Genomic DNA, 132,854 nt, shown 5'->3' with positions numbered 1-132,854 from the left:
TTTAAGTGATGGCTTTTCCACTTCAAGACTCAGTCCTCATAGGCAGTTTAAGTAATGGCCTTTCCAATTCAAGACTCAGTCCTCATAGGCAGTTTAAGTGATGGCCTTTCCAATTCAAGACTCAGTCCTCATAGGCAGTTTAAGTGATGGCCTTTCCAATTCAAGACTCAGTCCTCATAGGCAGTTTAAGTAATGGCCTTTCCACTTCAAGACTCAGTCCTCATAGGCAGTTTAAGTGATGGCCTTTCCAATTCAAGACTCAGTCCTCATAGGCAGTTTAAGTGATGGCCTTTCCAATTCAAGACTCAGTCCTCATAGGCAGTTTAAGTGATGGCCTTTCCAATTCAAGACTCAGTCCTCATAGGCAGTTTAAGTAATGGCCTTTCCACTTCAAGACTCAGTCCTCATAGGCAGTTTAAGTGATGGCCTTTCCAATTCAAGACTCAGTCCTCATAGGCAGTTTAAGTGATGGCCTTTCCAATTCAAGACTCAGTCCTCATAGGCAGTTTAAGTGATGGCCTTTCCAATTCAAGACTCAGTCCTCATAGGCAGTTTAAGTGATGGCCTGTCCACTTCAAGACTCCCAGTTGAAAGCCTTGCGGCACCACATGTAGGGCTCTCGAGTGGCGCAGCGCTCTAAGACACTGCATCTCAGTGCTAGAGGCGTCACTACAGACTATGTTTTGATTCCAGGCTGTATCACAACCAGCTGTGATTGGCAGTCCCATAGGGCGGCGCACAATTGGCCCAGCGTCGTCCGGGTTAGGGTTTTGCCGGGGTAGGCCTTCATTGTAAATAAGAATTTGTTCTTAACTGACTTGCCTAGTTAAATAAAGGTGAAATAGATAATTTAAAAAATTACAAACACTGGTCCCCTTCTCTCCAGCCATGCATGGCTTCATTTAGCCCATTTACTGGCCCGGCTCTGTATAAACTTTGCTGTCTCTGTATACATCCTGGGGACCCATACAAACAAAACGTGTTTCTCCGAAAATAAAACAGAAATAAAGTAACGCCTAGGTAAAAGGTCAACATAAACGGTTGTGGGTCACCAGTGCACTGTGAGGGGACACTGAGGGGGCAGTAGGCTGGGACATCAAATAGCCATCAGGTAGAATGGCTTCTTTTGTTTCCACGTACTGTAACTCTCCCTGGTTGAGATTCATAATTAGAAACAGTCATCACTCTAGTTGGTCTGAATGTTAACAGGTTTAATATCTTATCATTTGTTAAGAGAGGCAGATACAGTCGCTCTCATTTCAAGTGAGACGGATATGATCCAAACTACCCTTCAAGAAGCTATTTCATCAGGTGATCAGAAGACAGAGAGACTGCGGCTCTCTCCTTCTCCCTCTCTCCCTCTCCCTCCCGCTCTCTCCCTCTCCCTCCCGCTCTCTACCTCTCCCTCTCTCCAGCTCTCTCCTTCTCCCTCCTTCCCGCTCTCTACCACTCTCTCCCTCTCCCTCCCGCTCTCTCCCTCCCTCCCTCCCTCCCACGCTCGCTCTCCCTCTTGCTCTCTCCCCCCCTCCATCCTGCTCTCTCCCCCCCTCCATCCCGCTCTCTTCCCTCCCCTCCCACCCGCTCTCTCCCACTCACTCCCTCTCCCTCCTGCTCTCCCCCCTCCCTCTCTCCCGCGCACGCACGCACTCCCTCCCACTCTCGTTCTTCCTCCCACTCTTTCCCTCTCTCTCCCACTCCCTCTCGCTCTCTCCCTCTCCCACCCGCTCTCTCCCTCCCGCTTTCTCCCTCCTGCTCTCTCCCGCTCTCTCCCATTCCCTCCCGCTCTCTCCCTCCCGCTCTCTCCCACTCCCTTCCTCCCTCCTGCTCTCCCCCTCCTGCTCTCTCCCGCTCTCTCCCATTCCCTCCCGCTCTCTCCCTCCTGCTCTCTCCCGCTCTCTCCCTCCCGCTCTCTCCCGCTCCCTCCCGCTCCCTCCCTCCCTCCTGCTCTCTCCCTCCCCCTCCCACTCTCTCCCTCCCGCTCTCTTCCTCTCCCTCCCTCCCTCTCTCCCTCCCGCTCTCTCTCTCTCTCCCCCTCCCTCCTGCTCCTTCCTCTCGCTCCCTCCCTCCCGCTCTCTCTCCCTCCCGCTCTCTTCCTCTCCCTCTGGCTCTCTCCTTCTCCCTCCCACTCTCTCCCACTCTCTCCCGCTCCCATCCGCTCTCTCCCTCTCCCTCCTGCTATCTCCTGTTCTCTCCCTCTCTCTCTCTGTTTCTCTCCACCTCTTCCTCAAACTGCACTTTGAAAAACACCCTTCAAAATGAGTAATCCAATGTAATCATACTCTACATCAACAGAATTAACTAAATAGTTTGGTTAACCTCTTGTAGGTTTCCGACCAAATTTCCCCTTTCAGTGATTCCCAATGCAGCTGAATTTCTCTCACCATGCCAAATTGGGCTCTTGTGTGTGATTTAGTTAAGAGGATTTAATTTACCATGGAAGTCTCACAACTCCACAAAAGCCCATCTAGAGAATAACTGATACAACATAATTTGTGGCAGAAAACTTAAAGCACACATGGTGACACTTGCAGAAATAGAAACATCTACATGTTCATCATCTGGCCAATGGAGAGGCATGGGGAGTTTCAAAACGACTGAACTCCTCCAAAACAAGAGATCTCAATCAGCATTGGCATTGGCCGCCCAAATTCAATAGGTCTGTATAAACAAGTCTTTCAGATAAACCACAAGTCATGGAATAGACATGTCGCTGGACAATCACATTACCAGGGACTCTGAAACTCTATATGTCTGCTCGTCTTCCCTTTGAGTGTGGGCGTCTCATGAAACAGACTGCACAGAGTCAAATAAAAGGCCACTGTATCTCAGAACTGAAAAAGGAGGGGAAACAAGCAGGAAGAGGGAGGACTAGTGATACAAAATCTTTCAGGAAGAGGGAGGACAAGTGATATAAAATATTTCAGGAAGAGGGAAGACTAGTGATATAAAATCTTTCAGGAAGAGGGAGGACTAGTGATATAACATCTTTCATCTGTTTTGGGAGGTGCTGAAACATGACTGCCAAACTAACTACACCACTGCTAAACTGACTGCCAAACTAACTACACCACTGCCAAACTAACTATACCACTGCCAAACTAACTACACCACTGCCAAACTAACTACACCACTGCTAAACTAACTACACCACTGCCAAACTAACTACACCACTGCCAAACTAACTACACCACTGCCAAGCTAACTACACCACTGCCAAACTAACTATACCACTGCCAAATTAACTATACCACTGCCAAATGGACTACACCACTGCCAAACTAACTACACCACTGCCAAATTAACTACACCACTGCCAAACTAACTACACCACTGCCAAATTAACTACACCACTGCCAAACTAACTACACCACTGCCAAACTAACTACACCACTGCCAAACTAACTACACCACTGCCAAATAAACTATACCACTGCCAAACTAACTATACCACTGCTAAATGGACTACACCACTGCCAAACTAACTACACCACTGCCAAGCTAACTATACCACTGCCAAACTAACTATACCACTGCCAAACTAACTACACCACTGCCAAACTAACTACACCACTGCCAAACTAACTACATCACTGCCAAACTAACTACACCACTGCCAAGCTAACTACACCACTGCCAAACTAACTACACCACTACCAAACTAACTACACCACTGCCAAACTAACTACACCACTGCCAAACTAACTACACCCCTGCCAAACTAACTACACCACTGCCAAATTAACTACACCACTGCCAAATGGACTACACCACTGCCAAACAGACTACATCACTGCCAAACGGACTACACCACTGCCAAAAAGACTACACCACTGCCAAAAAAACTACACCACTGCCAAAATAACTACACCACTGCCAAACTAACCACAGTTGAAGGAATGAGTTGGTGGCATAGCATAAACCAATACACTCATTCTCCTTTGAGGTGAAGCCATTTAGCCATTCAATAAACAGTACAACGTATACACTCATTGGATAAAACATTAAGAACACCTTCCTAATATTGAGTTGCACCCCCCCTTTTGCCATCAAAATAGCCTCAATTCGTCGGGGCATGGACTCTACAAGGTGTCGAAAGCGTTCCACAGGGATGCTGGCCCATGTTGACTCCAATGCTTCCCACAGTTGTGTCAAGCTGGCTGGAAGTCCTTTGAGTGGTAGACCATTCTTGATACACAAGGAAAACTGTTGAGTGTGAAAAACCCAGCAGAGTTGCAGTTCTTGACTCAAACTGGTGCGCCTGGCAACCTACTACCTTACACCGTTCAACGGTACTTAAATATTTTGCCATTCACCCTCTGAATGGCACACCTACACAATCCATGTCTCAATTGTCTCAATGCTTAAAAATCCTTTGTTAATAACCTGTCTCCTCCCCTTCATCTACACTGATTAAAGTGGATTTCACAGGTGACATCAATAAGGGATCATAGCTTTCACCTGGATTCACCTGGTCAGTCTGTCATGGAAAGGAGGAATACCAACCAACCATACAGTCTTTATGAATGAGAAATACCAACCAACCATACAGTCTTTATAAAGGAGGAATACCAACCAACCATACAGTCTTTATAAAGGAAGAATACCAACCAACCATACAGTCTTTATAAAGGAAGAATACCAACCAACCATACAGTCTTTATAAAGGAAGAATACCAACCAACCATACAGTCTTTATAAAGGAGGAATACCAACCAACCATACAGTCTTTATAAAGGAGGAATACCAACCAACCATACAGTCTTTATAAAGGAAGAATACCAACCAACCATATAGTCTTTATAAAGGAAGAATACCAACCAACCATACAGTCTTTATAAAGGAAGAATACCAACCAACCATACAGTCTTTATAAAGGAAGAATACCAACCAACCATACAGTCTTTATAAAGGAAGAATACCAACCAACCATACAGTCTTTATAAAGGAGGAATACCAACCAACCATACAGTCTTTATAAAGGAAGAATACCAACCAACCATACAGTCTTTATAAAGGAAGAATACCAACCAACCATACAGTCTTTATAAAGGAGGAATACCAACCAACCATACAGTCTTTATAAAGGAAGAATACCAACCAACCATACAGTCTTTATAAAGGAGGAATACCAACCAACCATACAGTCTTTATAAAGGAAGAATACCAACCAACCATACAGTCTTTATAAAGGAAGAATACCATTACAGTCTTTATAAAGGAGGAATACCAACCAACCATACAGTCTTTATAAAGGAAGAATACCATTACAGTCTTTATAAAGGAGGAATACCAACCAACCATATAGTCTTTATAAAGGAAGAATACCAACCAACCATACAGTCTTTATAAAGGAAGAATACCAACCAACCATACAGTCTTTATAAAGGAAGAATACCAACCAACCATATAGTCTTTATAAAGGAGGAATACCAACCAACCATACAGTCTTTATAAAGGAAGAATACCATTACAGTCTTTATAAAGGAAGAATACCAACCAACCATACAGTCTTTATAAAGGAAGAATACCAACCAACCATACAGTCTTTATAAAGGAGGAATACCAACCAACCATACAGTCTTTATAAAGGAGGAATACCAACCAACCATACAGTCTTTATAAAGGAAGAATACCAACCAACCATACAGTCTTTATAAAGGAAGAATACCATTACAGTCTTTATAAAGGAGGAATACCAACCAACCATATAGTCTTTATAAAGGAGGAATACCAACCAACCATACAGTCTTTATAAAGGAGGAATACCAACCAACCATACAGTCTTTATAAAGGAGGAATACCAACCAACCATACAGTCTTTATAAAGGAAGAATACCAACCAACCATACAGTCTTTATAAAGGAAGAATACCAACCAACCATACAGTCTTTATAAAGGAGGAATACCAACCAACCATACAGTCTTTATAAAGGAAGAATACCAACCAACCATACAGTCTTTATAAAGGAGGAATACCAACCAACCATACAGTCTTTATAAAGTAGGAATACCAACCAACCATACAGTCTTTATAAAGGAAGAATACCAACCAACCATACAGTCTTTATAAAGGAAGAATACCAACCAACCATACAGTCTTTATAAAGGAGGAATACCAACCAACCATACAGTCTTTATAAAGGAAGAATACCAACCAACCATACAGTCTTTATAAAGGAGGAATACCAACCAACCATACAGTCTTTATAAAGGAGGAATACCAACCAACCATACAGTCTTTATAAAGGAAGAATACCAACCAACCATACAGTCTTTATAAAGGAGGAATACCAACCAACCATACAGTCTTTATAAAGGAGGAATACCAACCATCCATACAGTCTTTATAAAGGAGGAATACCAACCAACCATACAGTCTTTATAAAGGAAGAATACCAACCAACCATACAGTCTTTATAAAGGAGGAATACCAACCAACCATACAGTCTTTATAAAGGAGGAATACCAACCATCCATACAGTCTTTATAAAGGAGGAATACCAACCAACCATACAGTCTTTATAAAGGAAGAATACCATTACAGTCTTTATAAAGGAGGAATACCAACCAACCATACAGTCTTTATAAAGGAAGAATACCAACCAACCATACAGTCTTTATAAAGGAAGAATACCAACCAACCATACAGTCTTTATAAAGGAGGAATACCAACCAACCATACAGTCTTTATAAAGGAAGAATACCAACCAACCATACAGTCTTTATAAAGGAAGAATACCATTACAGTCTTTATAAAGGAGGAATACCAACCAACCATACAGTCTTTATAAAGGAAGAATACCATTACAGTCTTTATAAAGGAGGAATACCAACCAACCATACAGTCTTTATAAAGGAGGAATACCAACCAACCATACAGTCTTTATAAAGGAAGAATACCAACCAACCATACAGTCTTTATAAAGGAAGAATACCAACCAACCATACAGTCTTTATAAAGGAAGAATACCAACCAACCATACAGTCTTTATAAGGGAAGAATACCAACCAACCATACAGTCTTTATAAAGGAGGAATACCATTACAGTCTTTATAAAGGAGGAATACCAACCAACCATACAGTCTTTATAAAGGAGGAATACCATTACAGTCTTTAGTACATAAATACAAGATGTTGATGCTGAATAAATATGTTGAATGATATCAAACACATTTTCTTCAACTCGGAGACTGATTCGGTTGATCCAAACATTGTGACCAATCATTTACAGTAAAGGGTGTATGGTCCAATATCTCACCAATCTGATCCTTAGAAATTGATTTATTTTGTATATATGAATTTTCACCACACATCCTTAACATCACATTGTGTTATAAAACATACATAGAATTTGACTAGTGATTTGAGGCATGAAAACAGGCATTTGCTTGCTCCCTGTAGTTTGTTTGTCAAGCCAGATTATTCCTCATACTGCAAGAACAGGAGTAATATTTGTGTTGTGTAAGTGGGGAGTTTCTGATTCTGATATTGACTGTGGCGACCGTAGGAAGTGGAACACAGACCAGGACAACCTGACAACGGTATCCTGCTACTACTGGGCACACAATTCACAGTAACATCGAACCCTTAACCCAACCCATCCACAGCTGCCAAGAGAACCTTGGCAAAGTCAAAGGTTAGTGGTTAGAGCATTGGATCAGTAACCGAAAGGTTGCTATATCGAATCCCTGAGCTGACAAGGTAGACATCTGTAGTTCTTCCCCTGAACAAGGCAGTTGCTCATTGCTCCTAGGCTGTCATTGTAAATAAGAAATTGTTCTTAACTGACTTGCCTAGTCAAATAAAATATTTTGAAAAACAGTTAGGAGCTATTTTGAAAAAACTCTTTTTTTCCTTTTTTTTTACCTCAGTTTTTAACCTCAGTTAAGAACAAATTCTTATACCAAACTAACTTTGTCAGTCGACATCCATATTATTATTATTTTTTTTTACATTTTTTAACACAAATCTTTCATTATCTGAGCATAAAACCTGTTTTAAAAAACTGCAAAAAACTGTTTAACGCTCAGCTGCTCAGAAATGACATGCGCAGATATTATATACGACAATAAGAGCTTTTCTATCTCTGAAGTGATTAGAAAATCTCTGTTATAATGGCATTTTTAGCTCTTCGTTAGGCTTCTTAACAGCCTATTCAGCCTCCAACGTGTTATTTCAAAATGCAAAAAAAGTTGATTTAATTCATTTGAATGATGACGTTAATCTTAACAATTACACAGGTTTATCCGCATCAATGTATGTACTTGTATTACTTCAAATTGGTTTGGTATTGGCACATTTTATTGGTCAGAGTAATCCAAAGTTACGATTTTGTTTTATGACTTGCATAAATTGTAGGTTATTATTTTGTAAGTGGTTTGTTAGTTTTAACAACATTGTATAACAGTATCTGATGAAGGACAAAGTGTTAACTCAGTAATAATAATAATAACAATAATAATTATCATACGTATTATATTATTTTGTAAGTGGTTATGCTATTATCAAACATAGCCTACTATGTCTGTACTGATTAAGTTTCCAATTCAATAGGCCTAGTCAATTCCAAATAAACAAACCAATAACGTTTTGATATTTAGTCTTTTTTGTTGTTGTTGAATATCAATGCAGCTGCAATTTTTAGCAACACTCTACAGGCTATAAAATCTGCATTGCGCAACCCCTTGAACTTACCTGCAGCGAGACAGACTGGCAGCAGCAGCCTGAAGACCAGTCCGCACACCACCTGGGAAGCCATTCCGTAGGATTTATCAAATATAAACAGAAAAGCTATTTAATGGTGATACGCTGCTATCTGGCATAAGGGAATCTCAATGCACCCGTCCAGCTCTCTCCAACGTCCAGGTGAGAGGGCATTGTCCCGTTGGTGTCTCCGACATCATTTTTAGAAGTCCAAGTCCAAAACAGCGCTTTTGATAAACCATAGCCAACAGCCGAGTAAAGTTTAGGCACGGCAGCGTCCTCTATCCTAGTTTCAACACCCCACATCCAATATCCCAAACATCTGGACCAGTAGGATAACACTCGTCACGCGGAGCAGCCTACAATTTCTTGCAGAAAAAAAAGTGTGGTTGTAACAGCAAATCAACAACATTGCAGTTTATCCACATTAGACTACCTGTTGATAACGGTTGTCTTGATTGTGGATCGCGCGTAGGCCTAATAGTAAATAAATAACTCCAGAACCGCGCTTATGATAGAAAACAATTATTAAAAACAGTCAACAAGTTGCAAATTCATAATCCCGGCCTTGGATAGTGAACGCAGTTTGTCAAGCTTCGGGTTTCTTTATTCACTTTTAGTTTGGTAAGAGAAGACACCTGGAAGTGCGTAAAGGCTTGACTATGCTTTCCTATGGAGAAGCCTACATAACAGTCGTCGCTCACGCCCCAGCTCCCGTACAGCTGTATGTTTTACTATCTCGTATGATTACACTTTTCTCATCCTCAATGAAAACTTCACAAGACCACCCTGTAACTGACAAATGACTCCACCATTGAGAAGTCAGGCAAGAATTAGGGAACGATGCCTGGTCCCGAATGAGGAGCGGGAGGTAGACGCAGGGCAGGGTTGTGAGCGTGTAGCCTAGTCTATGTTGCTCCTCCCCTGAGAGCTGCGAGAGCCGCAGGCGTGGCGGCCGCATTCCAATCCCTCCTCTGGGTCAGGTAACTCCAACCCTCGCAGATTCCAAGCTGGGACGATTTTACGCGACTAACGGGAAAAGGGGAATGAGGTTTGGGACTTGCACAGGGACAGGTTATGGACGAGTAGGCTAGTTCGCTATTGTTCTATTATTTGTTTATGAGCTACATCATCTCATATAATAGTTAAAACCATAGAGATAGACCATGTTATATTATATATGGTTGTAACAGTAATTGTCTTTTCTCGTGAATTAACTGTTAGTGCTACACTAATTATATAAAAATAGTTGAGGATTATATTATGAATAACTTATATGCATATGGTTATGATTTTGTAGGCTACTTGATTTATTGTACACAAATAAACAAATAAAACACGTAGGCCGTGTGTAGGCTACACCTACAAGCAATACATCATAATGTAATGCTGCTTAGCAACAGTAACCTATGACATATTCAGAGGCTACAAAACAGTTCGTGCCACGATCTGTTTGAGGGAGAGTGTGGATATAGGTTGTTATAACGCATTAGCTTGGTTGTTACACACACTAAAACAACTAGTGCACAGCAGGCCCTAGTTGATTTTATACAACAATAGGACACAATGAATATTATGTATACAACAGCGACATCTGTCGGCCTTTGAGTGGGGCAACATGAAAGGCTTGGTTGAATAGGGTTGCAAAGGGAGGGTATATACTGGAAAAGTTTACCAGTAAACTACCAGAATTTGTGTAATCTATCACAAGACATATAGTGGCCCTTTTGGGGGTGTCTAATAATCTCTGTCCCTCTGTGTGGCCTTATCACATGAAAATTATATGAAATAATTAAACAAGATTATTTTTAAATAAATAGAATGCCAAAGCTAAAAAACATGAACCTAAATATAAACCATCAACTTATTGAATACCATATCTTCAGCAGGCCTGTAGGCCTATCCAGTTGTGCATAGTGTAAATTGGTTCCTGACTTCCCTGAAAAGTTGCATATCGCAGGGTCTATTCGATGCTAATGCAGAACGTCACAGGATGTTTTTGTGCTGGTCAAGGGCAGTCAAGTCTGGGGGGAACCAAGGGCTATATCGGTTCTTAGTTCTACAGTTTTTGAATGGGGCATGCTTATTTAAGATGGTGAGGAAAGCACTTTTAAAGAGCAACCAGGCATCCAATACTGACGGGATGAGGTCAATATCCTTCCAGGATACCCGGGCCAGGTCGATTAGAAAGGCCTGCTCGCAGAAGTGTTTTAGGGAGGGTTTGACAGTGATGAGGGGTGGTCGTTTGACCACGGACCTATTACGGACACAGGCAATGAGGCAGTGATCGCTGAGATCCTGATTGAAAACAGCAGAGGTGTATTTAGAGGGCAAGTTGGTCAGGATGGTATCTAAGAGGGTGCCCATGGTTACAGATTTATGGTTGTACCTGGTAGGTCCCACCAATATCAGATACTTGTGGAATCCATGCCAAGGTGCATTAAAGCTGTTCTGGCTTGTGGTGGCCCAACACCCTATTAACACACTATATAATTCTGGTTCCTGTATTTTGGCTGTTACCTGTACATCCATAAAATACTTCTGGAAAAAACACTAACAAATAAAAAGGTGTAGTCTAAAAACAATGGATTAACAACAGGTGAATACAGATGGTAAGAACACAAAGAGAATAAGATTTACTGAAATTGTTTGATTTATTTATTATAATATAGTGAATAACGGGTTTGGCAGTGATTTAAGTCTTAGCATCCACAACCATCACTACAAACCATACTTCTAGCTCCATACAAACCTGGTTCAACTATTTTCATTACGTCATTGAAAACACATCTACATTTTTCAGAATTTTCCTTTGTTGGTATGAGGATCCATATTTAGAAAAGTAAAAAAACAACAGTTAAACGTGACAAACTTCAGTCAGTGTTTCAACTGTAAGAGATAAGGAGTGTCTATGTGATTACTACTGTAAATCTAGTCACTAATTATTATCTGGCCGTGTATATTATTGCATACTTACAATAAACTGTACAAATATTTCCATATTAAAAGGAGGAAAATGACGTTTTAGCTAAATCTCCTTTAAAAAAAGAGCAGGCTTGCATACTCTGCGGCAGCATTTCATGATTTGAGGTGAAAGGCGGGGGAGAATCCACTGGATAGATGGAGGTCGACTTTTACTTTTGCAAACCAGGGTCACTGTCATCCCACTCGTAGCCGATTGGCTGCAGTTGCTGGACGATGTAACTGGCCATGTTGTGGGTTCCTGCAGCAACCACTCTTCAGGACATGAGGTCGAGAGGACCCCTGGAACATAAACACACATTTGATGTAACTCCCACATCCATCAAAACACACTCATATAACCACATATTCTATATTCTATTAAGAAACCATAAAGAAACACATTAACCAGTCCTAAACCTCACCACCAAAAGCCTTCCCACTAACAAAACAAATCTAAATCAACTATTTCAATCACATTACCATTCAGGCACCACTGCGGCCCTCTACTAGACTTTTGGAACTGGTTGAAAGGTTGAATAGAGTCTTCTCCTACATTTCAGGGAAGGAGTTGATAGCTGAGCTTCTGGACTGCCAGAGACTGAACGGCAGCTGACCACATGATCCCGACCTCACGCCCAGTCCCTCCGTCTCTCAACAGTGGTCCTTTTGTGCAACACCCCAGGCCTGGGGAAGAAGAGATAAACACAGGCGGCCAGCCACTTCTTCAGACGGATATCAAGCTCAGCCTCACAAAGGCTTCGGAAGGGCACAGTCCATACATCATCACTCAAGAGATAGCAACTATACTATGAAATACCATAAATTGTACATTCTCTTTTTAAAAGTTACCTTGTCTATCACAATAGTGAAAGCCAATAAGAACTGATTTAATAATATCCTATGGACTTTTCCATAATAACAGCATGCGTTCTTTGCATTCTGTGGGACCTGATTAGTTATTTGCTCAAGTGAAAGCTCTAGCTAATATACCCATCTCATCGCTGCCTCCTCCAGGACAACCATTCAGATGAGAGCTCAGTTTGAGACCAGAATACAGGGGGACATACAGTACAAATTATAAGCCTGATGGAAATAAACATTAACTGTTTGTAAAACCAATCCCTATCACCCATCACTGACAGGGAGTCAAATAATCTATTGTATTCTATTCTAGAACTCCCACCTGTGGTGTCTCTGACAACTCCCCCAGCCTCTCGGATGTCCCAGCAGTGCAGCCCATACTGGTAGTAGGCCTCAGCCGCCTCCGTGGCTATCAGACACAGGGCCAGGGTTGAGGTGCCGATTATCCTCACCCTGGAACACAAGGAGTAGCCTAGAGCCGTGTGTATCAAGCGTCGTCTCAGAGTAAGTGCTGATCTAGGGTCAGGTACCCCCTGTCCATGTAATGGTATTTATTGTGATCCAAAAAGGCAAAACTGATACTAAACCAGCACTCCCACTCCGAGATAATTGAGATATAAGGCCCCTGGTCCCAGATCTGTTTGTGCTCTGAAGTCATGTTTGGCATGACAATGGTCACATATGCATTGAAGAGAAAGCCCAAGCAGACCTGGGACCAGGCTATTCAAGGAGAGTCTAGGGCCAAAATACATCACTGTATTGCCGTTGGATCGTAAAGGTACAGGATAGAACCTGATATGAGGGCCATTAGACCGGGGTCATGTTCATTAGGTAACACAACAGAAAAACATTACTCTAACATTTTGCAACCCTGTTTTAGCCTGTTTTCTTCCATTTGGTGCCTAATGAACATGACCCAGAATGACCACAAAACATTGGAGAATAAACAGTCAGCGAGTACCCATGAGCTGGTGCACTCAGTAACTTCATGATGTTCCCTGAGAAGATGTTCAGTGTTGCTGGGTCCCGCTTGACTCTGAAATCAGTCAAAATGAGACATCTATCAGTCGTTGGGAATAGAAAAACAGCTTCAGGTTAGGATAATGGATACAGAACATTTTAGTAAACCAATAAGAAAATATATCAAATCGATAAATTAAATCAATCAAGCTAACATTTGATAATGCTGCATGGTAAAATGTTTGAGTTGCTACCCTGGTTAGTTTAACACGTGGGTAGGTGAGCCTGGTCCTGGGGTTCCTGTATTTCATTTAACCAACCTGGAAGGCCAGCTGTGTTCAATTGAGGCAATCACTGATCAATTAGCTCAGTTGGTCAGGTGTGGTGCCTAGTTGGAACAAAATCCTGCAATACCTGCGGCTCTCCAGTAACAGGCTTGCCAACCCCTGGTTTAACATATGGCTCTCCAATAACAGGCTTGCCAACCCCTGGTTTAACATATGGCACTCCAATAACAGGCTTGCCAACCCCTGGTTTAACATATGGCACTCCAATAACAGGCTTGCCAACCCCTGGTTTAACTTATGGCATTCCAGTAACAGGCTTGCCAACCCCTGGTTTAACATATGGCTCTCCAGTAACAGGCTTGCCAACCCCTGGTTTAACATATGGCACTCCAATAACAGGCTTGCCAACCCCTGGTTTAACATATGGCACTCCAATAACAGGCTTGCCAACCCCTGGTTTAACATATGGCTCTCCAGTAACAGGCTTGCCAACCCCTGGTTTAACATATGGCACTCCAATAACAGGCTTGCCAACCCCTGGTTTAACATATGGCACTCCAATAACAGGCTTGCCAACCTCTGGTTTAACATATGGCACTCCAATAACAGGCTTGCCAACCCCTGGTTTAACATATGGCACTCCAATAACAGGCTTGCCAACCCCTGGTTTAACATATGGCACTCCAATAACAGGCTTGCCAACCCCTGGTTTAACATATGGCACTCCAATAACAGGCTTGCCAACCCCTGGTTTAACATATGGCACTCCAATAACAGGCTTGCCAACCCCTGGTTTAACATATGGCACTCCAATAACAGGCTTGCCAACCCCTGGTTTAACATATGGCACTCCAATAACAGGCTTGCCAACCCCTGGTTTAACATATGGCACTCCAATAACAGGCTTGCCAACCCCTGGTTTAACATATGGCTCTCCAGTAACAGGCTTGCCAGCCCCTGGTTTAACATATGGCACTCCAATAACAGGCTTGCCAACCCCTGGTTTAACATATGGCACTCCAATAACAGGCTTGCCAACCCCTGGTTTAACATATGGCACTCCAATAACAGGCTTGCCAACCCCTGGTTTAACATATGGCACTCCAGTAACAGGCTTGCCAACCCCTGGTTTAACATATGGCACTCCAATAACAGGCTTGCCAACCCCTGGTTTAACATATGGCACTCCAATAACAGGCTTGCCAACCCCTGGTTTAACATATGGCTCTCCAGTAACAGGCTTGCCAACCCCTGGTTTAACATATGGCACTCCAATAACAGGCTTGCCAACCCCTGGTTTAACATATGGCACTCCAATAACAGGCTTGCCAACCTCTGGTTTAACATATGGCACTCCAATAACAGGCTTGCCAACCCCTGGTTTAACATATGGCACTCCAATAACAGGCTTGCCAACCCCTGGTTTAACATATGGCACTCCAATAACAGGCTTGCCAACCCCTGGTTTAACATATGGCACTCCAATAACAGGCTTGCCAACCCCTGGTTTAACATATGGCACTCCAATAACAGGCTTGCCAACCCCTGGTTTAACATATGGCACTCCAATAACAGGCTTGCCAACCCCTGGTTTAACATATGGCACTCCAATAACAGGCTTGCCAACCCCTGGTTTAACATATGGCACTCCAATAACAGGCTTGCCAACCCCTGGTTTAACATATGGCACTCCAATAACAGGCTTGCCAACCCCTGGTTTAACATATGGCACTCCAATAACAGGCTTGCCAACCCCTGGTTTAACATATGGCACTCCAATAACAGGCTTGCCAACCCCTGGTTTAACATATGGCACTCCAATAACAGGCGTGCCAACCCCTGGTTTAACATATGGCACTCCAATAACAGGCTTGCCAACCCCTGGTTTAACATATGGCTCTCCAGTAACAGGCTTGCCAGCCCCTGGTTTAACATATGGCACTCCAATAACAGGCTTGCCAACCCCTGGTTTAACATATGGCACTCCAATAACAGGCTTGCCAACCCCTGGTTTAACATATGGCACTCCAATAACAGGCTTGCCAACCCCTGGTTTAACATATGGCACTCCAGTAACAGGCTTGCCAACCCCTGGTTTAACATATGGCACTCCAATAACAGGCTTGCCAACCCCTGGTTTAACATATGGCACTCCAATAACAGGCTTGCCAACCCCTGGTTTAACATATGGCTACTCCAGTAACAGGCTTGCCAACCCCTGGTTTAACATATGGCACTCCAATAACAGGCTTGCCAACCCCTGGTTTAACATATGGCACTCCAATAACAGGCTTGCCAACCCCTGGTTTAACATATGGCACTCCAATAACAGGCTTGCCAACCCCTGGTTTAACATATGGCACTCCAATAACAGGCTTGCCAACCCCTGGTTTAACATATGGCACTCCAATAACAGGCTTGCCAACCCCTGGTTTAACATATGGCACTCCAATAACAGGCTTGCCAACCCCTGGTTTAACATATGGCACTCCAATAACAGGCTTGCCAACCCCTGGTTTAACATATGGCACTCCAATAACAGGCTTGCCAACCCCTGGTTTAACATATGGCACTCCAATAACAGGCTTGCCAACCCCTGGTTTAACATATGGCACTCCAATAACAGGCTTGCCAACCCCTGGTTTAACATATGGCACTCCAATAACAGGCTTGCCAACCCCTGGTTTAACATATGGCACTCCAATAACAGGCTTGCCAACCCCTGGTTTAACATATGGCACTCCAATAACAGGCTTGCCAACCCCTGGTTTAACATATGGCACTCCAATAACAGGCTTGCCAACCCCTGGTTTAACATATGGCACTCCAATAACAGGCTTGCCAACCCCTGGTTTAACATATGGCACTCCAATAACAGGCTTGCCAACCCCTGGTTTAACATATGGCACTCCAATAACAGGCTTGCCAACCCCTGGTTTAACATATGGCACTCCAATAACAGGCTTGCCAACCCCTGGTTTAACATATGGCACTCCAATAACAGGCTTGCCAACCCCTGGTTTAACATATGGCACTCCAATAACAGGCTTGCCAACCCCTGGTTTAACATATGGCACTCCAATAACAGGCTTGCCAACCCCTGGTTTAACATATGGCACTCCAATAACAGGCTTGCCAACCCCTGGTTTAACATATGGCACTCCAATAACAGGCTTGCCAACCCCTGGTTTAACATATGGCACTCCAATAACAGGCTTGCCAACCCCTGGTTTAACATATGGCACTCCAATAACAGGCTTGCCAACCCCTGGTTTAACATATGGCACTCCAATAACAGGCTTGCCAACCCCTGGTTTAACATATGGCACTCCAATAACAGGCTTGCCAACCCCTGGTTTAACATATGGCACTCCAATAACAGGCTTGCCAACCCCTGGTTTAACATATGGCATCTCCAAGTAACAGGCTTGCCAACCCCTGGTTTAACATATGGCACTCCAATAACAGGCTTGCCAACCCCTGGTTTAACATATGGCACTCCAATAACAGGCTTGCCAACCCCTGGTTTAACATATGGCACTCCAATAACAGGCTTGCCAACCCCTGGTTTAACATATGGCACTCCAATAACAGGCTTGCCAACCCCTGGTTTAACATATGGCACTCCAATAACAGGCTTGCCAACCCCTGGTTTAACATATGGCACTCCAATAACAGGCTTGCCAACCCCTGGTTTAACATATGGCTCTCCAGTAACAGGCTTGCCAACCCCTGGTTTAACATATGGCACTCCAATAACAGGCTTGCCAACCCCTGGTTTAACATATGGCACTCCAATAACAGGCTTGCCAACCCCTGGTTTAACATATGGCACTCCAATAACAGGCTTGCCAACCTCTGGTTTAACATATGGCACTCCAATAACAGGCTTGCCAACCCCTGGTTTAACATATGGCTCTCCAGTAACAGGCTTGCCAACCCCTGGTTTAACATATGGCACTCCAATAACAGGCTTGCCAACCCCTGGTTTAACATATGGCACTCCAATAACAGGCTTGCCAACCCCTGGTTTAACATATGGCTCTCCAGTAACAGGCTTGCCAACCCCTGGTTTAACATATGGCTCTCCAGTAACAGGCTTGCCAACCCCTGGTTTAACATATGGCACTCCAGTAACAGGCTTGCCAACCCCTGGTTTAACATATGGCACTCCAATAACAGGCTTGCCAACCCCTGGTTTAACATATGGCACTCCAATAACAGGCTTGCCAACCCCTGGTTTAACATATGGCTCTCCAGTAACAGGCTTGCCAACCCCTGGTTTAACATATGGCACTACAATCCACTATGAAAATGTGGGTGCATCACACAAAGCGGTAAGAAGTTAACTTACCTTTTTCCTTTGAAACGTTGATCCTTACACCAGTGCAAAATGCCCCTTTGGCCTTTTCTTGCTGTGTATAACATTCCATCGAAGCAATGGTAGATCAGTCCAAACTCAAACTACATTAGAATACAAATGAATAGCCTTTTAATAATAATATTTTTTTACTTGGTAAATTCTGTTCACCCATACTTCTCATGCTTACCTCTTTCTTCACAGCGAAACCGACGCTAACTGCAACCATGGAGAAACTGAGAACATCAAGTACATCATCAATAGCCTAAATATTTGGTTATACTATTCTATCAATGAGAGAGTATAACTACTTGCTTTATTAGATGTGTTGTAGTATCATCTGTATTTACTATGTGTTGTACTATCATCTGTATTTACTATGTGTTGTAGTATCATCTGTATTTACTATGTGTTGTAGTATCATCTGTATTTACTATGTGTTGTAGTATCATCTGTATTTACTATGTGTTGTAGTATCATCTGTATTTACTATGTGTTGTAGTATCATCTGTATTTACTATGTGTTGTAGTATCATCTGTATTTACTATGTGTTGTAGTATCATCTGTATTTACTATGTGTTGTAGTATCATCTGTATTTACTATGTGTTGTAGTATCATCTGTATTTACTATGTGTTGTAGTATCATCTGTATTTACTATGTGTTGTAGTATCATCTGTATTTACTATGTGTTGTAGTATCATCTGTATTTACTATGTGTTGTAGTATCATCTGTATTTACTATGTGTTGTAGTATCATCTGTATTTACTATGTGTTGTAGAATCATCTGTATTTACTATGTGTTGTAGTATCATCTTTATTTACTATGTGTTGTAGTATCATCTGTATTTACTATGTGTTGTAGTATCATCTTTATTTCAACATGTATAGTTACAAATCGGTAATCTGAGGAAATGGCTGTTGTAGATATTGCTGTTGGAAACTGTCCTTGTACCCGTGAACAAAGTTACAGGTGCCATCGATGTTCCAGGAGGGGCTGTCTGTGAGGATGCATTTCTCCCCGGCTGCAGACGACTCCTCTCCAATGAACCTGTCACAAGTTCACAACATACAATGTGTGAATGCTGTAACGATCGTCTAATTCCTCCTCCTCGGATGAGGAAGAGGAGTAAGGGTCGGACCAAAATGCAGTGGTGAAGGTAGACATAATGATTTATTAAACGAAACCGAAAACATGAAGAACACTAGAGAATTACAAAAACAATAAACGACGTAGACAGACCTGGACTTGAGAACTTACATATAACGAAGAACGCACGAACAGGAACAGACTACATACACGAACGACAAAACGAAACAGTCCCGTGTGGTAGACATATACGGACACAGGAGACAACCACCCACAAACAAACAGTGAGAACACCCTACCTTAATATGGTTCTCAATCAGAGGAAACGTCAAACACCTGCCTCTAATTGAGAACCATATCAGGCAACACATTAACCCCAACATAGAAACACAAAACATAGACTACCCACCCAGCTCACGTCCTGACCAACTAAACAAAGTTAAACAAAGGAAAAATAAGGTCAGGAACGTGACAAATGCCTTGCGTGTATCATTCCCTAACACTCAGCAGTGTCATGATGAGATGCCTAAAGAGCTCTTTTACATATGTAAACACAGAGGGCCTAGCACAGAGGTGTCAAACTCATTACATGGAAGGCCTAGTGCAGGGTTTCCCATACTCTGTCCACGGGACCCCAGGTGGTGCACGTTTTGGGGTTTTGCCCAAGCACTGCATAGCTGATTCAAATGATCAACTAATCATCAAGCTTTGATTATGTGAATCAGCTGTGTAATGTTAGGGGAAAAACCAAAACATGAACCCCTTGGGGTACACAGGCCAGAGTTTGGGAGACGCTGGCCTAATGTCTGCAGGTTTTTGGTTTTTCCTTTCAATTAAGCCCTAGACAACCAAGTGAAAGGAGTTCCTTACTAATTAGTGACCTTAATTCATCAGGCAAGTACAAGGGAGGAGCGAAAACCTGCAGACAGTTGGTCCTCCGTGGAATGAGTTTGACACCTGTGGCATAGGGCAGGGGATAGCTGGGGGCCAAAATGTAACCACTCCTGCGTTGAGGAGATACCATTGGAAGATACCATTGGAAGAAACCATTGGAAGATACCATTGGAAGATACCATTGGAAGATACCATTGGAAGATACCATTGCGTACCTGTGCGAGGGGAACTTGTCCCTGAGGGTGGAGATGACGAGCTCCTCCACCTGCTGGTCGGCCTCCGTTACCAGGTAGATTGGTGTGCTCTTGGTACTCACGTTCTTGTGTTTCACCACCTCCTGCACTACCTGGAGGGGGCGGGACCAAGTGACATAGCACACACCTGGAGGATAAAACACAAGGCACACCACCAATATTCATGACTGGGGATAAGAAAAGACTGTCTGTGCCATTGATCCATGGGCTTTCCAAGTATGTTATTGGGAGGTAATCCTGGTTTCTACAGTATCAATATTTTTTAATAGGTCTATTTTGAAGATTGTAATCTATACAACAAGCTTACTGGTCCCCATTTTTTTAAAGAGGTATCACAGCTATGAGTCATATGTAACAATGTGTAACTATACTCACTGTAATTATATTGTATATGTACATTTACAACTAGAGTAGGTTACCACAAATACTTGGTTTTAGGGCCACTTGGAATTGATGGACGTCGCCACACTTGACTTACCTTACCAGCTCTACATACAACTTCTACAGTAACATCCATGCATTCCCGACAGCACTTGTCACTGCCCGAGGTTGTCAGTTTATAACGAGGAGCAGGTGCTGTTATTTTGCCGTTTACAGTGGGTTATTCCAGGCATCCAAGAGACAGCAAATTAGAACCTATTATGTGGCTTTGGTGAGGTGTAGGTCTCTGGTACGGTCCCGTTATCCCGGTGCCACTGTCCACCTCGGTGCTGCAGACGGCTACTGCCTTGCCATTGAGTGGACTTCGATATGTACGATTCTATTTCGGATTGGAATGACGTTGATAGTCCCAAAACGAATCTCTAGCCACTGCTAGACGTTGATGAGACAAGACCAATCTGGAACCTGGAACTAGACGAAAGCAACTCCATGTTATTGGTCGCCATTGTCAACCTGTAGCCTATAAATAAATCCAATAAATTATATTTGTCAAGGAAAACTCTTAAATAAACAAGATTGTATTTTACTCAGTCAGATAGCATAACAAACGGTAGCCTACAGCATTGGGCACGTAGAACGAAACGTCTTGCAGGTGAACACGGACAACCACTGCAGACGCATTCGTATCCAGTGACGATGAGAGAAAAATGCAGCGGCGAGTAGAATTAACACTGCACCACGTGATATCGTCTGGCGTGCTGTCACTGCCATCACGGATGGATAAAATTGTATCGACGACCACGAATGTATCGAAATGTAGACTGCATTAAATCTATGCTTGAAGATCAAAGTGAAGTCTCTCAAACATATTTCGTCTTTATCTTTGTTATGCTTGAAGATCAAAGTTAAGTCTCTCAAACATATGTCGTCTTTATCTTTGTTGTCAGTTTAGGAATAAAGTTTGACATGATTTGAATAAGCTTACCATTTTAATAACACTTCTTAAAGCCTGCAAGAATAATGCCTTATTGCTTGTTATAAACATTATGGGCCTTTATAATATATTATTATAAGGCATATAATAGCCCTATAACATCTCGCTATATAGAGGCTTTTAATTTAGTCAGGAGCATTCTAAAATGATAAAAACAGATAAGGATCATAGCTTACATGTTTATGACAAATCTTAATGATGACGGTATTGCAACGACAATAGGCTTATGACAAGCTCCCGATTACTGAAATCCTACTCGAATAGGGTCTGTAAATTCCTAGAGAAGGAGATTTTAAGGGCGAGCACCCTTGTAAACTCTTCTCTCCATAATCCTAATCATTCTGTAGCACACACTCCAAAAAGTTCTGGGACACTGTAAATGTGTCCATGGAGAATAAGAGCACCTCCCAGCTGCCCACTGCACTGAGGCTAGGAAATACTGTCACCACCGATAAATCTACGATAATCGAGAATTTCAATTTCAATTTTTCTATGGCTGGCCATGCTTTCCACCTGGCTAACCCTACCCTGGTCAACAGCTCTGCCCCCCCCACAGCAACTTGACCAAGCCTCCCCCATTTCTCCTTCACCCAAATCCAGATAGCCGATGTTCTGAAAGAGGTGCAAAATCTGGACCCCTACAAATCAGCTGGGCTAGACAATCTGGACCCTCTTTTTCTAAAATTGTTGCAACCCCTATTACTAGCCTGTTCAACCTCTCGTTCATATCGTCTGAGATCCCAAAAGATTGTAAAGCTGCCTTGGTCATCCCCTTCTTCAAAGGGGAAGAAACTCTAGACCCAAACTGTGACAGACCTATATCTATCCTACCCTGCCTTTCTAAGGTCTTCGAAAGACAAGTTAACAAACAGATCACCGACCATTCCGAATCCCACCGTACCTTCTCCGCTATCCAATCCGGTTTCCGAGCTGGTCATGGGTGCACCTCAGCCACGCTCAAGGTCCTAAACGATATCGTAACCGCCATCGATAAAAGACAGTACTATGCAGCCATCTTCATCGACCTGGCCACGGCTTTCGACTCTGTCAATCACCGCATTCTTATCGGCAGACTCAACAGCCTTGGTTTTTCAAATGACTGCCCCGCCTGGTTCACCAACTACTTCTTAGACAGAGTTCAGTGTGTCAAATTGGAGGGCCTGCTGTCCGGACCTCTGGCAGTCTCTATGGGGGTGCCACAGGGTTCAATTCTCTGGCTGACTCTTTTCTCTGTATATATTAATGATGTCACTCTTGCTGCTGGTGAGTCTCTGATCCACCTCTATGCAGACGACTCCATTCTGTATACTTCTGGCCCTTCTTTGGACACTGTGTTAACAAACCTCCAGACGAGCTTCAGTGCCATACAACTCTCATTCCGTGGCTTCCAACTGCTCTTAAATGCAAGTAAAACTAAATGCATGCTCTTCAACCGATCTCTGCCCACACCTGCCCGCCCGTCTAGCCTCGCTACTCTGGACGGTTCTGACTTAGAATATGTGGCAAACTATAAATACCTAGGTGTCTGGCTAGACTGTAAACTCTCCTTCCAGACTCATATTAAGTGTCTCTAATCCAAAATTAAATCTAGAATTGGCTTCCTATTTCGCAAACAAAGCATCCTTCACTCATACTGCCAAACATACCCTCATAAAACTGACTATCCTACTGATCCTTGACTTCGGTGATGTCATTTACAAAATAGCCTCCAACACTCTACTCAGCAAATTGGATGCAGTCTATCACAGTGCCATCCATTTTGTCACCAAAGCCCCATATACTACCCTCCACTGCGACCTGTATGCTCTCGTTGGCTGGCCCTCGCTTCATATTCGTCGCCAAACCCACTGGCTCCAGGTCATCTATAAGTCTTTGCTAGGTAAAGCCCCGCCTTATCTCAGCTCACTGGTCACCATAGCAGCACCCACCCGTAGCACGCGCTCCAGCAGGTATATTTCACTGGTCACCCCCAAAGCCAACTCCTTCTTTGGCCGCCTTTCCTTCCAGTTCTCTGCTGCCAATGACTGGAACGACTTGCAAACATCACTGAAGCTGGAGACTCATATCTCCCTCACTAACTTTAAGCATCAGCTGTCAGAGCAGTTTACAGATCATTGCACCTGTACATAGCCCATCTGTAAATTGCCCACCCAGCTACCTCATCTCCATATTGTTATTTGATTTTTTTGCTACTTTGCACCCCAGTATCTCTACTTGCACATTCATCTTTTGCACATCTATCACTCCAGTGTTTAATTGCTAAATTGTAATTATTTCACCACTATGGCCTATTTATTGCCTTACCTCCCTAATCTTACTTGCACACACTGTATATAGACTTTTCTATTGTGTTATTGACTGTACGTTTGTTTATTCCATGTGTAACTCTGTGTTGTTTGTGTCACACTGCTTTGCATTATCTTGGCCAGGTCGCAGTTGTAAATGAGAACTTGTTCTCAACTGGCTTACAAGGTTAAATAAAGGTGAAAGAAATAAATACAAATTTATTGCTGGCTAGTGATAAAGATTTAAGAAAGGACTGGACGATTACAAGTGTGTGTGTGTGTGTGTGTGTTAAAGAGAGAGAGATTTAGAGAGTAATTTCAAATATGATAGGCTAGATATTCCCCCTAGGATTAGAATCAGGTGAAAACACATGTAGCTGGGTGAACTCGATTTAAATGCGTTCTACCAGATACTTTTGAGGTGGTGAGTCTATTGAGGTGGTGAGCCTCAATAGACTGATCCTCCCGTTGTGCACACAGTGCATAACTGGTTTAACTGGATCTGAGACGATACAGATGGGTTTGTGTTGGAGATTACATAATATAAACCATGGTCTTGGCATTTCCAAAATGAAATGACATTAAATAACATACAAATAATAGGCCTACACAATCTCTAACAACTTGGATTTCCGAAAACATAAATCAAGAGAAATCTTGCTACGCCACTAAGTGTGTCAGAAATGTATATATATATTTTTAAGGGTATGTTAAAAATCAGTGTTGGAATACTGTGGGCTTACACCTGTCATAAAAATATATGAGCTGATTGGCCAGCTCATCACATCATCCTCTATGAGGAAATAAAAAGCATTTTTGAAACTAAAATACAAGTTTGAGGTGGTGTTTTTGAAGTGTTTTTATTCATTTTTTTGTCATGGGTAACTGCATACATGGAGTGTGTCTGAAAGTAGCCGTGTCAAAAAAGGTGTGAGGATGAACAGAAGTGGGTGTATGGAAAGCCTATCAGCTAAGTGAGAGAGCCATACGTCCTCCGAAACACGACCCTGCCAAGCCGCATTGCTTCTTGACACACTGCTCGCTTAACCTGGAAGCCAGCTGCACCAATGTGTAGGAGGAAGCACCGTCCAGCTGGCGACCGAAGTCAGCTTGCAGGCGCGTCACAAAGAGTCGCTAGAGTGCGATGGGACAAGGAAATCCTGGCCGGCTAAACCCTCCCCTAACACGGACAACGCTGGGCCAATTGTGTGCCGCATCATGGATGTCACGGCCAGCTGTGACACAGCCTGGGATCGAACCCGGGGGTGTAGTGACGCCTCAAGCACTGCGATGCAGTGCCTTAGACTGCTGCATCCCTCGGAAGGCCTATTGGGCAGATTTGTATTCACTAAAGACCGTTTTGTGTGGCTGATTGGGCTACTCGAAGAGTCGATTGTTGACAACAGTAGCATTTTAGCTAAGCCACCTAATCCTAACCCTTTTCCTAACCTTAACCCCATTCTCCTAACCTGCCACGTTAATTATCCTAACCTGCTACGTTAGTTATCTTAACCTGCTATGTAAACATTAAGCTGACCCACGGTACACCTGGCTATGGACAGTCTAACCAATAATGGAGCACTGATGTTGCAGCCATCGCTGTTGATCCACCCACCTCTTTTACAACGCCCACTTTCAGACACACTCCAAGTATGCAGTTAACCATACCGTTTTTCCCCCTCAAATTTATGCTTTTGCCACAAATACGAATATAGGATGTGTCAACAGCATTATTTGCTATGAGTTAACAGAATCTAAACTTTTAAAAGTCAGATTTTCACTGTACCGTTACTTTAAAACTGCAACATTTTCTCTCAGCCTCATGGCAAATTGTGAAGAATAGCATGAGATGAGCTATAAAACAGAACATTTTTCTCTCTGCCCCATGGCAAAATGTGTAGAATTGCAGGAAATGAGCTTTAAATCTGCTAAATGTTCTCCGACTTATGACTAAATGTGTAAAATAGCATTATAAAACTGCACATTTTTCTCTTGTGTGTTGTGTTGAAATGCAGGAAGTTAGCTAATTTCCCAAAATATGTTTTCCAAAAAATATATTATTATTTTCCTTCCACTTATACTGTGCTTTCAAAATGACCCTTCATATACGCCTCATGGGTATAATAAGTAATGTCAGACTGTGTGGAATTGCAGGAAATGCGTTTTAAAATGTAAAAAAAAAATGTGCGGGGGAGGACCCTGCATCTACTGTTCATCCACCCCAATATTTACACCACAATTTTGCCTTTGGCTTAGACCTTACTTTACATCTGAGGTTTTTGTGTTGTGTCTGCCATCAGTTGACACAACATGCTTTTGAATACAGGGTGGGTGTCATTTCAATCATAGAACTATAATTCATAGAATGGACTTATCTCTTCAGACCACTACACTTTAGCTGGTACACCATTTACATTTTTATTGAATTGACATTTTCCCTTCTAATTACTACCACAAAGAAGACTGCCGGTCCACCCACCATCGAATATCAACTTAAATTGTTATGTCTGTTCTATGATCTATATTTCTATGATTTCAATAGGTTTCATATAGAGGATTGACATTATAATTTAAAACAGATAATCCCATTCAAGTCAACCTTCTCTGATGTGTGGCCCTCCAACCATCTTTGTGGTACCATTTTGAAAGTTAACATTACAATTTCATTTAAATAAAAAAAACATTTATCAGCCAAAACATGACACCCACCTTGTATTCAATAGCGTGTTGTGTTTCAACCGATGGCGGGCACAACGCAAATACATGATGTAAAATAGTGTCTAAGCTACAAAGTATGCGAGTATGAAAAGAATCGGAGTTTATGAGTTTTTAGATCAAATCAAATTGTATTTGTCACATGCGCCGAATACAACAGGTGTAGACCTTACAGTGAAATGCTTACTTACAAGCCCTTAACCAACAATGCGGTTAAGAAAAATAAAAAAAGAATAAGAAATAAAAGTAACAAATAATTAAAGAGCATCAGTAAAATAACAATAGCGAGGCTATATACAGGGGGTACCGGTAGAGAGTCAGTGTGAGGGGGCACCGGTTAGTCGAGGTAATTGAGGTAATATGTACATGTAGGTAGAGTTATTAGAGTGACTATGCATTGATAATAACAGAGAATAGCAGCAGCGTAAAAGGGGGGGGGAAATGCAAATAGTCTGGATAGCCATTTGATTACCTGTTCAGGAGTCTTATGGCTTGGGGGTAGAAGCTGTTTAGAAGCCTCTTGGACCTAGACTTGGTGCTCCGGTACCGCTTGCTGTGCGGTAGCAGAGAGAACAGTCTATGACTAGGGTGACTGGGGTCTATGACAATTTTTAAGGCCTTCTTCTGACACCGCCTGGTATAGAGGTCCTAGATGGCTGAAAGCTTGGCCCCAGTGATGTACTGGGCCGTACGCACTACCCTCTGTAGTGCCTTGCGGTCAGTGGCCGAGCAGTTGCCATACCAGGCAGTGATGCAATCTGTCAGGATGCTCTCGATGGTGCAGCTGTAGAACCTTTTGAGGATCTGAGGACCCACGGCAAATTTTTTCAGTCTTCTGAGGGGGAATAGGTTTTGTCGTGCCCTCTTCACGACTGTCTTGGTGTGCTTGGACCATGTCAGTTTGTTGGTGATGTGGACACCAAGGAACTTGAAGCTCTCAACCTGCTCCACTACAGCCCTGTCGATGAGAATGGGGGCGGCTCGGTCCTCCTTTTCCTGTAGTCCACAATCATCTCCTTTGTCTTGATCACGTTGACGGAGAGGTTGTTGTCCTGGTACCACACGGCCAGGTCTCTGACCTCCTCCCTATAGGCTGTCTCGTCGATGTCAGTGATCAGGTCTACCACTGCTGTGTCATCGGCAAACTTAATGATGGTGTTGGAGTCGTGAACGGCCGTGCAGTCATGAGGGACCAGGGAGTACAGGAGGGGACTGAGCACGCACCCCTGAGGGGCCCCCGTGTCGAGGATCAGCGTGGCGGATGTGTTGTTACCTACCCTTACCACCTGGGGGGCGGCCCGTCAGGAAGTCCAGGATCCAGTTGCAGAGGGAGGTGTTTAGTCCCAGGGTCCTTAGCTTAGTGATGAGCTTTGAGGGCACTATGGTGTTGAACGCCGAGCTGTAGTCAATGAATAGCATTCTCACATAGGTGTTCCTTTTGTCCAGGTGTGAAAGGGCAGTGTGGAGTACAATAGAGGTTGCATCATCTGTGGATCTGTTCAGGCGGTATGCAAATTGGAGTGGGTCTAGGGTTTCAGGGATAATGGTGTTGATGTGAGACATGACCAGCTATTCAAGCAATTCATGGCTACAGACGTGAGTGCTACGGGTCGTAGTCATTTAGGCAGGTTACCTTAGTATCGTTAAAGGTTGATGTGAAAGGTTAAAAATGACATAATAATACAAAATAAATGATAAGCTTCAATTATAAATTAATTTCCCAACTCTGTTTGTAAGCTTAAATGATATCAATCTGAAGCTTTTATATTTTCCAGTGATGAAGACATGGACGTCTAATTGTAGGGTGAGGGATGCAAAACGGGTCAACTTTGAGCACCTTTATCACCAAAAAAGTCACTTTCTGAGCACTTCTACAATGGGTAAATATGTATCAAAAGGAGTACTCTCAAAAACAGATTGAATTCAACTGGATTTAGTTACCCGTTCAGTACATTTCATCACAGGGATAGATATTCGAATTTAGATGTGGGGATGGTTGACAAATACAAACTTTATACTGTTGCCATCAAAACAATGTAGCTAGTCACAAGTCAATTAAAATGCACGTGAAAAAATGACACATACAGTACCAGTCAGGCTTGTATAATTACGAATCTGATCCATCTCTGAAGAATGTTGTGATTCGTCCTGCCCAGTAGTTAAAAAAGAAGTCAAACAGGGTTGAGTTCAGTACGAGAGAACGGTGTGAAACGTTGAATTCAACGAAAACGGTAGACCTACTGTACTGAACGACCAGTTGAAAAACTTAGAAATTATGGTGGCTCAGAGTGCAGTTATCATATGGTGTGCTGCACGAGTTTTGCGATTTCAGATGGTCACACATATATTGACCAGGCCACACACACACACCAAACGGGCGCAAACGTATGCTACCTCAAAGGCTTTCGAAGAAAGGTCTGCACCGTTTTTTTGCGCACCGTTTTGGGGAAACGTGTGGTTCAGTGTAAACGTTAACGCGAACTGAGCGCACTCCAGCACACACACACACACACTCTCTCTCTCTCTCACATGCTCAAACTGCATCGCGCTTAATGTCATAAACTAGTTTTGAGGACTTTGTAGCCAAATTAAGCCAATAATTGCAGTCAAATATAGATATATAGATATATACAAAGTACTTTGCTACCAACAACTATTCAGCCGCCGCATTCTCTTGACTAGACATCCCACGCGAGTCATATTTGGGAGATTGCTGTCGCATGACAATCCTAAACGGACCAAAAACTATTGATACCGACGAATATGCGTATTTTTTAGGCAGGGCATGCGTCCTCTGTACAAATCTTAAGTCGTTACGTTTATCTAGGGCAAGTTATTTTCAATGATTTAGCAGGATTTAGTTCGCCTTGTCCAGCAGTGACTGGAACAGATTGGCATTTCGTTTTTAGACATGCACGGACTGAGTTGCAAATGTAAATGGGGCCTTACTTTCACTCTGTTCTTATCTGTCATTTGCGTGTTTATCTTCTGTGAATATTTGATATATTACCCTGCAATTTTGCGTTGTTCGTGGCCGAAGTTGAATAGAGACAGCGGCAAGGGAGTCCCCCCACTTCAGGCTTTGTTTCTGTCGGATACCCACCTCCTTGGCGCAATAAAGGGACACTGGTTCGACAAACTGCGAAGGTAGGCTTTAAACTCCTATTCCAATTTCATTGCTTATGCGTATTTGATAAGTTATCATATTAATTTAAAAAATTGTTTATTTTTGTGTGTTTTACATCCCTGTAGGACTGTCGTTTGTTGAATGTGTGCATTTCAAACCTCTCTTTGGTCAAAACTGTAATTTGCATCTCATATCAGATGTACAGAAAACTAAAATCTGGAAACAATGAACAGAAACAGACAGCACAATTCCCTCCAAACACGTCCATAAATCATGGACAGTGGGAGCTTTTTATTTTAGGACAGGAATAGAATTAATCCTCTTAGATGGCTCAAATTAATATCAGATAATATGAAATCACCATGGCATCCATCTTCACCAGCTAGGGCACTAAACCGGATCACAGGTTTGACTGCAATGCTTCATGTTCACATGGTCCACAAAATGAGTTCTAGTGGTCAGTCTCAATAGCTTTTTTCATTGGGAGGATGCTACCAGGATTTATTAAATACATTATACAGCATGATGGACAAAAACATTTTCAATCAAAGGTGGTTGTATCTTGGTAGTGTTGGGTAGTCCTGACCAACAGATTATTATCAGGGCCAGGAGTATTTCCTTATGAGGCATCATCAGGACAACTCTGGACTGTAATAGGCTATCACTATAGTCAGGGCCCAGAGTTTTTCCTAGTGGTCTTTCCACATGGTCAGGAAAACTCCCTGCCCTAATCATAATGTACTGTACTTCCTGATAGAGAATGGCAGATGGAGAGAGCTTTCCAGACCGCACTGGGGGTCCTACAGCCAGAGGTGGTCTTCATTTTGGGAGACATCTTCGACGAGGGGAAATGGAGCTCCCCAAAGGTTAGTTGATGGACACGGTCGGTTATCAGAAACGATAGACCACACACACCGCCAACAGCTAGACTACTCAGGATATGTGATAATAATATTATCTGTTGGCACATAAGGGGATGTGCGTGTGTGTGTGCGTGGATTTGAGCATTGGCCGTTCCAATTTCATTTTTCTTGATTTGATTGTCCTTGAGGTGTGACTAACCTCCACCAGTTGTGCTTTAGTAGAAACACAGACAGTGAATGGCAGTAGGTGTTTGGGAGTTCATTACATGTATTATGAGGTAATGGTATGATGTAACCTAAATCCAACTGAGGGTGGAATTAAATAACAGTAGTACACACCCTACTGTGTCTAGTGCTAGGAGGGGTTGAGGCAGATGTTGATACCCCAGCTCAAACTGTTCCTCTGTGACCCTCTGAATATGCACCTTGTGTTCTTCAGGACTGGGAGGATGACGTCCGCCGCTTTAAGCAGATCTTCCGACATCCCAGAGACATGGAGCTTATAGCCATCATTGGTAACCATGACATCGGCTTCCATCATGAGTAAGTTAAGTTCAGAAGTCTCACTGTTAAATGGAGGCTACCAAGAACATGTCAACAACGTTGTTCTCTCTATTCTCACCTAGTTCCGCTAACAATAGGGACTTATGTTGTCTGTAGTTGGTGTGTGTTAGTAGGCCCTAGCCCTGTGGTTGTGCTCACTTTATCTTGACATAACATAACATAACATATTTTTATTTTTTTAAATCTTTGAACAGAATGAGCTGGTACAAACTTGAACGCTTCGAGAGGGTGTTCAATGTCACCTCTGCCCGGATCGTAACCAACAAGGGAGTCAAGTAGGTCCCTTTACTGTAAATTGTGTCATCTAACCTTGTCTCAAAATTATGCATGTAAACAGTTTAACAATGTGTTGTTTGTGGTTAGTCACGTTGATGTGTAGCTTAGCTCCAATCCTTGTACCATCATTAATGTGTGTGTGTGTGTGTGTGTGTGTATGTATGTTCCCACAAAGTTTTGTACTGGTGAACAGTATGGCCATGCATGGAGACCGCTGCCCCATCTGCGAGCATGTGGAAAACGAGCTGTACAGCCTCTCTCAGGCTCTCAACTGTTCAGTGCTGGTGATCTTAATCACAACCATCATCCTCATCAATGCCACACACACACACAAACACACAAACAAAATAGGGGTTATTGGGATTTGGAAAGAAGCAGAGATTTGAACATTGACAAAAAAATAAGTATTTCTCTCCCGAGTGCAATCAAGAGTCACCATATGGCTTTTGCATGTTACTCAGCGCCAAAGATATGTGGGTCAAATGTTTTGGGTTAATCCCAGACTTTATTCACTAACATCCCCAGAAATGTCTTTTGAAATGTGGTAAGCATTATGTTGTCACGAAAGAGGAAGGATTGTCCCTACACATTGTCAACATTATGTTACTCCCATTGCTAATGTGAAAGTAGATTGTAATGATATTGTGGATTTCACAGAGCCACCGGTCAAGCAGCATGAGAACATACTGTCAGGAGGATATGCAGAAGTTTCCCCGCTCATCACCTATCATCCTACAGGTACGGTTTAATGTGTGTGTGCGTGCTTGCGAAGTGACTGAGACTACTTTAGTTAATTATAGGTCATTGCAGAGTCATTGTACACTGAGTGTACAAAACATAGGAACATGGCATGGACTACAAGGTGTTGAAAGGATGCTGGCCAATGTTGACTCCAATGCTTCCAACAGTTGTGTCAAGTTGGCTGGATGTCCTTAGGGTAGTGGACCATTCTTGATACACACAAGAAACTGTTGAGGGTGAAAAAGCAAGCAGTGTTGCAGTTCTTTACACACACAAACAGGTGCGCTTGGCACCTACTACAATACCCCATTCAAAGGCACTTACATATTTTATCTTGCCTATTCACCCTCTGAATGGCACACATACACAGTCCATTTATCAATTGTCTCAAGGCTTAAAAAGCCTTGTTTAACCTGTCTCCCCTTCATCTATACTGATTGAAGTGGATTTAACAGGTGACATCAATAAGGGATCATAGCTTTGGTATTTTCTGTTTTATTAGGATCCCCATTAGCTGTTGCAAAAGCAGCAGCTACTCTTCCTGGGGTCCACACAAAACATGAAACATGACATAATACAGAACATTAATAGACAAGAACAGAACTACATACATTCTTTTAAAAGTCACACATAGCCTACATATCAATGCATACACAAACTGTCTAGGTCAAATAGGGGAGAGGCGTTGTGAGGTGTTGCTTTATCAGTTTTTTAAAAACCAGGTTTGCTGTTTATTTGAGCAATATGATATGGAACAGAGTTCCATGCAATATGGCTCTATATAATATTGTACGCTTTCTTGAATTTGTTCTGGATTTGGGGACTGTGAAAAGACACCTGGTGCCATGTCTGGTGGGGTGTGTGTGTCAGAGTTATGTGTAAGTTGACTATGCAAACAATTTGGGATTTTCAACACAATGTTTCTTATAAAAAGAAGAAGTGACACAGTCAGTCTCTCCTCAACTCTTAGCCAAGAGAGACTGGCCTGCATAGTATTTATAATAGCCCTCTGATTACAATGAAGAGCAAGACGTGCCGCTCTGTTCTGGGCCAGCTGCAGCTTAACTAGGTCTTTCCTTGCAGCACTGGACCACACAATTCGACAATAATCAAGACAAAACTAGAGCCTGCAGGACTTGCTTTTTGGAGTGTGGTGTCAAAAAAGCAGAGCATCTCTTGATTACAAACAGACCTCTCCTCATCTTGACAACCATTGAATCTATATGTTTTGACCATAACAGTTTACAATCGAAGGTAACGCCAAGTAATTTACTCTCCCCAACTTGTTCAACAGCCACACCATTCATTACCAGATTCAGCTGAGATCTAGAACTTATTGAATGATTTGTACCAAATACAATGCTCTTAGTTTTAGAGATGTTCAGGATCGGTTTATTACTGGCCACCCATTCCAAAACAGGTTGCAACTCTTTAAGTGTTTCTGTGACTTCATTAGCTGTGGTTGCTGATGCGTATATGGTTGAATCATCAGCATACATGGACACACATGCTTTGTTTAATGCCAGTGGCAGGTCATTGGTAAAAATAGAAAAGAGGGCCTAGAGAGCTGCCCTGCGGTACACCACACTTTACATTTTTGACATTAGAGAAGCTTCCATTAAAGAAAACCCTTTGAGGTATATTAGATAGATAGATAGCTCTTAATCCACGATATGGCAGAAGTTGAAAAGCCATAACACATACGTTTTTTCAACAACAGGTTATGGTCAATAATATCAAAGGCTGCACTGAAATCTAACAGTACAGCTCCCACAATCTTCTTATTATCAATTTCTTTCAACCAATCATCAGTCAATTGTGTCAGTGCAGTACATGTTGAGTACCCTTCTCTATAAGCACGCTGAAAGTCTGTTGTGAATTTGTTTACAGAGAAATAGCATTGTATTTTGTCATACACAATTTCTTCCAACAGCTTGCTAAGAGCTGGCAGCAAGCTTATAGGTCTGCTGTTAGAACCAGTAAAGGCAGCTTTACCACTCTTGGGTTGCGGAATGACTTCGCTTCCCTCCAGGCCTGAGGACAAAGACTTTCCTCAAGGCTCAGATTAAAGATATGACAGATAGGTGTGGCTATAGAGTCAGCTACCATCCTCAGTAGCTTTCCATCTAAGTTGTCAATGCCAGGAGGTTTGTCATTATTGATCGAAAACAATAATTTTTCCACCTCTCCCACACTAACTTTACAGAACTTGCAATGCTTTTCTTTCATTATTAGTTTTCTTATGCATGAATACGATGGCTCACTGTTCATTGTTGGCATTTCCTGCCTAAGTTTGCCCACTTTGCCAATTAAGTAATCATTAAAATAATTGGCAACATCAAATGGTTTTGTGATGAATAAGCCATCTGATTCGATGAAAGATGGAGTTGAATTTGTCTTTCTGCCCATCATTTCATTTAAAGTACTCCAAAGTTTATATCATTGATCTTGGCTTCATAATACAGTTTCTTCTTCTTTTTGTTGAGTTTAGTCACATAATTTCTCAATTTGCAGTAAATCAGCCAGTCAGATGTGCAGCCAGACTTATTAGCCACTCCTTTTGCCCCATCTCTTTCAACCATACAGTTTTCCAATTCGTTATCAATCCACGGAGCTTTAACAGTTCTAACAGTCAGTTTCTTAACAGGTACATGTTTATCAATAATTGGAAGAAGCAATTTCATAAATTCATCAAGTGCAGCGTCTGGATGCTCCTCATTAATCGCATCAGACCAACAAATATTTTGAACATGAGTCACAGCAAAATCTTTTGTATGATCTCTTATACACTATTTTAGGCACAGCTGTTGGAACTTTGGCTTTCCTGGATATAGCCACTATATTGTGATCACTGCATCCAATGGGTACGGATACAGCTTTAGAACAAAGTTCTACAGAGTTAGTAAAAATGTGATCGATACATGTGGATGCTCTTGTTCCTGTAGTGTTTGTAAACACCCTAGTAGGTTGATTAATAATCTGAACAAGATTACAGGCACTGGTTACAGTAAGAAGCTTCCTCTTGAGCGGACAGCTTGATGAAAACCAGTTAATATCCAGGTCCCCAAGAAAGTAGACCTCTTTGTTTACATCACATACACTATCAAGCATTTCACACATATTATTTAGTTACTGAATTAATTATCTAAGTGAGTCTCAGAAATGGCTAATATATGAATGTTATCTGATGTTAGCAAGTTATTGATTTTATGAACCTTATTTCTAAGTCTACATCTATTAATATGGGCTATTTTCAGCACTTTCCTGTGTAGCTTATCACTTAGACATAATACTGAAAAGAGCAAGCAAAGCAAGAGAACAAAATATACATTCAGCAGTCCATTAATCAATTGGTGTGTGTGTGTTGCAGGGTTGAAGCTATGAACCCATAGGCTTGGCTCTCTCATCCCCTCCAGGCTTCTGGGAGGGAGGGTGGACAATGAGTCTGTCGTAGCGGATGTACGCAATGTCCCCATGCGCTCTGGCAGCTTCCATGGCTGGGATCAGTTATTTCCTCTTCTGGCGCACAGCTTCAGGATAGTCCTTGTTGAGGAAGATATACGTTCCTCTCAAGTTCTTGGCTCTTTCCAGAACAGCTATCTTGTCCTTGAACCTCATGAACTTGAACACTATAGGCCTGGGCCTACCACCTGGGCCGGTTGTGGGCTTTCCAGTCCTGTGGGCACGTTCCAACTCAATCTTCCTGTGGTCCGTCTTCAATTTCTCAAAGATCATTTCCCTCACTTTGTCTTCAGACTCCATCTATGTCTCATGTGGAGATTCTGCAATTCCATCCACAACCATGTTCCGCCTTGACTGTCCCTCGATGTGTCTGTCATTGTTATCATGGCCTCACACATAGATCTGATGTCCTCTCTCAATGACTTACAGATTGCTGTCATCTTGCCGTTCTCCTGTTTCAAATCATTGAGCAGACCGTGGGAGAACTGCAAACTGTGACCTGGACCTGGACCTCTCGTGTCAGGTCATCCATTCTTTTATTAGTTGAATCCACCAATATTTGGACAAAACACTTGAAGCTATTTCCTTGTTGTTGTAACAACTGCTTGTGGAACTATTTTTGTTCGTTTAAAAGATCTTTCACCTGTGATTGAGAGACCCCACTGTCCTCAACGGTATTTCCGCCAGCTTTGGTCTTTGTCATGGTAGCTAGCAACGTATGTTAGGCTGTTACTCCTTGCAGTTCCAGACAGGGCAGGTCACAGGGAAGATTGAAAACAACAAACTGCAGGGATCTAGACAGCCACAAACCCGGGACAATCTGCGGTCCCAGCCACAATGGCTAACCGCATCACGGGCTACGTTCAATCCCTCAAGAAAACCCAGCTACCTTGATATGCAGCTAGCTAGCAGCTCGGCTAGTTGAGGACTTGGATTAGCTAACACAACATGCCATTGGAACACAGGAGTGATGGTTGCTGATAATGGGCCTTTGTACGCCTATGTAGATATTACATAAAAAATCTGCCGTTTCCAGCTACAATAGTCATTTACAACATTAACAATGTCTGCACTGTATTTCTGATCAATTTGATGTTATTTTAATGGACAAAAGATTAGCTTTTCTTTCAAAAACAAGGACATTTCGAAGTGACCCCAAACTTTTGAATAGTAGTGTATGTCTAGTATATAATTCTGTAAAGTTATAATAGCCTAAACCTGTTCCAGTTCACTTCATCTCATGATGCTCAGCACTTCAAGCCATGCGCCATCCATGTGTACACCTCTCTCTTGCTCTCTCCCCACTGGTGAAATTTCTCGCGCCTGCACTTATCTGACCAATCAAACATGTAAACAACTAGGGTTCCAAAGCAAGCTTCTCTATCCGTGCTAATGAGTCGAGTAAATATATATGCTCTTTCCATGACATAGACTGACCAGGTGAAAGTTATGATCCGTTATTGATGTCACTTGAAAATAGATTTTTTTAAAGCATCTCTCCTGTAACTATTCCCCAGGCCGTTGCTGTAAATAAGAATGTGTTCTCAGTCAACTTACCTGGTAAAATAATGGATTTTGGATTGTGTATGTGTGCTATTCCGAGGGTGAATGGGCAAGACAAAAGATTTAAGTGCCTTTTGAATGGAGTATGGTAGTAGGTGCCAGCCGCACCAGTTAGTGTCAAGAACTGCAATGCTGCTGGGTTTTTCAAGCTCAACAGTTTCATGTGTGTATCAAGAATGGTCCACCACCCACAGGACATCCGGACAACTTGACACAACTGTGGGAAGCATTGGCGTCAACATGAGCCAGCATCCCTGTGGAACGCTTTCAACACCATGTAGAGTCCATGCCCTGACAAATTGAAGCTGTTCTGGGGGAGGGTAGGGTTGCAAATGAAATCCATATTGTGTATAGCCTACCTATTATACAAAAACACCTAGCCTTGTTCACTTACAGTATGTTATGTACTGTGTATTGACCTTCTGTCGGAAGCACTACCCTTTGTACCGACCCAACGATGCAGAGTGCACTGGGCAGGACGCCGCCTCTCCTGAAGAGCGACAGCAGGTGTTCCATGAGCGCTATGACGTGCTATCCCAGGAGGCTTCTCAAAGGGTGAGCTTACACACACTTGGTCATATAACTAACACCTGGGGTGCATCTCATTGTCTAAAGTGGCCTCCTCTCCTTGCTTGCACCTGTTTTATTTTATTCAGATCGTGCAGATGAATGAAAGGAGACAAGGAGAGCAAGCCACTTTAGGCTATTGAGATTCAGCCCTAGGGCTCATTCTGAAGAGTGCATGTTTCTGACTAAAAACCATAACAAATGTTGGGTCTTCTTAAGCCTTGTTCACACTGCATGCCTTAATGCTCATATCAGTTTTGTTTGTTCAGTTTATTTTGGACAACTGTACAAACAGCAAGTTACAAGTGACCAAATTGTGTGTGTTCAGACAGCAGTCATGTGCTGACAAGGCTATGCTAGTTGTGATAGTAACAAGGGGTGTGTGTGCAGTGGTCTAGACTGATTGGTGGTGGTGCTTGTGCTTCCTATCACTCAGTTATGTAGCAAGCTAAGGTGACAATAATGCCTGTCATGGACATTTCCCAGTTGTTTTGAATGTTCAAAATCATAGTAGTAAGAACACTTTTAAAGCTTCAAAGGATAAGATGATCCAACTTTCAAAACAAGTGCTTTTTGACTAGCCACAGCAGTCCACTAGCTAGCTGGACAGGCACAGCAGTCCACTAGCTAGCTAGCCAGTCACAGCAGTCCACTAGCTAGCCACAGCAGTCCACTAGCTAGCTAGCCACAGAAATCTACTAGCTAGCTGGCCAGCCACAGTAGTCTACTAGCTAGCCACATCAGTCTACTAGCTAGCTACAGCAGTCTACTAGCTAGCTACATCAGTCTACTAGCTAGCCACAGCAGTCTACTAGCTAGCCACAGCAGTCTACTAGCTAGCTAGCCACAGCAGTCCACTAGCTAGCTGGGTAGCTGTTTAGCTTTCTAGCACATTCACTCATTTGTTTCTAAACAATTAACAAGCTATGTGGCTACCACATGTCAACAGTTGAATAAAGGTTAAATAAAAAAAACATTAAAAACAGAGTAGCTAGCAAGCAACAAGATACCAACTAACAGTCTAAAACCACATGATGACAAATAAATCAGATTTGACTGTTCAGACACAAGTCGCATGGCCAGGAATCGAATTTGTATATGACTTCAAACCACTTAGGAAGGTGGTTTGAAATGTGGCTAGAAATATCTGATTCCATGTGTTTTTTGGCTGTTCATACTGCAGGAAAAATAAATAAATACGATTTGAGTCAGTTCAAACGGCCAATGTGAACACGACTTTAGAGGCATGTTATTACAGAAATATGATCGATTCTTTTGGTCCCACTCTGCAGTTACTTTGGTGGTTCCAGCCCCGCCTTATCCTGAGTGGCCACACCCACAGTGCCTGTAAGGTGGTCCATGACAACAAGCACCCAGAAATCAGCGTTCCTTCCTTCAGCTGGAGAAACCGCAACAACCCCAGCTTCATCCTGGTAACTAATTAACTACACTGAATGAAAATATAAACACAACATGTAAAGTCCCATGTTTCATAAGCTGAAATAAAACATCTCAGAAATTGTCCATACGCACACAAAAAAACATATTTCTCTCAAATTTTGTGCACATCCCTATTAGTGAGCATTTATCCTATGCCAAGATAATTGGTGGGGGTATAGGCAGGCATAACCTACGGACAATGAACACAATTGCATTTTATCGATGGATATTTGAATACACAGATACCGTGACGAGAACCTGATGCCTGTTGTCGTGCCATTCATTCGATCCACCAACCTTTCGGTTACTGGCCCAACGCTCTAACCACTAGGCTACCTGCTGCCCCCATGTCACAAGGATCTGTACACAATTCCTGGAAGCTGAAAATGTCCCAATTCTTCCATGGCCTGCATATTCACCAGGCATGTCACCTATTGAGCAAGTTTGGGATGCTCTGGATTGACGTGTACAACAGCGTGTTCCAGTTCCCACCAATATCCAGCAACTTCGCACAGCCATTGTAGTGGGACAAAATTTCAGTCAACAATCAACAGCCTGATCAACTCTATGCAAAGGAATGTGTTGTGCTGCATGAGGCAAATGGTGGTCACACCAGATACTGACTGGTTTTCTGATCCACACCCCTAGCTTTTTGTTTAAGGTAGTCGTGACCATCAGATGCATATCTGTATTCCCCAGTCACATTTCCTTATATGAACTGTAACTGTTCTTTGAAATCGTTGCATGTTACGTTTATATTTTTGTTCAGTCTCAGGGTTGGGGTCAATTCCATTTTAAATTAAAGTTTACCTCTCTCTCCAGGGCACCTTCTCTCCCACGGACTTCCAGTTGGCCAAGTGCTTCCTGCCAGAAGAGAGCAGCGTGGTGGCCATCTACTGTTCCACAGCCATGGTCGTCTCCCTCCTGCTCTTGGCCCACCTACACCTCACCAAGACCTCCATGCTCCTGGCCACCAATCTCATGGGCAAGCACAAGGGCTTCTGACAGTTTCCCCTAGATCGAACTATTTGCTTGGCGGGCCGCTTAAAAGAAAGTCCCCTGAAGTGTGACTGAAACCAATAGAGGGTGAAATGTTCTAGGTGAAGGGCAAGAGATAGGCCCTATGATACCTGTCAAAGTAACTGTATGAGGACATCTGTGTGACCTGTCACCTTTGATGCCCTCAGGCCCCATGTTCCAAAGACTCCTGTGTAGTGTAGACACTCCTGACACAGAACCCAACATCACCTTTTACAGGAAGGGCCTGGGTCCTGACATAGAACCCAACAGCACCTTTTACAGGGAGGGTCTGGCTCCTGACATAGAACCCAACAGCACCTTTTACAGGGAGGGTCTGGGTCCTGACATAGAACCCAACAGCACCTTTTACAGGGAGGGCCTGGGTCCTGACATAGAACCCAACAGCACCTTTTACAGGGATGGTCACTCTGGGATAGCTTTTACTGATCAATTACGTGCCCTGAGATTTTATCCGTTGTTTCCCTTTTTAAATTATTGGCAACTTGAATGTTTTATTTTATCTCTGATCTACTGGTGAATAAGCTATGGCAGGGCCATCTTTGAGCTTTTTAAATGTGACCTGGACGAAAACAGTCGAGGGAAGATGGTGACACTGGGTTTCTTGTAACTGTAATTTATGCATATACAAAGTGTACATAATCTGTCATATTTTCCCGCATATTCAGTTTCGACAAACCCCCCCCCCCCCCCAAAAAAAGTATTCTGATGTGCCTCTTTATTAAAATAAAAATGTTTTTCCGTATTCCATAAAGGCCTGACACAAACGTATCACTCCTGCCTCCTCGCTCTCAGAACAGACTTGCACATTGAAAGCTGCTGTTCGGTGTAAAGAACAGCCCATCTAACTGGGTTCACACACTCACGCCTGTGGCAATGTGAAGGGCTCTCCGTGTCCATGACCGACGTGATCACTACTTTCTACTCTCATTCTATATAAGTTGATGCCTATGCATGTGTATGCATACATACGTTCTAGACATTCATAAATATGTATACACATAGGCACACACATTACTATGTATAATTGTACATATAGATTTATAGAATATATGTATATCTTTATAAATGTATATGTACATATATAAAATGTATATGTACAATGTACATTACAATGCATGAGTGCATGTGTGTATATGTTTTACAGTACATGCATGCTTCGAAGCACACACACACACACACATTTACTGGTACGTGTATGTATACATCTCATACACACTTCATATCTAAAAAGTTGCTTCCTACTGTAGTAAAACAACACCAGGTTGCGATTTGGACACGTCAATTGATCTTGTAATGTATTAAAGCTGAGAATCAGAAACAAAAATTGAAATGTTCACCGTCAAAACGAAGGAGGATGAAGGCAATGTCTCTGGCTGCGACCTGGGGTCACTGCGGTAGGTAAGTGGTTAATTTGCATAATGTATACAGGATTTCCGTGTGTTTTTTTTTAACCCCTCGCAAATTTTTCCTCCTTTTTCTACTAAAGAACATTTTCCTTTTTTATAAACCAGAAAAATGTACCTCTACAGAGAGAGAGAGAGAGAGAGACGCCCTACCTGCAGTCTCTACTGTCAGATAGAGTTTGACATCAAGCTGTACAGGGGCAGTCAACAACATACATCAGAGCTCAATTTACAGGTACAGCCATTATCAAGGCACAAAGATCTTCTACAAGTAGTTTTTTTCTCAATAAAGTTGTACAAAATAACATTACATTTTGCAGTCTGTACAAGATAATCAACAAAAACAAATCTATATATATATATATATAGAACTCTTGCCCAAGAGGATCTAAGTAAAAAGGACCGTCTGTGGGCAAATCAAAGTGAGTGTGGTATTTCTCTTTCCATCTAGACACGTGGCAGAAAGCTGCTGCTGCCCCTACAGCCGGAGGTGCATTGGACTCAAACTCCCAGCATCCTCCTATTCTCCCACAAGCCCCACCCCCTCTATGCTAAATCTACAGCCTGAAAGCCTCGCTCTCCATCATCCTGCAATAAAATGATACAAAATAAACAAAGTGACAGAGTAATAAATATCACGGTGCTACATCATGTGTATACTTCCTTGACGGCATTAAGTTACCTGATACATCTGCTGCCCGCCCCACCCACCCCTTCATCAAGTACTCGAGAAAGAGAAAGAGGGAGAGAGAGAGAGAGAAGTGTTGGGAGGAACCAGCATACACAGGAGTCCATCAGATCCCTCAACTCTCACGCACACACACACCCTCTTAACAACTTCAGCTGGTCCAGATCAAACAACAGAAATGACAGAAGAAGATGACTAGTTTCAAACAAAAACTACCAAAAAATATGTCTAAAAAGGCTTAGTGGAATGAACAGAATAAAGGCATTGGAAATAAAAGATGAGGCACACACACAATGTCCCATCCCTGCTTAGACCTACAAAATAAAGTCAAGATTGGCCATAAATAAAAGAACAAAGGAAGGAGAAAACAAAATAGAAAAACAACAACAATGGCAAACAAAATGACAGCATTGTGATGCTTCAGTAGTTCTCCTGGTCCCCCTGGTAACAGGGCCTTGTGTTTTGGGAGTGGAATCATACTGCGCCGGGATTGGCAGAGCGCTGACTGGATGGTGGGCTGCAACCAATCACAATAGTTCGTATTGGCGCAGGTGCATCCTCTGGATGATGTCTCGGCAGTCGTTGAAGACACGGCGGATGTTCTCCGTGTCCACGGCGCAGGTGAAGTGGGGGTAGCAGTAGTGTTTGCCGTCGCCGCTCGCCGTGCTGATCCTCTGTGGGGTGGTGGAGAGACACATCCACATTTCACTTTATTTCGTGAATTGACTGAACTGAAATGGAAATGACTCCAACCTTGAAATGGCTGCCTCTAAGTTAAGACTAGAAAACAAGGGTACAGAATGAAAACGGTACGTACAAGGAACTCATCTCGGATGAAAAATTTGGCCCGGGTCACTTTAGGGTCCTCTCCAGGGTCTGGAACGGCTGTCCACAAAGAGACAAGCGGTTCAGGGTTTTAAAGACTACAGTATTTAATGTCATCAGAAGAAGGATATCATTAGGACAGGATGTAATCAGTGTAGTGCCTGATGGCAGTGCCTGCAATCAAATGTTTATCTCTCTAACTACTGTTCTCCATGCTCCAAACCATTCTCATTTCACAATGGGAAGAAAGGCATGTTAATGCTATTGTTCACATACTGCAATAGAGTCCCTGGAATATCTATAAGTAATAGTGTCATTGGAGGTCTAAATTAGGTTGATTCCAGGGCCAGCGCAAATGATTCCATTTGATTCACATTTTCAAAAGTGTGAGTTGCCAAAATGGGTTAACCTTTGAATACATCTTGAGGATCGGTTTGGAAGTCCTTCACTGTGAAGCAACAACAACGATGCTTCGTTTCTGGAGTGTGTGAACCTTAGGTTAGTAAATTTGAATAATTTATTATGATCCAGTTTATAATATCTTTTAAATAATGAACAATTATAAATGCTTATAAATATTGAATATGAGTAAAATCAACAATGATTTAAACAATGGGGTGTTTTCCGTCCATCTTAGTACCCACCTTCAGCCGGTACTGTATAGCGAACATACTCAGGGAAGTAGTCTTCAAGTTTGGATTTCCCTGCTAAGATCTTGTCAGCCAACATGTCCTGCTTGTTCAAGAACAGGATGACTGAAATGGTCCGTAGAAACCTGAAAACAAAGAATGGCGTGACTAGACAGGTATTTAAACAATCACATTGTGTCAGAGTTAGTGGAATGTGAACAGATGGCTTTAAAAATAAAACCTCTCCGTCCAACTCTCATGTTTCTGCTTCTGTTTAACACTGATTTCACAACATTGTTCGATTAACACTGATATCACCACCTTGACCGATTAACACTAAATGGGAAGCACATTTATATAGTGTTGCAATGTGTTACAGAAAACACCAACAAAGTTGGTTTGAAATGCATTTTCAGTTTGCAAATGTATTGCAAGTGTATTGAAAATATATTGAAATCATAACACAATGGAATGCCAATGGAATATATTACTAAGTCTGGTGCGAAATGTTCAGTACGGCAAAATTGGGTTGGGAGAGGGCAGCGAGAGCCAGATGAGGTGACTGAGGACCAGAAGGCAGAGAGCCAGACGAGGTGACTGTGGACCAGAGGGCAGCGAGAGCCAGACGAGGTGACTGTGGACCAGAAGGCAGAGAGCCAGACGAGGTGACTGTGGACCAGAGGACAGAGAGCCAGACGAGGTGACTGTGGACCAGAGGGCAGAGAGCCAGACGAGGTGACTGTGGACCAGAGGGCAGAGAGCCAGACGAGGTGACTGTGAACCAGAGGGCAGAGAGCCAGACGAGGTGACTGTGGACCAGAGGGCAGAGAGCCAGACGAGGTGACTGTGGACCAGAGGGCAGAGAGCCAGACGAGGTGACTGTGGACCAGAAGGCAGAGAGCCAGACGAGGTGACTGTGGACCAGAGGGCAGCGAGAGCCAGACGAGGTGACTGTGGACCAGAAGGCAGAGAGCCAGACGAGGTGACTGTGGACCAGAGGGCAGAGAGCCAGACGAGGTGACTGTGGACCAGAGGGCAGAGAGCCAGACGAGGTGACTATGGACCAGAGGGCAGAGAGCCAGACGAGGTGACTGTGGACCAGAGGGCAGAGAGCCAGACGAGGTGACTGTGGAACAGAGGGCAGAGAGCCAGGCGAGGTGACTGTGGACCAGAGGGCAGAGAGCCAGACGAGGTGACTGTGGACCAGAGGGCAGAGAGCCAGACGAGGTGACTGTGGACCAGAGGGCAGAGAGCCAGACGAGGTGACTGTGGACCAGAGGGCAGAGAGCCAGACGAGGTGACTGTGGACCAGAGGGCAGAGAGCCAGACGAGGTGACTGTGGACCAGAGGGCAGAGAGCCAGACGAGGTGACTGTGGACCAGAGGGCAGAGAGCCAGACGAGGTGACTGAGGACCAGAGGGCAGAGAGCCAGACGAGGTGACTGAGGACCAGAGGGCAGAGAGCCAGGCGAGGTGACTGTGGACCAGAGGGCAGAGAGCCAGACGAGGTGACTGAGGACCAGAGGGCAGAGAGCCAGACGAGGTGACTGAGGACCAGAGGGCAGAGAGCCAGACGAGGTGACTGAGGACCAGAGGGCAGAGAGCCAGACGAGGTGACTGAGGACCAGAGGGCAGAGAGCCAGACGAGGTGACTGTGGACCAGAGGGCAGAGAGCCAGACGAGGTGACTGAGGACCAGAGGGCAGAGAGCCAGACGAGGTGACTGAGGACCAGAGGGCAGAGAGCCAGACGAGGTGACTGTGGACCAGAGGGCAGAGAGCCAGACGAGGTGACTGTGGACCAGAGGGCAGAGAGCCAGACGAGGTGACTGAGGACCAGAGGGCAGAGAGCCAGGCGAGGTGACTGAGGACCAGAGGGCAGAGAGCCAGGCGAGGTGACTGAGGACCAGAGGGCAGAGAGCCAGACGAGGTGACTGAGGACCAGAGGGCAGAGAGCCAGACGAGGTGACTGAGGACCAGAGGGCAGAGAGCCAGGCGAGGTGACTGAGGACCAGAGGGCAGAGAGCCAGACGAGGTGACTGAGGACCAGAGGGCAGAGAGCCAGACGAGGTGACTGAGGACCAGAGGGCCGAGAGCCAGACGAGGTGACTGTGGACCAGAGGGCAGAGAGCCAGACGAGGTGACTGTGGACCAGAGGGCAGAGAGCCAGACGAGGTGACTGAGGACCAGAGGGCAGAGAGCCAGACGAGGTGACTGTGGACCAGAGGGCAGAGAGCCAGACGAGGTGACTGAGGACCAGAGGGCAGAGAGCCAGGCGAGGTGACTGAGGACCAGAGGGCAGAGAGCCAGACGAGGTGACTGAGGACCAGAGGGCAGAGAGCCAGACGAGGTGACTGAGGACCAGAGGGCAGAGAGCCAGACGAGGTGACTGAGGACCAGAGGGCAGAGAGCCAGACGAGGTGACTGAGGACCAGAGGGCAGAGAGCCAGGCGAGGTGACTGAGGACCAACCTGTTATTCCAGATGCTCTTGAAGAGATCCAGTGATTCCCTGAGTCTGTTGGTGCTGTTGTCTTCCCTTATGACCATGTTATAACTGCTGCTTGCTGCCACAAAGATGATGGCCGTCACGTCTGAAAGAAATAGGAGCACAGTGGAATGGGTTGTTTCAGTACTCATTTATAAAAAATAAAATAAATAAATAAATAAATAAATAATGTAACCTTTATTTAACCAGACAAGTCAGTTAAGAACAAATTCTTATTTACAATGACGGCCTACCCCAGCCAAAACCTAACCAGGACAACGCTGGGCCAGTTGTGCGCCGCCATTTGAGACTCCCAATCACGGTTGGTTGTGACACAGCCTGGAATCGAACCAGGGTCTGTAGTGACGCCTCTAGCACTGAGATGCAGTGCCTTAGACCGCTGTGTCACTCGGGAGTGAGTACCAGACGTTGAGACCTCGCAAACCACATCATATAGCATGTAATACTAATGAATCGTTCCGTATAAAATGTGGAAGTGGATCCAGATATGGTATACAATGCAGAGCTACTGCAACACAGTCGTCTGTCCCACTTCAAGACTGTGCTAGCCTGTTAAGCTAAAGCCTGGACATTATCATATGTGCTAACATGAGTCTTCCAGTTTCAGAAAAGTTTACTTGAAAAGGTTACTCGTTGACCCTCATTCATCGAACCACCATAGTTACTCACAGCACAACACTGTGGGCAGCAGAACAGCACAGTGGGGAGCAGAACAGCACAGTGGGGAGCAGAACAGCACAGTGGGGAGCAGAACAGCACTGTGGGGAGCAGAACAGCACAGTGGGGAGCAGAACAGCACTGTGGGGAGCAGAACAGCACAGTGGGGAGCAGAACAGCACTGTGGGGAGCAGAACAGCACAGTGGGGAGCAGAACAGCACAGTGGGGAGCAGAACAGCACTGTGGGTAGCAGAACAGGATGGTGGGCAGGAGAACAGCACTGTGGGTAGCAGAACAGCACAGTGGGGAGCAGAACAGCACTGTGGGGAGCAGAACAGCACTGTGGGGAGCAGAACAGCACTGTGGGGAGCAGAACAGCACTGTGGGGAGCAGAACAGTACTGTGGGGAGCAGAACAGTACTGTGGGGAGCAGAACAGCACTGTGGGGAGCAGAACAGCACAGTGGGGAGCAGAACAGCACAGTGGGGAGCAGAACAGCACTGTGGGGAGCAGAACAGCACAGTGGGGAGCAGAACAGCACAGTGGGGAGCAGAACAGCACTGTGGGGAGCAGAACAGCACTGTGAGGAGCAGAACAGCACTGTGAGGAGCAGAACAGCACTGTGGGGAGCAGAACAGGACGGTGGGCAGGAGAACAGCACTGTGGGGAGCAGAACAGCACTGTGGGGAGCAGAACAGCACTGTGGGGAGCAGAACAGCACTGTGGGGAGCAGAACAGCACTGTGGGGAGCAGAACAGCACAGTGGGGAGCAGAACAGCACAGTGGGGAGCAGAACAGCACTGTGGGGAGCAGAACAGCACTGTGGGGATCAGAACAGCACTGTGGGGATCAGAACAGCACTGTGGGGATCAGAACAGCACTGTGGGGATCAGAACAGCACTGTGGGGAGCAGAACAGCACTGTGGGGAGCAGAACAGCACTGTGGGGAGCAGAACAGCACTGTGGGGAGCAGAACAGCACTGTGGGGAGCAGAACAGCACTGTGGGGAGCAGAACAGCACTGTGGGGAGCAGAACAGCACTGTGGGGAGCAGAACAGCACTGTGGGTAGCAGAACAGCACTGTGGGGAGCAGAACAGCACTGTGGGGAGCAGAACAGCACTGTGGGGAGCAGAACAGCACTGTGGGGAGCAGAACAGCACTGTGGGGAGCAGAACAGCACAGTGGGGAGCAGAACAGCACTGTGGGGAGCAGAACAGCACTGTGGGGAGCAGAACAGCACAGTGGGGAGCAGAACAGCACAGTGGGGAGCAGAACAGCACTGTGGGGAGCAGAACAGCACAGTGGGGAGCAGAACAGCACAGTGGGGAGCAGAACAACACAGTGGGGAGCAGAACAGCACTGTGGGGAGCAGAACAGTACTGTGGGGAGCAGAACAGCACAGTGGGGAGCAGAACAGCACAGTGGGGAGCAGAACAGCACAGTGGGGAGCAGAACAGCACAGTGGGGAACAGAACAGCACAGTGGGGAGCAGAACAGGACAGTGGGGAGCAGAACAGGACAGTGGGGAGCAGAACAGGACAGTGGGGAGCAGAACAGCACTGTGGGGAGCAGAACAGCACTGTGGGGAGCAGAACAGCACTGTGGGGAGCAGAACAGCACTGTGGGGAGCAGAACAGCACTGTGGGGAGCAGAACAGCACTGTGGGGAGCAGAACAGCACTGTGGGGAGCAGAACAGCACAGTGGGGAGCAGAACAACACAGTGGGGAGCAGAACAGGACACAGGTTCCAAACTCACCGTTAAAGCACTGGATCCATTTTCTCCTCTCGTCTCTCTGGCCGCCTACATCAAACATACTGAGAGAGAGGGACAAACCTGTTAACTTCTGTATGGTCCAATGTGTGGACAAGCCCATTTAACTCAACCATGTCTTGATCTCAAACATTGAGACAGTCTATTGGACTAGTTTTCTACATGGAGTGATGGTGCTGGGAACAGAGCCCCCTTGTGGGTAAAGTTAACCACAACACTAAACCACTTGGCAGTATGTTGATTTGCCGTGTTATGGTGTTTCAGTGCTGATACTACTTTCCATTTAGTGTGCATTTGTTAGACACCCAAAATGTTAATTACCAAAAAGGAAAAGACAAAAAGACTCTTCCAAAGAAATGTTGGTGGTTGACTGTAAATAGTATGATACTAATCACATTTGATTTTCACTTAGCTACATTTGTATTTTAACAAATGTCCATATAACAAACAAAAACCTAACACAAACAGAAGCAAAGCTTTATGCTTTTCATGACAGCCATTTAGAGACAAATTAAAAACTACCCTAGACGACCATAAGGTGGGGACATTTCCATGATAACAGGAAACCACCATGGCCATGTACATACAGTACATTGTTCATACAGTTAAGACAACAGACAATGCTGTGTAACATTACATCACAACGAAGGAAAGGGAACACTTACTGAAAGTTCACTTTGTCGACTTGAAATCTTGTTTCAAAAATACCTGAAGTCAAAACTCGGCAGCGAAGCAAGTCCTGGGGTTCAAAACAAGAGGGGCACAGAGATGAAGAGATGCACAAAAAGAATAACCAAAATAGAAAGGAAGAAGGAGAGAATTTGAAAACAAATCAAACATTGATAAACTCCCATAACTGTTAGTTGAAATACCGCAGTGTGCAGTCATGTTGCCATGAGAAAAGGGTAGCCAGTGGAGCACAAACAACATTGTAAATACAACCCATATTTATGTTGATTTTCCATTTCATACTTCAACTACTATCACATTGTTAAAACACTGTACATAGCCAACAACATAACATTTGAAATTAAATGTACTAATGTTTCCCTTGTTTATTTCCCCTTTGTTTATTGTCTATTCCGTTTGCTTTGGCAATGTAAACACGTTTCCCATGCCAATAAAGCCCTTTGAATTTAATTGAATTGAGAGAGAGCGAAAAAGAGAGTGACGAGAAAGAGCGAGAGAGAAATAAAGAAAGAGAACGAGAGAGAGAAAGAGTAACGTTTTACTACACAGTGCTTCAGATAATACAGCAAAACAACATTTAACATGTCATTTATCAGTACATTAGAGCTATGCTCTAGAATGTTGAAAACCCTTCTAACCTGATCTGTTGGTGTGTAGTCATTCGACCTCACAGACTCAATTTTGTTCAAGAAGCTGCAAAACAGAAAACAAAAGACATAATTATATGACACTGGCCTGGATCTAAGGTACAGTACATATCACTGACATTATAGTAGAACAAATAAAGATCTGACTCTACACATTTTAACTAAGGAAAAGCATTGAGAAGAAATAAAGTCATATTTTCTTGTGTCTGTTGCCATGGTGTCTTTAAACCCCTCCCATATCGCACGCACGCACGCGCCCCAGTGTGTTCCTGGATAGATGCAGCATATGGCTGGATATGGCGGCTGGTTTTGGAGCTGAGGCTCTGAGACAACCAGTGGTTAGGGACAGGAGAAGAGGGAGGGACAGTGAGAACACTAGAGAAATACACAATACAACATCATGTTTTTCTATCAAACAGACAGTGGATCAGAGGTCTAGCCAAGCACGGAACAATAATTTCATTACATAGCTATATCTGTTCTAACTGCCAAAGTAAAGGAAACACTTGAGTAAATGAGGGATACAAAGTATATTGAAAGCAGGTGCGACCACACAGGTGTGTTTCCTGAGTCCATTAAGCAATTAACGTCCCATCATGCTTAGGGTCATGTATAAAACACCCAGTTACACATTATTCTGGCTACCATGGCTAGAAGAAGAGATCTTAGGGACTTTGAAAGAGGGGTCTCAAAGGAGCTCAGGGGGTTAAAAGGTGTGTGTGTGTGTGTGTGTCTCAGTCTCCAGATCTCAACCCATTTGAACACTTACAGGAGATTCTGGTGTGGTGCCTGAGACAGTGTTTTCTAGCACCATCAACAAAAACACAAAATTATGGAATAATTGTATCACATCCCTCCAATAGAGTTCTAGACACTTGTATAATCTATGCCAAGGTCCATTGAAGCTGTTCTGGCTCGTGGTGGCCCAACGCCCTATTAAGACACTATGTTGGTGATTCCTTTATTTTGGCAGTTAACTGTATATATATATATATGTCTGTCATGTAAGACATATAATGGGGTCCGCTCTATTCACTGTATTTCTATCTACTGCATTCTGAACATGTCACTTCACTACATAGCTAAACTCAGCAAAAAAGAAACGTCCTCTCACTGTCAACTGTGTTTATTTTCAGCAAATATAACATGTGTAAATACTTGTATGAACATAAGATTCAACAACTGAGACATAAACTGAGCAAGTTCCACAGACATGTGATGAACAGAAATGGAATAATGTGTCCCTGAACAAAGGGGGGGGGGGATCAAAATCAAAAGTAACAGTCAGTATCTGGTGTGGCCACCAGCTGCATTAAGTACTGCAGTGCATCTCCTCCTCATGGACTGCACCAGATTTGCCAGTTCTTGCTGTGAGATGTTACCCCACTCTTCCACCAAGGCACCTGCAAGTTCCCGGACATTTCTAGGGGGAATGGCCCTAGCCCTCACCCTCCGATCCAACAGGTCCCAGCCGTGCTCAATGGGATTGAGTTCCGGGCTCTTCGCTGGCCATGGCAGAACACTGACATTCCTGTCTTGCAGGAAATCAGCCATACTGCTCGTTCTGTGCGTGGTGGCATTGTCATGCTGGAGGGTCATGTCAGGATGAGCCTGCAGGAAGGGTACCACATGAGGGAGGAAGATGTCTTCCCTGTAACGCACAGTGTTGAGATTACCTAAAATGACAACAAGCTCAGTCAGATGATGCTGTGACACACCTCCCCAGACCATGACGGACCCTCCACCTCCAAATCGATCCCTCTCCAGAGTACAGGCCTCGGTGTAACGCTCATTCCTTTGACAAAAAAACGCAAATCCGACCATCACCCCTGGTGAGACAAAACCGTGACTCGCCAGTGAAGAGCACTTTTTGCCAGTCCTGTCTGATCCAGTGACGGTGGGTTTGTGCCCATAGGCGACATTGTTGCCGGTGATGTCTACAAGCCCTCAGTCCAGCCTCTCTCAACCTATTGCGGACAGTCTGAGCACTGATGGAGGGATTGTGCGATCCTGGTGTAACTCGGGCAGTTGTAGTTGCCATCCTGTACCTGTCCCGCAGGTGTGATATTCGGTTGTACCGATCCTGTGCAGGTGTTGTTACACGTGGTCTGCCACTGCGAGGACAATCAGCTGTCCATCCTGTCTCCCTGTAGCGCTGTCTTAGTCATCTCACAGTACAGACATTGCAATTTATTGCAGTCCTCATGCCTCCTTGCAGCATGAGGCACGTTCACGCAGATGAGCAGGGACCCTGGGCATCTTTCTTTTGGTGTTTTTCAGAGTCAGTAGAAAGGCCTCTTTAGTGTCCTAAGTTGTCATACCTGTGACCTTTATTGCCTACCGTCTGTAAGTTGTTAGTGTCTTAACGACCATTCCACAGGTGCATGTTCATTAATTGTCTATTGTTCATTGAACAAGCATGGGAAACAGTGTTTAAACCCTTTACAATGAAGATCTGTGAAGTTATTTGGAATTTTATGTTTATGAAAGACAGGGTACTGAAAAAGGGACATTTCTTTTTTTGCTAAGTTTATATCGCTAGGAGATATCACTATGCTGACTGACTAACACTACTGCAGATCTCATCCCCAGGCTGTACCATCCCTCCCCAGCAGAGGGCGTCCCCCTCTTCCTGTTCCATTATTAAAGACAGCAGTTAGTTTCTGCCATAGAGCTAGATCAGACCATCTTGCTCTGGTGTGCACGAGCTGTATGTTCCCTGGGTGTATGTGTGTGTGTGTGTGTGTGTGTGTGTGTGTCCCTGCGGTCCAAACCCCATGCACGCACGCACCCACGCACACATTTGTAACCGCTGAACCAGCAGATACCACCCTAAACATCCCAATTCTAATTTACTCTATTCTGCCGTGTTCTATTCTACACTGAGGAGGCAACCACCACAAAAGTCAGTTCTGTAAAGTTTTATTTGAGGTTGTGTTCTAACTTAAGAATTCACTTATAGGAACTGACGGATATATAGGCCTGCGTGTGATAACAATGATCACACGTTGAGCATTAGGGAGGTCCATGATCAAGTCTATTTAACCAGGTCTTTAAACGTGTACATGACATTGCAACAAAATTTCCCCATGGGGACAATAAAGTCACTTAGTACCGACTGGTGCTAGTTTGAATTAGTCCCATAAAAAAACAGAATATAAGGTTGTTACTGTGTTATTGCCTTCATATACATTCTGATGTAACTACCTGGTTAGTCCTTTATAATGGACCTGGTTAAATACATTCTGATGTAACTACCTGGTTAGTCCTTTATAATGGACCTGGTTAAATACATTCTGATGTAACTACCTGGTTAGTCCTTTATAATGGACCTGGTTAAATACATTCTGATGTAACTACCTGGTTAGTCCTTTATAATGGACCTGGTTAAATACATTCTGATGTAACTACCTGGTTAGTCCTTTATAATGGACCTGGTTAAATACATTCTGATGTAACTACCTGGTTAGTCCTTTATAATGGACCTGGTTAAATACATTCTGATGTAACTACCTGGTTAGTCCTTTATAATGGACCTGGTTAAATACATTCTGATGTAACTACCTGGTTAGTCCTTTATAATGGACCTGGTTAAATACATTCTGATGTAACTACCTGGTTAGTCCTTTATAATGGACCTGGTTAAATACATTCTGATGTAACTACCTGGTTAGTCCTTTATAATGGACCTGGTTAAATACATTCTGATGTAACTACCTGGTTAGTCCTTTATAATGGATCTGGTTAAATACATTCTGATGTAACTACCTGGTTAGTCCTTTATAATGGACCTGGTTAAATACATTCTGATGTAACTACCTGGTTAGTCCTTTATAATGGACCTGGTTAAATACATTCTGATGTAACTACCTGGTTAGTCCTTTATAATGGATCTGGTTAAATACATTCTGATGTAACTACCTGGTTAGTCCTTTATAATGGACCTGGTTAAATACATTCTGATGTAACTACCTGGTTAGTCCTTTATAATGGACCTGGTTAAATACATTCTGATGTAACTACCTGGTTAGTCCTTTATAATGGACCTGGTTAAATACATTCTGATGTAACTACCTGGTTAGTCCTTTATAATGGATCTGGTTAAATACATTCTGATGTAACTACCTGGTTAGTCCTTTATAATGGACCTGGTTAAATACATTCTGATGTAACTACCTGGTTAGTCCTTTATAATGGACCTGGTTAAATACATTCTGATGTAACTACCTGGTTAGTCCTTTATAATGGACCTGGTTAAATACATTCTGATGTAACTACCTGGTTAGTCCTTTATAATGGACCTGGTTAAATACATTCTGATGTAACTACCTGGTTAGTCCTTTATAATGGATCTGGTTAAATACATTCTGATGTAACTACCTGGTTAGTCCTTTATAATGGACCTGGTTAAATACATTCTGATGTAACTACCTGGTTAGTCCTTTATAATGGACCTGGTTAAATACATTCTGATGTAACTACCTGGTTAGTCCTTTATAATGGACCTGGTTAAATACATTCTGATGTAACTACCTGGTTAGTCCTTTATAATGGACCTGGTTAAATACATTCTGATGTAACTACCTGGTTAGTCCTTTATAATGGACCTGGTTAAATACATTCTGATGTAACTACCTGGTTAGTCCTTTATAATGGATCTGGTTAAATACATTCTGATGTAACTACCTGGTTAGTCCTTTATAATGGACCTGGTTAAATACATTCTGATGTAACTACCTGGTTAGTCCTTTATAATGGACCTGGTTAAATACATTCTGATGTAACTACCTGGTTAGTCCTTTATAATGGACCTGGTTAAATACATTCTGATGTAACTACCTGGTTAGTCCTTTATAATGGATCTGGTTAAATACATTCTGATGTAACTACCTGGTTAGTCCTTTATAATGGACCTGGTTAAATACATTCTGATGTAACTACCTGGTTAGTCCTTTATAATGGACCTGGTTAAATACATTCTGATGTAACTACCTGGTTAGTCCTTTATAATGGACCTGGTTAAATACATTCTGATGTAACTACCTGGTTAGTCCTTTATAATGGACCTGGTTAAATACATTCTGATGTAACTACCTGGTTAGTCCTTTATAATGGATCTGGTTAAATACATTCTGATGTAACTACCTGGTTAGTCCTTTATAATGGATCTGGTTAAATACATTCTGATGTAACTACCTGGTTAGTCCTTTATAATGGATCTGGTTAAATACATTCTGATGTAACTACCTGGTTAGTCCTTTATAATGGATCTGGTTAAATACATTCTGATGTAACTACCTGGTTAGTCCTTTATAATGGATCTGGTTAAATACATTCTGATGTAACTACCTGGTTAGTCCTTTATAATGGACCTGGTTAAATACATTCTGATGTAACTACCTGGTTAGTCCTTTATAATGGACCTGGTTAAATACATTCTGATGTAACTACCTGGTTAGTCCTTTATAATGGACCTGGTTAAATACATTCTGATGTAACTACCTGGTTAGTCCTTTATAATGGACCTGGTTAAATACATTCTGATGTAACTACCTGGTTAGTCCTTTATAATGGACCTGGTTAAATACATTCTGATGTAACTACCTGGTTAGTCCTTTATAATGGACCTGGTTAAATACATTCTGATGTAACTACCTGGTTAGTCCTTTATAATGGATCTGGTTAAATACATTCTGATGTAACTACCTGGTTAGTCCTTTATAATGGATCTGGTTAAATACATTCTGATGTAACTACCTGGTTAGTCCTTTATAATGGACCTGGTTAAATAGAATTGATAATGGACCAGTTGGTACCAGGCAGTTACCAATGGAATTATTTAGTTAGAACCATAGTTAATAAAATGTTACCAACCCTCTTATACAAGTTACACAGAAACCCCAAAACAAAAAGTATCCTGTAGAGTTTGGGCCTGTATACATGACCAAACACAGCCACATTTCATAATTAACTCTCCCTGACTGAGTGACCCCCCATCCCTTGCTCCCAACACTCAGCTCTTAAACGCAAGGTTGAACTGTTACTCCACTAAACACAGACCAGTGCTGCCCTGTTTTCATTTGACCCATGGACTTGTCCACAGCCTAAATCTACTGGCTGATGCTATTAATTGGTCGAATGGAAAGATGGAATCAATAGTTTCCACATTTTGAGTGTCTGTGGTGGTCAGTGTGGAAATCGGGTCACTCAACAAAACGATCACTCACGATACAACACACAGAGAATGGCTTTACCAAAAGAACCAGACGCTTTCAAAATAGCAGTGAGAGAAATATGGATGATTGGGACGGCCTATACTGTAGTCTCTCCTAATGACTGCTAATAATACAAAGAAGAGACTGGAAACATTTTAGACCACAAGTTTTGACCTAAAGGCACATCTGTAAGCTTGATGGAGTATGAAGCCATTTCACAATAGGATGCTGTATACATAACACACACTTTGTTACACCAAAGCAGGGCACTAAAATACACTGAAAATTATAAAACGCAACATGTAGAGTGTTGGTGCCATGAGCTGAAATAAAAGACCCCAGAAATTCTCCATATGCACAAAAATCTGATTTCTCTCAAATTCTGTTAGTGAGCATTTCTCCTTGGCCAAGACAATCCATCCACCTGACAGCTGTGGCATATCAGCATGATCATTACACAGATACACCTTGTGCTGGGGGCAATAAAAGGTCATTCTAAAAATGTGCAGTTTTGTCACACAACACAATGTTATAAATGTTTAAAGTTTTGAAGGAGCGTGCAATTGGCATGCTAACTGCTGGAATTGACATTAGGAGTGTTCTCAGTACTACTACTACATTGATGTTAGGAGTGTTCTCAGTACTACTACTACATTGATGTTAGGAGTGTTCTCAGTACTACTACATTGACGTTAGGAGTGTTCTTACTACTACATTGATGTTAGGAGTGTTCTCAGTACTACTACTACATTGTTGTTAGGAGTGTTCTCAGTACTACTACTACATTGTTGTTAGGAGTGTTCTCAGTACTACTACATTGATGTTAGGAGTGTTCTCAGTACTACTACATTGATGTTAGGAGTGTTCTCAGTACTACTACTACATTGATGTTAGGAGTGTTCTCAGTACTACTACATTGATGTTAGGAGTGTTCTCAGTACTACTACTACATTGATGTTAGGAGTGTTCTCAGTACTACTACTACATTGATGTTAGGAGAGTTCTCAGTACTACTACTACTACATTGATGTTAGGAGTTCTCAGTACTACTACATTGATGTTAGGAGTGTTCTCAGTACTACTACTACTACATTGATGTTAGGAGTGTTCTCAGTACTACTACTACTACATTGATGTTAGGACTGTTCTCAGTACTACATTGATGTTAGGAGTGTTGTAAATACTACTATATTGATGTTAGGAGTGTTCTCAGTACTACATTGATGTTAGGAGTGTTGTAAATACTACTACATTGATGTTAGGAGTGTTCTTAGTACTACTACATTGATGTTAGGAGTGTTCTCAGTACTACTACTACATTGATGTTAGGAGTGTTCTCAGTACTACTACTACATTGATGTTAGGAGTGTTCTCAGTACTACTACATTGATGTTAGGAGTGTTCTCAGTACTACTACTACATTGATGTTAGGAGTGTTCTCAGTACTACATTGATGTTAGGAGTGTTGTAAATACTACTACATTGATGTTAGGAGTGTTCTTAGTACTACTACATTGATGTTAGGAGTGTTCTCAGTACTACTACTACATTGATGTTAGGAGTGTTCTCAGTACTACTACTACTACATTGATGTTAGGACTGTTCTCAGTACTACATTGATGTTAGGAGTGTTGTAAATACTACTATATTGATGTTAGGAGTGTTCTCAGTACTACATTGATGTTAGGAGTGTTGTAAATACTACTACATTGATGTTAGGAGTGTTCTTAGTACTACTACATTGATGTTAGGAGTGTTCTCAGTACTACATTGATGTTAGGAGTGTTGTAAATACTACTACATTGATGTTAGGAGTGTTCTTAGTACTACTACATTGATGTTAGGAGTGTTCTCAGTACTACTACTACATTGATGTTAGGAGTGTTCTCAGTACTACTACTACTACATTGATGTTAGGACTGTTCTCAGTACTACATTGATGTTAGGAGTGTTGTAAATACTACTATATTGATGTTAGGAGTGTTCTCAGTACTACATTGATGTTAGGAGTGTTGTAAATACTACTACATTGATGTTAGGAGTGTTCTTAGTACTACTACATTGACGTTAGGAGTGTTCTCAGTACTACATTTATTTTTTTTATTTTTTTATTTCACCTTTATTTAACCAGGTAGGCTAGTTGAGAACAAGTTCTCATTTGCAACTGCGACCTGGCCAAGATAAAGCATAGCAGTGTGAACAGACAACACAGAGTTACACATGGAGTAAACAATAAACAAGTCAATAACATGGTAGAAAAAAAAGAGAATCTATATACAATGTGTGCAAAAGGCATGAGGTAGGCAATAAATCGAATAATTACAATTTAGCAGATTAACACTGGAGTGATAAATCATCAGATGATCATGTGCAAGAAGAGATACTGGTGTGCAAAAAAGCAGAAAAGTAAATAAATAAAAGCAGTATGGGGGTGAGGTAGGTAAATTGGGTGGGTAGTTTACAGATGGACTATGTACAGCTGCAGCGATCGGTTAGCTGCTCGGATAGCAGATTTTTAAAGTTGTTGAGGGAGATAAAAGTCTCCAACTTCAGAGATTTTTGCAATTCGTTCCAGTCGCAGGCAGCAGAGAACTGGAAGGAAAGGCGTCCAAATGAGGTTTTGGCTTTAGGGATGATCAGTGAGATACACCTGCTGGAGCGCGTGCTGCGGGTGGGTGTAGCCATCGTGACCAGTGAACTGAGATAAGGCGGCACTTTACCTAGCATAGCCTTGTAGATGACCTGGAGCCAGTGGGTCTGACGACGAACATGTAGCGAGGGCCAGCCGACTAGGGCATACAGGTCGCAGTGGTGGGTCGTATAAGGTGCTTTAGTAACAAAACGAATGGCACTGTGATAAACTGCATCCAGTTTGCTGAGTAGAGTATTGGAAGCTATTTTGTAGATGACATCGCCGAAGTCGAGGATCGGTAGGATAGTCAGTTTTACTAGGGTAAGTTTGGCGGCGTGAGTGAAGGAGGCTTTGTTGCGGAATAGAAAGCCGATTCTTGATTTGATTTTGGATTGGAGATGTTTGATATGAGTCTGGAAGGAGAGTTTGCAGTCTAGCCAGACACCTAGGTACTTATAGATGTCCACATATTCTAGGTCGGAACCGTCCAGGGTGGTGATGCTAGTCGGGCGTGCGGGTGCAGGCAGCGAACGGTTGAAAAGCATGCATTTGGTTTTACTAGCGTTTAAGAGCAGTTGGAGGCCACGGAAGGAGTGTTGTATGGCATTGAAGCTCGTTTGGAGGTTAGATAGCACAGTGTCCAAGGAAGGGCCGGAAGTATATAGAATGGTGTCGTCTGCGTAGAGGTGGATCAGGGAATCGCCCGCAGCAAGAGCAACATCATTGATGTATACAGAGAAAAGAGTCGGCCCGAGAATTGAACCCTGTGGTACCCCCATAGAGACTGCCAGAGGACCGGACAACATGCCCTCCGATTTGACACACTGAACTCTGTCTGCAAAGTAGTTGGTGAACCAGGCAAGGCAGTCATTAGAAAAACCGAGGCTACTGAGTCTGCCGATAAGAATATGGTGATTGACAGAGTCGAAAGCCTTGGCCAGGTCGATGAAGACGGCTGCACAGTAATGTCTTTTATCGATGGCGGTTATGATATCGTTTAGTACCTTGAGCGTGGCTGAGGTGCACCCGTGACCGGCTCGGAAACCGGATTGCACAGCGGAGAAGGTACGGTGGGATTCGAGATGGTCAGTGATCTGTTTGTTGACTTGGCTTTCGAAGACCTTAGATAGGCAGGGCAGGATGGATATAGGTCTGTAACAGTTTGGGTCCAGGGTGTCTCCCCCTTTGAAGAGGGGGATGACCGCGGCAGCTTTCCAATCCTTGGGGATCTCAGATGATACGAAGGAGAGGTTGAACAGGCTGGTAATAGGGGGTGCGACAATGGCGGCGGACAGTTTCAGAAATAGGGGGTCCAGATTGTCAAGCCCAGCTGATTTGTATGGGTCCAGGTTTTCCAGCTCTTTCAGAACATCTGCTATCTGGATTTGGGTAAAGGAGAAGCTGGGGAGGCTTGGGCGAGTAGCAGCGGGGGGGGGCGGGGCTGTTGGCCAAGGTTGGAGTCGCCAGGAGGAAGGCATGGCCAGCCATTGAGAAATGCTTGTTGAAGTTTTCGATTATCACGGATTTATCGGTGGTGACCGTGTTACCTAGCCTCAGTGCAGTGGGCAGCTGGGAGGAAGTGCTCTTGTTCTCCATGGACTTTACAGTATCCCAGAACTTTTTGGAGTTAGAGCTACAGGATGCAAATTTCTGCTTGAAAAAGCTGGCCTTTGCTTTCCTGACTGACTGCGTGTATTGGTTCCTGACTTCCCTGAACAGTTGCATATCGCGGGGGCTCTTCGATGCTATTGCAGTTCGCCACAGGATGTTTTTGTGCTGGTCGAGGGCAGTCAGGTCTGGAGTGAACCAAGGGCTATATCTGTTCTTGGTTCTGCATTTTTTGAACGGAGCATGCTTGTCTAATATGGTGAGGAAGTAACATTTAAAGAATGACCAGGCATCCTCAACTGACGGGATGAGGTCAATATCCTTCCAGGGTACCCGGGCCAGGTCGATTAGAAAAGCCTGCTCGCAGAAGTGTTTTAGGGAGCGTTTGACAGTGATGAGGGGTGGTCGTTTGACCGCGGACCCGTGGCGGATACAGGCAATGAGGCAGTGATCGCTGAGATCTTGATTGAAGACAGCAGAGGTGTATTTGGAGGGCAGGTTGGTCAGGATAATGTCTATTAGGGTGCCCATGTTTACGGATTTAGGGTTGTACCTGGTGGGTTCCTTGATGATTTGTGTGAGATTGAGGGCATCAAGCTTGGATTGTAGGACTGCCGGGGTGTTAAGCATATCCCAGTTTAGGTCACCTAACAGAACAAACTCTGAAGCTAGATGGGGAGCGATCAATTCACAGATGGTGTCCAGGGCACAGTTGGGAGCTGAGGGGGGTCGGTAGCAGGCGGCAACAGTGAGAGACTTATTTCTGGAGAGATTAATTTTTAAAATTAGAAGTTCGAACTGTTTGGGCATAGACCTGGAAAGTATGACAGAACTTTGCAGGCTATCTCTGCAGTAGATTGCAACTCCTCCCCCTTTGGCAGTTCTATCTTGACGGAAAGTGTTATAGTTGGGTATGGAAATCTCAGAATTTTTGGTGGCCTTCCTAAGCCAGGATTCGGACACGGCAAGGACATCAGGGTTGGCAGAGTGTGCTAAAGCGGTGAGTAAGGCAAACTTAGGGAGGAGGCTTCTGATGTTGACATGCATGAGGCCAAGGCTTTTTCGATCACAGAAGTCAACAAATGAGGGTGACTGGGGACATGCAGGGCCTGGGTTTACCTCCACATCACCCGAGGAACAGAGGAGTAGTAGGATGAGGGTGCGGCTAAAGGCTATCAAAACTGGTCGCCTAGAGCGTTGGGGACAAAGAATAAAAGGAGCAGATTTATGGGCGTGGTAGAATAGATTCTGGGCATAATGTGCAGACAGGGGTATGGTGGGGCGCGGGTACAGCGGAGGCAAGCCCAGGCACTGGGTGATGATAAGAGAGGTTGTATCTCTGGACATGCTGGTCTCAATGGGTGAGGTCACCGCATGTGTGGGGGGTGGGACAAAGGAGGTATCAGAGGTACGGAGAGTGGAACTACAGGGTCCATTGCAAACCAAAACAATGATAATGATAACTAGCCTGAACAACAGTATGCAAGGCATATTGATATTTGAGAGAGACATACAATAAGGCATAAAGTGATTGCAGGTCTTGATTGGGAGAGCTAGCTAAAACAACAGGTAAGATAACAGCAGCAATAACAGGGTGCTAGTCTAACACAGCAACAACAGGTAAAAATGTCAACGACTAGGCAGAGAGGGTCGGATTAACTACACACAGATCCTGAGTTAAAGCACAGAGCCGACAGATAAAACACAAATAAACAGAATGGAGTACCGTGAATTAATGGACAGTCAAGCATGCATCAGCTATGTAGCCAAGTGATCATAGTGTCCAGGGGGCAGCCGTAGATGGAGCAGGGAGGCCTCCACTAAGCTAGCACGCGGCGTTTAAAGTTAGTAGCCCGGGGGGTGGTCTGCTCAGACGGAGGGGGTCTGCTCAGACGTGGTCGTGTCGACAGAGAATCCAAGCCGGATGGCGAAAGAGAGGTTGTGAATTGTAGAATTGTGTTTGCTAACTGGTGCTAGCTTCGTGGCAGTGGCGCTAGCTGCGCTAGCTGCAAGCTAGCTGTGAGGATCAGAAGTAGTGGCTCAGGGATTACGGCAGGAATCCGGCGTTGTTGTCGAGAGACAGTCCGATGCTGGTAAATTGGTGAGTAATATCCAGGCTAATAACAGGGCTGGTGTCTGTGCAGAAGGTAAAAGCTACTAGCAGCGGCAAAAGAATGGCTAAATTAGCTTGTAGCTGATTTAGACCAGTTGTGATGGATTGGCAAGGCTCTGTGTCGGCAAAAAAAAAAAAGGTCCAGTCCAATTGGCAAAAGAGGTATTGTAGCCCAAGAATTCGCTGGTAGACCTCTTCGGCTAGCCGGCAGATGGGCCTAGCTCGAGGCTAGCTCAAGGCTAACTGGTGCTTGCTTCGGGACAGAGGTGTTAGCCAGTAGTAGCCACTCGGTTGCAGCTAGCTAGCTGTGATGATACGGTGTAATTGTCCAGAGCTTGCGTCAGGAATCCGGTGATGTGGTAGAGAAAAAGCAGTCCTATATGCTCTGGGTTGATATCGCGCTTGCAGACTGGCAGGTATTGGCCCGGTATTGAAGCTGGCTGTGTCCGAGTTAAGGGTGAAGACCGCAGCAGTGGCTAACTGACTACTAGCTAGTAGCTAGTTATCTGGCTAGCTTCTGATTGGGGTTACGGTTCTAAAGTATAAAAAATAGCAGGTCCGTACCACATTGGGTGAGGCGGAATGTAGGAATGTATATTCAGTTCCTAGATGGAAAGTGAAATTAAAATATATACGAAATGTATACGAAAAATACGAAGACTATTTACACGGGACAAGACAAGACAACACACGTCCGACTGCTACGCCATCTTGGATTCGAACATTGATGTTAGGAGTGTTCTTAGTACTACTACATTGATGTTAGGAGTGTTCTTACTACTACTACATTGACGTTAGGAGTGTTCTTACTACTACATTGATGTTAGGAGTGTTCTCAGTACTACTACTACATTGATGTTAGGAGTGTTCTCAGTACTACATTGATGTTAGGAGTGTTCTCAGTACTACTACTACATTGATGTTAGGAGTGCTCTTAGTACTACTACATTGATGTTAGGAGTGTTCTTACTACTACTACATTGACGTTAGGAGTGTTCTTACTACTACATTGATGTTAGGAGTGTTCTCAGTACTACTACTACATTGATGTTAGGAGTGTTCTCAGTACTACATTGATGTTAGGAGTGTTCTCAGTACTACTACTACATTGATGTTAGGAGTGTTCTTAGTACTACTACATTGATGTTAGGAGTGTTCTTACTACTACTACATTGACGTTAGGAGTGTTCTTACTACTACTACATTGACGTTAGGAGTGTTCTCAGTACTACATTGATGTTAGGAGTGTTCTCAGTACTACATTGATGTTAGGAGTGTTCTCAGTACTACTACTACATTGATGTTAGGAGTGTTCTCAGTACTACATTGACGTTAGGAGTGTTCTCAGTACTACTACTACATTGACGTTAGGAGTGTTCTTAGTACTACTACTACATTGATGTTAGGAGTGTTGTAAATACTACTACATTGATGTTAGGAGTGTTCTTAGTACTACTACATTGATGTTAGGAGTGTTCTTAGTACTACTACATTGATGTTAGGAGTGTTCTTAGTACTACTACTACATTGATGTTAGGAGTGTTCTTAGTACTACTACTACATTGACGTTAGGAGTGTTCTTAGTACTACTACATTGACGTTAGGAGTGTTCTCAGTACTACTACATTGACGTTAGGAGTGTTCTTACTACTACATTGATGTTAGGAGTGTTCTTACTACTACATTGATGTTAGGAGTGTTCTTACTACTACATTGATGTTACGAGTGTTCTTACTACTACATTGATGTTACGAGTGTTCTTACTACTACATTGATGTTAGGAGTGTTCTTAGTACTACTACTACATTGATGTTAGGAGTGTTCTTAGTACTACTACTACATTGATGTTAGGAGTGTTCTTAGTACTACTACTACATTGATGTTAGGAGTGTTCTTAGTACTACTACTACATTGATGTTAGGAGTGTTCTCAGTACTACTACATTGATGTTAGGAGTGTTCTTAGTACTACTACATTGATGTTAGGAGTGTTCTTAGTACTACTACATTGATGTTAGGAGTGTTCTCAGTACTACTACATTGATGTTAGGAGTGTTCTCAGTACTACTACTACATTGATGTTAGGAGTGTTCTCAGTACTACTACTACATTGATGTTAGGAGTGTTCTCAGTACTACTACTACATTGATGTTAGGAGTGTTCTCAGTACTACTACTACATTGATGTTAGGAGTGTTCTCAGTACTACTACATTGATGTTAGGAGTGTTCTTACTACTACATTGATGTTAGGAGTGTTCTCAGTACTACTACTACATTGATGTTAGGAGTGTTCTCAGTACTACATTGATGTTAGGAGTGTTGTAAATACTACTACATTGATGTTAAAGTGTTGTAAATACTACTACATTGATGTTAGGAGTGTTGTAAATACTACTACATTGATGTTAGGAGTGTTCTTAGTACTACTACATTGATGTTAGGAGTGTTCTCAGTACTACTACTACATTGATGTTAGGAGTGTTCTCAGTACTACTACTACATTGATGTTAGGAGTGTTCTCAGTACTACTACTACATTGATGTTAGGAGTGTTCTTACTACTACATTGACGTTAGGAGTGTTCTTACTACTACATTGACGTTAGGAGTGTTCTCAGTACTACTACTACATTGACGTTAGGAGTGTTCTCAGTACTACTACTACATTGATGTTAGGAGTGTTCTCAGTACTACTACTACATTGATGTTAGGAGTGTTCTTACTACTACATTGACGTTAGGAGTGTTCTCAGTACTACTACTCCATTGATGTTAGGAGTGTTCTTACTACTACATTGATGTTAGGAGTGTTCTTACTACTACATTGACGTTAGGAGTGTTCTTACTACTACATTGACGTTAGGAGTGTTCTTACTACTACATTGACGTTAGGAGTGTTCTTAGTACTACTACTACATTGACGTTAGGAGTGTTCTCAGTACTACTACTACATTGATGTTAGGAGTGTTCTCAGTACTACTACTACATTGATGTTAGGAGTGTTCTCAGTACTACTACTACATTGATGTTAGGAGTGTTCTCAGTACTACTACTACATTGATGTTAGGAGTGTTCTCAGTACTACTACTACATTGATGTTAGGAGTGTTCTCAGTACTACTACTACATTGATGTTAGGAGTGTTCTTACTACTACATTGATGTTAGGAGTGTTCTCACTACTACATTGATGTTAGGAGTGTTCTCAGTACTACATTGATGTTAGGAGTGTTCTCAGTACTACTACTACATTGATGTTAGGAGTGTTCTCAGTACTACATTGACGTTAGGAGTGTTCTTAGTACTACTACATTGATGTTAGGAGTGTTGTAAATACTACTACATTGATGTTAGGAGTGTTCTTAGTACTACTACTACATTGATGTTAGGAGTGTTCTTAGTACTACTACTACATTGATGTTGAGTGTTCTTAGTACTACTACATTGATGTTAGGAGTGTTCTTAGTACTACTACATTGATGTTAGGAGTGTTCTTAGTACTACTACATCGACGTTAGGAGTGTTCTTAGTACTACTACATCGACGTTAGGAGTGTTCTTACTACTACATTGATGTTAGGAGTGTTGTAAATACTACTACATTGATGTTAGGAGTGTTCTCAGTACTACTACATTGATGTTAGGAGTGTTCTCAGTACAACTACTACATTGATGTTAGGAGTGTTCTCAGTACTACTACTACATTGATGTTAGGAGTGTTCTCAGTACTACTACTACATTGATGTTAGGAGTGTTCTCAGTACTACTACTACATTGATGTTAGGAGTGTTCTCAGTACTACATTGACGTTAGGAGTGTTCTCAGTACTACATTGATGTTAGGAGTGTTCTCAGTACTACATTGATGTTAGGAGTGTTCTCAGTTCTACATTGATGTTAGGAGTGTTCTCAGTACTACATTGATGTTAGGAGTGTTCTCAGTACTACTACTACATTGATGTTAGGAGTGTTCTCAGTTCTACATTGATGTTAGGAGTGTTCTCAGTACTACATTGATGTTAGGAGTGTTCTCAGTACTACTACTACATTGATGTTAGGAGTGTTCTCAGTACTACATTGATGTTAGGAGTGTTCTTAGTACTACTACTACATTGACGTTAGGAGTGTTCTCAGTACTACTACATTGATGTTAGGATTGATGTTAGGAGTGTTCTCAGTACTACTACATTGATGTTAGGAGTGTTCTCAGTTCTACATTGACGTTAGGAGTGTTCTCAGTACTACATTGATGTTAGGAGTGTTCCCAGTACTACATTGACGTTAGGAGTGTTCTCAGTACTACATTGATGTTAGGAGTGTTCTCAGTACTACATTGACGTTAGGAGTGTTCTCAGTACTACATTGACGTTAGGAGTGTTCTCAGTACTACATTGACGTTAGGAGTGTTCTCAGTTCTACATTGATGTTAGGAGTGTTCCCAGTACTACATTGACGTTAGGAGTGTTCTCAGTACTACATTGATGTTAGGAGTGTTCTCAGTACTACATTGATGTTAGGAGTGTTCTCAGTACTACATTGATGTTAGGAGTGTTCTCAGTACTACATTGATGTTAGGAGTGTTCTCAGTACTACATTGATGTTAGGAGTGTTCTCAGTACTACATTGATGTTAGGAGTGTTCTCAGTACTACATTGATGTTAGGAGTGTTCTCAGTACTACATTGATGTTAGGAGTGTTCTCAGTACTACATTGACGTTAGGAGTGTTCTCAGTACTACATTGACGTTAGGAGTGTTCTCAGTACTACATTGACGTTAGGAGTGTTCTCAGTACTACATTGACCGTTAGGAGTGTTCTCAGTACTACATTGACGTTAGGAGTGTTCTCAGTACTACATTGATGTTAGGAGTGTTCTCAGTACTACATTGATGTTAGGAGTGTTCTCAGTACTACATTGATGTTAGGAGTGTTCTCAGTACTACATTGATGTTAGGAGTGTTCTCAGTACTACTACTACATTGATGTTAGGAGTGTTCTCAGTACTACTACTACATTGATGTTAGGAGTGTTCTCAGTACTACATTGATGTTAGGAGTGTTCTCAGTACTACTACATTGATGTTAGGAGTGTTCTCAGTACTACTACTACATTGATGTTAGGAGTGTTCTCAGTACTACATTGATGTTAGGAGTGTTCTCAGTACTACTACTACTACATTGATGTTAGGAGTGTTCTTAGTACTACTACATTGATGTTAGGAGTGTTGTAAATACTACTAGAGCCTATGATAGGAGCTCTTCTTCTGCCTGACAATGGACAGTTTATATGAGGAAAGACGGGGCCATTTTGCATCCTGACAGATACATTAAACAGATGAAGACTTGCACCAGTGTTTCTGCTGCACTTATTTTGCCGATCCAACAGATCCCAGACCTGCTCAATGGGATTGAGATTTGGCCTCGTCGCTGGCCATGGCAGAACACTGACATTCCTGTCTTGCAGGAAATCATGCACAGAACGAGCAGTATGGCTGATGGCATTGTCATGCTGGAGGGTCATGTCAGGATGAGCCTGCAGGAAGGGTACCACATGAGGGAGGAGGATGTCTTCCCTGTAACGCACAGCGTTGATAATGCCTGCAATGACAACAAGCTCAGTCAGATGATGCTGTGACACACCGCCCCAGACCATGATGGACCCTCCACCTCCAAATCAATCCTGCTCAGAGCACAGGCCTCTGTGTAACGCTCATTCCTTCAACAATAAACGCGAATCTGACCATCACCCCTGGTGAGACAAAACCGCAACTCGTCAGTGAAGAGCACTTTTTGCCAGTCCTGTATGGTCCAGCGACGGTGTGTTTGTGCCCATAGGCGACGTTGTTGCCGGTGATGTCTGGTGAGGACCTGCCTTACAACAGGCCTACAAGCTCTCAGTCCAGCCTCTCAGCCTATTGCGGACAGTCTGAGCCCTGATGGAGGGATTGTGCGTTCCTGATGTAACTTGGGCAGTTGTTGTTGCCATCCTGTATCTGTCCCGCAGGTGTGATGTTTGGTTGTACCGATCCTGTGCAGTTGTCGTTACACGTGGTCTGCCACTGCGAGGACGATCAGCTGTCCGTCCTGTCTCCCTGTAGCGCTGTCTTATTTGTCTCACAGTACGAACATTGCAATTTATTGCCCTGGCCACATCTGCAGTCCTCATGCCTGCAGCATGCCTAAGGCACGTTCACGCAGATGAGCAGGGACCCTGGGCATCTTTCTTTTGGTGTTTCTCAGAGTCAGTAGAAAGGCCTCTTTAGTGTCCTAAGTTTTCATAACTGTGACCTTAATTGCCTACCGTCTGTAAGCTGTTAGTGTCTTAACGACCGTTCCAGAGGTGCATGTTCATTAATTGTTTATGGTTCATTGAACAAGCATGGGAAACAGTGTTTAAACCCTTTACAATAAAGATCTGTGAAGTTATTTGGATTTTTACGAATTATCTTTGAAAGACAGGGTCCTGAAAAAGGGACGTTTCTTTTCTTGCTGAGTTTACATTTACCAATATGTTATTGGGCTCATTTCTGAAGGTGGAAATTATATTTTATATGATAATTTTCTTTTCATTTATTTTGGAGTAGAATGTCCTTTTAAAAAGTCACCAGAACTGAGCTTCTCAGTACTTCAACATTAAAAAGAATCCAGGGGGGGACCCCAGACTCCCAGAACAACCCCCCCCCCCCCCACTACTACACATTTTTCCAGAGGAAAAAGCCCATGCAGCTTCTTGACTCTATACTGACTGAACCGAGCAGACGGGGTGAGGCTCCATTTGTGTTATTCCTCTAGTGGCCTCTGGGTGGCGCCCCCTCAGATGGGCAAAGCGAGAACACCTCCTTTGGTGACCGACTGTGCCTGCATTGGGCTGCAGCTGGGTTGCCACGGCAACCCCTGTCAGCGGGGTCGATAGAGAGCGCTCCTCCTCTTCCTTAGCTGGCTTATGCTCGATCACTCGCACACACACAGAATTTACAGAGATGTGTGTATGCGCCTAGGCCTCTTTCCATAACAGCTGGACCTAACTGACTGACGAGAGAAGTCACTACAGCTGGATCTAACTGACTGACGAGAGAAATCATAAACTACCTAAAGAATCAGAGTACATCACACACATCAAATTTTATCTGTCTAGAAACCTCTGCACATGGACAAACAATGACCAAAGGCTGTGTGGTGAGTAATGAAGGTGACAAACTAGAGAAGGAATCAAAATGTCTGACGAGGACCAAGTGGTGAAGGCAGTCAGAGGAGAAGGATGGGCCTTCAACTCTCCTCCATTTTAGATGCATTGCCACCAGGATTGGAGCTATTTAGTATAGTTGCCATACATACAGAAGTTGCCGTATACATTTCTTATTTATTTATTTCACCTTTATTTAACCATGGAGGCTAGTTGAGAACAAGTTCTCATTTACAACTGCGACCTGGCCAAGATAAAGCAAAGCAGTGCGACAAAAACAACACAGAGTTACACATAAACAAACATACAGTGAATAATACAATAGAAAAAGTCTATATACAGTGTGTGCAAATGAGGTAGGAAAAGGGAGGTAAGGTAATAAATAGGCCATGGTGGCAAAGTAATTACAATATAGCAATTAAACACTGGAATGGTAGATGTGCAGAAGATGAGCGCGCAAGTAGAGATACTGGGGTGCAAAGGAGCAAAATAAATAACAGTATGGGAATGAGGATGGGCTATTTACAGATGGGCTACGTACAAGTGCAGTGATCTGTGAGCTGCTCTGACAGCAGATGCTTAAAGTTAGTGAGAGAGATATGGGTCTCCAGCTCCAGTGATTTTTGCAGTTCGTTCCAGTCATTGGCAGCAGAGCACGCGTAGGAAAGGTGGCCAAAGGAGGAATTGGCTTTGGGGATGACCAGTGAAATATACCTGCTGGAGTGCGTGCTACGGGTGGGTGCTGCTATGGTGACCAGTGAGCTGAGATAAGGCGGGGCTTTACCTAGCAAAGACTTATAGATGACCCGGAGCCAGTGGGTTTGGCGACGAATATGAAGCGAGGGCCAGCCAACGAGAGCATTCAGGTTGCAGTGGTGGGTAGTATATGGGGCTTTGGTGACAAAACGGATGGCACTGTGATAGACTGCATCCAATTTGCTGAGTAGAGTGTTGGAGGCTATTTTGTAAATGACATCGCCGAAGTCAAGGATCGGTAGGATAGCCAGTTTTACGAGGGTATGTTTGGCAGCATGAGTGAAGGATGCTTTGTTGCGAAATAGGAAGCTGATTCTAGATTTACTTTTGGATTGGAGATGCTTAACGTGAGTCTGGAAGAGGAGTTTACAGTCTAACCAGACACCTAGGTATTTGTAGTTGTCCACATATTCTAAGTCAGAACCGTCCAGAGTAGTGATGCTGGACGGGCGGGCAGGTGTGGGCAGCGATCGGTTGAAGAGCATGCATTTAGTTTTACTAGGCGACGGAAGGAGAGTTGTATGGCATTGAAGCTCGTCTGGAGGTTAGATAACACAGTATCCAAAGAAGGGCCAGAAGTATACAGAATGGTGTCGTCTGCGTAGAGGTGGATCAGACATGGTATATCATGTATACAGTCGTGGCAAAAAATATTGGTACCCTTGCACTTCTTTCAAGTAACACACAGTTTTCCCTAAAAATAAGTTGAAATTGACCAAAGTATTTGGTCTGCACAGTTCATTATTTCACTGTTAATAAAACAGAACCTTTGTTTTTGATTCAGAACTTAATATATCCATTTAAATTGACATCCTAGACTTAATATCTGGTAGCACAAACTTTGGTCAAAATAACTGCAATCAAGTCCAGCGTTTTGTCTTGAATCATTCCTGGGTACTTTTTAAAGTGTGTTTGGAGTCATTGTCCTGCTGGAAGACCCATGACCTTTGTCGGAGACCCAGCTTTCTGACACTGGGTCTGACATTGCGCTCCAAAATGCTTTGGTATTCTCCTGATTTCATGATGCCATACACACGTTCAAGGCACCCAGTGCCAGAGTCAGAAAGCAACCCCAAAATATCACTGAACCTCCTCCATGTTTGACTGTAGGAAAGGTGTTCTTTTATTTGAAAGCTTTATTTTGCTTTCTGTAACCATCGAGATGGTGTGCTTTACCCAAAAGCTCTAATTTGGTCCACAGGACAATCTGTCCACAGGACATCTCCCAGAAGGACTTTGGCATGTTCCAATGTGTTTTGCCAAATTGCAGTCAGGTTTTTTATGTCCCTCTCTCAGCAGTGGGGTCCTCCTGGGTCTCCTACCATATAACCCCCTTTCATTGAGTTGGCGACGGATGGTGCGAGTTGAAACTGTCGTACTTTGTGTCTAAAGTTCAGCTTGAATCTGTGTGGCAGTTGACCGAGGTGCTTTCTCCAACATTCAAACAATCCTCCGCTGCAATTTTCCATCAAGTTCTCTCTTGCGGCCACGTCCAGTGTGGTTGGCTACAGTGGCATGGGCCTTAAAACTTCTTGATAACATTACGTACGGTGTAAACAGGAACATCAAGGTCTCTGGAGATGGACTTGTAGCCTTGAGATTGTCCATGCTTGGCTACCATCTTGTGTCTGACCTCCTCAGATAATTATCTGGTTGTGTTTGTTTTCTCCATCGTGCTCATTGCGGTACACACAGTGACACAAAACAGAATGAGTCCATTTCTCTATTCAAACTGGTTGAATTAGCGATTTCTATATTGCAGGCACCTGCAACTTACCACAGGTGAGTTCAATTCCAAAGTAAAAGGACAATCATCTGCTTGAAATCAAATTATTTCTAACCACTTCTAGAAGGGGCAAATAATATTGTCCGGGCCATTTTAGGATTTCTTTGTGGAATAAGCTAACATTTAGTAAATTATTCAGATATTTTGGTTTTGTTGAACTGCAAACCAAAGACATACATACGTGGATATCAAAATACGTTTTAATTTCAACTGTTTTCTGGAAGAAATGGTGCATTATTTGAAAAAAGTGCATGGGTGCCAATATTTTTTGCCACGACTATATAATTCTAAGAAGAAGAATATCTTCAGAGCATTGGTGTGGGACTGTGTATTAGTGCGTGAGTTACATGTATATGACAAATGCTCTGTTCTGTGTGTCTAGTCTGTGTGGTGCCGTCCCCTCCACTTTCCTAAGACGGCTACAACACACACACACACACACACACACACACACACACACACACACACACACACACACACACACACACACACACGAGTGATAGAGGAGGGGGTGGAAGGCACTGGGGGCTTCACACAAGGATGAGCTGTCTGCAAGCACACACGCATTCCTCTAGGGGCCACCTATCCCTATCCAGTAGCACCACAAACGTGTGTGTGTGGTGTGTGTGTGTGTTTTGCTATAATCAGAGCTGGTGTCACAATGATATCCTCTCCTAAGGCCTTCAGCCCGTGTGAATTGGTTGAGTGGAATGTTTGGCAGGACTGTGTGAGTGCACAAGCAAAGCAATCTATATGTGCACTGTCTCACCTTCTGAGTAAGGGTGTGTGTGTGTGTGTGTGTGTTTATGCTAGCGTGTGCATTGAAGACCAGAGAATATTTTATATGTGTATGTAAGTAGTACAGTCTATGAGTGTGTGTGACAGTATGCATGTATGTGCACATGTACGTATGTATATATATATATATGTGTGTATGCTCAAAGACCCATGTACTACTACAGTACCTAGTATGTGTGTTCTGTGTGTGTGTGTGCTAAATGTGTGTGTGTGTGCAGACCACCTCTCTCTGTGTGTGTGTGCCTGACCTTCCTTTGTCTACAGCCTATTGGTGGGTTCCTCCCTTTGATTTGGCCACACGACCCTGCAGCCAGCCTGTGCTCTGCAACTCGGCACTGCTAAAAATAGCTCCAGCTCGCCCCAGCTCGTTTACATAAGCTCTGAGGAGCTGGGGGGGGGGGGAGAGACCCCGAGGAGAGGAGGGGGGATGAGAAAGAGGAGGAGTAGTGGACTGAAGTCCACAGGCGCTGGCCTAAAATTCTCTCTCTCTCTCTCTCTCTCTCTCTCTCTCTCTCTCTCTCTCTCTCTCTCTCTCTCTCTCTCTCTCTCTCTCTCTCTCTCTCTCTCTCTCTCTCTCTCTCTCTCTCTCTCTCTCTCTCTCTCTCTCTCTCTCTCTCTCTCTCTCTCTCTCTCTCTCTCTCTCTCTCTCTCTCTCTCTCTCTCTCTCTCTCTCTCTCTCTCTCTCTCTCTCTCTCTCTCTCTCTCTCTCTCTCTCTCTCTCTCTCTCTCTCTCTCTCTCTCTCTCTCTCTCTCTCTCTCATGCAGACAGACACAGAAACACACTCAGAGAAGCAGACAGGCACAGATACGCATGTACACACATAGCTACTTTGAAACAGCCCTCATACTGAATGAGTCACAGAGTAGTCATCTCCAAGTCTGTCTTTATGGTGTTATGTTATGGTCCTAATCTGTCCTATGCTACGGTCCTAATCTGTCCTATGCTATGGTCCTAATGTGTCTTTATAGTGCTATGCTATGCTCCTAATCTGTCTTTATGGTGCTATGCTATGGTCCTAATTTGTCTTTATGGTCATATGCTATGGTCCTAATTTGTCTTTATGGTGCTATGCTCCTAATTTGTCTTTATGGTGCTATGCTCCTAATTTGTCTTTATGGTGCTATGCTCCTAATCTGTCTTTATGGTCATATGCTCCTAATCTGTCTTTATGGTCATATGCTATGCTCCTAATCTGTCTTTATGGTCATATGCTATGCTCCTAATCTGTCTTTATGGTGCTATGCTCCTAATCTGTCTTTATGGTCATATGCTATGCTCCTAATCTGTCTTTATGGTGCTATGCTATGCTCCTAATCTGTCTTTATGGTCATATGCTATGCTCTTAATCTGTCTTTATGGTGCTATGCTCCTAATCTGTCTTTATGGTTCTAATCTGTCTTTATGGTGATATGCTATGGTCCTCTGCCTCCAAACAACACACCACTAATGTACCAAAACTGTCAGTCACTACCAATCAACCAACTAGCTTGTATCGTGCCCGGAGTAAAGTATGTTGTCATACACTGTACAAAACGGTCAGAAACTGACACAGTAAGCATTGTTGTGTGGTTGGCCGAAGTGTTAAACTGTGATTAGCTAGACTAGTCATTGAATCACTCCTTAGAGATAGCATTGACTTTACCAGAGACTGCTACCAGAGACACGGTTGTTGACTAACTTTACATGAATGAGAATTAGTGTGTCAAATTAGTGGTAACATAGTGTATGAAGTAGAGAGGGCCATATCATGTATATCATTTAAACAGAGGATAATTTGTGTATACCTGTATAGCAGGGGTAGAAACTAGACTCAGCCGCGGGACAAATCTTTTTTGTTATAATTTGTATACTGCAAATTGACCACAACTAAACCCCAAAATAGATTGTATTTCAAAATAACAATAATTTCATATCTTGACTATATTGAGACACGATCATGTCTCTTGTTTTATTCGTGGGAATACTTGTGAACAGATTTTCTAAATTAAACACACTTTTAGCTGAATTTCTTGTGATTTTATTCTCCTTTTTTTTTACCCAATGGTGAAATGATTTGGTTCTATGCTATGGTTCTAATCTCTTCTTTTTTTCCTCTCAAATTTTGTGCACAAATTTGTTTACATCTTTGAAAGTGAGAATTTCTCCTTTGTCAAGATAATCCATCCACATGACAGGTGTGGCATATCAAGAAGCTGATTAAACACCATGATCATTACACAGGTGCACCTTGTGCTGGGGACAGTAAAAGGCCACTCTAAAATGTGCAGTTTGTCACAACACAACGCCACAGATGTCTCAAGTTTTTAGGGAGCGTGCAATTGGCATGCCGACTGCAGGAATGTCCACCAGAGCGGTTGCCAGAGAATTGAATGTTAATTTCTCTACCATAAGCCACCTCCAACGTCGTTTTGGAGAATTTGGCAGTAAGTCCAACCCGCCACACAAACGCAGACCACGTGTAACCACACCACACCAGCCTAGGACATCCACTTCCGGCTTATTCACCTGTGAGATCGTCTGTGACCAACCACCTGGACAGCTGATGAAATAGAGGAGCATTTCTGTCTGTATTAAAGCCCTTTTGTGGGGAAAAACATATTCTGATTGGCTGGGCCTGGCTCCCCAGTGGGTGGGCCTATGACCTCCCGGGCCCACCCATGGCTGCGCCCCTTCCCAGTCGTGATATCCATAGGGTACAACACATTTATTTCAATTGACTGATTTCCTTATATGAACTGTAACTCAGTAAAATCATTGAAATTGTTCCATGTTGCGTTTATATTTTTGTTCAGATAATTTTGTATATAATGTATGTAAACTTCTCTGTGTGAATATTCTGTCTCTAAATGTTGTCTATCACTAGCAGCACCATGTCACCAAGTAAAATTCTGAGTACAGTATGTGTAAATGTACTTGTTGATTCCAGGCCATATTGTAGGGTGTGCACCTCACTCTGCCCAAAGAAGTGGAATAAAAAAAAAACGATAAAGTTACAAATCGGGATATTATTTTGGATAATATAGCATATCGTATCGTTATTTTTGCACTAGTTGGCTGTAACTGCACAAAAACTCCAGTATTTTTCCTTCATAGTCTGTTCTCCATCTTCTTTTTAAAGCGAGACAATTATTTTATTTATTTAACTTTTATTTCCATGACTGATAAAAACAAAACGTGTTTTCTCATGGCTGTCTCTTGCAGACATATGGTGAGCAATATGTTTGGAACATCGAATCGCAATAAAATCACAGTATCGAATCTCAATACATATTGTATCGGCACGAAAGTATTGTAATGATATTGTATCATGTGGTCCCTGGCAATTCCCCGTCCAGAGTGGGTGAAAATGCACTTTGGTGATGACATTTCCCTTCCTTATGTTATAAAATACATTTCACCATTGGCTCGTTCATCCCCCCTCCTCTCCCCTGTAACTATTCCCAGGTCGTTGCTGTAAATGAGAATGCATTCAGTCAACTTACCTGGTAAAATAAGGATAAAATAAAAAATAAAAATGTTAGAAAATAAATGTGACCAAGACAAATATGATTCTTCATGTTCTGAACAGTTCAGTGGGGTCTTTCTCTAACATATCATTCAGTAATAAGGCCCGGGGTTGGGTTTACCCTAAGCTAACATATCATTTAGCAATAAGGTCCGGGGTTGGGTTTACCCTAACATATAATTTAGCAATAAGGCCAGAGGTTGGGTTTATCCTAAGCTAACATATCATTCAGCAATAAAGCCCAGGGTTGGGTTTATACTAAGCTAATTTATATAATTCGTTAATAAGGCCCGGGGTTGGGTTTACCCTAACCTAACATATCATTCAGTAATAAGGCCAGAGGTTGGGTTTATCCTAAGCTAACATATCATTCTGTAATAAGGTTGGGTTTATACTAAGCTAACATATCATTCAGTAATAAGGCCAGAGGTTGGGTTTATCCTAAGCTAATATATAATTCAGTAATAAGGTTGGGTTTATACTAAGCTAACATATCATTCAGTAATAAGGCCCGGGGTTGGGTTTACCCTAACCTAACATATCATTCATTAATAAGGCCCGGGGTTGGGTTTATACTAAGCTAACATATCATTCAGTAATAAAGCCCAGGGTTGGGTTTATACTAAGCTAACATATCACTCAGTAATAAAGCCCGGGGTTGGGTTTATACTAAGCTAACATATAATTCAGTAATAAGGTTGGGTTTATACTAAGCTAACATATCATTCAGTAATAAGGCCCGGGGTTGGGTTTATACTAAGCTAACATATAATTCAGTAATAAGGCCCGGGGTTGGGTTTATCCTAAGCTAACATATCATTCAGTAATAAATCATTCACTAAATCTAAAATCTACTGTATATGTATCTTACCTCTATATTGTTTTATGTCCTCTGGATTCGAGAAGAAAGATGAGTTCAAAGGTGAGCCTGTCAGTTAGCATCAACTCTCGCATAGCATCCAGTCTAGCTGACATATCATCTATTTTCCAGATTTCTTACCACTTTTTTTCCTCTGGCCTCCATTGATTTAGTCACCCTAATTCTAGCCATCCTACAAGGGAAAAACTCCAATAACTTTTGAACGGATTATGATAGAGATATGAGGTTTAGAACATTCATTTTTCATAGAGGAGCATCTACATAATTAACAGAATTTTACCCATTAGTCAAAATATGTGTTTTGATTGTACCATTTATTACTGGGTCATAGAATACTTCATTATCATGATATTGTCATTTTTACATATTTAACTGTACGTCCAGTATATGTGGCTCGTGCAGGAGTCAGAAGCACCCTAATGTTGCAAGCACCAGGGTCCAACCACAGAATTAAATAGAACAACTGCAAGTGTCATCAAAACAGGCCGTATAAGGGCAATAAGACATTATGCAGTATATGCCGTTTAGCAAGATGCTTTTATCCAAAGCTATTTACAGTCACGCGTGCACACAGTTTCTATGTATGGGTGGTCCTGGGAAACGACCCAACTATCCTGGCATTGGAAGCGTCACGCTCTACAAACTGATCTACAGAGGACCTCCGGTGGCCAGGCTACACACTTGACCCTGGGTGCTCCTCGTTGTATAATCTGGAAGAAATCCAGCACAACGGCAGAACCATATGTAAGATCTTCATTTGAGCGAGCTTTCTGCAACAACAGGATGATCAAATTAAGATAAGGCATCTGTATCATAGAACAATGACACAGTGTGTGGTTGAATTCAACTGTACTGAGTTATTTGGCTGCATTGCACAATCTTCTAGGAAGCCCTTGTATGGCAAATAGGAAGTCTGATATTCCTGCATTCATTGACATAATTGGTAAACACCACACCTCAATTAGAACAATAATTGATCTCAAATTGAAATCTCAATACTAGTTTTTTAGGGTATACGTGTTCAGCCAAAGCTAATTCCAAAAGCACGAGATCACCAGAGTTGGCGACATGCTCCGGTACTTTGGCGACTAGTAAGTTTTATTTAAACCTCCCGTTTTGGGCTGGATGTCTAAATGTGTAGTTCATACAGGCATAATCTATAAGCAGAATAACGTTTTTACAGATCTAAGATCTTCATTTAAGCCTGTTTAATACAGCAGGAAAATATTCCTGCAGCAACAGGAATTATTATGTGGATTATAATAATGGACATTTTTGTAGGGTTGATACATTTTTCAAGTCTGAAATGCCAAAGTGGAAATGATAAAGTTCTCCTGCAACAGGGTGATCAAATTAAGATCCTACATCTGTGCCTCGATTAGCCAAGAAATTCCTAGTTTGAAAGCATCTGTTTTCTGGAAGGTGTGCGGCGCCATTTTCCCTTACATTTCCCCCATGTTGACCAGCCCTCTAGCAATTCGAGTTTCAGCCAATGGGCTTCAGTCCCTCGCCATTTGAGTCACAGCTAGCAAGACCCACACAGCAGAGCAATGACGTGGTGCACATATGTAATGTAGTACACAATTTTCGGGGACCACTTTTGGCTCGTGGGCACTACTTTCAGAACTACTGGCTAAAAGGTATACAAAAGTACCGGAGAATATCTTTAAAGCTGGAACCCGTAATGGTCAAACTGCTACGTCCGTTTGCAATATTACAACAAAGAAGTTACTGCAAACAACAGTGTTTTTCGCCCATGACATCACTGATAGAACAACAGAATATGTACTTGTCAACAAAACAAAAACAATAACGTTCATTGGGCGGACAGTGGCGCAGTTTGAAATATGGCTGAGACAGAAACAAACTCAACTAAAGGCTGCTTACAATCTGGTTTGGGCAGGGGGGAAAAAAACTGTGCACTTGGGAGTCTCCACATAGGACCATCTAGATTAACTAGGGCTGGCCTGGAGAGGGAGTGCAGGGTTTGTGTACGCACAATGCTCTCGCCGAGCTAGAAACAGAACAGGCCAGTCAGAACAGGGCACCTATTGTGCTCCCACAGGACTATATTAAGGCCTTATCAGCCTGCAACATCAACAGTGTCCTCTGCTTCCTACTGAGCACACAAACCAGGATCTGCAGCTAGCGCACACAGCTTTAGCATGCTAATGAGCACAAACACCAGGATCTATAGCTTTAGCATGCTAATGCTAATGCTAATGAGCACACACACACACCACTGTGCTAAGCTAATAATGACATCTAACGTGCTAACACTTACCATGCTAGCGCTAATGTTTTGGAGGTGGTAGCTATCAAATACATGACCACATGAGTAGGGAAAGGGGGACACCTAGTCAGTTGTACAACTGAATGCCTTCAACTGAAATGTGTCTTCCGCATTTAACCCAACCCCTCTGAATCAGAGAGGTTCGGGGGCTGCCTTAATCGACATCCACGTCTTCGGGGCACGGGGAACAGTGGGTTAACTGCCTTGCTCAGGAGCAGAAAGACAGATTTTTACCTTGTCAGTTCGGGGATTCGATCCAGCAACCTTTCGGTTACTGGCCCGAAGCTTTAACCACTAAGCTACCAGTATCAGTGACACAGCCGACAGGAGTTACCGTGTAGCTTTGAGAGTACAACATACGGTTGTTATGTGTATACAGGGGCGCAACTTTGGTTTTAGAAGTGGTGGGGGGGGGGTCGGCATTATTCTTTAAAAAAAAACACCCAAACAGCCTACCCGACTGCTCAGAGGCGTCAGCAAGTTCCTAAAGCACATCGTTGCCTTGTTTTTTTTAATCACATTCCAATGATAAAACTGGGGGGACAAAAATGCAATTTCAGAATGTGGGGGGACATGCCCCCCCCCCATCCCCTGTGAAAGTTGCACCCCTGTGTGTATATGTTTGCATGACCATGCGTGCGATGTTGTTTTTAAGCAAAATTCAAACGTTAAGTCATAGGTTGAAGGCATCCATTTTGACGGGCTTAAATCTTTGGAGTTTTGTATATCAGGATGAATGAAGTAGCCTGAAGCCGAGATTACCTGTCGAGGGAGGAATTCTTGAGTACTGGTATGATATCAGTTACTGAAACGTACAGCAAGCTAGAGGGTAAACTCCATGGTACACAAAGGGAAGAGCCTCTAGATGCTAGCTCTCAAGCTACGGCACAGTATTGTATAGAAAACTAGATGGTATGGTTGTCGTTGGCAAGTTAAAATGTCGGACTGCATCCCTATATCAGGTTGTTATCCATATATATATATATATATATATATATTTAGTTGTTTTGTAAATAGCAATTTGTTCACTGCTGTTTTAATACAGTGTAATATACCCACAACTGACAGTGTTTTGTATTGATACAGGGTGCTACAAGTACAAAGTAAAGTTAAAACGTCAAGACACTTTACTTTAGAACAAGTTGAGTCACAACTCTGGACAAAACACTAATCAGTAAAACAAAGTGGAATGAAACAAACGAGCCATTCCATGACCTTTATGGGCTTTTCCAAACAACGATGCTTCATTGCATGGCCCAAAGGCTCCAACGGACTGGGCAATGGAACAGAACATTGAAATCAATTCAAATGCTGAAAATTGATCTACCCCTCCTCCCAAAACAGGCCTACATGTACAATATACAGTCGGTATTGACTGGCTTATAGGATTGTGGAACGTCAATATGGGCCTCCTCTTTGACACAAGCACTTGGATCGGCCCATAATCATTTTGCGTTTCAATTGGGGCTGGAGAGATGGCAGCAGCTAGCTGAACAAGGGGGTGCTAGTGAGCACTGATTGCTCAGCAGTTTCCATTGCTTTACACGTTCATTGGAGGACCTAAGAATAGCACCACGTAGACTATGCTGGTTCTGATGGTGGCTCTGAACCAGCCACCAATGGAAAATCACGACTTAAAAGGAAGACACAGCAATATGACATCATCAAAACAGAGAGGCGACTTCCTGCTTACCGACATCAACAACAGATTATAAACAGCCAATAGTGGCAGCCTTGGCAGAGTTGACATTTGTCTACCAGCTGTGTACAATGACATCATATCGCTGAATCTACCTTTAAGGCGAAACAAAGTGAGCAGACTAGAAACAACACGTTATCATGCTAGCTACGGCTAAATGAACAGGAACAGAGGTTGAAATGCGCTGTCATGCTAACTTAGAGCTAAGCGTCAGTTATGGACCCTGACAGATAACAGTTTCCTCCTCCTAGCCCCAACGGGTGTCACTTTGTTTCAGTATACAGAAGGCAGAGATATTGTCAATGGAAACGAGATAGAGCTGTTAAACATGGATACAGTGGAGCTACTGTGCGTCATGGCATTGAGCGATATGTGCATGCGCGCACGCACACACACACACACACACACAGTTAGCCAGAACAAGCACTAGACGGGTGTGTGTCTGCCTTCTGTAAGCCTCAGCATAACGTGTGTCTTCCTGGGAGAGGAACAACAAGGGGGTCTGACGTCACATATTTCATGCCACTCCAATCCAAACACCTCACAGCCACGTTCTGACTGACTGGAGATTAGAAAAGGGACAACTTGTGTGTATTTCATGGTCACAGAACTTGCCGGTGGTATAAAACACTGCTTCACACCGAAGAGGGGAGCACAATCAGAGACTAGAACTCGGCCAGCAAGCCAAGTGGTGTCTGGAGTGCTCCTCTTAAACAAAAGCTATGGAAATCATAACCTTGAGTCACATATTGTCTACTCTCATTCAAGCACATCATCGACAACAACAACATGTTGCACTGTATGTTACATAATACGCGTTACCGTCGCCTATGGAAATGGCATGGTTATTAATGAGGGTCAAATAATGATCTAATAAGGGGTTGGGTTCTGCAGACCACCATAAAAATAAAGAAATACTACAGTACTTACTATAGAATACTACAGTACTTACTATAGAATTCTGTAGTATTTCATTTGCATATACAAATCAAATCAAGTTTATTTTATATAGCCCTTCGTACATCAGCTAATATCTCGAAGTGCTGTACAGAAACCCAGCCTAAAACCTCAAACAGCAAGCAATGCAGGTGTAGAAGCACGGCCCATTCCCCTCCCCATATCCCAATATGTTCCACACATAGAAACCTACATGCCAAGTATAGACCATATATTGTATACTATAGTCCACAACAACACTAGAGTAAATACTACAGTATACTACAGTCCATTAGAAACACTACAGTATACTAGAGTAAATCCTACAGTATACTACATTCCGCAAAGACACTACAGTAAATACTACAGTCCACAGAAACACTACAGTAAATACTACAGTATACTACAGTCCACAGAAACACTACAATATACTACATTCTGCAGACACTACAGTAAATACTACAGTATACAAGAGGAATGGCCGATTAATTAGGGCCGATTTCAAGTTTTCATAACAATCGGAAATCTGTATTATTTTTTTTCATTTTTTTTACACCTTTACACCTAACCATAAACATCAATGCCTTTCAATACACAATCAATACACAGAAGTATATATTTTTTTATTTTAAAAATGTTTATATTTTTAGCTAAAAGAAATCCAGGTTAGCAGGCAATATTAACCAGGTGAAATTGTGTCACTTCTCTTGCGTTCATTGCACGCAGAGTCAGGGTATATGCAATAATAATAAACGTTTTGTTTTCGAAATGATAGTTTCCGGATTCGACCATATTAATGACCAAATGCTCGTATTTCTATGTGTTAAAAAAATGGCTGATTAATCGGTATCGGCTTTTTTTGGTCCTCCAATAATCAGTATTGGCTTTTTTTGGTCCTCCAATAAATCGGTATTGGCGTTGAAAAATCATAATCGGTCGACCTCTACAGTATACTACAGTCCACAAAGACACTACAGTAAATACTACAGTATACAGGTACAAAATGATCTATATCCACAGTAAAACGAATCCTATAGACATAACTTGAAAGGCCGCTCGGCAAGGAAGAAGCCACTGCTCCAAAACCGCCATAAAAAAGCCAGACTACGGTTTGCAACTGCACATTGGGACAAAGATCGTACTTTTTGGAGAAATGTCCTCTGGTCTTATGAAACAAAAATTGAACTGTTTGGCCATAATGACCATCGTTATGTTTGGAGGAAAAAGGGGGAGGCTTGCAAGCCGAAGAACACCATCCCAACCGTGAAGCACGGGGGTGGCAGCATCATGTTGTGGGGTGCTTTGCTGTAGGAAGGACTGGTGCACTTCACAAAATAGATGGCATCATGAGGCAGGAAAATTCTGTGGATATATTGAAGCAACATCTCAAGACATCAGTCAGGAAGTTAAGGCTTGGTCGCAAATGGGTCTTCCAAAATGACAATGACTCCAAGCATACTTGCAGAGTTGTGTCAAAATGGCATAAGGACAACAAAGTCAAGGTATTGGAGTGGCCATCACAAAGCCCTGACCTCAATCCTATAGAAAATTTGAGGGCAGAACTGAAAAAGTGTGTGCGAGCAAGGAGGCCAACAAACCTGACTCAGTTACACCAGCTCTGTCAGGAGGAATGGGCCAAAATTCACCCAACGTATTGTGGGAAGCTTGTGGAAGGCTACCTGAAACATTTGACCCAAGTTAACAATTTAAAGGCAATGCTACCAAATACTAATTGAGTGTATGTAAACTTCTGACCCACTGGGAATGTGTTGAAAAAATAAAAGCTTAAATAAATCATTCTCTTTATTATTATTCTGACATTTCACATTCTTAAAATAAAGTGGTGATCCTAAGACAGGGAATGTTTACTAGGATTAAATGTCAGGAATTGTGAAAAACAGAGTTTAAATGTATTTGGCTAAGGTGTATGTAAACTTCCGACTTCAACTGTATGTGTTATTTCATAGTTTTGATGTCTTCACTATTATTCTACAACATAGAAAATCGTAAAAATAAATCAAAACCCTTAAATGAGTAGGTGTGTCAAAACTTTTGACTGCTACTGTGTACATTCACACACACACACACACAAACAGTCAAAACATTATGTGCCATTAAACTCCCTGAAGAGCACCTCTGAGGACTTGGAAGACTTTGTCAGAGCTCCATGGGTGATTATATGAGGTCTAAAAGGCCAATCAGAATGCCCAGGACACATGAGGAGAGTCAACGGAGACACACCATTGGCTGAGAGAGCAACCAGGGCTGTGATGGGATGGAAATTGCCTCTCAAAGGGATCTACCTTTCATTAACGAGGAAGCTTGAGTAACACACAATGAATATCCTTACACGTAAAATAACCGGACTGGCTTAATTAAGGTACTTTCAACAACCTCTCCACTGGATTCTTCCAACAGGGGTTGTCACCTGTTACTTGGGGATGAGTAGTTATGCATAACAATACATGTGTGCCTGCGTGTGTTTTCTTCACGCACCGCTAACCAGAAAAATTATATTGGGGTGGTATGAATTTCAGTCGGTAATTGCCAGCAACCTGAGATGGAACACAAACATTGTTATATGGACCAAGCCTCCAAGAGATCCACATGGTAAACCCCAGGTAGCGCTACCTTACTGGGGACATCAATGTGACTGGGTGAAATGGCCTGAAAGCACGGTTACCTCAGTGCAAGGTAAAAGACACGTGTTGTGAACAACGCTAAAAGCCCCCTCTTCTCTTCACCAGGAGCGTGCGTCTCAACATACGGTCTTAAGGGTACTATCTGAACACAACTGTGCGTGTCTTTTTGTCGTCACAACAGGGCACCTGGCACATGTGGGCTTCTGGGGGTTCGGGTTAGCAGACTGCGGGACACGCAACGTCAGTGGAGAGATGGAGAGTCCACAGGGATGGGAGAGTGGGATATAGGAGGAGAGGGAAGGAGGGATGGAGAAGAATGGAAGGAGGAAGGATGAGTTGAGAGAGGAATGGAAAGAGAAAGAGGGATGGGGAGGGAGAGATAGGAATGGAAAGAGAAAGGGGGATGGGGAGGGAGAGAGAGGAATGGAAAGAGAAAGAGGGATGGGATGGGATGGAGAGATAGGAATGGAAAGAGAAAGGGGGATGGGGAGGGAGATAGAGATAAAGGGATAGGATAGAGGGAGAAAATGGACAGGGAGAAAGAGAGAAGGGAAGAGAGGAGAAAGGGGAATGGGAAAAGAATGGTGAGAGTGGCAGAGAGAGATGGGGAGGAAGGGAGGGTACGAGGGTTGGGGCCCAGGGGGTACTCACTACTGTGCGCAGTCGATGAGCTGGTACTCATTGGAGCGCTCAAAGCAAGCCTTCACGCCTTCATCGTCCCACAGCTGCTTGGCATGCTCGAAGAACTCCTGTTGTTCATGAAAGAGAATAAAAGAGAGAGACGGGGTTAGGAGGAGAGACACGTGACAGCTCAGGGAGCACGGCGTCTTGAACAGGAGCTTTGGTTTCAGACAAGAGAGACAACTTGTCATCACGTTGGCTTTGCTGTACATTTGCATGATAGATGAAAGTACATTTGATGTGATTGTCCTCTGTAGCAGCATGTTAGATAATCATTGTACATTACTCAGGTGTTGCAGCGGGTGAACTGACTGGTCCTATAGGATGAGAAATACAACTACGGCGGAAAACGTCTGATCCATTCACAACGTCAAACACAAAAAAAACAAGAATAAGGAGGAGGGAAATTATACCCTTCCCTGAGAAAGAACATCCCCATAAATACCTATTCAATGATAGACTGCTCTTCCACTCACTTGCCTATGGACAGAAGGTGTGTAGTGGAGGAGGGTGGGAACTTGTTTCATATGAGGACCGGGTTAATCTAACATGGCACTGGTGCCTTCTAGACAGCCACAGACACGCCAATATAAAGATTAACTTTAAAAATCCAAACTGAGAAAGACACGCCAATATAAAGATTAACTTTAAAAATCCAAACTGAGAAAGACATGACAATATAAAGCTGAACGTTTAGGGACCAACCAGCACTAAAATCCAAAATGCTTTTTTTGATGCAACACAAACACACTGTTTGCCATCTTCTGCCTCAGAAGTATACCAATGGGAAAGAGAGCGGGAGGGAGGGACGAGTGGAGGCAGGAAGGCGAAGAGAGGAGAGAGGGAGGGAGGTTCTGAGAAAGAGAAGACTTGTTTTCCCACCCGCTTGTTCCTTAGAGAGAGCCGAGAGCTGGGTTTACAATAATTAGTCCCCCGGTGGGGTCATCGCATAATAACCACAATACAGGCAAACAAATGGCAACAGAGATGCAAAACAAACTCAGATGCTAATGTCGCTAACGCCGATGCAACAAGGCCTTGCGTGAAGTTTGAACAAGCCTGTAAATGGCAGATTGTTCACGATTCAGCTAAACAGTCTGAGCTGAACTATTGTGCAGTATCGACCGTGTATCTATTGTCAAAAATGTGTCAACCATTTTCTAGAAACAAAACACAGTAGGAGGCCATTTACTCATTTTGACAGTTAACTTTTTTTTACTTTCACACCTCAATACTACCATAGGAAAAACAATTCCTCCACACACTGTAATGTGCAAAATATGCAAGATAGGTTATTACCATGAGAACTACACCTCAAATCTACATCTTAATTAGCTTCACTTAACAGGTTTACAGTGAATGTCTCCCTTCACACACTGAAAGCCAGCTGTGTATATGAGCACAACCGCACCTCTCGGACTTCCTCTTTGCTCCCATTAGTTACAGGTGACATTTTGATGCACCGAGTCAGGATCTCTCTCTCCACATGCAAAGCAGAGTGTGTCTGCCTGCCAGGGCAGTTTCCTGGCCAAGGCTGATGATCTCACCACGAGAACAGGAAGTCGCTAAGCGGAGAGGACACAGAGACAGTTCATCTGCCCGTATCAGCCCAGATGCTGCTGTACCATGTGTTTACAGGGAGAATGGAGAAGATATGGGGATGTTGCTTTAACGTGTGCCATGTTACTACGTTACAATAACACCGAGCCAGGTCCTGTCGGTCTCGTGACTGAGGAAAGTCGGATGTTTTTCCCCCATATGAGTCATTACTTGCACTGTTGTCGACTCAACCTGCGACTGTCAGGATCACATATATTGCAATGAGGGTACTCCAGAACGTTCTATAACTACTGACAAGCACACAGCCTATACTTTTCTACAATTTGGCCCCAAAACATTGGCTAAGAAAGTTAATTAATTGTGGAGTGCAAAAAAGTGGAGGTACCCAGCCAACTGAAATCCACGATAATAGAGTGAAATTCCCCACTATGAACCAGTTTCAATTCCTGAAAAAAGCAAAAAAACACTTGAGCAAAAAAACTAAATAACTGTAGAGAACCTATGTAGCCTACTTGACAGGCAGCCTATCACAGGGACGGGGAATACTAAAGCAGCCCTGTGGGTCCCCACAGTCAAAACTCACAGGGCCCAACACTGAGCCCTGGGGAGCACCTGGTGACACAAAAACACGTAAACAAAACACTGAAGCCCATTAGGAGCCCTTCCATTTAACCGGCACGTCCTTTACTGAACCTAAGCCTTCATTAGTGATGCGGCGAAGGCAAAAAAAAGAGTCATTAGCAGTTGGGTTAGAAACAGCTAGCCCATGGGCCTGTGGCTAATGACGTCCCTGGCTGCTTTTCGGGCATCCTCCAGTCCCTCCACACCGCTACCAGTGCGATCACCTCAGATTCCCTGGGCACACTCACCCACCCCTGGGTATCAACGCTATCCCTTGTATACCCACCATTGGACCAGAGAGGGAGATTGTGCTAGGATACCGCTGTCTTTAGTGCCACAACACAGGGTCAATCTATGGCGGATGTGACTGTTAGTTGTTAGGGCCACAGTTCTGTCCAGGTGATGGGTGACATCACAGTCACGTAAAGGCCATGTTCAGGGTGGTCTGATACCTGACTTAGAACACAGGGAGGCTGTGGACGTTCAGCTCAAAACAACTGTGTGTGTGTGTGTAGGGAGGGAGGGAGTTCTTCCTGTGTCTTCTGCAACACTGTTGTGTTATGGTAACCACAGACAAATCAAAAGACAAAGTTCTGGTGAGACGACATTCTCAGTCACGTGTAAAGAATAATCAACTCACTCAATGAAGCCCTTTGGGTAGCCTGCCTGTCAGCCACGGTTTGCTGTCACTAAATGCTCCATTAAATGCTCCAGTGTTTCAGTTTGTGCATGTGGCTACATATTCAATAAACCATGAATGTAGAAATATCCACATTGTTATTCATGGTTATCTCTTTTTGAACACAATGGTTCATCAAGTTTATGAAAACAACATCAAACATGAAGTCCCATGAACGATCCCCTTGAATGTATTTCGGCTTAGAAACCAAGTTGGAGAATACAATGAGACAAAGGATTCTTAGATATATTTTCCAATGCACAGCTATGTGTAACGGATGTGAAATGGCTAGCTAGTTAGCGGTGGTGCACGCTAATAGCGTTTCAATCGGTTACGTCACTCGCTTTGAGACCTTGAAGTAGTGGTTCCCCTTGCTCTGCAAGGCTTTTGTGGAGCGATGGGTAACGATGTTTCGTGGGTGACTTGTCTGTGTGCAGAGGGTCCCTGGTTCGCGCCCGGGTCGGGGCGAGGGGACGTACTAAAGTTGAACTGTTACATATGCACCAAGTCATTTTACAGAGCCTGCGTTTCTGGCCCAGGTATAGCTTTACTGTCATACATAAGACTACGATGAGTCATCAACAAAACGAATAGTTCTCGAACACACACACCATCAGACAAGATCGTCAGGGGAGACACAGCGCTGGTCACAACGCCAGTGAGGCGTGATCCTGCGTCTCTCTGCTACGTCCTGCTACACTTCAAAACCTCCCTTCCTGTCAAACACGCACACACATACTGATGCGCACAACCACTTTCTGGTCGAAAAACATAAGCATATCTCAACTGTCTGACTGCCTGCCTGCCTGCCTGCCTGTCTGTCTGTCTGCCTGACTCCCTGCAAGTCTGTCTGCCTGACTGTCTGACTCCCTGACTGACTGCCTGTCTGACTCCCTGACTGACTGCCTATCTGTGCCATGCCATGCTGTAGAGTAGACTAATCTGGTCTAAATCTCTGCTGTTAGGAAATGGTGATGCAGCAAATGAGCCCCAGACAAAGGATTCACAGAAAGAGATCGAGAGAGAGACAGAGAGAGATAGTGAGAGAACAAGTGAGACAAGAGAGTAAGAAAGAAAAAGAAAGAGAAAATCTGGTACTGTTACCAATTCTGCTGTATTATTTTGTCACTGGCTGACAAAGAGAAGAATGGATCTGAACTGGATCTGTGGGTGACTGAATGTATTGAAATCCTAGCCTGACAATAAACACCCCATAGCCCAAAAAAGTTGACAAACATGTCACACGGCATTTCGGGGAACCTTCTTAGAACCAAAACAGATAAATATCGGATTAATCTGCAATTATCAATGGTCTATTTTGGTTTAAGGATGTTTGGGTGGGGAGACAGTTACACAGTAGTATTCAGTGTCCTCAGCAAGCATTACAAAACGTCATTGCTGAGGTCTGTCTGAAGGGCGGGCTTACCCAGACAAGACTGGAGGTCTGCGACTCAAATTATCATTTTTAAATGTTTTATTTTATTTAACTAGGCAAGTCAGTTAAGAACAAATTCTTATTTACAATGACGGCCTAGGAACAGTTAGTTAACTGCCTTGTTCAGGGGCAGAACGACAGATTTTTACCTTGTCAGCTCGGGGATTCGATCCTTTCGGTTACTGTCCCAACGCTCTAACCACTAGGCTCCCTGCTTCCCCATTTAATTTGGATTAAAAAGCCTATCGTTCTTCATCTTGCTATCAATGGCCTACTAACTAAAACATATGACTGATCTCACTTTGTTTACAAATACTATGTATGCTATGTCGGCCAAATGAAGTCATGGAGCCAGACTACTCCATACTGTAGTGTATGGTGTTAATCTCATCCACCATTCAACCCTGTCCCCTGCACTCTGGAGGGTTCGTCCACCATTCAACCCTGTCCCTACACTCTGGAGGGTTCGTCCACCATTCAACCCTGTCCCCTACACTCTGGAGGGTTCGTCCACCACTCAACCCTGTCCCCTACACTCTGGCGGGTTCGTCCACCACTCAACCCTGTCCCCTGCACTCTGGAGGGTTCGTCCACCACTCAACCCTGTCCCCTACACTCTGGCGGGTTCGTCCACCACTCAACCCTGTCCCCTACACTCTGGAGGGTTTCGTCCACCACTCAACCCTGTCCCCTACACTCTGGCGGGTTCGTCCACCACTCAACCCTGTCCCCTACACTCTGGAGGGTTCGTCCACCACTCAACCCTGTCCCCTACACTCTGGAGGGTTCGTCCACCACTCAACCCTGTCCCCTACACTCTGGCGGGTTCGTCCACCACTCAACCCCGTCCCCTGCACTCTGGAGGGTTTGTCCACTATTCAACCCCGTCCCCTACACTCTGGAGGGTTCGTCCACCACTCAACCCCGTCCCCTACACTCTGGAGGGTTCGTCCACCACTCAACCCCGTCCCCTACACTCTGGAGGGTTCGTCCACCATTCAACCCCGTCCCCTACACTCTGGCGGGTTCGTCCACCATTCAACCCTGTCCCCTACACTCTGGAGGATTCGTCCACCACTCAACCCTGTCCCCTACACTCTGGAGGATTCGTCCACCACTCAACCCTGTCCCCTACACTCTGGAGGGTTCGTCCACCACTCATCCCTGTCCCCTACACTCTGGAGGGTTCGTCCACCACTCAACCCTGTCCCCTACACTCTGGAGGGTTCGTCCACCACTCAACCCCGTCCCCTACACTCTGGAGGATTCGTCCACCACTCAACCCTGTCCCCTGCACTCTGGAGGATTCGTCCAGCCGTCAAGCTGAAAAAGACTTTTAAGCGCCAATGGCTCTCTCCTCTTCCAATGGCTTAACAAAGGAGGCCTACTATGATCAAACTGTGTGTGTGTGTGTGTGTGTGTATATAAAGAAGCAGAAGACACTCCTCAGGGCTCAGTTTCAGGGAGGCTCATGACACAGTGTGAATAAATGCAGTATGCAGTTTACTGCCTCTAACGGAAGGGCCCATGAAAGAGAGCAACCGGGACGTTGTGCACATAGCTTACGGTTCCTTAACCGTTTCATACCTATGGCCTTATACCGCGCTCTCACCGTATTGGTCAAACCTTATTAATCCAATGTACTGACATTTCTGTAGTTGTCTCAGATAAATGTCTTCATTGGTAGCTGCCGTAATTTACATGAGATATTAACAGGAGTGTGTGTTTTATATAATTGATTGTTACAGCTTAATACCTGCATCAATAGTTTACATAGAATAGATAGACACAAGTAGATTAAATGTTTGAAGGAATAGTTGTGATGTTGCATATTGAAGTGGCAAACGTCAGCTTTGGGCAGATGAAAAAAGGCCTAGTAAACTGAACACATGAGAATGTACTGGAGCCAAGTGGCAGGCCCCAAAACAATCTAAGATTATTCTAGTCTAGCCGCTACTGGCACCATGACAAGAAATCCTGGAATGGATGAAAAAAATTAAAAAGTATGCTCTTCAATTATGTAACCGCAATCAACTGCTGATGCATTGTTTTAAAGCACAGTGTTTTAAGACCAAGGGTATGTCATCTACTGCCAATATAAGCATTGAGCCAGGGCAGCAGCAACACAAGCCATATATTTTGCCATATTTATTTTAGCGTAAATAATGGCCAAGCAATCTCTGAAAAACGAGATAGACATAAAGACACATTCACTCTGTTTTATCACGCTGCATGATAAACTGGTTGTGATTATCAATTACCAACGAGTGCAGGTGGGTAGTGATTAAAGCATATGGTATGAAACTCTGCTTGTTATTGTTTTAATAATCTGAAGGGAACCATTTTGAAAGGGTGTGTGTGTGTGTGTGTCTCTCACGCGCTCTCTCTCTCGTGGGCATGGTGCATGAAGTTGAGGGCATAATTTCATTAATTCAAGTGAAATTCAACAAAACGTGAGGTTAAACAAACCCATTTGCGAAACAACTTAAACACTGGACAAGTGCTCTTCTTAGAAATTCCCTTTTTTTTGCAACATTAACAAGTTACACATGCAGGCGGCAATTGGATAATACGAATCTACATTTGCCTACAGGTAGCATAGCATGGCAGCAAAAGCATCACATCAACTGTCAAATCATCAGCGGAGGCCAAGGCTAAAAGTTATTCTTTGTCATTTTTTCTATACGGTTTGTGGGGAAGTTACATTTTGAAATCTCTGCTGTGGTAGACAAAGGGTGTTTTGAGTCCCGGCAGAAACAAGGCCTTACATGTGACATAGGAGGCCCTACATGAAACACGGACCTGCTTTAGAGGAAAATATTCATTTGTTGAATGTTTGTTTGAATGCTGTGAGGGCCTCTCTTTGTCCACATGTCTGAGCCACTAGCCAGCTGGTTTACCAACAGAAATCGATGTGCCTTTACATAATAGGCCTAATTAATGAAACCTGTGTTGCAGCCAAAAAATCTACTGTTCCTACTGTCCATCTTTGACTGACTGGTATACAGTATGGATCACCACTGGTATGAATACACAGACAAAAACACAGACGGAGACGGGACAGATACCGCCAACAACTGGGCAAAACCAGAGAGAATAGGACTAATTCAACTAATTAAAGACAGACAAAAAAATATGTAATTCATGAATTTACATCTAATTAGTTTGAACGTTAAAGCAAAAGCACCAGATCTAACTCAAAACAACATTAAGAGAGGATCTTTTCGCACACAACGCAATAAACTTCATGTACCACTACTTCTTAGAGTGGTCCCTTATAAAAAGCTAATTTTTAAAAATTCTGCACCGCGGAAACCGAAGCTCGTACGTCACAGATATCCTCATCTCGGGGTCAAATAAAGTTTTGAAAGTCCCATATTTCATGCTTGTGGTCCACTCACAAATCAGTGTTTCCTGCAATCCACTGTCAACATCACAACAACCTTCATCAGCGCTTGCAGAGTACACAGTTAAAAGCATTAGATAACAGAGTATCAACAAACCCTGGAGCAGACCCTTATTCTCATCGTCGTTTCATGTCGTCTGCAGCGTCACTGACCCAACACAGGGAATCTGAGACACTAAAAGAATCGACTGTTTGGAATCTTTCGTAACACCTCGGCACAAACAGACCAACGCTTTGTCTGCCTTGCCTTGACCCACTGCACTCAGAAAAGGCATCAAACAATTCCTTTTGAGGGAGAAGGGACAGCTTTGATTTAAATTGCTAACGATGCGCTCCCCCAAACTCCGCCCTCGCCCCCAAAAATAAAATTAGGTTACTAAAAGCTTTTTTTAGCAAGCCGACTCATCATGTAACAGTTGATTAGTATTTATCTAGTCCAACAGATGTGTCCAGATTGCGCACTGGGCCAGCTTACCCTTATTCACTGTCTGAAAAAACAAGGTTCCTGATTGGAGCAAAGTTTTGGACCTATATCCGATTTTGTGGACATTCCAAGGGGAGAGAAAAAATAACAAATACCAACAGCCAATAGGAACTCTTACAGGGTATATACTGTGTAGATACACTATAAATACACAAAAGTATGTGGACACCCCTTCAAATTAGTGGTTTCGGCTATTTCTGCCACACCCGTTGCTGACAGGTGTATAACATCGAGCACACAGCCATGCAATCTCCGTAGACAAACATTGGCAATTCAATGGCCTTACTGAAGAGCTCAGTGACTTTCAATGTGTCACAGTCATAGGATGCCATTTTTCCAAGTCATTTTGTCAAATTTCTGCTCCTCTAGAGCTGTCCCGGTCAACTGTAAGTGCTGTTACTGTGAAGTGGAAATGTCTAGGAGCAACAACGGCTCAGACGCGAAGTGGTAGGCCACACAAGCTCACAGAACGGGACCACTGATTGCCGAACTGTGGAGCGTAAAAATGGTCTGTCCTCGGTTGTAACACTCACTACCGATTTCCAAACTGCCTCTGGAAGCAACGTCAGCGCAAGACTTTGTCGCAAACTACATGAAATGGATTTCCATGGCAGATGCCAAGTCTCGGCTGGAGTGGTATAAACCTTGCCGCCATAGGACGCTGCAGCAGTGAAACCGCATTCTCTGGAGTGATGAATCACGCTTCACCAACTGGCAGAGGCCAGGAGAACGCTACCTGTCCGAAGCCATAGTGCCAACTGTAAAGTTTGGTGGGAGGAGGAATAATGGTCTCGGTCTGTTTTTCATGGTTTGGGCTACGCCCCTTAGTTCCAGTGAAGGAAAATCTTAACACTATAGCATACGGCAATTCTGTGCTTCCAACTTTGTGGCAACAGTTTGGGGAAGGCCCTTTCCTGTTTCAGCATGACAATGCCCCCATGCACAAAGCGATGGCCATACAGAAATGGTTTGTCAAGATTGCTGTGGAAGAACTTTACTGGCCTTCACAGAGCCCTGATCTCAACCCAATCGAACACCTTTGGGATGAATTGGAATGCCGACTGCGAGCCAGGCCTAATCACCCAACACCAGTGCCGACCTCACTAATGCGCTTGTGGCTGAATGGACGCAAGTCCCCTCAGCAATGTTTCAACATCTAGTGGAAAACCTTCCCAGAAGAGTGGAGCCTGTTACTGCAGCAAAGGGGGGACTAACTCCATATTAATGACCATGATTTTGGAATCAGATCTTTGACGAGCAGGTGTCTACATCATTTTGGTCATGTAGTGTATATTTCCAGGCAGTCAAATATAGCAAAGTATTTGTTTTATTGTGTACTCATAAAATTCTATTCATAGCTGGGAGATATCACTGGAAGCAAACACCAGAAGTAATTACATCTATTTGCCCACGTCAGGCCCTTTCAATCAAATCCAAAGTAAAGAAATCATCTAAGGTAATTCCACCGTGGCTTACTACTGGGTGTTTGCAGAACGTGTTGCAGAGCTCAGGTAATCATACATATTTCACAATTTAATAAAGCATTTACAACTTAAAAAATATACCCTGCCATGGTTCATTCATTTCTAAATTGCCTAATCATATAGCTTATGTTCCAGTAGGTGATGGTTTTGAATGGACTCTTATCCTTCGTATGTAGGATCTGAACATTTCTCAGAACAAACGTAAAATCCCTCAAATGGAGCTAGTGGACACTAGTGAATGTGGCTTTTTTTAGATGACTGCTATTTCAGTATAGGCTTGCAGAACTTTTTTTCATAGTCACCGTATATTTGGCATCAGCATTTAAACAGACTCCACTTTGAGCAACCTGACTACAAATAGACTTAGACAACATTTGTATTTGATTGTCCACTGAATGAGTAAATTCAATCAGAGTTGGATACACTATGAATCTATGAATAGCAAAGACCTGATCAATGCCTCGAGGTTGCTTCTCAGGGCATAACTAACAAGCTGTAAAGATATCTCTCTCTCTACGTATGTATGTATGTATGTATGTATACATGTATGTATGCATGCATGTATGTATGTATAGATCAGTCAGAGTTTGACAGACGGTCGCCCCTTACCTCTGTGTAGTCGAAGTCCGAGAGAGGTGCTATACTTTTGATGTAGTCAATTCTGTACTCGTTCGCTGGGTTACCTATTGGAACTGGGGGTATTAACGTGCTCATCGCCGAAACTACCGTCTACAAAGCAGATAAAAACAAAAACACAGACATCAAGTCGGATACATGGGGAAAAGCCCTTCTATCAGTCAAATGGGATTGCAGGAAATAATCTCAGCGGGTGTGACCATGTACATTATATCATACAATTCTCAGCACCTCATCTTTTTATTTGAGTAGGCTACATACAGCCTACAACTTACCACAATGGCATCCTTCACATTTTTCCGGATGTCCAGGACCTTCTGTTTCTTTTCTCTGGGTGGAGAAACAACATATAGAATTAGGACTGTTAGGCATTAATGAATAATGTAAAAGTGATCGCTGGATTCATTAAAAGGAACCTTTATGCTGTCCTGTAGAAAGAAGAGGATGTCTCACAGACCACTAATGCAAACCATCAGAGGCATAATAGGTTGTTTGGTCATACTTACCATTTGTAAATTAACAGTAATTATGTATTGTGCTAAAATGTTATTTGAAAGTTTACTTTATAATACTATTACAGTAGCCTCCCACTGGGCACAGACAATAATTAAACGTCTATTCCACGTTGGTTCAACGTAATTTTGAAACAAGTTGATTCAGTGGGCTGTTAGCACTACCCCAATATTCAGAGAGATTTGTCCCATTCAGCAACAAAAGTGGATGGACATTAAGCATTGACTATATGTATCTTGGTCCATTTGCTGAAATAATATCAAAGATATTATTACATATATAAATAGGAGGCAGATTTTCAAAAAACGTATTAAATTAGACCTCTACAGCCTATACAGAATACTATATATAGTACATTGCACAATGTAACCAAATCAAACGATAATGTAACCAAGTCTAGATGGGATATTATAGGCCATAGAAAGGCTTACAGATACATTGTTTCAGCATCGTTGTAAAATACCACTGCACACGTTACTTTTGTATAACCGTTTTTTCAGCCAATTAATTCAGTTTTTAGATGTTTTTGTTGGCTTGCGCATTATAATGTAATAGCAACTAAGACTAACATTTATCTGCCAGTGTTTTGGCACACAGAATCTAGACCACATAATATGACGTCTTTATCTCTGTGACAGCTATTAGAAATCAGTTGGACATAGCAGGCTGGTCGCCATGCTGTTGTTAAAACCATTGGGCCCGATGACTCCCGATGGACACTGCAGTGCTACAGCGCAAAGAAACGTCTACCCAACACTCGGTCATTTCCTTCTCTTGCATGGAACAAATTGAAATTACCACAAGAAAACATATTCTAATACACAACAGTATCCACATAGAATAGGAATACGTCAACATTTGGCACGTAAATGCGGTCAAATATATGAAATAACGTGTACTTACTCTGCGTTAAAGCCATTGACGTGCAGAATCCGCATCTGCTTGACAATCGTGCTTTTCCCAGACTCTCCAGCCCCTTCGACATAAAACACAGATCTAACATAAGGACCTGGAGCTATCACTAAAATATTAAAATATACTTGGGTGCCGCATATGCTGGTGTTTAAAATCCATGAGAATTAGGCTACAATCCATCTGAAGATTCAGTCAGCGCTTGCGAGACCTGTCAACGTATGTGGGCTGGGGTGCGAATCTCTGAAAACATACATGATACATATCATTTATCAAATCCACCTTCTGGACCTTACCCAATAAAAGCAGTCGATGTGTGGCTTTATATGCTTGTCTTTCCTTTTGTAATTGTTTCTCAATTTTTTTATTCGCTTCTCTTTGTGCCTTTTCATCGATGCGTTGATCTTCAGTCTTGCTGTTGCCCAAACAACCCATCTTCCGCTGACCTCTTCTCGTAAACAGAAAGTATAAAATAACAGCTAATGTAAATCCTTCTTTCAATATAAAATGAGAACAAATGGGGCGATAAATCCGTGCGCCACTTCTCCGTCGTTCAGAGAAAAACCTTCCCGTTACAATTTCGTTTTAACCCCTTGTCAAACCCAATCCAGTAGATTCAGTCGATTCTAATAAATACGTGCATCATAAATAGAACAAAAAGATACATTAATTTCATAAATATGCAAAGAGTGGAGCGGGGCTGAATCTGGAAGCCAGCCAACTGCTCCTCTCTCTCGCTCCTGCTTCCCACTCTCTATTTTTCCTTTCTAAAATGCTGTTTGTGTTTCTGTCTTTTTAACTCAGCACTGCCTCTCTCTGTAGCACCAGGAAGTCACACAGAACCGAAAAAGAAACACCTCAAAGCGCGCGCCACCATACCACTGTTTGAATATCCAGTTGAACAAAAAAAATGTTTTATCGACCAACTTATCTTGATTTTTACCGGTAGAACAAACAAAAAGTACAGCCTACGTTAATCTAGTAAATGTGCGTCAAAAGCTTTCGCTTCAGAAGGATGGGGGCCCCAGGGAAAGTTAAGACTACCCGTTGATATGGTTTCTATATTTGCCTTCCTCTCTCTGTGATAGAGGGGCATTGGCTTCACTTTAGTTCTTTAATGGGCGGGTCTATATATTATGTTAATGATATAATGTATTTACATATAGCCTACATATTTACACTATTAAAAACATTGGCTACAATAACATGAGAATAATTCAAAGCCTTGTTGAATGTATTGGAAGCTCTCTAATGGCCCGCCGGATAGCCTAATGAATGTTCAGCATTAAAAAAAGGTAATTGATATAGTTAAATATAGTTTACAAAAACGTGTTTATATTTGTGTTATTATTGAATAGGCTACCTAGAATAGAAGATGCACCAGACAGACACTTGATGGCGTTTTCCACAAATAGTTTCCTTTATACACTTCACGCGGGTAAATCATTTCACTGGCGCCCGCAAACACCGGTAAATGGAGCTAAACTAGAGCGCGCGACCAAACAGGTCTATACACTATATAGGATCCCTACCCTATTGCAGTCGTAATTTCAAATGGTTAAGTTAACTCACGTGGAAAACTGATTGGATTTGCAAAAAGTCAACAACATAAGGTTATTTCGTCTCTTTTTTTACCCAACTTTTAACCTAAATCCAATGGCATGGCGCATTTTTTTTGTTGATTTCACTTTAAATTCAAGTTAGTTGACAACTCAACCAAATGTCAATCACAACTATACCTTGACATCTATGCCCAGTGGAAAGGGTTATGGAAAGGGTATGGGTAGGGGTTAAGGTTAGCGTTTAGGGTAGGGACGTCCCAAGGATCCCGGATATCACTAAGCCGCACACCAGACGCATAACCACACAAACCATATTGAAATTACGAGACCAAATGATAACACAGTTACAAAATCTGAACAAATAAGAAAAAATGTATAGTTGGCTGCTATTCAAAGTTCTCTGAAGTATTAACTTGACATAGGCCTACTACTGTATATGACCTTCAATCTGTAGCAAAACAAAATGTCAAACTATAATAATAGTAGAGAATGTAAAGGTTGACTATAACAGAAAAGTACCTCAACCTTTGAGGGACAAAAAAGACATAATGCAAATGTAATGAAATATATGCAAACAAGTTGGAGTTTACATATCAGTGTCTATATCCTAGCAGATATCCATGTAGTGAGTGAGAGCCCAAGACAACCTCCCAAATTGTATGGGATGGAGGAGCTTTCTGGGTCATATCAATGTCTATGTCCTAGCAGATGTCCATGTAGTGAGTGAGAGCCCAAGACAACCTCCCAAATTGTATGGGATGGAGGAGCTTTCTGGGTCATTTTAAGGGGTAGGTTGGATGAATAGACAAATGTTCTGACAACCAATAAAAGCCATCCTCAAAGGAAAGCATTGTTGGGGAAATGAATCACTAATGAAGTCCTTTCAAACCCGATTAAAATGTAGTGAACTAATTGAAAGACAACTGGTACACTGATTAAAGTAGTACTTTGTGATCTGAAGTAAGTGGGGTAGATGTGTTTGACTGTTTCAGTGGCAAACTAGACTCAGAAGGACTAGAATGAATTACATTGATTGAACGATTGATTGATTTCCAAAACGTCAAAAACAGAATTCAGACCTCATATCAAAACATGGATTATACCAAAAGTAGTGTGAGGAAAACTGTCAACCGTGAGACCAGATGACTACCTGTGTCACTGGCGAGAACATTACAGCCTCCAGAACAATTGAAAGATTCTCCAGTACCAAAAAAAAAAAAATTATGAAAACAAGATGCAAATGTTGACCAGTGTGGTTCCTCTGGATGCAAATTTAGCCCGCTGAGCTTCCTAACTGTTAATGTGTGTTGGTTGAGTGCACTGTTGAGAGATGTATTCAGAAGTGAGTCATGTACTATATGTCTCCCTACAGTGGCCATGGGGAGTAAAGACAATCTTTGCTGTCACTCATTTTGGTTTTTGTCAACTTTTTCGATACAACTAAGTGAGCTACAGTGCCCAAGTTCTTTTCCTGTTTGGCACAAGGAGTTGAGTAACAAAAACACATTTATTTAATGCCAGTGTCAATGTAAATCAGCACATTGCATGTTGTCTTACATTGCCTTTTGTCTCCCTCTTGTGGTTTGCATGAATACTACACTTCAATGTGTGTGTGCATGCATGATGACAATATGCATTTACAACAAGGGAATGGTCAAGAAAAACAGGTGTTCTTTACGAGAGAGCCATGACTGTATGACTTTCCCCCCTCCTCCTTGTTCCCTGGATAAAAATGTATTGGGTATGAGGATAATATATGTTCAGGTCATAGGCTACCTTAGACTAGAAAACAGGTTTCCAGTCTATCTTTAGTCAGGTGCATTCTTTCTGTTTCCAGTGAGTACACAGATATGGTTAGAGATTAAGAAGATATCTGGAATGCTAACTAGCTTTCTAAAAGTTAACCATATGAGATTCCCAACAGGCCCTGTACAGGGCCATATTCTTTAGGCACCAAATGGAAGAAAACGGCTTGACACAGGGAGGGACTACCTGGACTTAACCAAAATTTGCGTTACTGATTGGACTTCTTTTTCCAAAACACTTCACTACGGTGTGCCCTACTGAACTCGACCCAGGAGATCTACAGGTTACTATTGATCAGGTAAACTTGCAAATTGCAAAAGCAAGTTGAGGGTGCATCTACGAGAAGAGCAGTCTGTCAGCAGGCTAAAAACAGGGCGGTCTGTCAGTAGGCTAAAAACAGGGTGGTCTGTCAGTAGGCTAAGAACAGGGCGGTCTGTCAGTAGGCTAAGAACAGGGCGGTCTGTCAGCAGGCTAAGAACAGGGCGGTCTGTCAGCAGGCTAAAAACAGGGCGGTCTGTCAGCAGGCTAAAAACAGGGCGGTCTGTCAGCAGGCTAAAAACAGGGCGGTCTGTCAGCAGGCTAAGAACAGGGCGGTCTGTCAGCAGGCTAAAAACAGTGCGGTCTGTCAGCAGGCTAAAAACAGGGCGGTCTGTCAGCAGGCTAAGAACAGGGCGGTCTGTCAGCAGGCTAAAAACAGTGCGGTCTGTCAGCAGGCTAAAAACAGGGCGGTCTGTCAGCAGGCTAAAAACAGGGCGGTCTGTCAGCAGGCTAAAAACAGGGCGGTCTGTCAGCAGGCTAAAAACAGGGCGGTCTGTCAGCAGGCTAAGAACAGGGCGGTCTGTCAGCAGGCTAAAAACAGGGCGGTCTGTCAGCAGGCTAAGAACAGGGCGGTCTGTCAGCAGGCTAAAAACAGGGCGGTCTGTCAGCAGGCTAAGAACAGGGCGGTCTGTCAGCAGGCTAAAAACAGGGCGGTCTGTCAGCAGGCTAAGAACAGTGCGGTCTGTCAGCAGGCTAAAAACAGTGCGGTCTGTCAGCAGGCTAAAAACAGTGCGGTCTGTCAGCAGGCTAAAAACAGGGCGGTCTGTCAGCAGGCTAAGAACAGGGCGGTCTGTCAGCAGGCTAAAAACAGGGCGGTCTGTCAGCAGGCTAAGAACAGGGCGGTCTGTCAGTAGGCTAAAAACAGGGCGGTCTGTCAGTAGGCTAAAAACAGGGCGGTCTGTCAGTAGGCTAAAAACAGTGCGGTCTGTCAGTAGGCTAAAAACAGGGCGGTCTGTCAGCAGGCTAAGAACAGTGCGGTCTGTCAGTAGGCTAAAAACAATGCGGTCGGTCAGCAGGCTAAAAACAGTGCGGTCTGTCAGTAGGCTAGTGGCCAAAATGAGTGCGTTTGGGATATTACTGTCCTTTGTCACACATTCCTGGTGTGTGATCTTTCGTTTTGTTTTTGTTCGAGATGAACTTTCAAATCCCGCTGGACAGCCCCAGGCTAGTATCCGCAGGACGGTGGGGCCCAATTTAGAAAGCGAGAGTAAAAATATGGCCAGAAAACAGGACGCACATTTTCTCCCCAGATAACGGTAGGTGTAAGAGAGGTCTGATGAGGTCATCAACACCACTGTCTGTCTGGCCAGAGTTGGACACAGGACTGAGCAAGTGAAACCATTCCCAGGAATGACATATCTTTACAAATGGCACACCATAATTAAGTCACCTTAACTTGAACCCTTTGTAGAAAGAGCTACATGTCGTGGTAATTATGTTATAGATGTCATAAATATATCTGGATGCTGGACTGGTATCAGCTTTTAAACAGTTGGAAATAAACCAAGGTTTAACGATAGCCAACTTGCTTACCTCAAGACATTTTATCTGATGAGTCAGTTGACATAAACACAAAAATGCCCCCCCCCCCCAAAATGAAATCTGTTACATTACTATTATAAAAGCAATATGTAACCTTCGTAACTTATGTCTCCAGTTAAGTGTAACCAACAGACGTTTGGCTGCTGACTTTGGCACTCTATATAGTGAATCATATTCTCCGGTTTTGAGGAAACTCCCAGGTCAGATCTACTGGTCTAGTGACTGAGGGAGAAAACTGATTAGGGACGTTGCCGTCAAGGAACATTAAAGGATGTTAGAAGAGATCAGTAGTTAGGAGGAGGTTTTTGTCCCAATAACCTGACCAGTGTCTGCTGACCAAAATGTAAATAGAATGATAGTCCTATTTTTCCTATTACCAAACAGAGAAATGCCACCAAGGCTTGAACAATATACAAAAAAAAAATGGAACTAAATTTTCCCGGATTGACTGACCTTCATGTCTTAAAATAATGATGGACTGTTCTGTTTCTCTTTGCTTACTTGAGCTGTTCTTGCCATAATATGGACCTGGTCTTTTGCCAAATAAGGTAGGGTTGGTATACAGAAGATAGCCCTATCACAACACAACTGATTGGCTCAAACACATTAAGAAGGAAATACCAAAAATGTACTTTTAACAAGGCACACCTGTTAATTGAAATGCATTCCAGGTGACTACCTCATGAAGCTGGTTGAGAGAATGCCAAGAGTGTGCAAAGCTATCATCACTGGCCACTTTTAAGAATCTCAAATATAAAATATATAACACTTTTTTGGTTAATACATGATTCCATATGTGTTACTTTATAGTTTTATGTATTCACTATTATTCTACAATGTAGAAAATAGTACAAATAAAGAGAACCCCTTGAATGAGTAGGTGTATCCAAACTTTTGACTGGTACTTTAGATAAAACCTTTTGGGGACATGTTTGGCCTTTTCACACAGCATGTTCTTACCTCAGAATGATCCTTAATTAATATTACACTTAGGTGAAAACGGGAAGAACGGAACTGATTGGCTACCCTAACCCTGAAGATATCATGTTTTTAGGAGCTCTCAATTGTGGATTTCTTACTCACTTAGAAGGTTAAATGCAACGTATATGACTTTAGTGTTACATTTTCAAAAGATGGCCGCTATATCCATTCAGGTGAATCGTAGCTACTTGAGGGCGTAGGATATTTTCCCACTGACCTCAGAACATTTGCATATTTGGATAGAACCTGAACCTGCTTGAGAGCATCTCTGTTCCATTTCTTGAAATTCCGTAACCCAGATTCTATCTGAATATGGGCTAAAAATAGCCTCCTGGAGTGTCTCTCTCGCTCTGAGCCTCTCACTGCTGCTCTGATATGGAATGATAACAGAGCCAACCTGCCACTTAGCATGCAGAAAACACACAAACAAACTAACACTGTACACATATGTGCACAATTCCATTTGCTGCCTCACAAACTTGCTCCACCACACTCACAGGTAAACACACACATGTATGTACACACACACCACTTGAACTCAAACTCCCATCTTCATAACTAAGGGATATGTGCTGTATGAATAAGCAATGAACATATGGTACTCTAAGGTAAAGCCTTCCCCTCTATCTCTTATCATTGACCATCCCAGAAATTAAACATCCCAATACCTGAAAACGTGGCTGCCATAATCAGGCCACGAGACAGAGAAAGCAAGATGGTGAAGGGTTTATGGGACGGACCGGCAGCAAAAATAGCACAGACTTTGGACTATTCCCACTTGCTTCTATATATGGCAACTTGACACAAGGATGGACCTCACTCTCAATAAACAGGATATCATAAGATGGGATGAGACGTGCATACAGTAGAATTAGGAGTTGTTGGTCAAGGAGAGAATAGAACTAATCCTAATCATCTCAGCCCTTATTTGGTTATAGACAGACCAACATGCCAGCAGTAAAGTACGCTAGCAGTAGCAAAGTATAGTATTCATATTTGTAGAACTGTGATACTACTTGCCAGGGCAAGTGTATACTGTGAAGGGAAGTACCTAAATACACAATCATAGAGTTCTAGCAGGGTAGTAGAATCTGGACACACCTGTGTGTGTGTGTGTGTGTGTGTGTGTGTGTGTGTGTGTGTGTGTGTGTGTGTGTGTGTGTGTGTGTGTCCAAAATTCTGTCTGTTTTCCCAGAGGCTGCTTTGGAGGCCTTGGTCCCCCACCTGAAAGTACATGTGGGGGTTGAAAATAGGCTCAGATGCACATAGGGTAGCCCAGAGATTGGATAGCAGCAAACTACCAACAGGTCACGTACCATTTTCACACTTTTATGCCGACACAAACCATACAGTGATGTTTCCTTTTCACATTGTCCAGTTCCAGCAACTATGGCGAATACATAACCAGGCCTGCACAGTCCAGCTTGGTTTGGCTCAGCTCAGCTTGGTAGTGTGGAAAGTTGTGTAGCAGATAAGTGTTGGGCATATGATGCCTGCCTGTGCTCCCAATGATGATCAGCCTCCATCAAGAATGCTGAAATACTTCAGGATGATTGAAGGTTACGCAAGAAGATGCTGATTGTCTTTTATGTAATCATTCAAAGAAATTGCCATTGGTAGGCCTAAAACTTCGATTGCCTTTTAATAAAACTAAACTACCATGGCAAACTGACTGACATTCTAAATAGGATGCCTCAGTGTGACTGTGAATAACACACACACTTGATTAGAATCAGTGCTGATGCTGTTCTGAGTCTGACACGGTCAAAACATTACCTGACTGTTAGCTCTGATCACCTCCGACCTACCTAAACGTTAAATTCCTTAGACGAACACACACCCTGATACCTCCGGTTGCTAGGCGCCAGTCATATAACCCTAAGTGAAGTTGTCACCTTCCTTCGACTTCCCTTCCAAATAAAAAGCAGAGGAATGGTGTCAAATCTAGTGTGCTTGTCGTTTCAGCAGTAAACTGCTACAGCTTACACTGTATAATAACATGAACTATCATGTGATAGTTGTGAGTGTTATGGTCAGCAAGTATTTTCTTATTTTTACTGCACGCTGTCAATAAAAGGATAATTCTGTCATTGGACAAACAAATTACTTTTTGATTCAAAAACAGCAAATACAGATTGCTACCCTCATTTGAAATCTAGACTCCATCTGAGGTTATAAGGGGAACTGACTGACTGTTGTTCCATGACAGTTGCTGGTCCCATTCACTGGGCCTACTACCACTGTTAGTTAAGCAGTATTTGATGTGTGCCTCTTGGTCTTTGATAAACTAGATTTTGGAATGCTGCGATCGACCACTGACGGTTACACATATTCTGGTCCCAGATCTGTTAGTGCAGTCTTGCCAACTCCTATATGATCATTGTCACGTTAAGGCAAGACTTCACAAACAGATCTGGGACCAGGCTAGGTTACACAAGGGGCTGTCCTTGTGACATTGTTAGAAAGCACTGATTCCATGCTTGATTTGGAATGCATGGGACTGGATGAAAGTATCTGTGTGGATGCATGTGGTAGGCTACAGTAGTCTTGTGTTCTTCTTTGGTTTTAAATTAAGTTTGAAATACTTTAAAAGTGGCACGCATGTTGTCATGTAGGGCTGGGAGATATATTTCATTAATTTGAATGTATGTTTAAGAGCGATGTTCCAAATGCCTGTATCGCAAGAATCAAAGTTGTTATTTTTGCAATTCTACAAACAATTATCATATTTTTGGGAGTGGCGGCAACGATTTAGCAGCAGTGGCCCGTCGCTGCTAAATGAATATAGGGGAAACACTGAGCCTCATATTTCAAAATAATTATTATTATTTTACTAGGCAAGTAATTTAAGAACAAATTCTTATTTACAAAGAGCCTACCGGGGAACAGTGGGATAACTGCCTTGTTCAGGGGCAACAGGTAGTCTAGTGGTTAGAGCATTGGGCCAGTAACCAAAAGGTTGCTAGATTGAATCCCCGAGCTGACCAGGTAAAATCTGTCATTCTGCCCCTGAACAAGGCAGTTAACCCACTGTTCCTAGGCTGTCATTGTAAATAAGAATTTGTTCTTAACTGACTTGCCTAGTTAAATACATGTATTTTTTAAAGACAGATTTTTTACCTTGTCAGCTTGGGGATTCAATCCAGCAACTTTTCAGTTACTGGCCCAATGCTCTAACCACTAGGCTAAGCCATATTACATGGTCAATATAAGGCAATGCCACAACTTCAGGGTATAATTATGATCTTTATGGGCTTTAGTGACTGAAAATATTATTTGAAGTTGCTGGGTGAAGTGTCTCTTTATTTTCTGTTGCCTCTTGTACAGCATTGGTGCACTGATAACGATGAGCCCTTTGCATTATGTAGGCCTGTTACATTTAACTCCAAGTACATCACTGGTAGGCTACATATTTTGAATATAACAGACTCATTAATTGGTAGAGGAGAACTAGTGACCATAAGCCTGGTGACCATCAAGACACCACGTGTTAGAGGTAGCCGTGCATTAATTGCCCGAGACGTTTACCATATCTTGATTGCGCGCGAATTGTGCACAGGGTTGAGAGGTTATCGAACTGGATATGCGGATATGATAGAAGTGGAATAGAAGCTACTCACACGTCTATTCTGTTCCATTTGATAGAGCTAATATAGCCAAATCATATATCTCATTGATTTGACTTTGTGGCACGTTGATTGCAGAAGGATAACATACCTCATAAGCCTACCCTACAGCCTCCCGTTCGCACCTGACCTAAGTCAGGACATCCGAAATTAAATACGGGAAACGTTATTTCAGGGCTGAAATGTGATACACAAGAGCACTTGGCTGGTCAATTTATTGGCCCCAACCTTACCATCTCCCACCTACCAAGTAAAAGCAGACGATGAGTCTGCTCGTATTCCCGTTGTTGCTCCTTCAGAGTTAGATCGATATGTTTACTGACTTTCTTCGCCTGTTTTTTGATCTCCTCCGATAACTTTTTGTCCTTGTTTTTCTGTTTGCTGAGCGTTTTCTGCAGCAATTGCTGTCGCTGGCTGCGGTCTGCTCCCCCACCGCCCCCATTCTGTATGGGCACGCCGTCAGTCGTGTCCCATCGACGGGCATCTCCCGCAAATGGTTTGCCTTTGCCAGGGCCCCTGCGGTGACACAAACAACGACGGCACCGTGACATGTCATTATATGCCTCTGTATCCTCGTGATCAAGGTCCTTGGAGCGTAACGGTACAGAGGTGTCCGCCGGCTGCTCGGTATCACCGGGTTCGTCAAGACTAGGACGCAGGCTATAGCACAGTCCCATTGTCGTGTTTGTTCCTTAGTAAAAATGTAAACGAATAATTCAGATTAAAATTTAAAAAATCCTCAAGAGATGATACCTGTCCTCATTGCGGTATTTCCCCTGTCCTGGGATGTGTGTGAAATTCCAACTGGAGATGTTATCTAATCACGATTCTGGACAATTTTGCATTTTGTCCCGTCTGTTAATGACAGTCAGCCCGTAATTAGATTCGCTGAGCTATAATAAGAACTAGAGACAGCCTCCAAGATGGCCGACCATTGTTTTCAAGTACTCTACTCATGGTCGCATTCGTGGGGGCTGACATCTTGCTAGTTCCTGTTTCAGGAGCCAATTAGTACATGCGCACTGGAGCCAAGCCAAGCTAGAACCCAACGCCTGCAGGAGCAGGGACTGCATTACAGCAGCGCTAGAGCCGGGTAGTGGATCCAGTGGTGTAATGCCATCATTTCCTCAATCAAAGTTTGTACCGACAGATGTAGCCTATTGAACAGCATGTCGTTATAGAACAGGGTTCTCCAACCCTGTTCCCGGAGAGCTACCCGACTCAGCACGTGACGTCCATGGACATCGAATTACGGGCGTTACCGGATCCGTCCGTTGTGGCCGCTATTTCCCAAATTGGGCTATGTTTAGTTCATCCGCTAGCTTGCTGTGCTCATTGAAAACACGAGATCCATGAAATAATAATTTATTGCATTGCCTATATTGATTATGGTGGCATAATGGAAATATCCACAGTAAAATAATATTTATCTTGTTAAATTGTCAGATGTTCTGACAGGCAAAATATGACTGAAAACAGCCTGTAATCTCATGAGTGCACAATTTAACAACTGAATTTATAACAATTTGAATTGGATATTTTAAACGCCATTTCTTCTTTGACAACGTTACTGCACAAGTGCTAGGGGGACACGCGACTGTGAGCCATTTGCACCGTTTACTCCTCACGACCACACAGTTGCCATACAGCACAGCGACAACTTAAAAAAAAAAAAACTGAGGACAAGGAGTGTGGGGACTGTAAATACACATTTTTGTCAGAATAATTTTCTAAACATTTTGTAGTCTAATCAGGTCGCAAACTATTGTTTTCTCTAGACTTCTCTCTAGAATGCAGATGCTAACTAGCTAGCTAGCTAACGTTACAACACAGACAGAAGTGGATAGCTAAATATCTAGACTAGATACAAGGCGGGAAAACATAGTTAGCAAATCAGCTAGCTATCTAACGTGCTGTATGGGTTAACTAACTTTCTAAATAGCTAGATATCATAGTTTGTGAGGCGCATTAATAAGCCACTAAGAAGGGAGATGAGGACAATGAGTTGGCCAAATGTATTTACCTAGATAGCTACAGTTGAAATCGGAAGTTTACATACACTTTAGCCAAATACATTTAAACTCAGATTTTCACAATTCCTGACATTTAATCCTAGTAAAAATTCCCTGTTTTAGGTCAGTTAGGATCACCACTTTATTTTAAGAATGTGAAATATCAGAATAATAGTAGAGTGATTTATTTAGGCTTTTATTTCTTTCATCACATTCCCAGTGGGTCAGAAGTTCACATACATTCAATTAGTATTTGGTAGCATTGCCTTTAAATTGTTTAACTTGGGTCAAACGTTTCGGGTAGCCTTCCACAAGCTTCCCACAATAAGTTGGATGAATTTTGGTCCATCCCTCCTGACAGAGCTGGTGTAACTGAGTCAGGTTTGTAGGCCTCCTTGCTCGCACACGCTTTTTCAGTTCTGCCTACAAATCTTCTATAGGGTTGAGGTCAGGGCTTTGATGGCCACTCCAATACTTTGACTTTGTTGTCCTTAAGCCATTTTGCCACAACTTTGGAAGTTTGCTTGGGGTCATTGTCCATTTGGAAGACCCATTTGCAACCAAGCCTTAACTTCCTGACTGATGTCTTGAGATGTTGCTTCAATATATCCACATCATTTTCCTACCTCATGATTCCATCTATTTTGTGAAGTGCACCAGTCCCTCCTGCAGCAAGGCATCCCCACAACATGATGCTGCCACCCCCGTGCTTCACGGTTGGGATGGTGTTCTTCAGCTTGCAAGCCTCCCCCTTTTCCCTCCAAACATAACGATGGTCATTATGGCATAACAGTTCTATTTTTGTTTCATCAAACCTGAGGACATTTCTCCAAAAAGTACGATCTTTATCCCAATGTACAGTTGCAAACCGTAGTCTGGCTTTTTTATGGAGGTTTTGGAGCAGTGGCTTCTTCCTTGCTGAGCGGCCTTTCAGGTTAGGTTGATATAGTACTCGTTTTACTGTGGATATAGATACGTTTGTACCTGTTTCCTCCAGTATCTTCACAAGGTCCTTTGCTGTTGTTCTGTGATTTATTAGCACTTTTCGCACCAAAGTGTGTTCATCTCTAGGAGACAGAACTTGTCTCCTTCCTGAGCGGTATGACGGCTGCGTGGTCCCATGGTGTATATACTTGCGTACTGTTGTTTCTACAGATGAACGTGGTACCTTCAGGCATTTAGAAATTGCTCCCAAGTATGAACCAGACTTGTGGAGGTCTACCATTTTTTTCTGAGGTCTTGGCTGATTTCTTTTAATTTTCCCATGATGTCAAGCAAAGAGGCACTGAGTTTGTAGATAGGCCTTGAAATACATCCACAGGGACACCTCCAATTGACTCAAATTATGTCAATTAGCCTATCAGAAGCTTCTAAAGCCATGACATAATTTTCTGGAATTTTTCAAGCTGTTTAAAGGCACAGTCAATTTAGTGTATGTAAATTTCTGACCCACTGGATTTGTGATACAGTGAATTTTAAGTGAAATAATCTGTCTGTAAACAATTGTTGGTAAAATGACTTGTGTCATGCACAAAGTAGATGTCCTAACCGACTTGCCAAAACTGTAGTTTGTTAAACCAGAAATTTGTGGAGTGGTTGAAAAACAAGTTTTAATGACTCCAACCTAAGTGTATTTAAAATTACGACTTCAACTGTAGCTACTGCTGGGGATTAGCTAATCATTGGTGTGTGCACGTGTAGCTAACTAACGTTATTTATGTAGCTAGCTTTCATTAGCAAACCTTTTTTTTCTCTAGCAGCTAATGTTAGCGTTAGCTACTCTGGGTAACCTTAACTGCAGTCAGATGCTGAGTTACCTAATAGGTAAACAATTTTCATTCCAAAACACTATGTATCCACTGGGGGGTATCTTTCTCTTTCAGGTATATCAGATACATATCTAGATATGATACATGTTTATACGAGGAAGAAACTATTCAATTTGGTTATATATCCTTCATCCTTAGACTACGCTGGAGAGAACCTGTCAGGCTCAGGTTTGTATGTCCGTGCAGAAGACAGTCATTATTTTATGCAGAATAGTACATTCTGATTTAAGGGCATATTTATGTCTGTTTTGACTTTATCTGTATACATCTTGATGCTTTTTATAGTGGAGATCAAGTTTATAAATTGCCTGGCTGGGCTAATGATACAGTGGATTGCGCAGTCAGATTGAACAGAGTAAATAGGCATTTTAACGTCACAGATTAGCTGTTGGTAACTTGTGGAATAGACACCAGCTGGAATGCGGCTTTAACCAATCACTATTCAGGATTAGACCCACCCGTTGTATAATCACAGTCACTGTCAGTACACTCAGTGGTGGGAAAAGTACTCAATTGTCATACTTGAGTAAAAGTAAAGCTACATTAACAGAAAATGACAGAAGAGTGAAAGTCACCCAGTAAAATACTACTTTAGTAAAAGTATTTGGTTTTAAATATACACTACCGGTCAAAAGTCTTAGAACACATAACCATTCAAGGGTTTTTCTTTATTTTTACTATTTTCTACATTGTAGAATAATAGTGAAAACATCAACACTATGAAATAAGCCATATGGAATCATGTAGCAACCAAAAAAGTGTTAAACAAATCAAAATATATTATTTATTTGAGATTCTTCAAATATCCACCCTTTGCCTTGATGACAGCTTTGCACACTCTTGGCCTGAGGTAGCTTCATGAGGTAGTCACCTGGAATGCATTTCAATAAACCGGTTTGCCTTCTTAAAGGTTAATTTGTGGAATTTCTTTCCTTAATGCGTTTGAGCCGATCAGTTGTGTTGTGACATGGTAGGGGTGGTATACAGAAGAAAGCCCTATTTGGTAAAAGACAAAGTCCATATTATGGTAAGAACAGCTCAAATAAGCAAAGAGAAACAACAGTCCATCATTACTTTAAGGCATGAAGGTCAGTCGATACGAAACATTTCAAGAACTTTGAAGGTTTCTTCAAGTGCAGTCACTAAAACCATCAAGCGCTATGATGAAACTGGCTCTCGTGAGGACCGCCACAGGAATGGAGACCCAGAGTTACCTCTGCTGCAGAGGATAAATTCATTAGAGTTACCAGCCTCAGAAATTACAGCCCAAATAAATGCTCCACAGAGTAGGGTGCAGGCCAGGCAGCAGGCTGTTAGCCAGCCTGCCAGCTTAGTGGAGTCTGTCACTAGCATAGTCAGTGTAGTCAGCTCAGCTATCCCCATTAAGACCGTGTCTGTGCCTTGACCTAGGTAGGGCAAAACTTAACATGGCGGTGTTCGCCTTAGTAATCTCACTAGAATAAAGACCTCCTCCATTCCTGCCATTATTGAAAGAGATCGTGATACCTCACATCTCAAAATAGGGCTACTTAATGTTAGGTCCCTCACTTCAAAGGCAGTTATAGTCAGTGAACTAATCACTGATCATAATCTTGATGTGGTTGGCCTGACTGAAACATGGCTTAAGCCTGATGAATTTACTGTGTTAAATGAGGCCTCACCTCCTGGTTACACTAGTGACCATATCCCCCGTGCATCCCGCAAAGGCGGAGGTGTTGCTAACATTTACGATAGCACATTTCAATTTACAAAAAGAAACAAGTTTTTGTCTTTTGAGCTTCTAGTCATGAAATCTATGCAGCCTACCCAATCACTTTTTATAGCTACTGTTTACAGGCCTCCTGAGCCATATACAGCGTTTCTCACCGAGGTCCCTGAATTCCTATCGGACCTTGTAGTCATAGCAGATAATATTCAAATTTTTGGTGACTTTAATATTCACATGGAAAAGTCCACAGACCCACTCCAAAAGGTTTCGGAGCCATCATCGACTCTGGACCTACTCACTGCCACAGTCGTACTCTGGACCTAGTTTTGTCCCATGGAATAAATGTTGTGGGTCTTAATGTTTTTCCTCATAACCCTGGACTATCGGACCACCATTTTATTACGTTTGCAATCGCAACAAATAATCTGCTCAGACCCCAACCAAGGACCATCAAAAGCGCGTCGTGCTATAAATCGTCGCGTCGTGCTATAAATTCTCAGACAACCCAAAGATTCCTTGATGCCCTTCTAGACTCCCTCTGCCTACTCAAGGACGTCAGAGGACAAAAATCAGTTAACCACCTAACTGAGGAACTCAATTTAACCTTGCACAATACCCTAGATGCAGTTGCACCCCTAAAAACTAAAAACATTTGTCATAAGAAACTAGCTCCCTGGTATACAGAAAATACCCGAGCTCTGAAGCAAGCTTCCAGAAAATTGGAACGGAAATCGCGCCACACCAAACTGGAAGTCTTCCGACTAGCTTGGAAAGACAGTACCGTGCAGTATCGAAGAGCCCTCACTGCTGATCGATCATCCTATTTTTCCAACTTAATTGAGGAAAATAAGAACAATCCAAAATTTCCTTTTGATACTGTCGCAAAGCTAAGTAAAAAGCAGCATTCCCCAAGAGAGGATGGCTTTCACTTTAGCAGTAATAAATTCATGAACTTCTTTGAGGAAAGGATCATGATCATTAGAAAGCAAATTACGGACTCCTCTTTAAATCTGCATATTCCTCCAAAGCTCAGTTGTCCTGAGTCTGCACAACTCTGCCAGGACCTAGGATCAAGGGAGACACTCAAGTGTTTTAGTACTATATCTCTTGACACAATGATGAAAATAATCATGGCCTCTAAACCTTCAAGCTGCATACTGGACCCTATTCCAACTAAACTACTGAAAGAGCTGCTTCCTGTGCTTGGCCCTCCTATGTTGAACATAATAAATGGCTCTCTATCCACCGGATGTGTACCAAACTCACTAAAAGTGGCAGTAATAAAGCCTCTCTTGAAAAAGCCAAACCTTGACCCAGAAAATATAAAAAACTATCAGCCTATATCCAATCTTCCATTCCTCTCTAAAATTTTAGAAAAAGCTGTTGAGCAGCAACTCACTGCCTTCTTGAAGACAAACAATGTATTCGAAATGCTTCAGTCTGGTTTTAGACCCCATCATAGCTCTGAGACTGCACTTGTGAAGGTGGTAAATTACCTTTTAATGGCGTCAGACCGAGGCTCTGCATCTGTCATCGTGCTCCTAGACCTTAGTGCTGCTTTTGATACCATCAATCACCACATTCTTTTGGAGAGATTGGAAACCCAAATTGGTCTACACGGACAAGTTCTGGCCTGGTTTAGATCTTATCTGTCGGAAATATATCAATTTGTCTCTGTGAATGGTTTGTCCTCTGACAAATCAACTGTACATTTCGGTGTTCCTCAAGGTTCCGTTTTAGGACCACTATTGTTTTCACTATATATTTTACCTCTTGGGGATGTCATTCAAAAACATAATGTTAACTTTCACTGCTATGTGGATGACACACAGTTGTACATTTCAATGAAACATGGTGAAGCCCCAAAATTGCCCTCCCTAGAAGCCTGTGTTTCAGACATAAGAAAGTGGATGGCTGAAAACTTTCTACTTTTAAACTCGGACAAAACAGAGATGCTTGTTCTAGGTCCCAAGAAACAAAGAGATCTTCTGTTGAATCTGACAATTAATCTTGATGGTTGTACAGTCGTCTCAAATAAAACTGTGAAGGACCTCGGCGTTACTCTGGACCCTGATCTCTCTTTTGACGAACATATCAAGACTGTTTCAAGAACAGCTTTTTTCCATCTACGTAGCATTGCAAAAATCTGAAACTTTCTGTCCAACAATGATGCAGAAAAATTTATCCATGCTTTTGTTACTTCTAGGTTAGACTACTGCAATGCTCTACTTTCCGGCTCCCCGGATAAAGCACCAAATAAACTTCAGTTAGTGCTAAATACGGCTGCTAGAATCCTGACTAGAACCAAAAAAAATTATCATATTATTCAGTGCTAACCTCCCTACACTTGCTTCCTGTTAAGGCAAGGGCTGATTTCAAGGTTTTACTATTAACCTACAAAGCATTACATGGGCTTGCTCCTACCTATCTTTCCGATTTGGTCCTGCCGTACATGCCTACACGTACACTACGGTCACAAGACGCAGGCCTCCTTACTGTACCTAGAATTTCTAAGCTTACAGCTGGAGGCAGGACTTTCTCCTATAGAGCTCCATTTTTATGGAATGTTCTGCCTACCCATGTGAGAGACACAGACTCGGTCTCTTACTTTACAGCCTTATTCTAAAATGTATTCAATATTTGCAAATGTATTAAAAATAAAAAACAGAAATACCTTATTTACATAAGTATTCAGACCTTTTGCTATGAGCCTCGAAATTAAGCTTTGGTGCATCCTTTATATTGCTTGTCCTTGAGATGTTTCTACAACTTGATTGGAGTCCACCTGTGGTAAATTCAATTGATTGGACATGTTTTGGAAAGGCACAAACCTGTCTATATAAGGTCCCACAGTTGACAGTACATGTCAGAGCAAAAACTAAGCCATGAGGTTGAAGGAATTGTCCGTAGAGCTCAGACACAGTTGTCGTGTCTTTGCTATCATTAAATTGAAGACTTATAGTTTATATCAAAGATTTTCTGTAATTAGTTATTACGCGATCAACTAAACAATAACGTAACTAATTAACTAGGAATTTTGGGGCACCAGGGAAAGTGTTCAGATTACAAAGTTATAATTTCCCAATATAACCTTTCAGATATTTTCATATCTGATCAATAGTCTTCTGATTAATGATTTATTTATTTTACCTCACGTTAGTCTCATTCCAAACATCGTAAATTGTTGGTTATCTGCACGAACCCAGTCTTCACTATGAGTCATCCATACATCAATTGTCTTAAATCATTTATTTATTACTAACTAAGTAATTCACAGAAATGCATAAACAAACAAACAAACTTAAAATGGTTACATGAAATGATAATATGCCCTAGTGGGCTGAACCGGCATGGCGGCTTGTTAGACAAAGGGGAAATGGGGGGTCGACCAAGAAGTCACTGCAGAGTTCATAATTATAACAATTGACATGCTAATCCTTTACACATGAACGCTCACTCATTCGGGAACAATTGCAATCAATATATATATATTTACGCTCAGTGTGTCGTCTTGATCGCTGGAGAAAAGTTAGTTTCTGTTGGAGAGTTTCGTCCGTCTCTGTCTTGGTTATTGTGGATAGTTCAGAGTGACATTCGTTATAGAATGGATGTTTCGGCGGTTGTCGTTCTTCACGTTCAATGATACCGAATTCCTAGCTGCAGACTAGTAGTCAATATCAAAGACTTGTTCTTATTCGTCTAAGAGTTTAACCTGTTTAGGATGGGGGCGCTGTTGTGACTATTTATGCTAATCGTGTAATTTTTGAAACGGCTTCCCACAAAGTTCTTGATCGTACAATATGCATATTATTATTATTATTGGATAGAAAACAGTCTATAGTTTCTATAGGAGTTGAAATTTTGTCTCTAAGTGGAACAGAGCCCATTCTACAGCAATTTCCCTGACATGGACTCAGATTTCAGAAATTTTGGCCACTGTTCTGGAGTCAGTTAAAAGGGCACTGTTATTGCTATGACTATACGGACACTGCTTACGTCTTCCCCTGGATGTCTTTACGTGATGACGATTTGAATGGGGTCGATTGCGCGTTCACAGGCACTATAAATTAAAAAACCCTGAGGCTAGTCACTCTTTTGGAGCTGCGTCATGCGCCTAGAGGACACCGACCCGCACCTGTTCCAAGCATTAGTGGAGGGAGTAATATTACTCTGGTCATGTTTCTACTCGTTATGGGAGTTAAAAACATCATAAGGTAGTTAATTTAAAGCGTTTTATAGCAATTTATATCCGTTTAGTGCGATTTTGGGACATTTATTTCTGAAACGCTGTGAATTGCTGGGCACGCTTCCAGTTCATCCCGAACGCAGTTGGCATTTCCACATGGCAAGAGGACAGCTTTCCACCAAAAGACGATTGGACCCAAGAAAGGATCCTTTGCCCAAGATACTGATGGAAGAACAGCTCAAAGTAGGACATTTTTATTATGATAAATCGTGTTTCTGTCGAAAAATGTTAGTGGCTTAGGACGCCATGTTTTTTGACGTAGCTTCGCTTGGCGCAAGCTGTATTGAAAAGTAAGGATAATTTAAAAAATGTAATTCCGCGATTGTATTAAGAATTAAATTGTCTATCAATCCCTGTCCACCCTATATTTTTTAGTCACGTTTATGAGTATTTATGTATAAGAGTAGATCACTGTCTAAGTGGCGCACAGACTTTTTCTGACCAGCTGAGCTACATTTCACATTGTCTAACCATGATTTTGGTGGCTAAATATAAACATTTTCGATCAAACTCTATATGGATTGTGTAATATGATGTTACAGGAGTGTCATCTGAAGAATTCTGAGAAGGTTAGTGAAAAAATTAATATATTTTGGCGATGTTTACTTTTATCGCTCACTTTGGCTAGAATCAATGCTGGGCTGCTATGTGCTATGTGCTATGCTAATATAACGATTTATTGTGTTTTCGCTGTAAGACACTTAGAAAATCTGAAATATTGTCTGTATTCACAGGATCTGTGTCTTTCGATTCGTGTATGCTGTGTATTTTTACGAAATGTTTGATGATTAGTAAGTAGGTAAACACGTTGCTCTAAGTAGTTTTTCTATTCCATTTGTGACGGTGGGTGCAATTGTAACCTATGCCATCTACCTGAAATATGCACTTTTTTCTAACAAAACCTATCCCATACCATAAATATGTTATCAGACTGTCATCTGATGAGTTTTTTTCTTGGTTAGGGGCTATAAATATCTTAGTTTAGCCGAATTGGTGATAGCTACTGGTGTTGGTGGACAAATAAAAGATGGTGGATTATGCTAATGTGTTTTTAGGTAATAGATGTACATCTTTACATATTGTGTCTTCCCTGTAAAACATTTTAAAAATCGGACATGTTGACTGGATTCACAAGATCTGTGTCTTTCATTAGCTGTATTGGACTTTAATGTGTGAAAGTTAAATATTTAAAAAAAATATTGTTTTTGAATTTCGCGGCACTGGTTTTTCAGTGGGGGTGGGGGGGGAGTGCCGCTAGCGGCACTCTCATCCTAGACAGGTTAACCACGTGGTATGGTTAACAGATTCAGCAATGGTACTCAACCTTCGTTCTCCTCCTATGGAGAAAAAACATGGTCTAGTGATAATTTCTCAAATTGGGTTTTTATTAGGAATTGCCGAAAGGGGCTGTCCCAGGATGTCTGACCCAACTGGGCTCAGGGGCGGGTCCTCGGATTTAGTTCAAATCAAAAGGGATTTGTATTTTTCTTCATTAAACAGTCCAAAATTATATTACACAATTATACAAACAGTATCATACTCACTCATTCATTTTATACAACAATTAGATGTAAACCTCATATCTGAGGTTATTATATAAACAGCGGTATGGTAATGTAGCCACACAGTCTCCCATGAGTTTCCCCAGTTGTGACAAACGGACATGTTAATAGCTGGAATCTTCACCGCTCTTTTATACTTTTTCCGGAACATGAAATCTGTTCGTACCTCAAGTTCTGTGAGGTGGAAGAAAACCCTTTGTCCTGAAAGTTTACCCTCTCTCTAATACTGTTTGGCCATGAGGAGATTCTCAGGAATTTACGACGTCTCTCTGTGACCACAGCATGGGTTGAAGGAGGAAAGGGGGAGGCAGGGAGTGGCAGGGAGAGGGAGATGGGCTTTATGTACCAAAACAGGCAACGTCATGACACAGTATTGTGTCGAGGCACAGATCTGGGGAAGGGTACCAACATTTTTTTGCAGCATTGAAGGTCCCCAAGAACACAGTGGCCTCCTTCATCATTCTTAAATGGAAGAAGTTTGGAACCACCAACTCTTGCTAGAGCTGGCCGCCCGACCGAACTGAGCAATCGGGGGAGAAGGGCCTTCGTCAGGGAGGTGACCAAGAACCCGATGGTCACTCTGACAGAGCTCCTCTGTGGAGATGGTTGTCCTTCTGGAAGGTTCTCCCATCTCTGCAGCACTCCACCAATCAGGCCTTTATGGTAGAGTGGCCAGACGGAAGCCACTCCTCAGTAAAAGGCATGACAGCCCACTTGGAGTTTGCCAAAATGCACCTAAAGACTCTCAGACCATGAGAAACAAGATTCTCTGGTCTGATGAAACCAAGATTGAACTATTTTTCCTGAATGCCAAGCATCACGTCTGGAGGAAACCTGGCACCATCCCTAAGGTGAAGCATGGTGGTGGCAGCATCATGCTGTGGGGATGTTTTTCAGTGGCAGGGACTGGGAGAATAGTCAGGATCGAGGGAAAGATTAACAGAGCAAAGTACAGAGAGATTCTTGATGAAAACCTGCTTCATAGCACTTAGGACCTCAGACTGGGGCGAATTGTGTGTAGATTGATGATTATTATTATTTTTTATCCATTTTAGAATAAGGCTTTAACGTAACAAAATGTACAAAAAGTAATGGGGTCTGAATACTTTCCGAATGCACTGTATGTATCAAAAGTAAAACTCGAAGTATAAATAATTTCAAATTCCTTATATTAAGCAAACCAGATATTAAGCATATCCAGCTGTACACTCCAACACATAATTTACAAACTAAGCATTTGTGCCAGATCAGAGGCAGTAGGGATGACCAGGGATGTTCTCTTGATAAGTGTGAATTGGCAATTTTCCTGTCGAAATGTAACAAATACTTTTGGGTGTCAGGGAAAATGTATGGCGTAAAAAGTACATGCTTTTCTTTAGGAATGTAGTGAAGTACCTGGCTGAGGACAGGGAGAAGACACTACTTATACAGGTGAGGATTCTTCTTCTGGGTTACCTGGCTCAGGACAGGGAGAGGACACTACTTATACATGTGAGGATTTTTCTGGGTTACCTGGCTCAGGACAGGGAGAGGACTACTTATACAGGTGAGTGTACAACCAAGTCTTCAGTTTTGTGATGATGTATGTGTATTTATGACAATGTTGTTGATTATGTGTGTGAATGTGCGTGGGTGTGTGTCCAGGTGCGGAAGTCACTGTGCCAGGCCTGGGCCAAAGTAGTATGGAGCATCAGTTCTATGTGAGTGTACAGTCGTGGCCAAAAGTTTTGAGAATGACACAAATATTAAGTTTCACAAAGTTTGCTGCTTCAGTGTCTTTAGATATTTTTGTCAGATGTCACTATGGAATACTGAAGAATAATTACAAGCATTTCATAAGTGTCAAAGGATTTTAATGACAATTACATGAAGTTGATGCAAAGAGTCAATATTTGCAGTGTTGACCCTTCTTTTTCAAGACCTCTGCAATCCGCCCTGGCATGCTGTCAATTAACTTATGGGCCACATCCTGACTGATGGCCGCCCATTCTTGCATAATCAATGCTTGGAGTTTGTCAGAATTTGTGTGTTTTTGTTTGTCCACCCGCCTCTTGAGGATTGACCATAAGTTCTCAATGGGATTAAGTTCTGGGGAGTTTCCTGGCCATGGACCCAAAATATCGATGTTTTGTTCCCCGAGCCACTTAGTTATCACTTTTGCCTTATGGCAAGGTGCTCCATCATGCTGGAAAAGGCATTGTTCATCACCAAACTGTTCCTGGATGGTTGGGAGAAGTTGCTCTCGGAGGATGTGTTGGTACCATTCTTTATTCATGGCTGTGTTCTTAGGCAAAATTGTGAGTGAGCCCACTCTCTTGGCTGAGAAGCAACCCCACACATGAATGGTCTCAGGATGCTTTACTGTTGGCATGACACAGGACTGATGGTAGCGCTCACCTTGTCTTCTCCGGACAAGCTTTTTTCCCAGATGCCCCAAACAATCGGAAAGGGGATTCATCAGAGAAAATGACTTTACCCCAGTCCTCAGCAGTCAAATCCCTTTACCTTTTGCAGAATGTCAGTCTGTCCCTGATGTTTTTCCTGGAGAGAAGTGGCTTCTTTGCTGCCCTTCTTGACACCAGGCCATCCTCCAAAAGTCTTCACCTCACTGTGCGTGCAGATGCACTCACACCTGCCTGCTGCCATTCCTGAGCAAGCTCTGTACTGGTGGTGTCCCGGTCCCACAGCTGAATCAACTTTAGGAGACGGTCCTGGCGCTTTCTGGACTTTCTTGGCACCATGAAGCCTTCTTCACAACAATTGAACCGCTCTCCTTGAAGTTCTTTATGATCCGATAAATGGTTGATTTAGGTGCAATCTTACTGGCCGCAATATCCTTGCTTGTGAAGCCCTTTTTGTGCAAAGCAATGATGACGGCACGTGTTTCCTTGAGGGTAACCATAGTTGACAGAGGAAGAACAATGATTCCAAGCACCACCCTCCTTTTGAAGCTTCTAGTCTGTTATTCGAACTCAATCAGCATGACAGAGTGATCTCCAGCCATGTCCGCGTCAACACTCACACCTGTGTTAACGAAAGAATCACTGACATGATGTCAGCTGGTCCTTTTGTGGCAATGCAGTGGAAATGTTTTTTGGGGATTCAGTTCATTTGCATGGCAAAGAGGGACTTTTATTTTATTTTTTAAGGGGTGGATCACCTTAATATTTACGGAAAGAATGTTGCTTCCATCAATGTAATTGTCTGCATCATTTCCAATCCCCCATATATTTTTTGGGTAAATATATATATCCATACACGCATGCATACATATACACATACAGTGGGGAGAACAAGTATTTGATACACTGCCGATTTTGAAGGTTTTCCTACTTACAAAGCATGTAGAGGTCTGTAATTTTTATCATAGGTACACTTCAACTGTGAGAGACGGAATCTAAAACAAAAATCCAGAAAATCACATTGTATGATTTTTAAGTAATTAATTTGCATTTTATTGCATGACATAAGTATTTGATACATCAGAAAAGCAGAACTTAATATTTGGTACAGAAACCTTTGTTTGCAATTACAAAGATCATACGTTTCCTGTAGTTATTGACCAGGTTTGCACACACTGCAGCAGGGATTTTGGCCCACTCCTCCATACATACCTTCTCCAGATCCTTCAGGTTTCGGGGCTGTCGCTGGGCAATACGGACGTTCAGCTCCCTCCAAAGATTTTCTATTGGGTTCAGGTCTGGAGACTGGCTAGGCCACTCCAGGACCTTGAGATGCTTCTTACGGAGCCACTCCTTAGTTGCCCTGGCTGTGTGTTTCGGGTCGTTGTCATGCTGGAAGATCCAGCCACGACCCATCTTCAATGCTCTTACTGAGGGAAGGAGGTTTTTGGCCAAGATCTCGCAATACATGGCCCCATCCATCCTCCCCTCAATACGGTGCAGTCGTCCTGTCCCCTTTGCAGAAAAGCATCCCCAAAGAATTATGTTTCCACCTCCATGCTTCACGGTTGGGAGGGTGTTCTTGGGGTTGTACTCAACCTTCTTCTTCCTCCAAACACGGCGAGTGGAGTTTAGACCAAAAAGCTCTATTTTTGTCTCATCAGACCACATGACCTTCTCCCATTCCTCCTCTGGATCATCCAGATGGTCATTGGCAAACTTCAGACGGGCCTGGACATGCGCTGGCTTGAGCAGGGGGACCTTGCGTGCGCTGCAGGATTTCAATCCATGACGGCGTAGTGTGTTACTAATGGTTTTCTTTGAGACTGTGGTCCCAGCTCTCTTCAGGTCATTGACCAGGTCCTGCCGTGTAGTTCTGGGCTGATCCCTCACCTTCCTTATGATCATTGATGCCCCACGAGGTGAGATCTTGCATGGAGCCCCAGACCGAGGGTGGTTGACCGTCATCTTCAACTTCTTCCATTTTCTAATAATTGCGCCAACAGTTGTTGCCTTCTCACCAAGCTGCTTGCCTATTGTCCTGTAGCCCATCCCAGCCTTGTGCAGGTCTACAATTTTATCCCTGATGTCCTTACACAGCTCTCTGGTCTTGGCCATTGTGGAGAGATTGGAGTCTGTTTGATTGAGTGTGTGTACAGGTGTCTTTTATACAGGTAACAAGTTCAAACAGGTGCAGTTAATACAGGTAATGAGTGGAGAACAGGAGGGCTTCTAAAAGAAAAACGAACAGGTCTGTGAGAGCCGGAATTCTTACTGGTTGGTAGGTGATCAAATACTTATGTCACGCAATAAAATGCAAAGTAATTACTTAAAAATCATACAATGTGATTTTCTGGATTTTTGTTTTAGATTCCGTCTCTCACAGTTGATGTGTACCTATGATAAAAATGACAGACCTCTACATGCTTTGTAAGTAGGAAAACCTGCAAAATCGGCAGTGTATCAAATACTTGTTCTCCCCACTGTATATACATACACATACCTATATAGACATACATACTTTTTAAAGAATATACCTTTATTATTATTCCCCGCAAACCCTACCACCGATCCCCCAATTGGAGTAAACTAATAAACACTTCGGCTTTTACCTTCAATTTATACATCTTATACACATTTTACAGACACAGTCTACTTTACAATAGTTCTCTCTTGTTTGTTCTTAGTCCTTCCTATATTTCTGATGTCCATCCAGTTTGATTTCTATTTGTAACTGTGCTATTTCACAAAAGTTCTGAACCTATATACATTTTACAGATCCCGTATGTTTTACATTGTTTATCTTGTTATTAGTCCCACCCTTCAGCTCCATTCAACCCCTCCCATCTATCTCTCAACATCATCCATTTCGGATTTCTATTTGTCATATATTTTTCAACTGTGCTGTGATGCTTCACAAAAGAAATTAACCTTTCTATTCTCATAGCTTCTACAGATTGTAAATGAAAAATAAACATTTTTGCTAAAATAATTATTATATTATTGACTGATTGACTATGGCTTTTCAAATCACCCAGTATTGCTATCTGTAGCATTAGTTCTAGGCAAATGTTGCAATGTGTCAAAGAGGGACTTTGCAATTAATTGCAATTCATCTGATCACTCTTTATAACGTTCTGGAGTTTATGCAAATTGCCATCATACAAACGGAGGCAGCAGACTTTGTGAAAATGTATATTTGTGTCATTCTCAAAACTTTTGGCCACGACTGGACAACATCAAATACAAAACCGAATGGAATCCCCTTTGTTACTATGTATTAGCAATAATTCACTTAATGGTGAGGCATGGAATAATACATTTGTATATTTTTTCACACTGGTTGTTTGAAATATGAGTAGGTGATTTGAGTCATGCTTCTTCAGTAGTGGAATAAAGACAATTAGCACTTGTATGTTGTAAATAAATACTGTGTGTAAATACTGGAACGTATGATTGTTAATAAAGTAGTTCATATACAAACATTTTTATACTGTGTCCATGTGTATGGAAGTTCCTTGAAATTACGTTGTTTTCAAGTTGTTGAAACAACGACCTGATTTTTTTTTTTTTTACGAACGTAGACGGAAATCTTTGTATAGTTGTCTTTTCAACGACATAAAAAAAACATGTATTTTCAAAGGACATGACATGTACCTGTTTCAATTACAGTAAAAATATGTATTTTTGACTTTCTACCAAAATCAAACGTAGATAGGATGTCGGGCATAGTCATCTTTTCAACATCTTTTTAATGACATTTTGCTAGGTGAGAACCTCCTGTAGATTTTCACTCCAACCCCAGTTGTAACTAACCTGATTCATCTAATAAACCAGCTAATTATTATAATCAGTTGCACTAGATTAGGGTTGGACTTGGAATGAAAACCAATTGAAGCCAATTTATGCTTGATCCGAAAATGTGGTCAGAGGCATCGTATGGATGGTGTGACGCGATTGCAGGGCCAAATTGAGCTCCGTAACACCACTGCAAACGTCAGATTCACCATGCAGAGCCTTTTAAAGGTGCTAGATGGTCAATCCGACATCTGCATTGGCTGTGCAGCATTTACAGTGTGTCACGGCTCCTCCTCTGCATTGCAGGGGCGGATCCTCCTGCAGGCAGAGGAGATTCGTTAGTGATTAGAGCCACCTGGGCTCAGGGTATAAAAAACTGCTTCACTAATTACTTCTCTCTCTCTCTGCTCCTCCAGGTATGATCCTGTTTTGTTTGTTCCTTTGTAGTTTTGCATAGTTTTCACTCAGTCATATTCACACACAGATTCACGCATCCATGCACTTTACATAAACCTTACATTATGATACTTCCACACCTCATTCCTTTTTCTTTGTTTAAAGTTAATAGTTTTGTTTAGAATAAAGAACCTTTTTAATTGGCCTATACCTGTTGTTCGTGTCCCCTCATTTTTGTCACAGGCTATGAGCCGACAAGTGGGGGCTCATCCGGGATAGTAGTTAACTTGGGTTAGTTCAGATTGCCAATTTTTTTGTTTGAGGGGATGTTTTGGTTGGGCCAATTTTGTTGAAGAGAGTGTTGACAGCCATGTGTTCTTTTGGTTCAGTTAGCTTGGTAGCTAAGCAATTCACTCTGTGTTTTGTTCAGGTGGGAGTCCTCTCCTGTTCAGGCTTATCAGCGAGTGTCAATAGGAGGCTTGTGGTGTTTTAGGTGGCAGTGAACGTGGGTAGAGCATCCCTTTCCCTTTTCCCCTACATCGGCTCGGGAGCACCTCCGTGGTTACGGGGGGGCCGCCAGTTTCTGGTTGTCTTTTCCACTCCACTGGTTTTGTGTGCATAAAACCCCACCACGTGTGACTGCACGAAGACCAGGGCCAGTTAGTTAGTTGTTTTTGGAGGATAGTGGGGTGTGGCTCCTGTCCTTGAACCCAGACTGACAGCAGGTGAGTTGTGTGTTTTTTGGAGCATTTGTAATAGTTGTATTGGTTGAGGAAAATGTCTTCCATTTTGAGTAGTTTTGTTCAAGCTCCTTCAGAGGTAGCCTTAGAGTTGTGTACTAAGGAGCAGTTAATTGAAATTGCTGAACATTATCAGATTGAGATTGTTGATAAAAAAAATTAAAGACTGTTAACTAGATTAAAGCAGGGTCTTAGGGAAATGGGTGTTTTTGGCGGTCAGTCTGCTAGTAGTGAGGGTGCAAGTTCAGTCTAGCCCTTCATTAACTTTTGAGCAGCAGAGGGAGCTGTTGCAAATGCAGTTAGAGAGCGCGATTGAGAAATGCTAATAGACCAGAAGGACTACCACAGTTTTGATGTTTCACAGAATCTTCGTTTGTTGCCTAAGTTTGAGTCAGATCCAGACACATACTTTATTTACTTTATTTGAGCGTATTGCGGAAGCTAGAGCTTGGTCAGATTTGGACATGACTATGTTGTTGCAATGTGTACTTACACGTAAAGCACGTGAGGCGTTTGCAGCACTGAGTGTAGCTGACAGTAAAGTTTTTGCGAAAGTTAAATCAGCAGTTCTGAAGGTCTACGAGCTTGTGCCAAAGGCATATCGTCAACGTTTTCGTTACAGGAAAAAGTTAAATTCACAAACCTATTCTGAGTTTGTTCGTGATTTGACTTCTGCATTTAATCGTTGGTGTACAGCATCTGAAGTTAGTACTTTTGAGGGTCTGTCTAATTTGGTTGTGTTAGAACAGTTCAAAAATTCGGTGTCTGACCAGGTTGCTACATACATGAATGAACGTAAAGTTAAGTCTCCAAGTGATGCAGCAATCCTTGCAGATGAGTACAGGCTAACACATAAAAGCCATTTTGAGTCAAACAGTGACATGTACCATAAAAATAACTTTACTCCTAGGAATAGTAGGTCACCTTTTTTTGGAGCTTCTTTCCAAAGGCCTCAGCAGAAGTTTGTGTCTGGAGGACCTTTTGTCAATAGGGGGAGCTGTTAGCACTATTTCTTTTTTTACATTTCCAAATTAAACTGCCTCGTACTCAATTCTTGCTCGTACAATATGCATATTATTATTACTATTGGATAGAAAACAATCTTTAGTTTCTAAAACCGTTTGAAATATGTCTGCGGGTGAACCAGAACTCTTTCTACAGCGAAACTCATGACAGGACATGCGAAGCTCTGAAAAATAGTCTCTGATCTCGGATCAGTTTAAAACTCTGTGTGCCCTATGGCTTGACATGAACTGCACCCGCCTTCCCCTGGATGTCAGTAACCAATGAGAAGTGGAATGGTCTCTCTACGTGTTTCTCAGAGTTTATAAAACGGAATGGAGTGAGATGTCCCTTTTCGACGCTCGCCAGGACGCAAGGGAGGACATCAGAATCGCATGCTCAAAAGCTCTCGTTATTGATCAAAGATATATCCGTCTGTGATTTAATTCGATATAGGTGTTAGAAACATCATAACGAAGTTATTTGAAACCGATTTATATCAGTTTATGCGAGTATATTGCTATTTTTCTGAATTTCCTTAGTATTGCGTTTGAGGATTTGGGCATGTGTGTGCCGTGTAGCTATCGTTAGCTGCTTGTTCCGAAGTTGAGGAGGTCGTTTTACAACAAAGCAACGATTCTTTTGGACAAAGGACACATTGCCCAAGATACTGATGGAAGCTCGTCCAAAAGTAAGAGTTATTTATGATTTTATTCCGTATTTATGTGGAAAAATGTAAACGCAGTTGTCAGCCATTTTGTCAGCACTAGTCTGGCTGTAACTCACAATGTATGTCTAGTAACGTAAATTTTAAAAATCTAAATCAGCGGTTGCATTAATAACCAATGCATCTTTCATTAGCTGTCCAACCTGTATTTTTTTAGTCAATCTAATCGATAAATAATCGTAAACTTAGGTGCCCTTCCAAGATGGCGCCGGCCAGAATGCATGCCATGTTTTGACTGATTACATAGCATAACCACGATTTGTGATGCTAAATATGCACATTTTCGAACAAACTCTATATGCATTGTGTAATATGATGTTACAGGACTGTCATCTGAAGAATTCTGAGAAGGTTAGTGAAAAAATTAATTAATTTTGGTGGCGATAACGTTATCGCCCCTTTTGCCTTGATTTAATGCTGGTGTGATGTTAGCTCATGTGGTATGCTAATATAACGATATATTGTGTTTTCGCTGTAAAACACTTAGAAAATCTGAAATATTGTCTGGATTCACAAGATCTGTGTCTTTCGATTGCTGTAGGCTGTGTATTTTTCAGAAATGTTTTAGGATGAGTATTTTGGTAATTGACGTCGGTCTCTGTAATTATTCCGGCTGCTTCCAACGCTATTTCAGATTGCAGCTGCAATGTAGAACTGTGATTTATACCTGAAAAATGCACATTTTTCAAAAAAAACATATCCTATACCATAAATATGTTATCAGACTGTCATCTTATGAAGTTGTTTCTTGGTTAGTGGCTATATATATCTTTATTTAGTCGAATTAGTGATAGCTACTGATGGAGTAAAAAACTGGTGGAGTAAAAAAAGTGGTGTCTTTTGCTAACGTGGTTAGCTAATAGATTTACATATTGTGTCTTCCCTGTAAAACATTTTAAAAATCAGAAATGATGGCTGGATTCACAAGATCTGTATCTTTCATCTGGTGTCTTGGACTTGTGATTTAATGATATTTAGATGCTTGTATTTACTTGTGACGCTATGCTAGGCTATGCTAGTCAGCTTTTTTACTGTGGGGGGTGCTCCCGGATCCGGCATTGGGAGGAACTAGAAGTTAAAGCACAGGTTAATGCTAATACCTGTCGCTACTGTTTAGTTGAAGGACATTGGAAGAAAGATTGTCCTCTGCTTAAATCAAAAAAGTCAGGTCAAGTTAAACCTGCTGTGATGGCAGCTCCTGTTACAGCCTCTGACCACCAGGGTGAGCGGTTTCAGCCACTAGTTGAGTTTGATTCTGTCTTCCCACTGATTTTTCAGCCTTTATTTCAGATGGTGTAGTGTCCCTGGTAGATGGCAACCAAAATGTTTCAATCAAGATCTTAAGAGACACTGGAGCTTTAGATTATTTTATTCTGGAATATGTTTTGCCGTTCTCTAAAGAGTCTGATACTGGCAGTTGTGTAATGGTATGTGGTATGGGTTTAGTTCCATTCTCTTGTCCTTTACATGAAGTTACCCTAAAATGTGGTCTGGTAGAGGGTTATGTAGATGTTGGGGTTAAACCCCAGTTGCCAGTAGAGGGAGTCCACATAATTTTGGGGAATGACTTGGCAGGTAGTAAGGTGTGGGCAGATGGCAAACTAAACATCTGTAAGAAGCAACCTTCAGTGTCCCGTGCAAGGGAATCTCTGGATCAAAACTGTCTCCTGAGGTATTTCCAGTTTGTGCGGTTACCCGCGCAGCCTCTCGTAAGGAGATTGAGAGTAAGCCAGAAAGTCTTGAGTGGCCAGTCAAACTCCAGACAGAACAGTTGACTAGTTCTAGAGATTCATTGATGGCTGAGCAAAAGGCCGATACTACTTTGGCTGATCTGTTTGATAAAGTTGTTCCTGATGCAGTGGTGAGGAATAGGGCTCAGTGTTATTTTCTTCTTGATGGGCTGTTGGTCAGGAAATGGGTTCCACACTATGATCAGGGTCTAGGAGAACCAGTCTTTCAAATAGTTGTACCTACTACTTTGCGAAATAAAGTGTTGCAAACTTCACATGGTGATGTGGCAGGTCATATGGGTGTTCGTAAAACTTATGATCGCATACTTCGTTATTTTTTCTGGCCCCGTTTAAAGCGGGATGTATCTCAGTTTATTAAAACTTGTGATACGTGTCAGCGCACAAGCAAGCCAAATCAGGTTGTAAAGCCTGCACCTTTGTATCCAATACCAGCCGTAGGGCAACCTTTTGAGCATCTTATTATCGATTGTGTTGGGCCATTACCAAGGTGCAAGTCAGGTCATAGCTACTTATTAACTTATGTGTCAAGCAACTAGATATCCGGAAGCTTTTTCCTTGCGTACCATAACTTCAAAATCAGTAGTTAAATTGAGTTAACGCTTTATTTCAACATTTGGGATTCCAAAAATCATCCAGTCAGATCAGGGGTTTAACTTTACCTCCCATTTATTTGCACAGGTTCTCAAACAGCTTAAAGTTTAACACAACAAGTCTACTGCGTTCCATGCCCAGAGCCAGGGAGCTTTGGAACGTTTTCATCAAACTTTAAAATCCTTGCTTCGTGCATACTGTACAGAACTGTCTGCAGATTGGGAGGAGGGGTTACCTTGGCTGTTACTAGCTGCTCGTGAAGTAGTGCAGGAAAGCACAGGGTTTAGGCCAAATGACTTAGTGTTTGGTCATAAGGTGCGTGGGCCTTTAGCAGTGTTGCAGGATGGTTATTTGCCTGAGGAACCACCTCGGAACCTTATTGACTATGTAAATGGTTTTAGGTTTGAAGTTGTATAGGGCTGGTGAACTGGCAAAAGAAAAACTAAAATGTTCTCAACGGAAAATGAAACTGAAATATGACGGACAGGCTGAGCTGCGTGAGTTTAGTCCCGGTGATCGTGTACTTGCTCTTCTGCCTCTTAAGTTCACCTTTTCAGGCAAAATACTCTGGTCCTTTCACTGTGTTGCATAAAGTGTCAGATTTGAACTATCTTATTGAAACCCCTAGTCATAGGAAGTCCTCCAAATTATGCCATGTGAACCTGTTAAAATGTTATCACTCCCGTGATCTAAGCAAAGTTGAAGGCACTCCAGCGGTGAGGTCAGCGTTGACTGCTGCTCCAGTCACTGCGTCTTGTGGCTTTAATTTGGTGGAGGGGGGAGAAGAGGAGGAAGTTAAAGTTTCGGATGAGGTCTTACAAGGTCGGTCAACTCCCAGACTTTGTAAAACCTTTGTTTTGGTAGATCACTTAGACTCTGAGAAACGTGATGAATTGGTAGCTCTTATTAGAAACTACCCTGTTTTTGTTTTCTGACACGCTATCACAAACCCACTTAATTGAGCATGATATAGACATCGGAGATGCTAAGCCTATCAAACATTTTATGGTGTTTCTGAGGAGAAGAGATTGAAACTAGAAACAGAGGTGCAGTATATGTTGGACAATGGTATTGCGGAGCCATGTTGTTCAAATTGGGCTTCACCCTGTCTTTTGGTCAAAGAGTCTGATTCCACTTTCAGACCTTGCACTGATTATAGAAAGGTTAACAATGTAAACTCAAAATGTGAGTTTGCCAAAGCTACAGTCACATGCCTAGGCAAGGTTGTTGGTCAGGGATTTGTCTGTCCCGTGGAAGCCAAGGTTCAGGCTGTGAAGCAGTTTCCACAGCCCTCCACAAAGAAAGAACTGATGCGCGTCCTGGGAATGGCGGGGTACTACCGTGCTTTCTGTAAACTTTTCGGTAGTAGTGTCCCCACTGACCAATCTGTTGAAGGCCAGGGCTGAATTTATCTGGTCCACCCAGTGTCAAGAGGCATTTGATGCAGATAAGGTTATTTTGTGTTTGGCACCTGTGTTGGCAGCACCACATTTTGGGAAACCTTTCAAATTGCAGGTAGACGTCAGTCAAATCGGTGCTGGGGCTGTGCTTCTCCAGGAGAATGATGACAATGTTGAGTGTCCAGTCAGTTTCTTCTCCCGGAAATTTTATAACTATCAGAAAAACTATTCTGTAATTGAAAAGGAGGCTTTAGGTCTCATTTGGGCTGTAAAGCACTTTGAGGTCTATGTTGGTTCTGGTTTGACCCCTTTAACTGTGTTCACTGACCACAACCCACTTGTTTTTCTGAGGTCCCTGCAAAATCCCAACCAGCGCCTGGTGCGTTGGGCTTTGTTCTTGCAACCATTCAACCTTGATATTAGACACATTAGTGGTAAGGATAATATCATTGCTGATGCTCTGTCCCGTGCTCCTTTAACCTAGTTTGTATCTTTTCTCTGCTGACCCCTATGGGCTGTCTGTGCCTCTTTCCTCTTAAATTGCCCCCCAGGTACCAGGGCTGCTGAGTTTGAGGGGAGATAGTCAGATGGGGGACACGGGACTACTGCTAGGAGCCCGGACTGGTATCCTTTTTTTGGGGGGGGGGGGGAAATTTGGATTGTTTTGAATATGTTGGAGGAAGTTGGGTTGAGGGTGGGACCCTCATTTTAAGGAGGGGGGTGTCACGGCTCCTCCTCTGCATTGCAGGCAGAGGAGGGTCGTTAGTGATTAGAGCCACCTGGGCTCAGGGTATAAAAAAAACTGCTTCACTAATTACTTCTCTCTCTCTCTGCTCCTCCAGGTATGATCCTGTTTTGTTTGTTCCTTTGTAGTTTTGCATAGTTTTCACTCAGTCATATTCACACACAGATTCACGCATCCATGCACTTTACATACACCTTACATTATGATACTTCCACACCTCATTCCTTTTTCTTTGTTTAAAGTTAATAGTTTTGTTTAGAATAAAGTACCTTTTTAATTAATTGGCTTAAGCCTGTGACAAAAATGAGGACACGAACAGGTAATGAGCCAGCCTGGCCTCTGCAGAACTCAAGGCATTCATATTTATTGTGCTTCATGGAGCAGAGCTGTTGTGAAGGAAGTTGTCAAATCAAATCAAGTTTATTTTATATAGCCCTCCACATTGTTACA

General features: G+C 42.7%; 4 protein-coding genes across 7 annotated transcripts in view; 1 reads left to right on the top strand and 3 right to left on the bottom strand.

The window, feature by feature from the left end:
* Positions 1–9,561, bottom strand: part of LOC139583347 (piezo-type mechanosensitive ion channel component 2-like) — a 198,063-nt gene extending 188,502 nt beyond the window's left edge. Inside the window, exon 1 of the mRNA XM_071414313.1 lies at positions 8,696–9,561. Coding sequence (XP_071270414.1) covers positions 8,696–8,759 — 64 coding nt within the window. The 5' untranslated portion in view covers positions 8,760–9,561. The remainder of the gene's footprint in view (positions 1–8,695) is intronic.
* Positions 9,562–11,339: 1,778 nt separating this feature from the next.
* On the bottom strand, positions 11,340–31,263 carry LOC139582315 (inositol monophosphatase 2-like). The gene is made up of 10 exons (XM_071412310.1): positions 31,125–31,263; positions 29,761–29,856; positions 20,337–20,502; positions 19,093–19,188; positions 18,327–18,372; positions 18,131–18,240; positions 13,491–13,565; positions 12,852–12,982; positions 12,222–12,352; positions 11,340–11,968 (listed from the first exon to the last, which is right to left on the bottom strand). Exons 1-9 carry the CDS (start codon positions 31,261–31,263, stop codon positions 12,225–12,227), a joined length of 987 nt encoding a protein of 328 aa, XP_071268411.1. The 3' UTR covers positions 11,340–11,968; positions 12,222–12,224.
* mppe1 (metallophosphoesterase 1) lies at positions 29,227–41,080 on the top strand. 2 transcript variants are annotated; one of them, XM_071414322.1, is made up of 9 exons: positions 29,227–29,897; positions 30,635–30,743; positions 31,180–31,283; positions 31,499–31,579; positions 31,756–31,864; positions 32,238–32,318; positions 37,743–37,901; positions 39,206–39,346; positions 40,176–41,080. In XM_071414322.1, the coding sequence occupies exons 1-9, from the start codon at positions 29,662–29,664 to the stop codon at positions 40,356–40,358; spliced, it is 1,203 nt and encodes a 400-aa protein (XP_071270423.1). In that variant the 5' UTR covers positions 29,227–29,661; the 3' UTR covers positions 40,359–41,080. The 2 variants fall into 2 exon arrangements, with proteins under 2 accessions (XP_071270423.1, XP_071270424.1); XM_071414323.1 differs by having other exon boundaries at positions 29,229–29,897; positions 37,779–37,901.
* Positions 40,992–108,492, bottom strand: LOC139583349 (guanine nucleotide-binding protein G(olf) subunit alpha-like). 3 transcript variants are annotated; one of them, XM_071414317.1, is made up of 12 exons: positions 107,743–108,475; positions 97,652–97,724; positions 96,511–96,565; positions 96,209–96,328; positions 85,901–85,998; positions 50,203–50,257; positions 49,540–49,613; positions 48,860–48,918; positions 46,408–46,528; positions 43,955–44,085; positions 43,303–43,370; positions 40,992–43,159 (listed from the first exon to the last, which is right to left on the bottom strand). In XM_071414317.1, the coding sequence occupies exons 1-12, from the start codon at positions 108,170–108,172 to the stop codon at positions 43,013–43,015; spliced, it is 1,431 nt and encodes a 476-aa protein (XP_071270418.1). In that variant the 5' UTR covers positions 108,173–108,475; the 3' UTR covers positions 40,992–43,012. The 3 variants fall into 3 exon arrangements, with proteins under 3 accessions (XP_071270418.1, XP_071270421.1, XP_071270419.1); XM_071414320.1 differs by lacking the exon at positions 107,743–108,475 and adding an exon at positions 97,957–98,726; XM_071414318.1 differs by lacking the exons at positions 40,992–43,159; positions 43,303–43,370 and adding an exon at positions 43,377–43,803 and having other exon boundaries at positions 107,743–108,492.
* Between the last annotated feature and the right edge of the window lie 24,362 nt (positions 108,493–132,854).

This window comes from Salvelinus alpinus, chromosome 8, assembly GCF_045679555.1.
Source record: "Salvelinus alpinus chromosome 8, SLU_Salpinus.1, whole genome shotgun sequence".
NCBI lineage: Eukaryota > Metazoa > Chordata > Actinopteri > Salmoniformes > Salmonidae > Salvelinus > Salvelinus alpinus.
Note: the sequence above shows the minus strand (reverse complement) of the source record. Positions and strands in the feature narration are given on the sequence as shown.

Coding starts and splice junctions, on each gene's coding strand:
- mppe1 (XM_071414322.1), top strand. CDS start 29,662: ATGCACGGACTGAGTTGCAAATGTAAATGGGGCCTTACTTTCACTCTG. Junction 37,902..39,205: donor CCCAGGAGGCTTCTCAAAGG/GTGAGCTTACAC, acceptor CCCACTCTGCAG/TTACTTTGGTGGTTCCAGCC. Junction 39,347..40,175: donor ACAACCCCAGCTTCATCCTG/GTAACTAATTAA, acceptor CTCTCTCTCCAG/GGCACCTTCTCTCCCACGGA.
- LOC139582315 (XM_071412310.1), bottom strand. CDS start 31,263: ATGGTTACCAATGATGGCTATAAGCTCCATGTCTCTGGGATGTCGGAA. Junction 20,503..29,760: donor GAACAACGCAAAATTGCAGG/GTAATATATCAA, acceptor TTTATCCTCCAG/GTGTGTGCTATGTCACTTGG. Junction 18,373..19,092: donor ACCTGTAACTTTGTTCACGG/GTACAAGGACAG, acceptor TGATGTTCTCAG/TTTCTCCATGGTTGCAGTTA.
- LOC139583349 (XM_071414317.1), bottom strand. CDS start 108,172: ATGGGACTGTGCTATAGCCTGCGTCCTAGTCTTGACGAACCCGGTGAT. Junction 96,566..97,651: donor GTCAATGGCTTTAACGCAGA/GTAAGTACACGT, acceptor TTCTCCACCCAG/AGAAAAGAAACAGAAGGTCC. Junction 50,258..85,900: donor CTCATCGACTGCGCACAGTA/GTGAGTACCCCC, acceptor TCTGTTTTGCAG/CTTCTTGAACAAAATTGAGT.